Here is a 144,179-nt window from a genome sequence, read left to right on the forward strand (position 1 = left end):
AGTGCCGACTACACCGAGCATCTTCTTGTTTCCTCTGATCGTAAAAGAGAGAGAGAGAGGGGGAAGGAGAGAGGGAAGGAGAGAGCGAGGGGGAGAGCGAGGGAGAGAGAGAGAGGGAAGGAGAGAGGGGGAGAGAGAGAGGGAGAGGCGAGCTAGTACGTTACAGAATGAAGAGTGATAATTAATTTTCGCGAATTTGTTTCCATTAAGGCAGAATAAAGCATGTTTTTGCAACTCAATTACTATTAATTAAGCTACGATTTCATAATTGGGAGCGTTGTAATGTGCGTGGGGGGGAGGGGCTGCCCACCCGGCGAGAGGGTGGGGGGGGGGAGGTGGTAATTGCGAGGAGGGAGAGTGTTAATGAATGGAGAGAGAGTGTGTGCCATCACCCAGCTCGCTCTCCCCCACTCTCTCTCTCCCTTCTTCCCCCCCTCGTCCTCCTCCTCCTCCCCGCTTCCACACACGCCCTGGGGCTCATTCACACCCCTCCCCTCCCTCCCCCATCACCCCTCCCCTTCCGTTCCCCCATCACCCCTCCCCTCCGCCATCACCCCCCCCATCACCCCTCCCCTTCCGTCCCCCCATCACCCCTCCTACCCCATCACCTCACCCCTCCCGCATAAAACCCCACCCCTCCGTTCCCCCCATCACCACAATCATCCACCAACCCCATTCACCCAACCCACCACAGCGTGCACCAACGCTCATAAACACACACGCACACAAACAACCACAAACAAGCACACGCAATTATGCTTCAAAGACAACAACAAAGATACCCCGTGTAGCCCACGTAGACTGGTAGGGGCAAGTGCTGTTCGCGAGTAGCACCCCCATGAAGACCGCAACTGAAAACGAGGAGGAGGGGGGGGGGTTGGTAAGACTCCACACCCGACCGCTTTTGTCTCCCCGGTGATAAACTCGCGCACACACACACCGAGCGCCCGATGTTAGCCGTGGCCGGGAATCGAACTCGGGTCGTTGCGCAGTGCGCTAACCACTCCGCCAAGAGACAAAGATCCCCCGTGTGGCCTTAAAGATACTCTTAGGGCAAGTGCTGTTATCGAGCACCTATGAAGGCCGGCACGGCGCACGAGGTGGGTCCCGAGCACCACCCCCGGTCGCCTTTGTCTCCCGAGTGGCCCAGGACCGGTGCAGATAATCGTCACTGGTGTGAATGGGAATCGAACCAGGGGCGCCGGGTTCATAGCGCAGCGCGCCAACCGCTACACCACCGCTCCCCACATACACACAAAGATCACCCGTATAGCCTCAACAGACTGCTGGGACAAGTGCCGTTAGCGAGTAGCACCTATGAAGGCCGGCACGGCACACGAGGGGGGTGGATAGCCAGCACCACGCCTGGCCGCCTTTGTCTCCCCAGTGGCGATGTTTTTTTTTTTTTACACACCGCAACCAGGTACTCATTTGAGGCTGAGTCGACCTAGGGGAGGCCCAGGACCGGCTCAGATAATTGTCACCGGTGTTGGCCGTGAGCGGGAATCGAACCCGGGTCGCCGGGGTTCGTCTCGCCGCGTGCTAACCGCTACACCACCGCTCCCCCTTCGACACACACCGACAGAGACACGGACACACGCGCGCGCACGCCCACAGCCCGTATGGACCAGGCTAATATAAACGCGGGCGGGTGGGGTTGCGTATGGAGGGAGGGGAGGGGAGGGAGGGAGGGAGGGACGGACGCGGTGGGTGAAGGAGGATTCAGGAGGGGGAGGTACGGGGGGAGGGGTGGGGGAGTTGGGGGGGGGCGGTGGGGGAGTTGGGGGGGCAGAGTGCGGGGGATAAAAATGAAAAATTAGCCTGGGAGCTTCGCGCGGGACACGTGTGCAGGTATGGGTCCTGCCGCTATTAGCATTCTGCCGCCAATGCGCCGCCGCCTCCAACAATTTATCAAATGGGGAAATGAGTGGCTGATGATCACTTAAATTGAAAATCAGTGCCGGGATGACAGCCCGGACTGACACCTTCGTAATTAGAAAGAAAAATGATGGGACCCGCTGCATAATAGAGCAAAAAAACAATTTACACTGTCCCATAATGATCCAGGCGCTCAAATTGAAAATTTCTCTGCCTATAAATTGAATTCATAAACCGTGATTCATGAGCGAGGTGGGGAGACGGCGAGGAAATGAGAAGGAGAGGGGAGGGGGGGCTTCGTGGGGGGGGGGGGGGCTGCGAGGGGGCTGCGGGGGGGGGGGGCTAGTGGGTTAGGGGAGGGGTGCGGGATTTTATTGGGGGGGGGGGGCTCGGGGGGGCTCGGGGGGGGGGGGGGTAGTGACACTACCGGATATTACAACAAATTGCTTGATGGATCTGGGAAATGGCTTCCTTCTTGATAACATCTCTGGGATCTGCATTGAGCAGGCGAGGCCGGGACACACGCAGGGACACACAGAGAGAGAGACACACAGAGAGAGACACACAGAGAGAGACACAGAGAGAGAGAGAGAGACACACAGAGAGAGACACACAGAGAGAGAGACACAGAGAGAGAGAGAGACACACAGAGAGAGACACACACGCAGGGACACACAGAGAGAGACACACAGAGAGAGACACACAGAGAGAGACACACAGAGAGAGACACACAGAGAGAGAGACACACAGCGAGAGACACACACAGAGAGACACACAGAGAGAGACACACACACAGAGACACACACACAGAGACACACACGCAGGGACACACAGAGAGAGACACAGAGAGAGACACAGAGAGAGAGACACACGCAGGGACACAGAGAGAGACACACGCAGGGACACACGCAGGGACAAAGACAAAGATCCCCCGTGTAGCCTTTACAGACTGTTGGGGCAAGTGCTGTTAGCGAGCAACCTATAAAGGTCGGCACGGTGCACGAGGGGGTGGGTGGCCAACACCACGCCCGACCGCCTTTGTCTCCCCAGTGATGATGTTTAGACACCGCACCAGGTACTCATTTGAGGCTGAGTCGATCGAGGGGAGGCCCAGGACCAGGTTCAGATAATCGTCACCGGGGATGGCCGTGAGCGGGAATCGAACTCGGGACGCCGGGTTCGTAGCGCAGCGTAGCGCGAACCGCTACACTGCAGCTCCCCACACGCAGAGACACAGAGAGAGACACGCACACGCACGTGCAGACAAAACAAAGACAAAGACCCCCCCCCCCCGTCTCCCCGTGTAGACGACAGGAGACGCTCTATGAAGGCCAGCACGGCACACGAAGGGGTGGGTGAGTGGGTGATCAGCACCACGCCCGCCCGCCCGCCCGGCCGCCTTTGTATCTCCGTAGAAAGACAAAGACATACGTACATGCGTACACATGCACACACAGATATACATACAAACATATCGACATTTATTCATACAGACAAGAGCTACAATCACACACGAACACAAACAGCACTCGTACGATCCTAGACTATTTGGGGATAGGAGTGCTTTTAGCCAGCACCTATGAAGACCAGCATGGCACACGGCCGCCTTTGTCTTCCTCAGCGCTGATATTTTCACACCGCACCGGGCACTCAAATTAAAGCCGAGTCGATCTACGGGAGGTCCAGAACTGGTTCAGAATGTTCGTCACTAACGTCGGCCGTGAGCGGGAATCGAACTCGGGTTACCGGGTTCGTAGCGCAAACACACGTGTATGTATGTATGGTGAACTTCTTACGCACCGTACGTAGCCAACCGTGCTCATCGGAGGTGCACACAGACACGCGAACACAAGTACACCACTCTGACATGGACAACAAAAGGTCCCCCGTATAGCCTTGACAGACTGTAGGGGCAAGTGCTGTTAGCGAGCAACACCTAGAAAGGCCGGAACAGTACACGAGGGGGTGGGTTGCCAGCACCACGCCCGACCGCCTTTGTCTCCCGAGTGGCGATGTTTACACTCCGCACCAAGTACTCATTTCAGGCTGAATCGACATAGGGGAGGCCCAGGACCGGTTCAGATAATCGTCACCGGTGTTGGGCCGCGAGCGGGGAAGCGAACCCGGGTCGCCGGGTTCGTAGCGCAGCGTAGCGCTAACCGCTACACCACCGCTCCCCCACACACCACTCACCGCACCACACACTCACCCGCACTCTCTCACACACTAGCGCCCGTCTGGCATACTGCCTCCCTTGGTTGTGTTGGGGGGTAATGACCGCCCCTCCCGACCGCCACCAACTCCACGTGAGCCAGCCACTGACTTCTCAAACTCACACCTCAGGACAGAGAGGACCCAGGCCACTGACTCTAACGCAGTGGTGCTGAATAACTTTGGTTCTTATAAGTGGTGCTTATCAACTCTACTTGCAGCCTTGCACACGGTTTGGTTCTCGAGCGTTACATTTTTTTTTTTACAATGTTAATAAACGCATCGGGGTTTGATGAGTCAAGTTGTCACTGACGTGCCCTTGCTAAATTTGGTGTTTTAGATTATGTTTAACTTCTAAAACAATCTGGCCATGCCTCGCACGCCCAGAAGAAAAAAAATCACTGCGCTTCATAATAAAGCTTCTTGGGGTAGATCGCTTAAGTTGAATTGTGTCGTAACCCTCCACCACCCGACACACCCAATTAGTAATGGATTTGTCACGTAAACAAAGCGCCAGTTAGTTTACCACTTCAGCCCACCGGTGTGTTGGAGAGCAAATCCACAATGTTTACAATTTGAGTAGTACGACCTTTCGCTGGTAATTACATCATCCAGCATCATCTAACGATTTCCCATATAGTGGTGGTGATCTAGCCCAAAACCCTTTATCATGATTATAATTGGTCGCGAAAGCGAACAACCCCAGCGCATTTCTCGCAGGCTCAACCGCGACCACGCCATTCGACGAGCCCCGCCCACTTTCGCAGAGTCACGCCCACTCAAACAATAGCCCCCCCGCCCACCACTCAGATAGCCACGCCCACCGCCCAAGCAGCCCCCCCCCCCCCCCCCCCCACCGCCGGCATCGTTAGTCGATAATAAGAGGTTTTGGGGTTCGATCGTGATCTAAGCCAAAAACCTCTATTGTGGATGATATTGCTCGCGAAAGCCTACGTGTTAAATCGTTAGTCGAGCATGAGGCCAGAATATTTTTAGACCCACGGTCTCACAGAGGTAAAAGAAACCCATCGAATCACATAGAGACAAACAGACTCACATAGCGACCCATAGACTCACAAGGAAATCCATAGATTCACAAAGAGACCCATCGACTCACACAGAGACCCATAGACTCACTCACCTCACCACTCACTCAACCACCCTTTCACCCACCTAACAACTCGCTCACTCACCCACTCACTCACTCACCCACCCACTCACTCACCCAACCACTCACCCACTCACGTAACCATTCACTCAACCATTACGTTATGGAACAATTCTCAACCAAATTTAGCAGCAATTCGATATCGCGACGTTTGGCTCCAAACTGCATCAAGCATCTTCAGGATAACATCCGGGAAGAAGGGAATAGAATATCCAGGAAATCAATATTACTTTAGTGTAAATACAGCAATATGGTACACAGTGCGGCACTGCCATAGTAGTTGTTGTGATAGTTGTGAGCGTGGTAATCAAATTATTGCAGTGATTACCAAACTAGGATTACACTAAAACTATTTTAACTTTTTTTGTTCCACTAGGAAAAGCCCACTGAGCTGTGTATCTCTTTTTTTCAGAAGCGACCTGGCCCCAAATAATAGCTCGACAAAGTGGCTCGTCATCATCACGTGGAGATTTATTGAAGCCATATCCTCTGAACGCACGATGTCGATAATAAAACGTGGAGGGGGAAAAAAAACAACGGGACCCGGAGAAAAATCCACGTGACCACAGGGAGAGAGAGACACGCAAACTCCAAATATACAGCAGGCGTTAGGGTCGGAATCAAACCCACGACCTCCTGTATACCAGGCGAGGTAGTTAACATCTCCTAGCCACCGTGATGATGATGAGAGAGACACGCAAACTCCAAATATACAGCAGGCGTTAGGGTCGGGATCAAACCCACGACCTCCTGTATACCAGGCGAGGTAGTCAACATCTCCTAGCCACCGTGATGATGATGAGAGAGACACGCAAACTCCAAATATACAGCAGGCGTTAGGGTCGCGATCAAACCCACGACCTCATGTATACGAGGCGAGGTAGTTAACATCTCGCCCATTGATAAAACTTGTGGTTTATCCCCCATCACCGAGTAAACAAGCGTAGATAATACAAAGACGCATGTTTAATTGCATTATTATTCTAAATGGCAGTGTTATAATAATTATTACGGCAGTGGGCAGAGAATGTTGTAATTTCACTTTCGACCTAAACTAATTGCAACCTTACCCGCAGGAGATACTCGCTGTAGGAATGATCACTGGACGCGGTGGGAAATCGCTGTTGTAATTGCGAGTGCAGAAATTGTCATTGTACCGTAATCGTGAACTATAAGCATCCGTGAATCTACGATACACAAGTGGTGAAGTATGGTTAACCCCCCCCCCTTTCTTGCCACCCCCCTCCCTCATCCGTGTAGGTGTTAATTGCCAAAGTAATTGTGCTCGCTTTTTTAAACATCCTACCCGCCCGGCTTTGTTGTTAAACCAACAACACCACTGGCACGTTTGCCCGCTGCCACTGCCGGATGAAGCTAGTGCGGGGCCTGTAGCATTTGTTCAAAAGGGCCCTAAATAAAGTGAAATACAAATATGAAAACACACACATTTTTAACTTAGATAGTAAAATAATTGTATTTTTTTTACTTGCTATACAGCCAGATAATAACGACAAATCGCTAACCTTAAACATCCAGTCGTTAATGAAAGTTGAAGGCGGTATAGTACTATAGTAATAGAGCAAGTGCACAATCAGTGAGCCGGAATTGATAGCTTTGAAAGCATTTAGCGCGGGGCCCTTGAAAGTGCGGGGCCCGTAGAAACTTTTGCTACGAGGATAATCCGGCACTACTCGCGTCACGTGACCATGCGATTTGATTTGCTCTGTCAGGTGGTGGAGGGCAAAAAAAAGTATTATTGAATAAACGCTCACGGCCAAACGCAAAAGCAAGCGATAAACCCACCACTTCGTGCCCCGCAAGCAGAGTGGAGAAGGCTTTAATCCAGCAGTGGATTGGCACACGACGTCGTAATAAACAGGGTGGCCCACGAATCAGGACGCGTGGGGTTGTTATTAGTACACGTATTTTTTTACTTTTAAAAATAAATCGCATAGGGTTATTTAATTCGTTTGAGCAAATGTTTATACTGACATCCATTATTAACATTACTGCAGTGATGCATGAATTATCTTGTGAAATGAATGTATGGGCGTTTTTTAAAAAGATGACACGTGTGTAATCTTTAAAGCATTCATCAATTACATTTTGCGTCTCGATTCAGTAACAAAATAAAAAATATATTTTTGTAAAAGTCATCTGAAAAGGAAGATTTTTTTAAAAAAGAATAATAGATAACAAAAATATATTCACTTAAAAGAATACACCATTCATCGGAGTTAAATAAAATACAATCATCCTATGTGTCCTGACTTTTGGGTCACCCCCCTGTCTTAATTTTGTCAAATGTGTCTTTATCATTATTTATTATTAAGATGATTAATTGACTGCTGCTTGAATGAGCCTGTTTCCACTCTCTCCACGTGGCAAATTGTCTATAACACGTGACAATTATCTTCCGCCCTTTAATTAGCCGTAAATTATAGCCCCCCCCCCCCACATACACAGCAACGCCTTGTTATTCAAGAGTGAAGTGATATTTAAGTTATGCTTTGCTTCTAATTGCCATATATTCGAGTTATCAATTATACCGTCTTTTTATTTATATACATGAATGTGCGACGTGTATATAATAATGGTAATGCACCCTAATAGAGCAGTGCGCTAACCACTGCGTCACCGCCCCCCCCCCCCTCCACCGTCTTCCCCACTACAATCATCATCGAAAACCCTTTTTTATAAATCCACTGCTGGATGAAAGCCTCCTACCCACGGCGTGTGGACCGTGTGGAGTTGTTTGACCGACCATACTTCACCACGCCGGTCACCGCGGGGTTAGATTGGTGGTGGCGCACCAGGCGCTCTCCCAAGAGGTTCCTGACGTCGCTCTGCGCGTAGTGCGCTAACCACTTGCACCACCGCTCCTACCCAGGTAAGTTTTGTATTGCTTAGGACAACCCCTGTTTACCTCTCCAGCAGTGTTTCTTTGGTGTTTTTTTGCATTTTATCGACCCCTCCGCAGGGAATGATGGGCTGAGTGTATCCCCCCCATCCACCCACCCACCACCAAAACCACGTGACCGGGGGTCATGAGTAAGAGGTCACTCTGTATATTTTATCATGCTGTCTATTTATTCAAATATTAATTACATGACATGAATAATATATTAGTAATGTAATGTTATTATTTTCACGTGGTTGTGATTATGTTTGAATTATAATTATAATAATTAATTGCTCTTGAATAATTGCGTCATGGGCAACATCAATGACTCAACGCGCCATATGAAATATTATTGTTGTTAGGTTATGTGTACGAAATCACTGTAATCATGCCCACTACCAACCACCACCACCACCAACAACTATTTTATCACCACCACCAATATCACCACCATTATTATCGTTACCACCACTAATCACGACGACCTACCACCACCAGTGTAATCATCACAATGATCATCACCACCATTACCATCAATATCATCATCATCATCACTATAATCATGACCACTATCATCATCACCACGACCATAAGAATAAAAAAGGTCAATGTTTCTGCTTTAATAAATTTCTGTAAAGCTATAAATAATTTATTAATGCTGCTGCAACGCCGAACCCAGCTTACGAACGCCCTCCCCACCTCCCCCTCCCTCTCCCCCATCTGCCCCCCCCCCTCATCTCCCTCCCTCTCCCCCATTTTTCTCTCCCAATTTCCTTTCTCCCCATCTCCTCTCACTCTCTCCCCCCACACTATCTCCTTTCTCACAATCTCCCTCCCCACACCATCTCCTCTATCCCCATCTACACTCTCTCCATCTCACTCCTGGTACTCTCCCCCCCCCCCATCTCCTCTCTCCCCCAACACCCATTCTCCCTCGTTCTACATCTCACTGCTCCCCACACTCTCTCCACATCGCCTCTCTCTGGCCCCATATCCTGTCTCTCTATCCAAACGCACTCTCCCCTCATCTCTCCTCTCTCTCCCAACACACTTTATTTCTCTATCCCATCTCTCCTCTCTCTCCCCCATCTCTCTCTCCCCATCTCCCCCCCCCTCCTCTCCCATCTCCCCCCGCCCCTCTCACATCTCCCCCCTCCCTCTCCCATCTCCCCCCCTCCTGCATCTCTCCCACCTCTCCCATCTCCCCCCCCTCCCATCTCCCCCCCCCCTCCCTCTCCCATCTCTCCCACCTCTCCCATCTCCCCGCCTCCCATCTCCCCCCCCTCTCCCCCCTCCCTCCCCATCTTCCCCCCCACCTCCCTTTCCCCTCTCCCATCTCCCCCCCCTCTCCCATCTCCCCTCTCCCATCTCCCCCCCTCCCTCTCCCCCCTCCCTCTCCCATCTCCCCCCCCTCCCTCTTCCATCTCCCCCCTCCCTCTCCCATCTCCCCCCCCTCTCTCTCCCATCTCCCCCCCCTCCCTCTCCCATCTCCCCCCCTCTCTCTCCCATCTCCCCCCCCTCCCTCTCCCATCTCCCCCCCCCTCCCTCTCCCATCTCCCCCCCCCCCTTCCTCTCCCATCTCCCTCCCTCTCCCATCTCCCCCCCCCCTCCCTCTCCCATCTCCCCCCCCCTCTCCCATCTCCCCCCCCCCTCTCCCATCTCCCCCCCCTCCCTCTTCCATCTCCCCCTCCCTCTCCCATCTCCCCCCCTCCCTCTCCCACCTCCCCCCCCCCCTCCCTCTCCCATCTCCCCCTTCCCTCTCCCATCTCCCCCCCTCCCTCTCCCATCTCCCCCCCCTCCCTCTCCCATCTCCCCCCCCTCCCTCTCCCATCTCCCCCCCCCTCCCTCTCCCATCTCCCCCCCCCTCCCTCTCCCATCTCCCCCCCCCCTCCCTCTCCCATCTCCCCCCCCTCCCTCTCCCATCTCCCCCCCTCTCCATCTCCCCCCCTCCCTCTCCCATCTCCCCCCTCCCTCTCCCATCTCCCCCCCCTCCCTCTCCCATCTCCCCCCCCTCCCTCTCCCATCTCCCCCCCCTCCCTCTCCCATCTCCCCCCCCTCCCTCTCCCATCTCCCCCCCTCCCTCTCCCATCTCCCCCCCTCCCTCTCCCATCTCCCCCCCTCCCTCTCCCATCTCCCCCCCTCCCCTCTCCCATCTCCCCCCACCTCCCTCTCCCCCCTCCCTCTCCCATCTCCCCCCCCCTCCCTCTTCCATCTCCCCCCCTCCCTCTCCCATCTCCCCCCCCTCCCTCTCCCATCTCCCCCCCCCTCCCTCTGCCATCTCCCCCCCCCTCCCTCTCCCATCTCCCCCCCCCCCTCCCTCTCCCATCTCCCCCCCCCCTCCCTCTCCCATCTCCCCCCCCTCCCTCTCCCATCTCCCCCCCCTCCCTCTCCCATCTCCCCCCCCTCCCTCTCCCATCTCCCCCCCCTCTCTCTCCCATCTCCCCCCTCCCTCTCCCCCCCCCCTCCCTCCCTCTGCCCCCCCCCCCCTCCCTCTGCCATCTCCCCCCTCTCCCTCTCTCAATGCACGGGGATGGGCGAGTGCCGCCGAGCGCGCCGCTCGCCTTTAATAATCTTCTGGTCTTTAATTATTCAACAGCGCTGGGGGAGGGGAGGCGGGGTGGTGGTGGTGGTGGAGGGGCTGGGGGGGGGGGGCTGGAGGTGGATGGGGGGGCGAAGGCAATTTCCAGCAGCCGGGGGTCTGCGCGGGGCCCGCTTCTAATTTAACTTTGAGTCGGTGTCTAAATATTATCTCTGCCTTTAGAAAATTTATGTCAGCGCTATTAAGCTAATCAGCGCCTGTGAAAATTCATTTGTCTGTATCGGGAGGATAAGCCCCCTTTAATATTCCATTCAATTTATTTGCAAATGAAGGCCGCTTGACCAGGAGGTGGTAGCACGGATATTTAAACTGGGCGGCTGAGATGAGCGGGCGGCAGTGCAAGGGGCTGGTGAGAAAACTAATGGTTTTAATAATTGGGGTTTGGAAGCGGTGGATGGGTGGGTGGTTCGTTTGGTGGTTGGGTGGATGCTGACTGTGGTGGGTTGTGCGTGTGCGCGTGCCTGCGTTGCGTGAGTCTGCGTTGCGTGTGTCTGCTTTGCTTGTGTCTGCATGCGCGTGTCTGTCTGTGCGCACGTGTCTGTGTGCGTATGTCTATGCCGGCTAACAGTACCAGCCCCAACAGTCTTTGGAGGCTTTATGCGGCATCTTTGTCTATGTGCGAAGGTGCTCGCTAACATCAGTTTACCCAACAGTCTGTTGAGGCTACACAGGGGATCTTTGTGTGTCTTTGCTGGCCCTTCATAGGTGCTCACCAACAGCACTTGCCCCGAAAATATATTGAGGCTATACGGGAGGATCTTTGTATGTTTGTGATGCGGAGCGGAGGCACAGTAGTTAGCGCCCGAGGTTACGAACCCGACGACCCAATAACAGTGGCAAATATTTGAAGCGGTCCTGGGCCTCTGCTAGGTCGACTCATCCTTAAATGAGTATCTGGTGCGATGCGTAAAGATTACCACGAGGGAGATAGAGGCGTCGTGTACAGCGTCGGGCTTCATAGGTGGCCACTAACAGCACTCGCCCAAACAGTCTGTTGAGGCTATACGGGGGATCTTTGTAATTGTTCTCTGTGCCTTTTGTTTTGTCTGTACGTGCGTGTCTATTTTCGTTTATTTCCGTCCTGCCCACTATTATCATAATATTTAACACCACGACTTGTTAAAACCATATAACACCACCACAACAACAATAATAAGAATTAGCATCGCCACATCACCATCCCACCCCCGAACGCCACCACCTCCACTCCCTGCCATCAAAGACAAAGAACCCCCGTGTACCCTTAACAGACTTTTGGGGCAAGTGCTGTTAGCGACCAGCACCTATGAAGGCCGGCACGGCGCACGAGGAGATGGGTGGCCAGCACCACGCCCGACCGCCTTTGTCTCCCTCGTGGCGATCTTTGCACATCTCACCGGGAATTAATTTGAGGCCGAGTCGATCTAGGAGAGGCTCAGGACCGCTTCAAATATTCGCCACTGTTTGTTGATCGTGAGCGGGAATCAAACTCGGGTCGCCATCACCACAATAACCATCACCACCACCACCAACGCCACCACCATCAACCCCCAACTAACTTCAACATCGCTACCACCAGCACCAAAATGATCATATATTCCATCAACCACAATAACCACCACCAACTTATACTATCTCAACCATCACCCCCATCATCACCACCACGCCTGCCATACGCCTCCCGGCAGCCGCTGCTCTCCGCCAGACCCCCAGATTTGTAAAAAAAAAAACTTCTCGCGGGGGTCCCGGGGGGATGGTGGGAGGTGGAACCCGCCCCCCCCCCTCCCCCCCCCGAGTCGGAGTGATTGTTCACGCAGCAGCTGTCGAGAATCAAACAACTGCTCCCGACGGATGGTACCCCCTTCCTCACGCCTTACCCCCTCCACGCCTTACCCCCTCCACGCCTTACCCCTCGACACCCCCCCCCCACTCCCCTCTCCAAATACCTCCCACCCCCCCCCCCCCAACTCCCCCCCCCCCAAACGGCCCAGCCCACCACGGACCCCAGCATCTTCTTGCTCTATTAGCGCTGACAGCTGATCAATCGCGCGATAACTCGCGAACATCAATAATGCGCGCGGCTCAACAATGCGGCCATCATCCACCATCCGTCTTAATAACGCACGGGAGAGAGGGAGGGAGAAGGGGAGGGGGAGTAGATGGGGGAGAGGGGGAGCAGGAGGAGAAGAGGCTAATTCGCGAGTGCACGCGGGGTGGTGCCGATGGTGGTGTTTAACGCGCGCTCTCTCTCGTCACGCACGCGCGCACGTGTGTACACGTGCGCGTGTACGCGTGCGTGTGTACACGTGCGCGTGTACGCGTGTGTGTGTGTGTGTGTACACGCGCATGTACGTGTATGAGTGGACAGGAAAGTGGTGGCGTAGCCGTTAGTGCGCTACGCTGCGCAACGAACCCGGCCACCCGAGTTCGATTCCCGCTCCCGGCAAACACCGGTGACGATTATCTTACCCGGGCATGGGCCTCCCCTAGGTCGACTCGGCCTCAAATGAGTACCTGGTGCGGTGCGTAAACATCGTCACTGGGGAGACAAAGGCGGCCGGGCGTGGTGCTGGCCACCCACCACAACCCTCGTGTGCCGTGCCGGCCTTCATAAATGCTTGTTAACAGCACTTGCCCCAACAGTCTGTTACAGGCTATACGGGGGATCTTTGTCTGTGTGTGTGTACACACGCGCGCACGCACGCCCCCCGTGCACACCGCAGGCTCTCACGACAACCACCGACATCACAACAATTCGAATTACAGCCACAAATTACGATCATCGACACCACCACCATCATCATAATCTTCACCACTGTCTGTGAGCTCACGCACGCGCGCGCGCGCGCACGCACACGCAGACGCGTCGTCTATCTGCGCACACGTGTGCACAAAGACAAAGGTCCAACCCTCCCCCGTATAGCCCTCAACAGTCTGTTGGGGCAAGTGCTCTTAGCGAGCTCCCGATTAAGGTCGGAACGGAAGACGAAAGGGTGGAGCCAGCACTACGCCCGCCCGCCCGCCCGGCCGCCTTTGTCTCCCTAGTGGCGATGTTTACATGTCGCAATCATTTGAGGCCGAGTCGACCTACGTGCGCACACGCGCGGCGTGAACGACCCGGGGTTGGCTCGCGACGCGGGCAGAGGGCGGGGCTACCTGAGTCGTGGGCGGGTTTAGCAGGAAAAGGGGCGGAGCCACCTGTATAATGGGTGGAGCCACCAATTCATTGGGCGGGGCTACCCGAGGAGTGGGGGAGACGGTTTCCCGATGGCGGTGACGTCACCACAGCGCTTGTGCCAGGCCACGTGCACTCTCAGTGTAGCTCACAACAACAACAATCGCCATGCGCCACTTAAGCGGCGGTGACGTCACCACGGCGCTTGTGCCAGGCCACGTGCACTTCACGACACACTCATTGGCCCACTCACCCCACTCACTTCTCACCCACTCGCCACACTGCACTTGTGGGGCCGTCCATAAATGACGTCACTCGATTTTGGATTATTTTTGACCCCCCCCCTCCTCGTCACACGGCGTCACAAAAAGTCAGACCCCCCCTCAAATATGACGTCACAAAGCTCTGCCCCCCCCCCCCAAAAAAATATAAAACCTGCGTCAAATCGCTTTAAACTATTGTCATTGTAGTGCGTATTTAATGTGGCGCTGCACTCTGATGTTGTAGGAGAAAACATTTATTAAAAAGTCTATTTAATTAAGTAGAACGTGTTGTCTATATTTATTTAACGTTGCGCATTTTGATGTGACGTCACATTTCTCAAACTCCCCCCCCTCCCTTCGTCACACATCGTCACAAATGTCTGACCCCCCCGCCCCCTCCAGGTGCGTGACGTCATTTATGGACGGCCTCCTATCACCATCGTCTCTTGGGCCACGCCGAGCTCTCTCAAGTGACCTCGCTCAGGTGAAGAAACTCCTCCTCCGACTCTTATCTATTGGCGCCATCAAGAGTGCCGTTTGTTGCTGGCCGCTTTGCGTCTGTGCCTCGGCTCCCGCACTCCAAAACTCCACGTCGACTACAGCCGCTCACGAGTCGACTCCGCGTCGAGTACGACGTCACGCACTTAGGGGCGGGGGGGTCAGACATTTGTGACGATGTGTGACGAGGGGGAGGGGGGGGGTTTGAGAAATGTGACGTCACATCAACTTTAAATAAATATAGACAACACGTTCTACTTAATGAAATAGACTTTTTAATAAATGTTTTCTCCTACAACATCCGAGTGCAGCGCCACATTAAATACGCACTACAATGACAATAATTTTAAGCGATTTGAAGCATGTTTTATTTTCAAAATGGAAATATGGTTTTGGTGGGGGGGGGGCAGAGCTTTGTGACGTCATATTTGAGGGGGGGTCTGACTTTTTGTGACGCCGTGTGACGAGGGGGGGGGGGTCAAAAATCGTCCCAAATCACGTGACGTCATTTATGGACGGCCCCTGTCCTGTGGAGAAGTTGGAGGAGGAGGCTCGTGAAGGACGCTGCTGCTACTGGGGCAGTCGGAGGCAATCGCCCTCCCACAACAGCTGAGGGCGGAGGAGCGACGCTCACAACAACGAGCGGAGCGCCGGGCGGATTAAAGCGCTGCGATTCGGTCACAGCAGTGGGGCGTAGCGGGGAGCACAGCTGATGCATCTGCCGGTCATCTCAGTCAGTCAACCCAGTGGCACCTGGGTCTGTCCCGGTGACCTCCTTGCCAGCAGCGAGCCTTCGCTATTTCGCGTGACCTTCGGGAGTGCACCTAGCCTGGCACAAGTGGCGTGATGACGTCACCAAGTGGCGAATGGCGACTCTTGTTTGTTGTTGTTATACCTGTGCGTGCGTGCCCGCTTGCATATCTCGCTCTCTCTCTCTCTCACCTGGCGTGTCCAGGTGAGCGCACCTGCGGAAAGAGACGCAGAGCCACCGCGACCATCTCCCTCCTCTTTCTTCATCCTCCTCTCCGCGTCGCGGAGGTGGGGGAGGCTCGAAATCGCGTCACGTGACGGGCTAATTAACATAACCTATCTCATCCCCCAAGAAAACACAACCCCCACCCCCGTTCCACCCCCCCCCCCCCCCACTCATCCCACCCCGACTCATCCCACCCCCGACTCATCCCACCCCCGACTCATCCCACCTCCCAATCATCCCTACCCCCGACTCATCCCTCTTCCCACTCATTCTCTCCCCTCCACCCCTACCCATCCCTCCAACTCATCCATAGAATCGACAAAAGTTTGACGGCGGCTTGCTCAGTATCCCCGTAGCGTGGGTGGTGGTGGGATGGAGGAGGGGGGGGGGGCTTCAGATGTGCGAGGGGGAATAGAATTGGTTTGCGTATCGGGCCTCTGCGTGTAATAAAGGACTCCGGCGGAGGGTCGTTGCCCGGAACGTCGCCCACCCCGTGCATTGTTCTTCATTGAAGGCCACGGCCGCATTGGTCGTGTTTGTCCTCCTGCTCTGCGTCCACGCGGTTTGTAGAACGAAGACGACAACAGCTGAGCGGTGGGGGGCGGGATGGGTTGGTTTGGGGTGGCTGTGAGCTCTCTAACCCCCCCCATGCCCCCCCCTCCCATGCCCCCCCCCCCATTATTCCCACTGGCAGGCTGCCCCGTACCCACACAGACCCCCCCCTTCTCGCTCCCCTCCCCCACAACAACAACGAAGCCCACGATGCCTCCCGCGTCAAAAAAGGCTCAAAACAAACACGCGCCGCGGGTTTCGACGCGATTAATTAATTATTCACGCCGCCTCATTAATTATTCACGAGGCTAAATGAGCAGACGAGCGGAATTGCATTGTTATAAATTATTTATTTACAGCTATTTACTTTCGTTAAACAGGATATGATACACAACATATATTGCGGATAACATTGGACGATTACAACGACACGCGCGGCTGTGGTGTTGCGGCTCCCATCTCATCCGTGGCGTCGTCTCGGGGGAGCGGTGGCGCAGTGGTTAGCGCACTGCGCTTCGAAACCCGGGAAACCCGAAGGTGGGGGTCCCCTCCCCCGTAGCCCTCCCCCCCCCCCCCGCGTTACCTCCCCTCCCCACCACCCCCCCCCCCACGGGTCGACTCAACTTTAAATGAGTACCACCAGCGTGCGGTGTGTAAACATCAACACGTTGGGGAGACAAAGGCGGCCGAGGGTGGTGCTGGTCCCCACACCAACCGCTCCTCGTGTGCCGTGTCGGACTCCTTTATAAGTGCTCGCTAACAGCACTTGCCCCAACAGTTTGTGTAGGCTATCTGGGGGACCTTTGCCTTTTTTACCTCCCCCCCCCCCGTCTTATGAAACTCCCTTTAGCGTATTAAAGTCATATCATCATCATCATCATCGGAGACAACATCATTATTATTGTCGTTGTCATTACTGTTATTATTATTGAGCATCAATATTTAACGTAAATATATAGTTTATGTGAATGATATAGATGTGGACTCTGACGCACGCGCGACCGGTTCGGGAGTCGAACCTCTGGCCCCGTGTCTGGGTGGCCGTGAAAATCGTTGGGGCCGTGGGGTGCTGACCACACCACCCACCCCACCCACACCACCAACACCACCCACCCCACCCACGCAAACCAACACCACCCACCCCACTCACACCACCCACCCCACCCACACCACCCACCCCACCCACACCACCCACACCACCCACACCACCCACCCCACCCACACCCTCGTGCTGACGGCCCTCTGTCCCAACAGTCCGGGGAGGCTGCACGGTGGTATGTGTGTGTGTGGGGGGGGGGATCTGTGGCTGTGTCTGTTGTCGCAAACTCAACGCGGGATTTGACGGTAACTGGTAGGGCGCCCACAATGACCCCCATTCTTGGTCCAGTAACAAACAACAACGAAAAAAGAACCGCGCCCACGCGGAGTCCGAAGACTCGGTTTGAACACGAGGGCCCTGCTACTAATTGCGATGTCTCTTGGCCAATGCCACTCACATCGCGTGCTTTGTAGCCGCGGGGGAGAAGCCGGAGGAGACTCGTGCAGAAAACAGGGGGGAGAGAGACAACAAAGTCCACAGCAGGAAAAGCGACGCCCGAAGTGGGAATCGAACCTGGGAGCTCCGTGGTACCCGCCCGAGCGTTACACCCCCCCCCCCCACCCCCCACGAAGCCGCCACCCTTCGCTTCGCACGCCACGGGGTGGGGGATCTCGAAGCGGCGCTCACCACTTCACCACGTCCTCGTCTCAGGCTGCCCGTTCGCTTGCTCCGGCTGTAGTTTTTCAGCCGTGGGGACATCCACACCGCCGAATGGCGGCTGTCCCTGGCCGATGCAAGGTGGTACGTGGCGAGTGTCCATTTAGTCTGCCAGTGGCGGGGCGATGTTTTGCTATAGGTGGGTGGTTGGGTGGGCCGTTGGGTGGGTGGGTGGGCCACTGGGTGGATGGGTGGTGGAGGAAGTAGGTGGTAGGGTGGGTGGTTGAGTGGGTAGTTGGGAAGGTCGTTGGGTGGGTCGTTGGTGGTTGAGACAGGTTGGTAGGTGGCAGGGTGGGTGGTTGGTGGAGTAGGTAAGTAGGTAGGTGGTTGGGTGGGTGGGTAGTTGGGCGGGCGGTTGGTGGGTCGTGGGTTGGGCGGGTGGTTGGTGGACTAGGTGGGTAGGTGGTAGGGTGGGTGGATGGGTAGTTGGGAAGCTGGCTGGTTGGTGGGTGGAGAGAAGTGAGAGTTGATTGTGGATTCGGGAACCTGTCAAATTTATAGCCCCGAGGTCATGTGGGCGTCTTATGATCCATCATTATCATCATCGTTAACATCATAACCATCATGATCACGACCAATGGGAATTACCTCTATTACCATAATCATCACCACCCCTATCATGACCTCATCATCAGCACCAGCATCATCATCATGAAGTGTCGTGCGTGCAAGAACGCATCATTTTCACTACCACCATCATCATCATCACCGCCACCATCACCACAATCAACGTGCTCATCCCTCCACGGTCAAACCACGTGAGCGCCTCTTTGTGACGATGCACACACGGAGCGGTCGTCCAAGTGACGGACAAACAGACGGACAAGACTGGTCCCCTTCGTGGTAACGTGGAGTGTACACGGTTGTTCCCGACATCGAGAGACGCGGCGAGCAGTTAGGAGCGGCGTCGCATCTTCGGGGGGTCTTAAGAGAAAAGTTTCTAACTTTTTTTGTCGACCGCAGGAAGACAGAAGCGACGACGTCGCGATGATATCGGTTTAGTTGTTGTTACTGTTGCTGCTTATCAATGTGTGTGGTTGTTGTTGTTGTTCGTTACGATTCCGCTTGGGTGCTTTCTGGAAGGATTCGCATGTTGCCGTCTCCTGCGACGGCTGAGTCTCGTCACGGCGAACACAACGAGTGCGCAGCGAACACGGGGAGAGCGAGTGAGAGAGAGAGCGAGAGAGCGAGAGAGAGAGAACGACATGGAGTAGGAGGAGAGGGGGTAGAGAGAGGGGGGGGGCAGAGAGGGGGGTAGAGAGAGAGGGAAGGGGTAACGAGAGCAGAGCGAGAAATATTTTGTTAAATATTTCATTTAAAAAAGGGGGGGTTACATAAAGCAAAGTGTTTAAAAAAAATAGAAATTATGAACGCAGCAAAGTGCCGACTACACCGAGCATCTTGTTTCCTCTGATCGTAAATAAAAGAGAGCGAGATAGCGAGAGAGCGAGCGAGAGAGCGAGCGGGAGAGCGAGATTCCAGAACGAGTCAACAACTTGTGAAACAGTGCAGCAGTGGAGAGATAAACAGGCAAAGACACGGTTAGGGAAGAGAGGGAAGAGAGGGAAGTTAAGTATCATCAAGCGTGGGAACGTGTGAAACCTATTTTTCCCACTGCAGACCGAGCCGAAACAGAACCGTACCGAGCCAGGCCAGTGCCGCTGACGTTGCACGGAATGAACGAGTAATTAGTCGCACTCCCGGTCCTGGTTTGGCCCCGAGTCAGATATCTTCTTGCCACGGTTTGGTTCCGGCTCGGCACCAGTGGAAAAAAAAAACCCCACCCGTACTGGAAGGGTCCCGGGTTGGCTCGGTTCGGATGTGCCGGTGGGAAAAATAAAAACTACCCGTACCGTGAAGGTCCCGCGCTGGCACGGCTCGGATGTGCCAGTGGGAAAAAAAAGAATTGCTGCTGTGGCCTATGGTGAGACACAAAGTCGTCCCCTCGCTACCCCCAAGGTTCAGGAAAGAGACGTGGTAACAGAGAAGTTCAGAGAGCCGGGTTCTGACCCGAGAGCTGGATATTGTATCGTCTTTGTCCAGAACGTTTTTTTGTCACTGTTTTAATCACGATGGTGGTGGTGGTGGTAACGACGACGATGATGGTGATCTTGATCGTGATGACCATAGTGATGATGATTGTGGTGCTGGCGAAGATAATGATGATGACGGCGTTGATGTGGTGATGATGATGTGATGGTGGTGGTAGTGAAGATCAGGAAGATGTCGATGATGGTGATTTGGTCAAGGTGGTGGTCGTGATGATGATGATGGTGGCGATGATTAAAGTCGTGTGATACAGCAGGCAAGAGAGATGGCGAGTGACAGCAGATGTAGCAGAGAGGGCGGAAGATTGGGAGATGGAGTGGAGATGCAGAATAGGTAGAGCAGAGAGACCGCGTATAGAGTGGAGATAGAGGAGATATATGAGTGGAGACGTAGGCAGATCGAGACAAGAATACAGTATGTTGGAGATGTAGGTGACAGTTGAGAGGAGTGGAGTTTCGGGAGATAGGAGAAAAATCCGTAACAATGTTTTTTGTTTGGGTTAGATTGCGTGAATATCAATGTGTGTCGTTAAACCCCGCCACCACCCGACACAGCCAATTAGTAAGGTTTGTCACGTGAACAAAAACGTGCCAATGAGTTACTCGTACAGCACACACACACACACACCGGTGTGTTGGAGAGTAAAGGTTTATTCTGGCTGTGTCGGGGGGTGGGGGTTGGCGGGTGTCACGACACACGTTATATTAACGCGATCTGACCCCAAACACCTCCCTCGCTCCCCATTATTATGGCAAACATTGGTGGCGAAAGCCTCCTGCTGCTGCTGCTGCTCCTGCTGCTGATGCTGCTGCTGCTGCGTTAAACAGAGGCGAGAGATGTTGAAAGAGATTGGGGCACGTTCATATCTGAGCCCAAAACAACCCGCCGCCCCCCGCCCCCCCCCCCCAAATCGATTATGTAACCAGATTTTAATAATCGATTAATGACTCCGATTTAAATAATCCATCAATTCAAACGCGGCACCATCGCACGCACGCGCACACATCCGTCACAACTGACATCTACATAAATAATTGATCAAATAAATTATCGCAAAAAAATTTCACCCAAAATTTTTTTAACAGACACGGCGATATTTTTTTCCCCATATATACCACAACGTAACTAAATACTTAAACGATTTAAAACAAAAAGGAACGATGAATTAAAATAAATTAAGGAGCCGATCGTTAAATACGTCGTCAACACGTGGATTACTAAGATATAGGGAGGATTACCGGGGGGGGGGCGGAAGGGGGGGTTGAGGGGGGTGGTGGAGGGGGGAGGAGTTGGGAGGGGGGCACGGATTTTACCCGGAATCGAACACTGGCCGCAGAGGTGGCCATCAATCATCCCTCGGTGTTCGGAGGAGGTTGTCTAACGATCCACACCCAGACACGCGAAGAGTAGGGGAGATAGACACGCAAGGGAGCGGGGCGGGGGGGCACAGACATTCAGAGACAGACACTCACACGGCCAGGCTAGCCGGCTAGCCAGTCAAGACAATTAACGCATTCTCCGGATTATAATACGCATCCGGAAAGTAAGACGCAGTATGTGCCAGGTGTCAATAAAGTTATACAGATCTGGTGTCATACACACAGCTTTCGGATTATAAGCCAGACAGACAGATATATGCTTAGACAGCCCATCGACTAGCCAGACCAAAGACAACTCAAGGCAGAGACACTTAGGCAGACAGCCATCGTGAAAGAGAGAGACAGAGAGATACATAACACACAGGCAGACACTCGTACAGCCGACCGGTCAGCTAGCCAGATAGACACTCACACAGACAGATAGACACTCACACAGACAGATAGACACTCACATAGACAGATAGACACACACAGACAGATAGACACTCACACAGACAGCCTGACAGACACTGACAGCCAGACAGACACTCACTCTGATAGCCAAATAGGGACGTGGACAGACAGACAGACAGGCAAGTTCCAATTGTACCACGTCCTGAGTCTTCTCTCCAACCACCATCACCACCATCACCACCACCAACCACAATGTCCGCCACGAGTCTCCAAAACAAACGCGCCAGCAAAACGTCTTCCATCCCCTCCCTCCCACCGCTCCCTCCCCTCCCTCCCACGCTCGCTCGTCGCGTCTCCCGCTTCCTTCAGTCCGCTCTCGTGTCCTTACTCATCGTCATCATCATCACCTTCCTGCGCCTGCTGCTGCTGATGCTGCTGATGATGATGCTGATGAAGCTGCTGCTGCTGCTGCTGCTTGACTCCCACCTCGCTCTCCGTCACGGCGGCGGCCGCGGATTTCAAAGCGTCTCCTCCATTCATCTCCCCGGCAGCTCTCTTCTTCTCATCCTCACCGGCAGCCGCGTCTCTCCCCAACTTCACCCCTTCGACATCATCATCATCATCCACCGCTGCAGCATTCGCATCGTCAGCTGCTGGCGCCACCGCTACAGTCTTAGCCGCCGGTGATTCAACAACAGCACCGCCCTCGTGGCTTCCATCGTCGTCATCGTCATCATCGTCGTCGTCGTCGTCGTCATCGTCGTCGTCGTCATCGTCATCCCCACCATCGCATCGCTGCACGTGCCTGGCGTCGTTCCCGCGTCGCTCGCTGCCGCTGCTGCTGCTGCGGCTGCCGCACGCTCGGTGCTGAATGAGGAATCCGAGGGGCTGAGTGACCGGGAAGAAAGAGAGGCGAGGAGGGCAGCCGGCACCGCCGCCCGCCCCAATCACGGTGACCCCCCCACCGCCACCACCGCCGCCACCACCGCCGCCGATCTTGCACGGCGACTCGTAGTCGCGACGCCGGCGTTGCGGGGGGCGATCGGCCAGCAGACTCTCCACGCTGAACGGGTTCGCTCTGAGCGTCGTCTTCGTGTCGTCAGACTCCCCCTGCTGCTGATGATGATGCTGCTGCTGCTGCTGATGAGGATGTTGATGCTGCTGCTGCTGTTGTTGTTGTTGTTGCTGGTGGTGGTGGTGATGGTGGTTATGGTGGAGGAGGTGATGGTTGTGATGGTTGTGGTTGTGATGGTTGTTTAGCTGGTGTTGTTGGTGTTGTTCCTGCTGCTGCTGCTGCTGATGGTGATGTTGCTGATGGAGCTGATGATGTTGCTGCTGATGGTGATGATGATGTTGTAGATCGGACGGTTGCGTAGCGCCCACGCTTTCCCGACCTCCCCCGGTTCCTCCAACAACTCCAGACCCTAAGTCCCTGCTCCCACCCGCCGATCCACCACCACCACCACCACCACCCACCTCCTCATCCCGCGCAACCTTCAGCGAACCCTCATCATCACCATCACCACCACCACCAACCTTGACAGCGCCCTGCAGGAACGCGTGCGTGAACGACACGGGACCACCGCCACCACCGCTACTCCCACTGTCTCCACAGCCACCCTGCATGGACGAGCTGGAGTCGCTCTCGTCACCGGACACGGACAACGGCCCTTGTCTCAGTCCGCCGACTCCTCCTAAGCCGCCACCACCAACGCCGCCGCCGCCGCCTCCTCCGGCCGCCGCCGCCGCCGCTGCGGCAGCCGCCTTCAGACCCCTGCGCTCGAGCTTTCGCTTCTTCCTCTCGAGCCTTTCGCGTTCCCTGCGGGCGATGTCGGCCGGGTCCATGGGCTCGCCGCTGCACGTGAGCGGGTGCGCGTTATGCGCCGGCCTGCCGGGACCTTTCTTCGTGTTCTCCTTCTTGCGCCACTTGGCGCGGCGGTTCTGGAACCAAACCTGCCGGGGGAGGGGGTGGAGGGGGTGGAACGGGGACGGTGGAGTTCATGGGCGCGGTGGCGATTCGCGCTTGCCCCGAGGGCGCTTTCGCCCAGAAGGTCGCAACGCGCCGCACGGAGCCGGAGGCGAGCGAGCAAAAATGGCTCACGCGATTCTTTAAAAAAATAAAACCGTAACATGAGCGCGCAGGCTCGTGATTTAAGCACGGAGACAAGAATCCCTACCCCACCACCACCAGCACCACCCCACCACACTCACAAAACACAGGGGGGACATTAATGAGTAGAAAAGGCTTTGAAGAAAAAAAAGTGTTTTAAATAAACCGAGGGATCAGAGTAGGACGGTTGAGGATGGAGGAGGATGATGGGAACGATAACAACGACGGTCAGCTGCGATAACGCTCACCAGATGAACCCCATCTCTACCTTGCAGATGAACTCCATCTCTACCTTGCATATGAACTCCATCTCTACCTTGCATATGAACTCCATCTCTACCTTGCAGATTAACTCCATCTCTACCTTGCATATGAACTCCATATCTACCTTGCAGATGAACTCCATATCTACCTTGCATATGAACTCCATCTACAACTTACATATGAACTCCATCTTTACCTTGCAGATTAACTCCATCTATAACTTACATATGAACTCCATCTCTACCTTGCATATGAACTCCATCTTTACCTTGCAGAGTAACTCCATCTACAACTTACATATGAACTCCATATCTACCTTGCAGATTAACTCAATCTGCACCTTGCAGATTAACTCAATCTGCACCTTACAGATGCACTCCACCTGCACCTTACAGATGCACTCCATCTCTACCGAGCCTGTGAAGACCAGATGTAACGCAAGGACGAAACATCGAGGGTTCGTCGCTGATGGCAGTTGGACGATCTTGAGGCGTTGCGAGATGCAAACACGGACGAGCGAGGGGAGGCAACAGCAGCAGCAGCAGCAGCAAATATTTGCCCGAGATCCGCGGTGCTCTACGTATGAAGGTGTTACCGATTCATCGACGAGTTGTTTGTACGCGAATGCGGTGGTGGAGGGTAGGAAGGGTGGAGGGATGTGGCAGTCATTGGGAGAGGAACGGAGAGTGAGAGAGAGAGAGAGAGGGGAACGGAGAGCGAGAGAGAGATGGACTGAGAGAGATAAATAGGGAGAGAGCGAGAGAGGAACGGAGAGATCTAAAGAGGGAGAGCGCAATGGAATGAGAGGGGCAGGAAGGGGGAAGGAGAGTGATGGAATGAGGGATGGAGGGAGAGAGATGGGGGGTGTGGAAGTGTGCAGAGGGGGAGGTGGGGAGAGGACGGGGAGGGGGGGGATAAAGAGAGGGGCGTAATGAGAGAGGGAGTTATGAAAGGAGAGAGTAGGGAGAGAGAGAGAGAGGGGGCTGTATCTAAACGTGTGGGTGACTCACCGACACCGACTTACACTCGCATCGACTCACACTCACCTCAACTCAAACACGTGGGAGGGTGACAGTCAGGGTTAGGGATAGAGTAAATCATTAGTCTGTGGGTAAGTAAGTAAAGGTGCAATGACAATGTTTGTGTGTATCAATGTTGTCTGTGTCTTTGTATCAATGTGTGTGTGGTGTGTGTGTGGAGCGGTGGTGTAGCGGTTAGCGCGACGCTGCGCTACGAACCCGGCGACCCGAGTTCGATTCCCGCTCACGGCCACCAACAACCTAGTGACGAATAGCTTAACCGGCTTAGCCTCAAATTAGTACCTGGTGCGGTGCGTAAATATCGCCACTGGGGAGACAAAGGCGGCCGGGCGTGGTGTTGGTTACCCACCCCCTCGTGTGCTGTGGCGGCCTTCATAGGTGCTCGCTAACAGCACTTGCCCCAACAGTCTGTTAAGGCTATACGGGGGGTCTTTGTATTTGTCTTTGTAATTCATAGTGGGGAGCGGTAGTGTAGTGGTTAGCGCGCCAAACAGAGTTTGGCTCACGGCCAACATCAGTGACAATTATTTGAACCTGTCCTAGGCCTCCCCTAGGTCGACACAGCCTCAAATTAGTATCTGGTGCGGTGTGTAAACATCGACACTGGGGGAGACAAAGGCGGTCGGGCGTGGTGCTGGCCACCCACCCCCTCGTGTACCGTTCCGGCCTTCATAGGTGCTCGCTAACAGCACTTGCCCCAACAGTCTGTTACAGGCTATATGGGGGATCTTTGTATGTATGAGTGTGTGTATGTGTGTATGTATGTGTATGTGTACTGCGCGTGTGTGAGGGTGCGCGCATATTTATTTAATTTACGATCAAACATTAAAATCGTTTAAGAGTTGAAACGCGGGTTCGGTGCGAACGGGGAGAGGGGAGTTTGGATCTCTGGCGCTTTCTACTCCACACGTCCTCGCACGCGCGCGCGCGCGCACACGTGGCGCTCACGTGCACTGCAAAGACAAAGGTCCCCCGTATAGCCTCCACAGGCTGTTGGTGGGTTGGGTGGCCAGAGAGCCCGCGCCAAACAAACCACCGTTGTCTCGCCCCCTCCGCCGAGTGACTGTCGATGTTTTGGTTACACACCGCGCTAGGTAGTCGTTTCAGGCTAAGTCGACCTAGGGGAGAGAGGCTATATAATTCGTCACTGATGTTGGGTCGTGAGCCGGAATCGAGAATGCCTGGATCGCCGGGTTCGGAGCGAGAGGCACGCTCACCGATGCACTACCAAACAAAGACAAAGATCCCCCGTGTAGGCTGTATCAGACTGTCGGGGCAAGTGCTGTTAGCGAGCGCCAGATGAAGATCGATAGGGCACACCAGGGGGTGGATGGCCAGCGACACACACACACACACAAACGTGGTCGACTCGGCCTCATTTGAGTACCTGGTGCGGTGTGTAAACATCGTCACTGGGGAGACAAAGGCGGCCGGGCGCGGTGTTGGTCACCCACCGACTCGTGCACCATGTCGAGCTACAGCGGTGCTACTCGCTAACAGCACTTGCCCCTCCAAAATGTGTTAAGGCTACACGGGGAGTCGTTGTCTTTGGTGTGAATGCACGCGTACATCGACACGCGCGATGGAGGCTGAGAACACGAACCCCCGAACGCAACATCACTCGCACCGTACATCCTTAGCCGAGCGGTGGCGGTGTTGGCTACGCTGCTGCACGTGGCTAGCTGCCTGTAGTCCAGCACTGCTGTGGAGGCAACAGCAGCAGCAGCAGCAAAGGGTTGGTGGATCACCACACGGATGGAGTGAATTTCCCATCTTCCCGTGAGCGGGCGCGGGAGGAGACTAAGCCAGCCTCTCTATCCGTGCCCCATCTGGCGAATTTAACGAGGTGTCAAAGAGGGAGGGGGAGGAGACGGGGGCAGGGGGGGGGGACGAGGGAGATGGAATGAGGGAGGGAGCGAGGGAGGAATGGAGGGGGGTGGTGAGAGAGAGGAGGGAGGGGTGAGAGGGAGGAGCGAGAATCGGGGGAGGGAGGATTGGGGGAAGCGGAGGTGTCAAGGGGATGAAGAGGAGACGGAGCAATGATTGAACGGGGACGAAAGGGAGAGGAAGGGGCAGACGGGGGGGTGGGGAGGAGGCGGCGGGGCGGGGGATAGACGGGGGATGAGGGAAGAGATGCCGGGACGTGAAGAGGTGGGGGGGGGGGAGGAAAGACGAGAGTGGGACAAGCGAGAGAGACGCGTGGAGGACGGTAGAACGTGAGCGAAGGAAAGAGGCTGTGGTAGGAGTGGGGGGGGGGGCAGGGGGGGCTAGAGTGGGGGTGTGTGGGGGCTGATGGGGAGGGGCGAGAGGGGGGGGGGGGCGCGAGATGGGTGGGGGGAGCTACCCCCAGGCACGTCACCCTGTACCGCGAACACTAAACACATATTAGCCGTGCGGAACTGCGCCTGGGGCACCTGAAGCGTGCAGCGAGGAACGGAGAGCGGAGGAGTGAGGGGATGAAGGGGGGTGGGTGGGGGAGAGATGGGTGGGGGTGTGGGGGGGTTGATGGCGAGGGAGTCGAGCGTGGCTTTGTGTGCGAGTTGTTTCGGTGATTCGCTCCGCTCGCCCGCTTGTATCGACCTTAATAGGTGCTCGCTAACAGCACTTGCCCCAAAAGCCTGCGAAGGCTATACGGGGGATCCTTGCGTTCGTTGTGTGTACGGTGTAATGTGACTGGAGTGGTGACGCAATGGTTCGTGAGTAGTGCCTACTACTAACCCCTGTGATCGGAGTCCCGGCCACGGCTAACATCAGCGGCCATTGATATATACACAGTGCATGTGTGTGTGATGTAGTGGGGAGCGGTAGTGTAGCGGTTAGCGCTACGCTGCGCTATGAACCTGGCGACCCGGGGTTTGATTCCCGCTCACGGCCAACACCAGTGACGATTATTTGAACCGGTCCTGGGCCTCTCCTAGGTCGACTCAGCCTGCAATGAGTACCTGGTGCGGTGTGTAAACATCGCCACTGGGGAGACAAAGACGGTCGGGCGTGGTGCTGGCCACCCATCCCCTCGTGTACCGTCCCGGCCTTCATAGGTGCTCCTCGCTAACAGCACTTGCCTCTACAGTCTGTGAAGGCTATTTGGGGGATCTTTGTCTATGTGTATGTTGGCCACCCACCACCTCGTGGTGCCGTGCCGGCCTTCATAGGTGCTGGCTACCGGTACTTGCCCCAACAGTCTGTTAAGGCTACACAGGCCTCTCTGTCTTTGTGGGGGGATCTGTAGTGCAGCGGGGGGTAGATGGGAGGGAGATTTAATGAACGCTGTCCTCCCATGTTCCTAATGCCGCGTCGGGAGATCGAATCGAACCGGTTGCCTCTGCATCGCAAGTCCTGTGCCGCTCATGATCATTCGCTCCTGCACCTCCTCCGATTCACACGGTTGGCTACGTAGTCTCGTGCTGAACGATTTGGGGGAAAAGATCAAATCGCGACTTTTTTTCAACAGATATTGCGATTGCGATGATTTTTTTTTCAAGTCAAGCTTCAGTTCAATATTCACTGTGCGATGGATTTAAAACACGTGATGGAGCATTCGCGCGTGGTACCATCGAAATATGAACTGCTCTCTATGTATTCTAATGCAAGGATGAGAACTTAAAAGATATGAATTGCTTCCAACGTGGATTTATTTAATAAATAAAGTTATAACAATAATTAAAAAAACACTTCCAATAAGTAAAAGGACTTTGCAAATCGCAAAAAAAATCGCAGCCTTTGCGATTTGCTAATCAAATTGCGATTTCGATTTCAAATCGATTAATCGTTCAGCCCCACTACGTACGGTGCGACTGAAGTCGCAACCTTTGCTCCCACTACGAAGGAGTTTATTGTTATTATCATCATCATCATTGCGTAGATATTTATTTGAGTAAGGCTAAAAAAAAACCGGTTTTTTTTTCATCCCGCCTCCCCCGCATTCGGTTACCGGTAACGGGACGACTTTGTGTCACGGCTCGAGTAAAATCACCACGAGTTCAACTCCACCTGTGGGCACAACATTTACCGTGGCGGTGGCAGCGGTAATGGTTTCGAAGCGAAGCTGACGCTGCTGATGAGACATTGAGTGTCGACTCCCCCTCCCCGGCGAGAATTTGTTCGTCTTGGGAAAGAAAAAAAACTGCTGATGATCATCATCACATCTATAAATGACGATACAACCCCCCCCCCCCCCCCCCCCATTGTAACAGAATAATCGCGTATTGTTACGACAGATGCTGCTTCCTGTTTGCGTTTACAGTTGCGAGTGTTGTGTTGTGTTCTGTTGTGTGTGTTGTGTCGTGCGTTGTGAGTGTGCGTTGCGTGTTATGTGTGCATGTTGTGTCAGTGTTGTGTACGTGTCGTGTGAGTGTTGTGTGCGTGTGAGTGTTGTGTGCGTGTGAGTGTTGTGTGCGTGTCGTGTGTGTTGTGTAAATGGTGTGCGTGTTGTGTGAGTGTTGTGTGCATGTTGTGTCTGTTGTGTGTGTTGTGTGCGTGTCGTGTGTTGTGTAAATGATGTGCGTGTTGTGTGAGTGTTGTGTGAGTGTTGTGTGCATGGTGTGTGTGTGTGTTGTGTGCGTGTCGTGTGTGTTGTGTGAATGGTGTGTGATGTGTGCATGTTTTGTGTGTGTTTTGTGTGTATTGTGTGTCTGCGTGTGGGCGTTGCGTGTGCGTGTTTTGTGCTTGTTGTGTGTATGTTGTGTTGTCTGCTGCGTTGTGTGTTATGTGCGGTGTATGTGTTTGTGTGTTATGTATGCTGTGTTATGTATGATGTGTTATGTATGTTGTGTGCTATGTATGTTGTGTGTTATGTATGTTGTGTGTGTTATGTATGTTGTGTGTGTTATGTATGGTGTGTGTGTGTTATGTATGTTGTGTGTGTTATGCATGTTGTGTGTGTTATGTATGTTGTGTTTGTTATGTATGTTGTGTGTGTTATGCATGATGTGTTATGTATGTTGTGTGTTTTATGTATGTTGTGTGTGTTATGTATGTTGTGTGTGTTATGTATGTTGTGTGTGTTATGCATGCTGTGTTATGTATGTTGTGTGTTTTATGTATGTTGTGTGTGTTATGTATGTTGCGTGTGTTATGCATGCTGTGTTATGTATGGTGTGTGTGTTATGTATGTTGTGTGTGTTATGCATGTTGTGTGTGTTATGTATGTTGTGTGCGCGTGTTGCGCGTCGTAGCGCGAGCCGTAAAACCTCAGGAAGCGGTCTAATTCGAGGCGATTTGATAATAAAGGGGAACGCGAAATGAAATTCCGCGCACGCGAACGCCTCGGGAGGGGGGGGGGGGTCCCGCGTGTGATTGCCGATTACAAGTCGAGCCCCCCCCCCTAGCCTCCCCCTAGCCCCCCATAAACTCACTCCCTCCCCTCCCAACTCAACAACAGCAAACCGGCACCACAAACCCAGCATCGTCGTCATCGTTGCGATCGCCGAGGTCGTCGCCATCGTCATCGGGGGTGACTTAAACGGCGTGACCGAAACAGCGTCGCACGTGGAGTTGCATTGCAAACGTCGCGACGAGACGTTCGGAGGACGTTCGAGACCGGGAACAACAGATGGGAAGAGAGAGAACGGCTGACGAAAGCCCCGTGCAGTTTTACGCATCGCTCGCTCACTTTAAAATGTGCGCTTCCTGCTCGTAGACTCGCCATCGCCGGGATACTATTGAAATCCTAGATAATTTCTACATTACACACACACACACACGCATATATATAGTACGCAAAAAACAGGTAATCTCACGTCGCAAATCATCGTGGCATTTTATTATTACTACATGGAGAGAGAGAGAGAGCAAAATAAGAGAGAGCAAAATTGACTCTCAGTGCTCCAAGTAGAGGAGGATAGCGAGCAGAGCATGACAATGAGAGAGCACACGGGTGGATTTTCGACTCCTTATACTAATGACCATCTTACTACCAGCGAGATATGCGAACCACTGCGCGACTACTCCTCCTCTGCGTCCCTCTAATCTCCACCCTCACCATCTCCTCCTTCCTCGCCTCGTCATCATCGTCACCACGTTCAGCTGAAGGAAGGCCTCTCTCTCCCCCCACGCCGTGCAGGGATTATCTGACCATACTTGACCACCATGCTGGTCAGTGCGGGGGAGTTTGTGCTGTACTCCCCTCTGCCGTCCACCCATATCCAAGCGCTATCCAGACACAACCCTGCTGAGCTCGTTGTGTGCGTTGTTGAGATGGGCCACGTCGTGGCTGATTTGGTCACGCAACGGTAAAGATCCCCCGTGTAGCCTGTAACAGACTGTTGGGGCAAGTGCCGTTATCGAGCAGAACCTGTGAAGGCCGGCACGGCACACGAGGGGGTGGGTGGCCAGCACCACGCCCGACCGCCTTTGTCTCCCAGTGGCGATGTTTACACACTGAACCAGGTACTCATTTGAGGCTGAGTCGACCTAGGGGAGGCCCAGGACCGATTTAGATAATCGTCACTGGTGTTGGCCGTGAGCGGGAATCGAACCCGGGTCGCCAGGTTTGTAGTGCAATGCGCTAACCACTACACTACACACACAGGGCACACCCAGGTCACACACCCAGGTCACACATACACCTAGGTCACACACATACACTCAGGGCACACACACACCCAGAGCACACACACACCCAGAGCACACACACACACGCAAAGCACACACACCCAGGTCACACACATACACTCAGGGCACACACACACCCCCAGAGCACACACACACCCAGAGCACACACACATACAGAGCACACACACACACACACACAGAGCACACACACCCAGATCACACACACACCCAGAGCACACACACACCCAGAGCACACACACCCAGGTCACACACACACCCAGGGCAAACACACCCAGGTCACACACACACCCAGGGCAAACACACACACCCAGGTCACACACACACACCCAGAGCACACACACACCCAGAGCACACACACATACAGAGCACACACACACCCAGAGCACACACACACCCAGAGCACACACACATACAGAGCACACACACACCCAGGTCACACACACACCGAGAGCACACACACTCAGGGCACACACACACCCAGGTCACACACACACACAGGTCACACACACACACAGGTCACACACACACAGAGCACACACACACACCTAGGGCACACACACACACCCACACAGGTCACACACACACACAGGTCACACACACACCCAGGTCACACACACACCCAGGTCACACACACACCCAGGGCAAACACACACACCCAGGTCACACACACCCAGAGCACACACACACCCAGAGCACACACACATACAGAGCACACACACACACCCAGAGCACACACACACACACTCAGGGCACACACACACCCAGGGCACACACACACCCAGGGCACACACACCCAGGTCACACACACACACAGAGCACACACACAGAGCACACACACACACACCCAGGTCACACACACACCCAGGGTAAACACACACATAGGTCACACACACAGAGCACACACATACACCTAGGGCACACACACACACACACCCACACAGGTCACACACACACACAGGTCACACACACACACCCAGGTCACACACACACCCAGGTCACACACACAGGGCACACACACACACAGGGCACACACACACACAGGTCATACACACACACACAGGTCACACACCCAGGTCACACACACCCAGGTCACACACACACACACACCTCTCGACAACCCCACACGCGGATGGATGTCCACGCCGAAGGCGTCGCCTGGGCGAGATGGCGCGCGGACGCCTGGCGCCGAAGCGGAGTCCATTCGCCGTTTTCCTCCGCGCGGATTTTTAATGGAGGCATAATTAGGCGTGGAGCGGCTTAATCGGCGTTCTTAATGAAACGCCGGCGAATTGGGAGGGCCGCGTTATCGGAGCGCCCTAAAGAGCGCGCAGCGACACTTCATTTGGCGGTGAGACGGTGCGAGGGAGGAGGGAGACGACGATGATGATGTTGATGATGATGGGAGAGAGGAGCAGGAGATGGGAGAGAGGAGAAAGATGATTGATGATGGGAAAGAGGAGCGGCAGGAGAATGGAGATATTGGGAGAGGAGGAGATGAGAGAGGAGGAGGAGGAGGGATGATGGGAGAGAGAGGAGGAGATGAGAGAGGAGGAGGAGGGATGATGGGAGAGAGAGGAGGAGAGAAAGGAGGAGATGGGGAAGAGAGGGGAGGAGATGATCAGAGGATGAGATAGGAGAAAGATAAGAGGAGGCCACTCACCACGTGGGCGGGGCTAACGAGTGAGTGGGCGTGGTCTGCGGCGGGGACGTCAGTCCCGGTCCAGAGCCCGCTCCTCCCCCCTAACGAAGCCGCTCTGACCATCGTGGTGAAGTATGGTCGAACAACTCCCACACGAGGGGCTGAACATTATTATTGTTTTTGTTGTAGAGCTTCGCGGTTCGACCGCGTCGACCGCCCTGGTGAACACTGCGCGTGCACGAACGCGCGCGGCGTCGGCTTCACCGCTGACGTCAAAGGCCGCGTGACGTCACTGCACGTGCACGAAGAGCTGGCCATTGTGGTGCCCGCGTCACGGCCCAACACTGGCAACAACAAACAAGTTGTTGTTGCCCATGTAACCCTCCAATTACTCTCATCACGGAGCAACATCGCCCCACCCACCCCTACTGCTGAACTACTGCAGGCTGCTGTGTCTGTGGATGCTGTGTCTGTTGATGATGTGTCTGTAGATGTTGTGTCTCTGGATCCTGTGTCTGTGGATGCTGTGTCTGTGGATGCTGTGTCTGTGGAAACTGTGTCTGTGGAAACTGTGTCTGTGGATACTGTGGTGTCTGCTGTGTCTGTGGATGTTGTGTCTGTGGATGTTGTGTCTGTGTTTGCTCTGTCTGTGGATGCTGTGGATGCTGTGTCTGTGGATGCTGTGTCTGTGGACGCTGTGTCTATGGATGCTGTGTCTGTGGACGCTGTGTCTGTGGATGCTGTGGATGCTGTGTTAGTGGATGCTGTGTCTGTGGACGCTGTGTCTGTAGATGCTGTGGATGCTGTGTCTGTGGATGCTGTGTCTGTGGATGCTGTGTCTGTGGATACTGTGTCTGTAGATGCTGTGGATGCTGTGTCTGTGGATGCTGTGTCTGTGGATGCTGTGTCTGTAGATGCTGTGGGTGCTGTGTCTGTGGATGCTGTGTCTGTAGATGCTGTGGATGTTGTGTCTGTGGATGCTGTGGATGCTGTGGATGCTGTGTCTGTGGATGCTGTGGATACTGTGTCTGTGGATGCTGTGTCTGTGGACGCTGTGTCTGTGGACGCTGTGTCTGTAGATGCTGTGGATGCTGTGTCTGTGGACGCTGTGTCTGTGGACGCTGTGTCTGTAGATGCTGTGGATGCTGTGTCTGTGGATGCTGTGTCTGTGGATGCTGTGGATGCTGTGTCTGTGGATGCTGTGTCTGTGGCAGCAGCAGCGCCTCCCATCGTGAATCCGGCGGCGACCCGAGTTCGATTCCCGCTCACGGGAGAAAAAAAGAGTCAGCGACGAATATTTTGAACAGGTCTCCTCTAGGTCGACTCAGACGCAAATGAATAACAGTACCCGGTGTGGCGGCGTGTAAACATCAGCATGTGGGAGACAAAGGCGGCCGGGCGTGGTGGTTCTGGCCACATCGCCCCCCCCCCTCGTGTGTGGTTCCGGCCTTCATAGCTGCTGCTGCTGCTCGCTAGCAGAACTTGCCCCGACAGCCAGTTGAAGGCTATATGGGAGATCTTTGTCTGTTTTTTTGTGATATCCCTACCCTGTAAAAAAAAAACGATAGCGCAGAGACCAAATCTACTCGCGATTAGATTTGGGCACCTTCGCTCACCACGAGTTTGTAATCTCTCCGCCTGCTCTGCATGGGCTTCCTCCGAGCTCTGCCTGTTATCCCCTCTCCCATAGCTAAACCCACACCCACAGTGGAACTGGCGGTGGACAAACATCCCAAGGGAGCGGGATCCTACTGCTACGTTGGGACTCGGTGTGGCTCTCCTCGGTAAATGAGTGACGATCACCGTTCAACCTGGGGCGTTCTTGTGTGTCCCAGTTGAGCCGCCCAGAAACTCTGACGTGACGCTATCTCTTCCCCTCGCTCTCACTCTTACTCTCACTCTCTGTCCGTCTCTCTCACTCTCTCTTCCTCCCTCCCTCCCCTCTCTCGCTCTGTGCTGTTATCTCTTCCCCTCGCTCTCACTCTTACTCTCACTCTCTGTCCGTCTCTCTCACTCTCTCTTCCTCCCTCCCTCCCTCTCTCTCGCTCTGTGCTGTTATCTCTTCCCCTCGCTCTACCTCTTACTCTCACTCTCTGTCCGTCTCTCTCACTCTCTCTTCCTCCCTCTCTCTCTCGCTCTGTGCTGTTATCTCTTCCCCTCGCTCTCCCTCTTACTCTCACTCTCTGTCCGTCTCTCTCACTCTCTCTTCCTCCCTCCCTCTCTCTCTCTCGCTCTGTGCCGTTATCTCTTCCCCTCGCTCTACCTCTTACTCTCACTCTCTGTCCGTCTCTCTCACTCTCTCTTCCTCCCTCCCCTCTCTCTCTCTCTCGCTCTGTGCTGTTATCTCTTCCCCTCGCTCTCCCTCTTCCTTTCACTCTCTGTCTCTTCGCCTTTACGTCTCCATTCCTCCCTCTCTCTGGTCTCGCTCTGTGCATGGCGCGTCTAGCGCCACGTGCCACAGCGCGTGTTTTTAAAAAATATATATTGTGTTTGGTTATTTGTTGCTGGTGACTTTGTTTTGTATCGAAATCGGCTCCGGTGCTGTTGCTGCTGGCAAGCAATAAAAGTAGTTTAAAAGCTTTAAAAAAAAAAAGTCCGTCTCTCGCTCTCTTATATCTCTCTCCTCACCTGCACCCGCGACTCCACGAGGTCGAGGCGCAGGGCGAGAGCCTCGCGCATGAACACGTCCGGGTAGTGGCTCTCCGTGAACGCGCGCTCCAGCTCCTCGAGTTGCCAGCCTGAGAAGTTGGTCCGGGTTCGACGCCGCTTACAGCCCGGGTTCTCCTTCTCCAGATCGGAGGCCTCTGCGATCGAGAGAGAGTGCGAGAAAAAGAGAGTGAGAGAGAGCAAGAGACTTTTAACCAATTTAATTGCTGCCAGCAGCAACAGCTCTGGTGCCACTTTTGATACGGGGTCACCAACATCGAGTACAGCGACGTCGCCATTGCAAAACCGCGGAGAGAAAGAGAGAGCGAGAGAGAGCGAGAGCAAGAGAGAGCAAGAGAGAGCGAGAGAGCGAGAGCAAGAGAGAGCGAGAGAAAGAGAGAGAAAGAGAGAGCGAGAGAAAGAGAGAGCGAGAGAAAGAGAGAGCGAGAGAAAGAGAGAGCGAGAGAACAAGAGAGAGAGAAAGAGAGAGAACCTTCTAGAGCAGTGTTCTTCGCTAATTGTCAGAACAGGTTTGGGGGGGGGGCCTCTGTCGCCGATAAGACATCATCAGTGTGAGTGCCGCCACACCAGTTGAAACCATTGAGAGGGGGGGGGGTGGTTTGACAGCACGGCGATGATGATGGGGGGTGGAGGGGGGTGTTGTCACTCTTTGTGTCGTTGTCGGGGGGTCACACGTCAGGGGCCGCGCTAAAGGCCACCAGGGGCCTCCAGTTGCCCGTGGGCCTTGCAATGGAGAGAACACCGCCCAAGAGCAGCGCTTCTCAACCTGGTTGGTATGGTGCCCCTCCCCCCATCAAGATCACGGAAGCCCCCCCACACACACCCCCCCCCCCTCCTCCCCCCGCCCCTGGGTGAGTGGGTAGGTGAGTGAGTGGGTGAGTGAGTGGGTGAGTGAGTGCGCTGTTGTGATCTGTGTGGTCCTGGTGGTAGTGCTTTAACACAGTGTGGTGGTTGGACGCAGCGTGGTGGTGGTGATGGTGGATGAGACGACACGGTCAGTGTCTGGTGTTGACCGAGCCAGCAACACGGGTGGAGGAGGAACCAACGGGTGAAGTTCACGCCAGCCGCGGCCACGGTGGTAGTGGTGGTGACGGGTCAAGTTCACGCCAGCCGCGGCCACGGTGGTAGTGGTGGTGACGGGTCAAGTTCACGCCAGCCGCGGCCACGGTGGTAGTGGTGGCTTTAGAAGAGTGACGTGGAAGCGACTGCCTGCCGGTCAGTGAGCGAGTCACTGCAGTGAGTCGGCGAGTGCTGGGACATCCGTCACCCCGACAGCTGCTTTGACTCTGAATCAGTCGCTTCATGAGCGTGGGGGACACGCAGAGGGGGGGGGGGGGTGCCTTGCCCCCCCCCCTCAACCCCCTTGGTGGCCTAAGCTACGAGTTGTGCGGTAAAATTTTAATAATTAAAAAAAAGTATCTTCTTTGGTTCTTTCGGTAAAGTCACGTAGAATGAGAATAAAATAATGAATTGATAAAATAAAATAACACAATAATATTCTCACGACGTTTCGGCCACAACACAAGCGGCCTTCATCAGGTGTAGTAATTTAAAAAAAATGCTTTCATTTACGTTCCAAGTTTTTTTGTCCTTTAATTTTTGTATTCAAATCAAGTACTGGAGGCCCCACCTGATCGATTGCCGCACCACCCTGAGCTGATAACATAAGTACCTACGCCACTGCTCTCAATGATATCAATGGCTGTTTGCGAGCACCTATCCAGGCTTCCCGCCCTCCCACCCACAAAGATCCCCCGTGTAGCCTCAACAGACTGTTGGGGAAAGTGCTGTTAGCGAGCAGCGCCTATGAAGGCCGGCACGGCACACGAGAGGGTGAGTGGCCAGCACCACGCCCGACCGCCTTTGTCTCCCCCAGTGGCGATGTTTACTACACATCACACCAGGTACTAATTTGAGGCCGAGTCGACCTAGGGGAGGCCCAGGACCGGTTCAGATAATCGTCACCGGTGTTGGCCGTGAAGCTGGAATCGAACCCGGGTAACCAAGTTCAGTAGCGCAGCGTAGCGCTAACCGCTGCACCACCGCTTCCCGGACCACCCCGACGTGTTGCGCCTATGACCCTCACCACCGCGTAAATGCGCCGGATCTCTGTATGGCAGCTAAGTGGGGCGCTTTGGCCTGGATAGCGCCGGGATGGGCGAGCACGGTGCGCGCACGGCAGGTGCTACACGCTCCGTGGGCAGCCACAGAGGGGTGGCAGTGAAGTGTGGAGGGCAGGGGCAGCTCATCTAGCAGTGGATTTGACGGACGGTGCGCGTGAGGCGGGGTAACGGGCAGGCGCGTCCCACCGGTGTACACATCGCGGCGAGGTCGCGCGCGGTGGAGGGAGCAAGTATGGGTCACTCATAGGCCTCTCTTGGCTGAAGCGTGGAAGAGTAGGCCAAATACTATGGGGGGGGGGGGAGTCGGCGAGCTTGCAATTGCACCTCCGATTAGCACGGTTGGCTACTACGTACGGTGCGGAAGAAGTTTAATATACGTACAATTGCAGGGCTGCGGGTGGAAGGGGGCTTAATTTCCCATTTAAAACGCGATGAATCAATGAGCTAATCAAGAGATCAATGCGTTTGTTTGGAGCGAGCGCCGAGGGGGGTGGTGGTGGGTGTTGGTGAGTGTTGGTGGGTGCTGGTGGGTGGTGGGTGGATGTTGGTGGGTGGGTGGTGGGTGTTGGTGGGTGGTGGTGGGTGGGGGGGCGACAATTATCCCAGCCCCCGAGTTCTCACGCCAATTCGCCGTCAATTAAAGCCGCGGGTTCGCGAGTTAAGCACCGCGGCCCTCACTGCGCTATCGTCGCCGACGGAATCGACGCTCCATCACGAGACCGTTCTTGCCAGTATCAAAATATAACAATTGTTTTTTTTTTACCCGTTCCGGCAATATAAATCAGGAGGTGTTAAGATGTTTCCAACAGCAAACAGAAACCTTTAGCAAGGACGCGTGTCTGCTTTAAGCGCGCGTCCTTGTGGTGAACACGGTGATGGGGATGGCTGGTAGCGATGGTGATTTGTTTTTGGTGGTGATGGCGGTGGCGATGATATAGGAATTAATTTCATCCATTCCGGCAAAAAAAACAGGTGGTGTCACGATGTTCAAACACCAAACAGAAACCTTTTTCAAGAAATCATGGTCTGCATTAGCCACGCGTACTTTGTGGTGAGCACCACAATATATAATGCATCGTCTTGGAAACCGGTAGGTCCACGCCAGAGACGGCAGCCTTCTCTTTGGTAGATGCCTGCGAACCAACATTAATCGGCGCCACTGAAAAGGCCGCGGGAGAAATTGAGAAGCTGTTCAAGGTGGGAGCGGCCTGGGGTTGGGTTCGTAATTCCAAGCATTTGAAATGTCCATAATAGAACAGGGGGTGGGGGGTTGGATGATATTGGTCGCGAAAGCCTACGTGTTAAACATTAAATACATATAGGTTTCTACATGAATCATTGGAACACGGAAAACTGGGTACATTCGATGAAATATTATTTTCGAACTCGAATTGTAAATGTTGTGGCTTTACTCTCCAACACGCAACCGGCTAGTGCTGAACGAGTAGCTAGTCGGCACGTGACAGACCTTACTAATTGTCTGTGCCGGGTGGTGGCGGGTTTAAGCAACACATTTATATTTACGCGATCTAACTCCCCCACCCCCCACCCCCCGCCCCCTTTATTACGAATATTCTCTGGTGAATAGAAATAATCATGCAGGCAGCCCTCGATTTACGAGCGTACCAGGTTTTTACGAAATGTAACACATTTGACAAATCAGGGACACCTTTTGTCGATGAACCTAAAATCGAATTTACGCCGCGAACGAAATTTGACTCCGGCACGCGAGATCATCAAAAACAAGAAGCCCCCCCCCACCACCCCCCCCCCCCACCACCACCCCCCCGAGGTGGGGGGGTGGTGGATGCTGCCCCATCCCTCCGCGACAGTAGCAGCAGTAACGCCGCCTCCGCAACGTCGTCATCATCGTCATCGTCCCCCCTTGGCTCGGGTCATGCCAACATTGCAGCAGTCCTTTTCGGCAAGTTCCCTGAAAAGGTTAAATAATGGGGTTTTTTTTACACTATGACACCTCCTTTGCCAGTAGCAAGATATAGTAATAGGTTTTTTTCCCTTTTATCTGGCACCAAAACTGACACCTTTATACAAGGGATCATGTTTGCAATAACCACAACACAAGCAGTCAAAATGCAAACAAAAAGAGACAACTCTGATAATGATATGCGCATTTTGGCGTCATCTGCTCCAACACCAGTGGAGGCTAGGCTCTAAGAAAAGCCGTCTCGGGTGTGGACCAATCAATTTCAAGGGCAGTGCCAATATTATTATCAGAGTTGTCTCTTTTTGTTTGCATTTTGACTGCTTGTGTTGTGGTTATTGCAAACATGATCCCTTGTATAAAGGTGGCAGTTTTGGTGCCAGATAAAAGGGTAAAAAGCTATTACAATGTTTTTTTTGTGTGTTTCGTTTTAAATTTAACGAGCATTCAATCGTTTTAGTGATTGGTCAGTTGTTGTTGTTATTGAAAGTGATGGAGGTGCAAATGTTTGGGCTTGGAGTACAGCTGCAACGGCTGTCCGAACAGACATCTTTAAATTAATTTGAGAAGCCATTCAGATTTACGAAATTTCGTTTTTTTTAGGCCGTTTTTATTTTTAAATCTTTCAAGAACGCTTCCCTTTTCGTAACTCGTGAGATGCATCGGCATTGGGCTGTGGTCCGGTAGAGTGCCTGCACTCAATATATGGTAATCGTCAACAACTCATTCGGCGATGCTGCAGCTGCAGCTGCTGCGTTAGCAGTGATGGTGCACAAGCACAGTCAACGACAAGAGCCATTGCCCGAAACGTCGTCTATTATATATTGTCTTGCTTACAAGGCCACACACAGTGTTATTCGCTAATGTGTGGCGTTGTGTTTGCGTAGATAATATGGCCACGTCCGTCCAGCCATCAAAACGCTAATTTATTTATAATATAAGATGATTGCGCTTGCCACTGCGTACGATTCATCATCATAGCAGTCAATGTGCCGTCTCTGCTTTGGCGTACGTGCTCTATGCCACGTGGTCTTCTCTCTGTTGTCTATCAATCCAAAATAAATTATATTTGTTTTTACCAGGGAAGACCCACGGAGCTACATAGCTTTTTTCACAAGTGGCGTGGCCAAGAGGAATGGCTCAACGAAGTGGTTTATCACGTGAAAATGTATAGTCGGAGCCAAATAGCCTAAACGTGTGACGTTGATTCCACATGTGGAGGAGAAAGAACGGAGGGGACCCGGAGAAGAAATCCACGCGACCACGGGGAGAGAAAGAGAGAGACACGCAAACTCCAAATATACACGAGTCGGGGTCGGGATCGAACCTACGACATCCTGTAAATCAGGCGAGGTAGTCAACATCTCTATGAAAGAGAGAGACGCAAACTCCAAATATACAGGAGTCGGGGTCGGGATCGAACCCACGACCTCATGTAAATCAGGCGAGCTAGTCAACATCTCTATGGAAGAGAGAGACACGCAAACTCCAAATATACAGGAGTCGGGGTCGGGATCGAACCCACGACCTCCTGTAAATCAGACGAGGTAGTCAACATCTCTATGTAAGAGAGAGACACGCAAACTCCAAATATACACGAGTCGGGGTCGGGATCGAACCCACGACCTCATGTAAATCAGGCGAGGTAGTCAACATCTCTATGGAAGAGAGAGACACGCAAACTCCAAATATACAGGAGTCGGGGTCGGGATCGAACCCACGACCTCCTGTAAATCAGGCGAGGTAGTCAACATCTCTATGGCAGAGAGAGACACGCAAACTCCAAATATACAGGAGTCGGGGTCGGGATCGAACCTACGACCTCATGTAAATCAGGCGAGGTAGTCAACATCTCTATGGAAGAGAGAGACACGCAAACTCCAAATATACAGGAGTCGGGGTCGGGATCGAACCCACGACCTCCTGTAAATCAGACGAGGTAGTCAACATCTCTATGGAAGAGAGAGACACGCAAACTCCAAATATACAAGAGTCGGGGTCGGGATCGAACCCACAACATCCTGTAAATCAGGCGAGCTAGTCAACGTCTCTATGGAAGAGAGAGACACGCAAACTCCAAATATACACGAGTCGGGGTCGTGATCGAACCCACGACATCCTGTAAATCAGGCGAGCTAGTCAACATCTCTATGGAAGAGAGAGACACGCAAACTCCAAATGTACAGGAGTCGGGGTCGGGATCGAACCCACGACCTCATGTAAATCAGGCGAGGTAGTCAACATCTCTATGGAAGAGAGAGACACGCAAACTTCGAATATACACGAGTCGGGGTCGGGATCGAACCCACGACCTCATGTAAATCAGGCGAGGTAGTCAACATCTCTATGGAAGAGAGAGACACGCAAACTCCAAATATACAGGAGTCGGGGTCGGGATCGAACCCACGACCTCCTGTAAATCAGGCGAGGTAGTCAACATCTCTATGCAAGAGAGAGACACGCAAACTCCAAATATACAGGAGTCGGGGTCGGGATCGAACCCACGACCTCATGTAAATCAGGCGAGGTAGTCAACATCTCTATGGAAGAGAGAGACACGCAAACTCCAAATATACAGGAGTCAGGGTCGGGATCGAACCCACGACTTCCTGTAAATCAGGCGAGCTAGTCAACATCTCTATGGAAGAGAGAGACAAGCAAACTCCAAACATACAGTAGGGGTCGGGATCGAACCCAGAACCTACTGTCTCGTGCCGCTTCTACATTTAAATAATCATCGGCCTTGATCAATCCACTGCTCGATGAAGCCCTCCCTGACGATGGTCAGTCAGTTGGTGTGGCCAGCAACAAAGATCCCCCAAGACCCCCCCGTAGCCTTAACAGACTGTTGGGCCAAGTGCTGTCAGCGAGTAGCGTCTGTGAATGGCCGGAATTGCGTTCACACGAGTGGCAAACACCACCACCACCACCACGGTACTCTGTACTAAACATTTTTTTGTAGGCTGAGTAAACCTAGGGATGAATTCAGGAACCGGTTTAAATATTCAGAAGTCGCTCTTTGTTTACAAGGGCGACTCGGCCGACAGACAACCCATTCGCTGTGACTTGCAGCACTGTCGGACGTGAGCGGGATTCGAACTCGGGTCGCGCGCTAACCACTGCGCCACCGCTCCCCACTTTGTTTGACCCCCTCCCTCCCCCATCCCCTCCCCAACACCCCCCCCCCACGCCCCTTCCACCCACACCCCCAGCAGCAGCTGTGGGAGTCGCTCTCTGGTCGCGACATAAGGCGCGTGGCGACGCGGGTTTGCGTCGCAGGCATCGCTTTGTTCTGAGTTGTGAGTGAAATGATGGAGGGGGGCGTGGGCGCGTGGTGGTGGTGGTGGTGGGGGGGGGTCTCAATAACGGCGGATGAATGAAGTTGTGAGAAGTTAACTGACGTCAACCAAAGCCCTTTTGTGTTGAGAGCGCGCGAGAGGGAGCTGTGTGCGTGCGAGATATACAGAGGTCGCGCTTGTGTGCGTGCGGCTGCGAGTGATGAGTGCGTGTGTGACTGATTGTGTGTGCGTGTGTGACTGATTGTGTGTGCGTGTGAGTGATTGTGGGGTGCGCGCGTGGGTGTTATTGATATTGAGAGTTTGATTGTGCGCGCGCGCGTGTGTGTGTGTGTGTATTATTGAGCGTGCGATTGTGTGTTAGTGTGTGTAGTGTAGCGGTTAGCGCTACGCTGCGCTACGAACCCGGCGACACGGGTTCGATTCCTGCTCACGGCCAACACCCAGTGACGATTATCTGAACCGGTCCTGGGCCTCGCCTAGGTCGACTCAGCCTCAAATGAGTACCTGGTGCGGTGTGTAAACATCACCACTAGAGAGACAAAGGCGGTCGGGCGTGGTGTTGGCCACCCACCCACTTGTGTACCGCTTCGGCCTTCAGAGGTCCTCGCAAACAGCACTTGCCCCTACAGTCTGCTAAGGCTATATGGGGGATCTTTGTAATGAGTGCATGCTGCGGTACGTAAACATCAGCACTGGGGAGACAAAGGCGGCCGGGCCTAGTGCTGGCCCAGCAAACCCCCTTCGTGTACCGTTTCGGCTTTTAGAGGTGCTCGCTAAAAAAAAACTCTTGCCCCAATAGTCTGTTGAGTCAATATGAGGGACCTTTGTCTTTGTGTTATTGAATGTGTGTTCGTGTTAACATGTGTTGTATGATTGTGTATATGTGTGTTCCATAGTACATGTATGTGTGTCGCTGTGTGCATTACCGCATGTGTATATTATTGTGCGGGCTTGTGTATTTGTTGTGTGTGGTTGTGTTATTTTTCGCGTGCGCGTGTGTGTTATTGTGTATGATCGAGTAATTTTGTATTGTGTCTGTCATCGTGTTGCCGAGTGTATATTCGCGTGTCATTGCCTAAGTTATTACTTATACTGAATGTTTGAATGTGTGATTCTGTTATCCAGTGTGTGTTTGCATTCAATGTGTGTGTGTTATATTGCACTGGAATGGCAAGAGCTTTTATGCGAGTCTGTCCGTGTGTGCTGCAGAGATGCAGGGTTTGTGTACTTTATGACAACCGGTCCTGGGCCTCCCCCTGGGTCGACTTAAGTGAGTACCTGGCGAAGAGGAAGACAAAGGCGGCCGGGCGTGTTGTTGGCCACCCCGACCCTTCGTCGTGCCGACCCTTTATAGATGCTGCTGGCTAACAACAGCACTTGCCCCAACAGCCTCTTGAAGGCTATACTGGGCGGGGATGATGGATCTTTGTCTTTGTACACACGAGATGTTAACCACTTCGCCTGGTATACGGGAGGTCGTGGGTTCGATCCCGACCATGACGCCTGCTGCTGTATATTTCGAGTTTGCGTGTCTCTCTCATCATCATCACGGTGGCTAGGAGATGTTAACTGCCTCGCCTGGTATACGGGAGGTCGTGGGTTCGATCCCGACCATGACGCCTGCTGCTGTATATTTCGAGTTTGCGTGTCTCTCTCTCTTCATCATCACGGTGGCTAGGAGATGTTAACTGCCTCGCCTGGTATACGGGAGGTCGTGGGTTCGATCCCGACCATGACGCCTGCTGCTGTATATTTCGAGTTTGTGTGTCTCTCTCATCATCATCACGGTGGCTAGGAGATGTTAACTGCCTCGCCTGGTATACGGGAGGTCGTGGGTTCGATCCCGACCATGACGCCTGCTGCTGTGTATTTCGAGTTTGCGTGTCTCTCTTCCCGTGGTCCTCCGGTTATCCCCCCTACGCATTAAGAATGAACATCACGCGTTTTGAGTATTTGTCCGCGACTAATCTCCACGTGGATATGCCACTTCTCGTTGGGCTATCATTTGTGGCCACGTCGCTTCTGAAAAGGATATTGTTCATCATAACTACAGTATGTGTGTGACTGGAGAGACAAAGGCGGTAGGGCGTGGTCGTGCTCGCCAACAGCACTCGATCCTCCCCGAACCTCCGATTCCCGCACCTCCGATTAGCGCGGTTGGCTACGTACGGTGCGAAAGAAGTCCACCGCGCGCACGCGCACGCGCACACACACGCGCACACACACACAGACTACAGAGGGGAGCACAGCAGTCCACGTCGGAGGAGGAAGTCGGCGAGCGTGATCTTTAATGAACTTGGTGTTTAATTGATTAATTGACGAGCTTAATTGTTTGCGCGCGTGCCCTCCGCTCGCACTCGGTGAGTGACACTTCGGGTCGCGCGCGTCTTTCGTCTCCATGGTAGCCCCCCCCCCAAACCGCTCCCCCCCCCCACCATTTAACCCCCCCTCCCCTCCATCTCCCCTCCCCCCAATTACCGCATCACGCGCTCATTACGGCACGAGACGCACAGACGCGCGCTTTGTGGGGGGTGGAGGGGTGGGAGGGGGGGGGATGGGGGGGCGGGGGATATGGGGGGGGGGGGTATGATGTGGGTGCGGGTGAGGAGCGGTCGCGCAGGGGTGAGCGCACTGCCCCCATCAGATCCCGGCCACCCGAGTTCGAGTCCCGCCACATCGTTGACGCATAACTGAACCGGTCCTGGGTTATCCCCTACGTCGACTCGGACTCAAACGAGTACCGGGCGCGGTGTGTAAACATCGCCACTGGGAAGACAAAGGCGGCCGGGCGTGGTGTTGGTCACCAGCCCCCTCGTGTGCCATGCCGGCCTTCATAGATGCTGCTCGCTAACAGCACTTGCCACAACATTCTGTTGAGGCTATGTGGGTGGGTGGGTGGGGGGGTCTTTGTCTTTGTTGTCGTGTACGTGTGTGTGATTTCATGGGAACCCAGGGAATTCGTGGGGGTGAACGCTCCCTTACCTCTCCATTCTGCCCCTCTCCTCCATCTCTCTGCTCCATCTCTCCCTTCGCTCCCTCTCTCTCTCTCTCGAGGGAAGCCCGTTTTGTCATCGCAACCAGACAGTGAAAAGATTCAATACGTCACTGTGTCTCCTCATTCTGTTTTCTGTCTTTGTCTCTCCGTGTCTCTCAGAGTGTGTATCCGTGTCTCTCTAATCTCTCTCGGACTCTGCCTCTGTCTTTCTCGTGGTGTGTCGCTGTCGCTCTCTGTCTATTTCTCACTACATCTTTCTACGTCTGCGTCTTTGTCTATCTCTCTTCCAATACTCTGGACTCTTGGGCGATGTCTCTGCCTCTCTGTGTCTTCTGTTCGAGACGTGGAGACGTCTGACACGTGGGATGTCGTCTCAGACGTGGAGACGTCTCAGACGTGGAGACGTCTCACACGTGGAGACGTCTCACACGTGGAGATATCTCACACGTGTGAGACGTCTCACACGTAGAGACGTCTCACACGTGGAGACGTCTCACACGTGGAGACGTCTCACACGTGGAGATGTCTCACACGTGGAGACGTCTCACACGTAGAGATGTCGTCTCACACGTGGAGACGTCTCACACGTGGAGACGTCTTACACGTGGAGACGTCTCACACGTAGAGACGTCTCACACGTGGAGACGTCTCACACGTGGAGACGTCTCACACGTGGAGACGTCTCACACGTGGAGGTGTCTCACACGTAGAGACGCATCACACGTGGAGATGTCCCACACGTGGTGACGTCTCACACTTGGACACGGTTCACGTTGTTGTGAGCTACATCCCCGGACTGAGATGACCCACGTGGGGCTTCCCCGCGTTATATTCCAACACAATTTGTTTTGATTAAACGTAGAAAATGTCCAGCCACGATTTTTGAAAGGGCTCAACGCGCTCGGGCGTCAATCGGATTCCCAGATCCCAGAATCATCCAGCATCGGCATTGGTTAACGCTTGGACAGGTGTCCACCTTTTTGGCTGTTTAGTTTGATTTGTGTACATATATTTTCAAGTGATTTGTCTACCTTTCCTATCGTGTTTTTTTAAAAATTGTTTGTTGTAACGTTCTGACCTGCTCCTACTGGACATCTGTGAAAAAAGGGCTCTATAGCTCATCGGATTCCTCCTTCAGTACAAATAGATATCCTGACTGTGATTCTGGGTGTCGTCATTTCGAATTCAAGCACTGTCCAGGCTGGGACACCTCTGCTTGGCTTCCGAGAGCTCACGGGGCCAGATCAATGATGCGAGGATTCGTGCGTGGGTGCGATCCCAGTGACTCTGTCGACTGGTAAATATTCCACGTATTATCACCATGATTCATGAATAATTAAGCCATGGTCACTCCACTGCTGGATGAAGGCCTCTCCCCTCGATCCGCCGATCCTGTGCGATCCAACAATCCGCACAGGCGCCTGCTCTACAGCACGCACGCCGGCTGATTTTAATCATCGCTCCATCTCCTCTCGCAGGTGTGCCATCCATTTGTAACGCGTCTACTATCGAACGCTGTCTCCATCACCACGCAATTCCATTCTAGCGCCGTGGGATTCATCCTCTACCCAGGCCCAAGCTGAATATTCCTCACCGGGTACGGCCGATGTCATTAGCCTGCGTGCGTTCTCTAAGCCTCCTCCTGTTATCTGAATGTATGTACTGTACGTTGAACGTCTTTCGCACCGTACGTATCCAACAGTCCTAATCGGAGGTGCGGGGGAAGGACGACAAACTAAAAACAAAAAAAGCAGTTCTAAAGAAATGAGTTTGTCAATCGAGATGAAATCATCGAGATTGACAGCTCCACTGGTTTCCTAATTTCGGAAGGAAGAGCGTTCCAGACGGCCGCAGAAGAGCACCTGAAAGCGCGCGATGCAGTGACCGTCTATGTTCGATGGGCAGCCAGAAGCCGCTGCTGTAAGGATGATCGAAGTTCGCTCGATGATTTATGCCCCTTGACGAGATCGGCAAGGTGTTGTGGTTCATTTGTGTGAATAGCGAAAGTTCCACCTTTGTAAAGGTCTCCCCGTATAGCCTTACCAAAACTGTTAGGGCCAGTGCTGTTGGCGAGTAGCGCCTATAAAGGCCGGCACGGCACAGGAGGGTTTGGGTGGCCAGCACCGCGCCCGGCCGCATTCGTCTCCCCCAGTGGCGATGATCGCGCACTCGTTTGAGGCTGAGTCGACTTAGGAGAGGCCTCGGACCGGGTCAGATAATCGTCGTCGGTGTTGGCCGTGAGCGGGAGTCGAACTCGGGTCGCCGGGTGCGCAGCGCCGCTCACCTCTCTCTCCACCGCCCACACCCCGGCACTCTTCTCGCGAAACATTAAGTTATAATATTAAACAATTCCACGTACACGTAAATAGATTCTCCATTATTTAAACATCGCAGTGGCAGCGTTAACATAATCAGTGGTCTTTAAAGATTTATACAAATAGGCTATTGATTATTAACGCGATTCCAGGCCAAAGTTAAAGCGCTTAGAAGCTCCCCCTTCATTTCACGCCGCAGAAGCAGTTTCGGAGAGTATGTCACGTAGGCGAGTTTTTGTTGCACTGTTTGCGTGAATCGTTTACGTTTTGTAAATTACGTAGCTACATAGTTTGCTTGTGTTAATTGATGAAACGGCAGAGGGAGAGGCAGCTGGACACAACAAAGATCCCCAGCCCCCCACCCCACCCCGTATAGCCTGAACAGACTGTTGGGGGCAAGTGCCATTCAAGGTCGGCACGGCACACGAGGGGGGAGATGTGGCCAGCAGCACGCTTTTGTCTCCCCAGTGGCGATGTTTTACTACACACCGCACCAGGTGCTCATTTGAGGTTGAGCTGACCCAGGGGAGGCACAGGGCCGATTCAGATAATCGTCAGCGCTGTTTGCAGTGAGCGGGAATCGAACTTGGGTGGGCCGGGTTCGTAGCGCATTTCTGGCAAATCACCTGATGAAGCTGGTTGTAAATCACCAGCGAAACGTCGGACTCACTTTGTAAATGTTACAGGTTTACTCTCTAACGAACCGGTGTGGTGAAGTAGTAACTAATCGGCACGTTTTATTCACGTGCTAAACCTTACTAATCGGATGTCGGGTGGTGGTGGGTGGACGAGACATTTTATTATTAATAATAATATCGGTCGCGAAAGCCAACCAATGTTAAACTGAGCACAGCGCGCTAACAGCTTGACCGCCTCTCCCCACACTCCTCGTACGTACCTGGGGGGGGAGCGGTGGCGCTGCAGTTAGCGGACTGCGCTGTTGGATTCCCGATCAGGGCTAATGGCCAGTGGGCGAGCGATATCAGAACCTGTCGTCAGTCGACTTAGCCTTTAAATGGATACGTGGTGCAGAGTAAGAGAATCGTTTATAATCCCCCTCTCCCAGACAGCCAAATACACAGCCACGGAGCGATGCAAGCTCCGATTATGTTTTCGAAGGCCTAGAGAGCTGAGATCTGGCACCAACGGAGTCAGGTCTATGCCGTCAATTTTTACAATTCCTCAAAACTGAAAATTGTCGCCAAATTTGGGCCCCGAAAAATGACGACAGTCCCGGACTGGGCCTGGAAGAGTGCTGCGATGTGGAGCGAGTCTCCCACTAAGGACACTCCACTCGAGTTCCCGCGTTCATCAACCGGCGAACCGAGTAATTCGCCTGGCGTGGAGTGTGACGCTAAAGCCGACAGAGAGCACGACACTGCTTTCACGTACAGTACCGCACGAACGCACGCACGCATATAAACACCCGCAAAGGCAAATATCCCCCGTGTGGCCTCTAGGCTATTGGGACAAGTGCTCGCTAATAGCACGGCCGCACGCTGCTCCAGTTATTACATTAAGTGGTTGGTTATGTAGATGAAACGCGCCCGGGCGCCAATGTCTACCCAGCGGTGACGTTTATTGCAAACCCCATCAGGCGCTCGTTCGTTAAGCCCGAGCCGACCTAGGGGAGGTCCAAGTTGCGTTCATTTGTCCCAGCACCAGGGGCGACATTTCCCGTTAGGAGCGGCGGGGGGGGGGGGGCGGAGGGGGGGGGGGGTAGCGGGGGAGGGAGGGTGGCTGGCGGCGGGGGGGGGGGTGGCGGCGGTGGCGATGGGGGGCGTAATGGGGGGGCCGTAATGGGGGGGCGTAATAGGAGGGGGGCGTGATGGGGGGGGCGTGATGGGGGGGGGGAGTGATAGGGGGGGGCGTGATGGGGGGGAGGCGTAATGTCGGGGGGCGTGATGGGGATGGATGGGGGGGGGATTGATGGATGGGGGGGCATTGATGGGGGGGGGGATTGATGGGGGGGGGGCACCGGGATGGGCCACTGCCCCACAACACTGAGTTGTAGCGACCCCTCGACTTTTCCGCAGTCCTGCGCGACTTGACGATCGCAGACGACCTCGGCACATCACCTATTCATTTGTTTTAAGGCCACACACGAGCTGTTGTCGGCCCGAGTAAAACCTTCCCAGGCAACGTTGTGAGCCAAACGAAGGTCCAGCGAAGGAAAACATCAATGAGGCCTTCGCCTGATGATGCTGGCTCTTGTAATTACCCGCGAAACGTTACGGTACTCGAATCGTAAATGTTATGGGTTCACTCTCCCACACAGTAACGCATTTTTGTTTTACGTGACAAACCTTGCTAACAGGCTGTGTCGGGTGGCGGCGGGTTTAACGACGTGTTTATATTTACGCGATGAAACCCAAAAACCTATTTTATGGATATTGGTCCCGAAAGCCTACGCGTTAAACTAACGATGAATGTTACAACGCCGCATTAAATCTGATGTTTCACACCTACCACGCGTCTCCAGTATCCGTAGACAAACTCATTACACGTTTCCGCGGCATATATATAAACTCAGCATGCGTAAGAGAAAAAAAAGAATTCTACTCTGACGCTCTACGTTACGAATATCACTGAAATTTACTGATGTCCAGCAGATCGAGAAAATACTTAATGAGAACCTTTGATCAAATATGAAGCTTAAACAAATGTTACTTCAACAAATCAATCACGACGTTTCGACCGCAACACAAGCGATCCTCATCAGGTGTAAAAAAAACAATCACGGAGGTAAATACAACATGTGACTTCACCGAAAAAAAACAATGAGTAATTTATGCAGTCACGAAAGCTTTAATTCTTTATTAAATGTTATTTCAATTGTTCTTCTCAATTACACGGTTGTCATGTATTTGTTTTTAATTAGTGCGCGCTTGAATATATGTCCTGCAATTGTGTGTCGCTGTTGTTGTTGGAGGTGACACGTTAAGAAATATCTAAGACAGTGTCTCTCCGGTAGCCCTTGTCCACTCCTTTCGCCAGCACGGCACAAATAAAAAAAATATATATATAAAAAATATATACGTACAAAAAAAGATACTACAAAATACAGACGTCCCTCGCTCCATGCGTATCTATATGTGCGTTGAACCTCTTTCGCACCGTATGTAGCCAACCGTTGCTAATCGGAGGTGCGGGATTGGAGAAACACGCGCAGGTGAGCGGACGAGACGCAATCTGTCGAGTAAGGGAAGTTGTTGGGCTTGGGAAGGACGCGTGGCTCGAAGGGAGGAGGATGATGATGATTTTGGTGGTGGTACGGTGGTCGAGAATAATAACGGAGTGGCAGCCAAGGGATGGAACGTGTTTTTTTTAATCCATCTTCCACTCCGACTCCCCGAGAGGAGATGGAACGGTGAAATCGCTCCGTGCCCGTGTGATTGCTGGGTGGATCGCGAGAGGTGGTGGCGGTGGGATTCGTCCAGCAGTGGATTGGGCATGGCTAGCTACCGGTGATTATGGGTGTGTGGATAATAGCACCTCCGATTAGCAACGGTTGGCTACGTACGGTGCGAAGGAAGTTCAACGTACATACACATACGTAGGATTCCATCTGTAAATATATTTACTATCGTCGGAATGTACCTTGAGGTTGGCCAGTCCCAGCCCCGCGTAACCCGTCCGTACAGTGCAAAGGAGCGCAAACAGTGCACAGCGCGTGTGTGTCGGGTGATCAAATAAATAAATAACCTCTAATTGCTTGATTAATTAAGCAGGGCCCTTAATTGGGACGGCGTGATGAGATTATGAATGCAATGACAAAGACCGCCCTCCCGATGAGTGTAGCCTCCACGGGCTGTTGGGGCAAGTGCTGTGAGCGAACAGCTGAGGTCTATGGAGAGAGCACGAGGGGGTGATGTAGCCAGAACCACGCCCGACCGCCTTTGTCTCCCCAGTGCTGATGTTTATACACCGCAGCAGATGCCCGGTTTTTTTCTTTACGCAAAGTTGGCCGCGGTCGGAAGATTGAACTCAGGTCACCAGGTTCGTAGGGTCAATGCGCTAAGCACTGCGGCACTTATCTCGATATACATACACAGACAAAGGTCCCCCATGTAGCCCACATGCGCGTGCGCGCTGGTGTGTATGTACAGGCACAGTACATGCGCATTTGTGTATTTATGTTTGCATGTATGTGTGTACGCATCCTACTGTGTGTCTGTACACGAATTTGAGTGGGGTGTGTATATATGTGGTAGTGTTTATGTGGGGAGCGGTGGCGCAGTGGTTAACGCGCTGCGCTATAAACCCGGTGATCCGAGTTCGATTCCCAACACACCGACATCAGCGACGAATATCTGAGCTTCAGAGGTGCTCGCTAACAGCACTTGCCCCAACAATCTATAAAAAATATATATATATTCTTTGGGTCTTTCTTTACCGAAAGACCCAAAGAATATGGATTCCTGCAGTCACGAAAGCTTTAAAAAGTCTATAAAATAATGTACAGTCATACCTCGGTATACGACCGCTTTGGAATACGTCGAATTTGGTACACGTCGTGTTTTGACGAGAAGAAAAAATGCCTTGGGGTACGACGTCTTGCTTGGGATACGCCGCGCTCGCTAGAACTTGTGTGGGTCGGGATGAGTCACCGCGTACCCGCGTAGACCCCGTTCACGACTGAAACAAAGCGCCGCTCCTCAGTCTGCCTGTAGATCTCGTTCAGTGCCCAACACTTGCTGTAACTCTCTGTAAATTTTGACGTGTTTTTTTTTGGTCATTTTAACATTAATTTTTCGCGAATTCATTCAAGATGGGTCCTAAGAAGTTAGTGAGAAAAGCCAAGCTACAAAGAAAATGCTTAGGATCACTATTTATTTCAATTTATTTTAATTGATTTATGCATTTTAGTGATAAGTAGTGTCTACATTATGTTATACAACCCCATTAATTGTTTTATTTAAAGCTTTCGTGACTGCAGGGATTCATATTCTTGGTTCTTTCGGTAAAGTCACGTAGAAGGGAAACAATAAAATAATAAAAATCTAAAACAAAATTCTCACGACGTTTCGACTGCAACACAACCAATCATATAGTACTGGAGTACTGACAGTACACTTGATGATGATTACTTGTGTTGCAGTTGAAACGTCGTGAGAATTGTATTGTTTTATATTTTTATTATTTTATTATTTCCCTTCAACGTGACTTTACCGAAAGAACCAAGAATATGAACCCCATTAATGTTTACTATGCCATATAAAATATAATTTCTTATACTCTGGAACGGATTAATTCTTTCCCTTTATTTCTTATGAGAAAAATTCGTTTGGTATTCGTCATTTTCGGTACAAGTCCTCCTACCTTCTGGAAGGAATTAACAACGTATACCGAGGTACCACTGTACTGAGAAATCTGTCTTTGAGTGTATGTACTGTGCTGTTTAAGTGTGAGTGTGTATGTAGACTCGTACCAGGGTGATTAAACCGGTAACCGTTAATGCACCATCGATTAGCGGGTTCGGATAGTTAGAAACCAGGAATCTACGGTAATCGTTTCCAGTTAAAATCTGCACGCTAGACTTTTCTATATGTACGGGAAACCGTAACCGTTTTTTCTCTCAATGCGGTTACCGGTATATATGGGTTTATATAGTACTGGAGGACTGACAGTACAGGCAAGCACATTATACAACACACGTGTACATCCACCCATGTACATACAAGTACAGAGATCCCCCGTGTAGCCTTAACAGACTGTTGGGGCAAATGCTGTTAGCGAGCAACACCTATGAAGGCCGGCACGGCACACGAGGGGGTGGGTGGCCAGCACCACGCCCGACCGCCTTTGTCTCCCCAGTGGCGATGTTTACACACCGGACTCATTTGAGGCTGAGTCGACCTAAGGGAGGTCCAGGGCCGGTTAAGATAATCGTCACCGATAATCGTCACCGGCTCGCTAACCACTACACTACCGCTCCCCACAAGCATATCCACACACACACAATCTACAACAATGCAACACACACATTATACACAATGCTACTCACATATACTCAATTACTACACACCACACCTTAACACCGAATGAAACGTACATTTTTGAGAATATAATTTATAATATTTTTTTTTAAATATATACAGTATATACCAAATTAGTCAGATATCCTTGTCGCGAATAAAATAATATACTTGTATATCACGTCAACGTTTCGGACAATCGACCTCATTCAGATACGGGTCAATGATACTGATCACGTGTGGAGAGCGGCAGCGGAGCGGTGAGCGCGCTACGGACCCAGCCACCCGAGTTCGATTCCCGCTCACGACCACCAACAACACCCGTGACGATTATCTGCGCCGGTCGTGGGCCTCCCCTAGGTCGACTCGGCCTCAAATTAGTTCACGGTTGCGGTGCGCAAGGCATCGCCACTGGGGAGACAGGGGCGTCCGGGCGTGGTGCCGGCCATCCACCGCCTACGTGTGATGTGCCGGCCCTTCATTGTGCGCTACTCTCTAACAGCAACTTGCCCCAACAGTCTGTTGAGGCTGCACGGGGGAGCTTTGTCTTGCTGTCGTTACCTCCTCTGTGTGCCCCACCCCCCCTCCCAATGCCCCACCCCCCCTCCCAATGCCCCACCCCCCCTCCCAATGCCCCACCCCCCCTCCCAATGCCCCACCCCCCCTCCCAATGCCCCCCCAAGCCCCACCCCCCTCCCAATGCCCCCCCAAGCCCCACCCCCACCCAAGCCCCACCCCCCCTCCCAAGCCCCACCCCCCCTCAATAACCTTCAACCCCCCCCCTTTCCCCCGCCCCTCCAGCACCTCGTCGTCCCCACCAATCAGCTTTACCGAATCCCCGTGCCGCGTGCGGGTGGTTAAAATGTCGCGCCGTCGTCACTCCGTTAAGTTAACGTTGTACACAAGAGCGCGTTTTAAAAAATCGTGCATGCGCGATTTACAGGCGCGAAGTTCACACGTAAGACCTCCCCCCCCCTCCCCTTACATAGAATGTTGGGGCAGGTGCTGTAAGCCAGGCAAGCCTGCTCCCAGCTGGTACGGCCATACCCACGCCCGGCCGCCTTTGTCTCCCCCGTACTGATTGTTTGCACGGCGCCCAAGGGAACTCGGTTAAGGCTGAGTCGGCCCAGAACGAGGAGGTGGGGAGGCCCAGGGGACTTGGATCAGAAATCAACTGAACACATTCGCCGATAACGCTGCCTCAATAGATATATGTGCGACGTTTCGCGCAATGCCCCTTCATTAAAAGCACAACTAATGAGTTTATCGCGCAGTGTGTGTGTGTGAGAGAGAGAGAAAGCACTGCACTTGCCCCGGCGGGTCTCTGTAGGCTACACGGGTGATCTTTGTATAGACACGCACGTGACTCGGCTTAGTTTTGGCGGGAAAGGAGCGGGCGGGGTCGGGCGAGACGGCGTGAGGGGTGGAATTAGAACTGACGGTGCCGGGACACAGGCGGAAAGGTTGACGGGGGGTGAGGGGAAATACTTCTATAACGAAATAGAAGTAACGTCTAACGGGATGGGGCGACAACCGAATGGTGGAGGAAGTAATAAAATGTAGCAGGAAAAGAAAATCTTACAAGGAACGGGTTTGACACGGCAGGAGAAATACTAACACAAAATTGGCGGGAAAAATAATTGGCGGGTAATAAAAAAAAATCTGGCGGAGCAACGACCGGGCGCGCTGATTGGCGGAGAGACCGGCGGGGGGCGGGACATTGGCGGGCGGGAATTTTTTTTTTTAAACTGGCGGGAATTTTTTTTTAACTTGGCGGGAAAATCTTACGACAGTGCTCGCCCTGTACAAATCGTCTCGTTTCGAATTAACACTCAAATGTCGGATGTGTTATAGCGTGACGTGTTTGAGATATTAAATCGCTCTGTATTAACATTTGCCTCGTGTGCAATCATTTATATGATCCGTAACGCGTTCTGAGGGGGGGTGGAGCACGATTTGCAAGCATTAGAGATCGGAAGCCTTGTACAGTATCGATAATCATGATTGTTATCACAACTCGCGTTGCTGTTGCGGTGATTACATCGAAATAAAAAAAACGAATCGTAAACGCGGTAGCATTGCACGTGCGACGCAACGCGTCCGAGAGAGGACGACTACAGCGGGAGACGGAGCGTTGTGGGTGGATTGTCGCATCGCAGGTATAGTAAAGAGATAACGGCAGCTCGGGCAAGCCTTCATCCAGCAGTGGATTGATCGTGGCTGACGATACACATACAGCTAATGACAAATAACCTATAGCCTTTAACACACCGTTGGGGGCTGTTAGGGAGCGCCAATGAAGGCCGACGAGTCGCATTGAGGTGGCGACGCGCCCGGCCGGCTTTGTCTCACTACACCTGCATAAATGGTAACATCGTGAACGTGTAAACACTTAGGGGCCTCGGTTATTTGGATCATTTGATCAGATGTCACTCGGCACTGACGTTAGCCGTGGCCGGGAATCGAACTCTTGACGGATTTCGCGGCGCGGTGCGCTAACCACCGCGCCCACCGCTCCCCACTAAAAATATATACACTCGCTTAAACATACAAGCGCATATAATACATACGTACATACGTATCCATTATAGATTATGTGTTTTGGGTTTAGATCGCGTAAAAATCTAAATGTGTCGTTAAACCCGCCACCACCCGACACGGCCAATTAGTGAGGTCTGGTCACGTAAACAGAACGTGACAATCCGTTGCTATAGTTAAACAACACCGGCGTGTTGCAGAGTAAATCCACAACAATTACAATTCGAGCACCGTGACATTTCGTTGGCAATTACAACAATCAGCATGATCAGGCGACACATACGAAATACGGAGATTTCCCGTTTCGCAGGGCTTCCCCCGTGTTTCACGCTGCACGCGTCCGATGATTGTTAAACACGTGGCACCGCAGCCCTATAGCACCTGGAGATGTCCCATACAAGCCAACGCTGCTTAGCTTGCGAGATCAGATGAGTTGGGAGATTTAGATGAGTTGCGAGGATCAGATGAGTTGCAAGATTTAGATGAGTTGCGAGGATCAGATGAGTTGCGAGGATCAGATGAGTTGCAAGGATGAGATGAGTTGCGAGGATCAGATGAGTTGCGAGGATCAGATGAGTTGCGAGGATCAGATGAGTTGCGAGGATCAGATGAGTTGCAAGATTTAGACGAGTTGCGAGGATCAGATGAGTTGCGAGGATCAGATGAGTTGCGAGGATCAGACGAGTTGCAAGATTTAGATGAGTTGCGAGCATCAGATGAGTTGCGAGGATCAGATGAGTTGCGAGGATCAGATGAGTTGCGAGGATCAGATGAGTTGCGAGTTCAGATGTGTTGCGAGGATCAGACGAGTTGCAAGATTTAGATGAGTTGCGAGGATCAGATGAGTTGCGAGGATCAGATGAGTTGCGAGGATCAGATGAGTTGCGAGGATCAGATGAGTTGCGAGGATCAGATTAGTTGCGAGGATCAGATGAGTTGCGAGGATCAGACGAGTTGTGAGATCAGATGAGTTGCGAGGATCAGATGAGTTGCGAGGATCAGATGAGTTGTGAGATCAGATGAGTTGCGAGGATCAGATGAGTTGCGAGGATCAGATGAGTTGCGAGGATCAGATGAGTTGCGAGATCAGATGAGTTGCGAGGATCAGACGAGTTGCAAGATTTAGATGAGTTGCGAGGATCAGATGAGTTGCGAGGATCAGATGAGTTGCGAGGATCAGACGAGTTGTGAGGATCAGATGAGTTGCGAGATCAGATGAGTTGCGAGGGTCAGATGAGTTGCAAGATTTAGATGAGTTGCGAGGATCAGATGAGTTGCGAGGATCAGATGAGTTGCGAGGATCAGATGAGTTGCGAGGATCAGATGAGTTGCGAGGATCAGATGAGTTGCGAGATTCAGATGAGTTGCGAGGATCAGACGAGTTGCGAGGATCAGATGAGTTGCGAGGATCAGATGAGTTGCGAGGATCAGATGAGTTGCGAGGATCAGATGAGTTGCGAGGATCGGATGAGACTGGAGATCTGATCACAAGATGAAATGCGCTTAATCGAGGTACGTAATTTATAATAATAATGATGGTCTGTGTCTTACTCAACACAGCATTGATGACATCGTTTTAGGGATCTGTCTTTTGTTTTTGTATCGAGTTAAATTGTCGTGGTTATATAGGTGCAGAGTTGAAACATTCCCAAGAGGTTTCGATTAGCACGGTTGGCTGCGTCGCGTTGCGAAATAAGTCATATTTACCCGATACATGTCAACGAGCACACTTTGAAGGGATGGAACGCGTGTGTCTGAGAGGACCTTCCAACATGGAGATGGAGCGATGGAATAACTTCGTGTGCAGGTGGATGGTGAGGGAGGCCTTCGTCCAGCAGTGGATTGGCCATGGCTGATAATGATGATACGTACGGAAGGCCGATAGGTCCACAGACTAATATTAATTTAATTGTGATGTAATAAACTCGCTAATAATGATACACACGCCCACGCTCCGCACAGATAGATTCAACAATCCATTGCTCTACTGCCATCTATCTCCCTCTCTACCTCGCATCTCAAACGTACAGCACTTTCCATTACCGACCAATCTCCCATCCAGCAGGGGATTAACCACGGACCGTTTTAATTTAATTGTGCGCGTGTGTTGTGTTTCGTGATGTGTACGTGCGCCGGTATGTGTCACAACAGCACTTGTCTCAACAGCCCGTGAAGACTTTACGGGGGATCTTTGGTGTGTCTGGAGAGTGGTGGCGCAGCGGTTAGCGCGCTGCGCTACCAACATCAACTGCCCAATCGATACGTGAAGCCGCTCTGGCCCTCCCCTTGGTCGACTCAGCCTCAAATGAGTAAATTGACTGGCGCGGTGTGCTGTGTCGGCCTTCATAGGTGCTGCTCGCTAACAGCCTTGGCTCCAACATTCTGTTAAGGCTATACGGGGTATCTTTGTATATGTCTCTTGTGTATCTGTGTGTGTGTATGCTTTATTGTAAATGTGTTGTTTGTGGCACAGCGGGGAGCACAGGTGATGCACCTGCTATCTCAGTTAACCCATGGCACCTGCTGGGTCTGTGCCCTGACCTCCTCCTGCACCTAGCCTGGCACAGCAGTCAACCCATGGCACCTGGGTCTGTGCCCTGACCTCCTCCTGCACCTAGCCTGGCACAGCAGTCAACCCATGGCACCTGCTGGGTCTGTGGCCTGACCTCCTCCTGCACATAGCCTGGCACAGCAGCCAACCCATGGCACCTGGGTCTGTGCCCTGACCTCCTCCTGCACCTAGCCTGGCACAGCAGCCAACCCATGGCACCTGCTGGGTCTGTCCGGTGATCTCCTCCTGCACCTAGCCTGGCATAGAAGTCAACCCATGGCACCTGCTGGGTCTGTGCCCTTACCTCCTCCTGCACCTAGCCTGGCATAGAAGTCAACCCATGGCACCTGCAGAGTCTGTGCCCTGACCTCCTCCTGTACCTAGCCTGGCACAGCAGCCAACCCATGGCACCTGCTGGGTCTGTCCCGCGAGCTCCGAAGAAGCGAAGGAACGAGCCTTGCACACTGCACGTGTGCACCTGGCTTGGCACAAGCGCCGTGGTGACGTCATCGCTAATTAGTGCACAATGAAAGCTGTCGTCATAGGCGAGTGTGAATGTGCGCGTCTGTGTGGTGGAGCGGTAGCGTAGCGGTTAGCGCTAAACTGTGCTACTACGAACCCGGCGAGTTCGATTCCCGCTCACGACCAACACCGGTGACGATTATCTGTACCGGTCTTCGGCCTCCTCTAGGTCGACTCAGCCTCAAATGAGTACCTAACAGCACTTGCCCTAAAAGTCTGTTAAGGCTATACGGGGGATCTTTGTCTTCGTACACGTGTGTGTGTGTACACGTGTGTGTGTACACGTGTGTCTGAGTTCGATTCCCGCTCACGGCCAACACCAGTGGTGGACCTTCCCCAAGGTCGATTCAGCTTCAAATGAGTCACTGGTGCGGTGTGTAAACATCGCCACTGGTGCTGCCCACTGTGTACACATCATCAATGGAGAGGCAAATGTGGCCCGGTGTGGCGCTTGGCTCCCAATTCCCTGGTGTGCTGTGCCGGCCTTAATAGGTACTCGCGAACAGTATTTGTATGTCAAAGGCTATATAGGGGAATTTTGTGCGTGTGTGAGCCATCGATGCTTGTGGGGAGCGGTGGGTGTAGTGGTTAGCGCGCCACGCTACGAACCCCGGCGAACCGAGTTCGAATCTCGCCCTGGGATAAGGTACACAGTCTACTCTATTGATGTTCTCGACGGAATCGAAGACTGACATTTGGTACACATTCATCCGAATCTGTGCAAATGCACTAGAATTATTCCAAAATCACACTTTTAAAAAAGAATATAATTTAGGTACCAAAATCAGGGTACGCTTCGGAGTATGGATTGGATTGCCTGGTCCCAGGGCAGGACTCGGCCTAGAATTCCATCGCTGCTGCTGCTGCTGCGGCGATTAAACACTCACACACAACCCTGCCATATCACCCATTAGTGGACCGAGTAATTCGCCCACCTTGGAGTGTGACGCCGAAGTCGGCGTGGCCCGTGAGCCGTGTTCCGAGGTGTCGCAGTGTAATAATTAAATGATGTTAGGATTAGCGTGTTTTTAAAAAAAATATATATTACGAGTTTTAGTGGACAAAAAAACACGAACATTTAACCAAAAAAAATCGTGGTTCTGATGCGTATTTAGTTTAAATGAAAATTGTAATACCGTATTGTTGTGAGGCCTTCATCCAGCAGTAGATAGATAATGGCTGATGGTGATGATTGGTGTTTGGCGACACTGAGGGATGTAACACAGACATTCCCTCAACACGATTATCAGCCGACTCAGACACTAGTAACTAGTGACTCATCAAAACTCATCAACCATTTACCAATGCTAATGCTAACCAGAAGTTGGCAATAACACTAACCATAACTAATTGACCTAACCCCCGATATTAACCCAAACTCACCAACCAGATACTAAAACTAGCGCCATCACTAACCGTAGCACTTACCATATTTTAAACCCCTTACCCATAACACTAACCCTTCTAACGTTAACGCTCACTAGATACTAACTCTAACGTCTAACCCGAACTTGCAGATACAAAAAAAACGTATTACCCCAACACAACCACGAACTATCATTATCAACAATGTAATCGTAATCACACCAAACCAGATACTAACCCTAACCGTTAACCATAATCCGCTAACCCGAGACCCAGGACACGGATCTTAGCCATTGTATTCATGGTCGGGTCGCTCTGTCCGTGTATCACATTAAATGCACAATTTACACGCAAACACATAACACCGTCAAATGCAAAAGGTCACCCTAATAGCTCAAAGACATTGTGGCGAGTGCTTTTAGCGAGCACCTATTAAGGCCTATTTGGCGCACGAGTGCGTGGCGTGGCCAGAACCACGCCCCGGCCGCCTTTGTCTTCCCAGTGCTGACGCTTTAAACGCCTTACCAGGTACTCGCCTGAGGCGACCTGGGGGAAGCCCCGGACCGGTTCAATCGTGGCTCAAAGTCGAACACAGTTCGACGGGTTAGGAGTTCAGCGCACTAACCACTACGCCACCGCTCCACGCGTGCATGCACACACACAGATACGCACATGTACACACACATACACGCACGTGTATACTTGCGTACACATAGTTAGTGTCAATTCGCTGGTTCAGGTTAATTACCAATAATAAATGTGCTTTGCTATCACCATGCGAGTCTTTTGCTGTATAATATGGGTCTCTATAAGAGTCTATGGCTGTGTGATTCTATGGGTCATGAGGTTTATGGGTCTCTAAGTGAGTATATGGTTCTGTGAATCTATGGGTTTCTGTGTGAATCTATGGCTCGATGAGTCTATGGGTCTCTAAGTCTATGGGTCTCTATGTGAGTCTATGGCTCTGTGAGTCTATGGGTCTCTATGTGAGTCTATGGGTCTCTATGTGAGTCTATGGGTCTCTATGTGAGTCTATGGCTCTGTGAGTCTATGGGTATCTAAGTCTATGGGTCTCTATGTGAGTCTATGGCTCTGAGTCTATGGGTCTCTAAATCTATGGGTCTCTATGTGAGTCTATGGGACTCTATGTGAGTCTATGGGTCTCTATGTGAGTCTATGGCTCTGTGAGTCTATGGCTCTGTGAGTCTATGGGTCTCTATGTGAGTCTATGGCTCTGAGTCTATGGGTCTCTGAATCTATGGGTCTCTGTGAGTCTGTCTCTGTGAGTCTATGGATCTCTAAGTCTATGGGTCTCTATTTGAGTCTATGGCTCTGTGAGTCTATGGGTTTCTAAGTCTATGGGTCTCTATGTGAGTCTATGGCTCTGTGAGTCTATGGGTTTCTAAGTCTATGGGACTCTATGTGAGTCTATGGGTTTATATGTGAGTCTATGGGTCTCTATGTGAGTCTATAGCTCCGTGAGTCTATGGGTCTCTATGTGAGTCTATGGCTATGTGAGTCTATGGGTTTCTAAGTCTATGGGTCTCTATGTGAGTCTATGGCTCTGTGAGTCTATGGGTTTCTAAGTCTATGGGTCTCTATGTGAGTCTATGGCTCTGTAAGTCTATGGGTTTCTAAGTCTATGGGTCTGTGAGTCTATGGGTTTCTAAGTCTATGGGTCTGTACGTGAGTCTATGGCTCTGTGAGTCTATGGGTTTCTAAGTCTATGGGTCTCTATGTGAGTCTATGGCTCTGTGAGTCTATGGGTTTCTAAGTCTATGGGTCTCTATGTGAGTCTATGGCTCTGTGAGTCTATGGGTTTCTAAGTCTATGGGTCTCTATGTGAGTCTATGGCTCTGTGAGTCTATGGATTTCTAAGTCTATGGGTCTCTATGTGAGTCTATGGCTCTGTGAGTCTATGGGTTTCTAAGTCTATGGGTCTCTATGTGAGTCTATGGCTCTGTGAGTCTATGGGTTTCTAAGTCTATGGGTCTCTATGTGAGTCTTTGGGTCTCTATGTGAGTCTATGGCTCCCACCCCCCCTCCGGTTCCCCCCACCGGGACCCGGCGCAGTTCCACCGCCTGCAGACTCCTCGATAGCTACGCTACCGGGATTAGAGCAAAAAACAACAACTACAAAACCCACTAACATCTCGACGTTTTGGCCTCTTGGCCTTCTTCAGGAATCATTGAGCTTTAGAGGGGGAAAGCGAACGAGAGTCTGAGGGTGGCATCGCAGTGGTTAACAGCCGCGCCTCGCAGCAAGAAGCACCTGGGTTCGATTCCCGACTCGTGGCGTCTTTCCGAGTGAATGTTTTCTACGTTCTCCCCCTCTGTCTTGCATGGGGCTTCCTCGGAGTTCTCCGCTTTCCGTCGCGTAGCTACAAATGAAGAAAGCAACCCCATCCAATGTAACGCGTGGTGGTCAAAACCACAACCCAATTGCTGCAAGAATCACCCAAAACATAAAAAAATACTCATTTGGGATGTAGCACTGCAGCTACAGAGGTGTGGGGAGACCTTCATCCAGCAGTTGATTGGCACACACGGCTGAAAATTGTTGTTGTTGTTGTAGAGGTTAGCGGTTCGGAGGCGTCGGCCGCCCTGGTGAACACTACGCGTGCATGAACGGGGTCTTTAACGTCGGCTTCACGGCTGACGTTAAAGACCCCGTGACGTCAGTGCACGTGCACGAAGAGCTGGCCATTGTGGTGCCCGCGTCACGGCCCAACACTGGCAACAACAAACAAGTTGTTGTTGCCAGTGTAACCCTCCAATTACTCTCATCACGGAGCAACATCGCCCCCCCCACCCCTACTGCTGAACTACTGCAGGCTGCTGTGTCTGTGGATGCTGTGTCTGTTGATGATGTGTCTGTGGAAACTGTCTGTGGATACTGTGGTGTCTGCTGTGTCTGTGGATGCTGTGTCTGGATGCTGTCTGTGGATGCTGTGTCTGTGTATGCTGTGGTGTCTGTGGATGCTGTGTCTGTGGATGCTGTGTCTGTGGATGCTGTGTCTGTTGATGATGTGTCTGTGGAAACTGTCTGTGGATACTGTGGTGTCTGCTGTGTCTGTGGATACTGTGTCTGGATACTGTGTCTGTGGATGCTGTCTGTGGATGCTGTCTGTGGATGCTGTGTCTGTGTATGTTGTGTCTGTGGATGCTGTGTCTGTAGATGCTGTGGATGCTGTGGATACTGTGTCTGGATGCTGTGTCTGTGGATACTGTGTCTGTGGATGCTGTCTGTGGATGCTGTGGTGTCTGTGTATGCTGTGTCTGTGGATGCTGTGGATGCTGTGGTGTCTGTGAATGCTGTGTCTGTGGATGCTGTAGTGTCTGTGTATGATGTGGATGTTGTGTCTGGACGCTGTGTCTGCTGTGGGTACTGTGTCTGTGGATGCTGTGTCCGTGTCTGCTGTGTCTGTGGATGCTGTTTCTGTGGAACAGCAGCAGCAGCAGCGCCTCCGTTTGTAATCTATATAGCCTTGCCCCTGTAACACACAGCGCGAATATCAAATGTACTAACTCATTCGCTAATGTATTCGTAATAACGTTGCATTATTCATGCAATAATGTCGCGGTGTAGGGAGTCGCTGGCGACTGAGGGACGGGCGGATATCTGAACAGTGGCAGAACAATGGCACCACCACGCGCACAAATAATAATTGTGTTTAAAACTCAAACACGTTCCGTGTCAATAACAACAACAACGACACTCCGTGTGTGTGTGCGTGCGTGTGTGTACGTGCGTGTGTGTGCGTGCGTGTGTTTGTGTGCGTGTGTGTGCGCGCATGTGTGTGTGCGAGTGTGTGTGTGTGCGAGTGTGTGCGTGTGTGTGTTTGGTGGTAGCCTTGCGAGGAGCGGTGGTGACGCGGTTAGCGCTCCGCTGCGCTTCGAACCCGGTAACCCGGGTTAGATTCTCGCTCACGGCCAACGCCAGTGGCGATTATCTGAACCGGTCCTGGACCTCCTTCTCTAGGTCGACTCGGCCTCAAATGAGTATCCTGGGTGCGGTGTGCGCAAACGTCGTCACTAGGGAGACAAAGGCGGTCGGGCGTGGTGCTGGCCACCCACCCGCTCTTGTAGCGTTCCGGCCTTCATAGGCGCTCGCTAACAGCACTTGCCCCTACATTCTGTTAAGGCTATACGGGGGATCTTTGTCTTTGGTGGTAGCCTTCAAATGAGAGGTGTATAAGAGGCGACGTTTAGAGCGACGACCCTTCTTCGTAGCACGTAAGGACTGCGGAGCGGACAGCAGTTGTAAAACCGCACTGTGGTTCACACCACGTTTAACTTCTTTCGTGCCGTACGTAGCCCACCGTGCTAATGGGAGGCGCGCGCGCGCGCGGTCTTATCCCGACACAATTACGAACACCGTCTTTCCCGCATTATAAGACGCACCAATTTCCCTTGTACGGTAGAGTATTTTAAAACGACGTGGGTGCGTCTTATACTGCGATATCTGCGTGCGTGCGTGCGCGCGTGATCAAAATTCCGTACAACTTATATACTCATTGGTTCGTTCGGTAAAGTCACGTATGTAGAAATAAAATACAATTTTAATAAATCTACAAATACAATTTTTTTGCAAATTTATTTAAATTTTATTTCAAAATTTAAATTGTATTTCATTCATGATTCGTTTTAATTTCATTTCATTTCTACATACGTGGCTTTACCGACAGAACCAATGAGTATAGTAGTAATTCCTGCAAGTCACGAAAGCTTTAATTCTAGATTCTGTACAACTTCATTGACACCCGGGGGGGGGGTGGGGGTGGTGGGGGGCCACACGGTTGTTGGTGGAGGAGGTAGCAGGGGGGCGCGTGTCTTTACTTTCGTGCACATCGCCGTCGCGTGCGGTGAAGGGAGCGTCGGATTCTCGTGACAAACACTCCGTGATTGGAGATTTGAGAGTTTTTGTTGTTGTCGTTTGAAACCACGCACGCGACACGTGGACGGTCGGATATGGCGTTCTTATGTTGGTAGCGGGGTTTGTCGGGGTGACGGTGCCAGGCGAATGGACTTTCCCGACTTTCCCCGAGCGATGTTGTTGAAAGTGGCAAAAAAATCTCGATCGGCGAAACGAACCGATGCTTGCACTCGAAACGCGTTATCTGGTACGAAATGAACAGCGCTGTTTGTTGCTGACCGCTTGGCGTTTTTTAAAGGTTTTTTTCGCTTGTTATGGGGTTTCTGGGCATCGCAACTCAGCGACCTGTGATTTGAAGAGACGAATATGGTCCGCCATCATCGCCCTCCTGATGTTTGATCCACTGTTGTTGGATGGCAATATCGCGTGAAATCGATTCAAGCTGCATCAGTGTCAATTGTTATTTTTTTGTTTGTATCCGCTGCTGGATGAAGTTGAGGGGTTACAGGCGTGGAGGGGAAGAGGGGTGGATTTTAGCCGAAGCCGGGAATCGAACTCTGGTTGCCAGGTTCGGAGCGCAATGTGCTAACCACTGCGCCACCGTTCCCACTCATGTACGTACACCACGCCGAACACGCACACACACACAACTACACGCATATATATTTTACACATATACGTGCATACACACGTTCATACATGCACCACATACATACACCACGCATACATAAATACGTACGTGCATATACATAAAGACACACACAAAGATCTTACGTATAGCCTGCAACAGACTGTTGGGGCAAGTGCTGTTAGCGAGCACCTATGAAGGCCGGCACGGCACACGAGGGCATGGGTGGCCATACCCCAGTACACACACATATTGCGACATACTGTACACATACAAAGATCCCCCGTGAAACCTTGAATAGACTGTTGGGGAAAGTGCTGTTTGCGATCACCAATGAAGGCCAGAACGGCACACGAGGGGGTGGGTGGCCAGCACCACGCCCGATCGCCTTTGTCTCCCTAGTAGCATTTTTTTACGCACCGAACCAGGTACTCATTTGAGGCTGAGTCGACCTAGGCGAGGCCCAGGACCGCTTCAGATAATCGTCACCGGTGTTGGCCGGCAGCGGAAATCGAACTCGGGTCGCCAGGTTCGTGGCGCAGCGCGCTAACCGCTACACTGCCGCTCTTACAATGTACACAACACACACCCGCAAAATGTACACACACCACACATACCCGCCCAATACACACACCACACATACCCGCCCAATACACACACCCGCACAATGCACACACCCGCACAATATACACACCACACACACCCGCACAATGCACACACACCACACACACTCGCACAATGTACACAACACACACACCCGCACAATGCACACACACCACACATACCCGCCCAATACACACACCACACACACCCGCACAATGCACACACCCGCACAATATACACACCACACACACCCGCACAATGCACACACACCACACACACTCGCACAATGTACACACCACACACCCGCACAATGTACACAACACACCCGCACAATGTACATACCACACACACCCGCACAATGCACACACCACACACACCCGCACAATTTACACACCACACACACAGTCGCACATATACACCACACACACCCGCACGCACAATGGACACAAAACACACGTGCATGCAGAAAACCAGAAACCATTTAATACAAATTCACAGGCCCGTTCGTCAACCCACTGCTGGATGAAGGCTTCCTCGGCAAGCCATTACCATCTGCGATGTTCAATCATATAAATATACAGCAAGGAAATATATTTCCTAGTGAGCTGATTTAATGCCCATACATCTATATATATCTACGGCGTAGTACCGGGCAGAACTACAAGTGTATAATTTAACTCGCAAGAGGTTCACACCACACGTATGCGTAACCTTGCGTGGTCTATATATATCTCTGCGCGAGTCGTACTGTTATTGATAAATTCTCATAACATTGACGCAGGAGGGATGTTCGCCGCCGACTCACAACACTCATTATTTTGTTCAATCAAGAGGCTCTTGGCCCAGGCTGGCAGTCGGGACCCGGTGGTCGCACCGCGCTGTCCGTGGCTCGTTGCACCACGTGCGCGGTTACAAGCCAAGAGGCCGCCCTGGTAAATCTTGCTTTGCGTGCTTACCACCCATCCTTCCATCAGCCCGATCCTAAAATAAATATATATACTGAACTTCACTGTGGAAGTTAAAGATCCGACTGACCTCTTTCGGGCAAGAGCAGAGCTGGCCCGAGTGTACGCTGCTGGCGTCACGGTCACAATGTACGCGCACGATTGGGAATCAAGCACAAAGACAAAGATCCCCCGTATAGCCCTAACAGCATGTTGGGGGCAAGTGCTGTTCGCGAGCAGCACTGGTGAATAAAAGACAAAGATCCCCCGTATAGCCTTAACAGCCTGTTGGGGGCAAGTGCTGTTCGCGAGCCGCACCTGTGAATCAAAGACAAAGATCCCCCGTATAGCCTTAACAGCCTGTTGGGGGCAAGTGCTGTTCGCGAGCCGCACCTGTGAATCAAAGACAAAGATCCCCCGTATAGCCCTAACAGATTGTTGGGGGCAAGTGCTGTTCGCGAGCAGCACCTGTGAATCAAAGACAAAGATCCCCCGTATAGCCCTAACAGCCTGTTGGGGGCAAGTGCTGTTCGCGAGCAGCACCTGTGAATCAAAGACAAAGATCCCCCGTATAGCCTTAACAGCCTGTTGGGGGCAAGTGCTGTTCGCGAGCAGCACCTGTGAATCAAAGACAAAGATCCCCCGTATAGCCTTAACAGCATGTTGGGGGCAAGTGCTGTTCGCGAGCAGCACCTGTGAATCAAAGACAAAGATCCCCCGTATAGCCTTAACAGATTGTTGGGGTCAAGTGCTGTTAGCGAGCAGCGCCTGTGAAGGCCGGCACGGCACACGAGGCGGTGAGTGGCCAGCGCCATGCCCGGCCGCCTTTGTCTCCCCAGTGGCGATATTTACGCATCGCAACTCATTTGAGGCCGAGTCGTCCTCATGAATCACACACACACAATATCATCGCCGCCTGCTTGCAGCAGACTATTTACCTATTTTAAAAGCACCGGGGTGCCGCGCACAGACAGCTGCCACTGGGGGTGCTGCCACTGGGGGTGCTGTCAGTGGAGGTGCTGCCCCCTCTTTGGAACACGTGATTGATGTAAGTCTCGTAGAGGGTGGAACGCGCGCTGGGACGCCACCGGCGAAATAGCTCGGGCGATTGACTTTGCTACGTGCTCGCAAATAACTGAGTCGGGTTACCGCAACACAGCGGCAACAGCAGCGGCAAGGCCTCCACCACCACCACCCACCACCACCCACAACCCGTGAGACTGCCGGCGTACTCGGCAGCTGTCTGTGGAACACAGCCAGCGCCCTTCCTCCTCCTCCGATAGCCTTTACGCTCCGAGAACGATTAGCGTACGGATGCCAAGTGTCGATCCACGTCGTTGCAGTTCGCCGTCGTTGCTACACTTGCGACTCGCGAAGCGTTATTGGTAAGACTACCTTCGACGACTACAACCCGAAATCAACACCACCACCACCACAATAGTATAGCACACATAGCCGTCTTGCGGCGTGCGCTGATGGTAACGTGGAGTGCGTTCGATCTGCGGGCACCCCTCGGCAAGAGGGGACGCGTTGTTGGAGAGCGAATCCCCTCCGAGCAGAACCTCACGGAGCTCTGCATTCACAGCGCAACAAATCGCGCTGTTGGTCGTGATGCTGTTGGTGATGATGCTGTTGGTGGTGATGCTGTTGGTGGTGATGCTGTTGGTGGTGATGCTGTTGGTCATGATGCTGTTGGTGGTGATGCTCTTGGTGATGGTGCTGTTGGTGGTGATGCTGTTGGTCGTGATGCTGTTGGTGGTGATGCTCTTGGTGATGATGCTGTTGGTGGTGATGCTGTTGGTCGTGATGCTGTTGGTGATGATGCTGTTGGTGGTGATGCTGTTGGTCATGATGCTGTTGGTTGTGATTCTATTGGTCATGATGCTGTTGGTGGTGATGCTGTTGGTGGTGGTGCTGTTGGTGATGATGCTGTTGGTCGTGATGCTGTTGGTGATGATGCTGTTGGTGGTGATGCTGTTGGTGGTGATGCTGTTGGTCATGATGCTGTTGGTGGTGATGCTGTTGGTCATGATGCTCTTGGTGGTGGTGCTGTTGGTGATGATGCTGTTGGTGATGATGCTGTTGGCGATGATGCTGTTGGCGGTAATGCTGTTGGCGATGATGCTGTTGGCGGTGTTGGCGATGCTGTTGGTGCTCCTGTTGGTGCTGCTATTGGTGTTGATGCTGTCGGTGCTGTTGCCGCTGTTGGCGATGCTGTTGGTGCTGCTGATACAGCAGCAGCTGCGTTAGCAGGGGAGGTGCACAATCGTCAACTCAATTCGTTTCGTGTAAAAAACAACACGTTGTGTGGTCTTAAAATGAAACATATAATAGACGACGTTTCGGGCAGTAGGCCTTTATATTTATATGCTATGCATAAAGGGCCTATTGTCCGAAACGTCCCCTATTATATATTCATCTCATTCAGGTCACGCTGTTATAGAAGAATCAGTCGTTCACATTTCTAGTGAATATTAAGCATGACTAATTACGCAGGTAATTAACCTAAGTAGTATTCATTGTAATGAATTGTAAGTATAAATCAATTATGCAAAGCATGAATTACAATGATGATGATGACTATAATGATGATGATGGTTGATCAAATCGGCTTCCGTTACGTATTTCGACGTAAATAATCATATACATGTCAAATATAAATACTGTGTATATATACACACACGGTTTTTCCCCATTTAATGAAGAGTTCACATTGTGGTGACTGCCATCAGCTGGGGCAGCATCGGCAGTCCACGCGCGCGCGTAGATATATATTAAATAATCGGATCCGATTCGCCCTTCTTAGGTCTCATCGGCGGACCCTGCCTGCTCACGAGTTACGCTGCACGCTACTAAAACCAACCCACAACTTGTAAAGGCCGCGTATCTGACCACGACTGCATATCTACCCCGGCCAAATCGACCATCGGGCTATTTGCTTCACGGGTGTAACTGCAACGCAAGGGCACTGGTTGTCTATAGATAGTCACATATCCGACCGTGTCACGTAAACAATAAAAAAAAACTATCTAAATTTTTTTTTTATTCTACCAGCTAAGAAAGATCCACAGAGCTACACATCATATCTATCTTTCAGAAGCAACCTGGCTATCACGAATGATAGCTAGACATTTAAAGCAGCCAAACGCTCTAAAAACGCGTGATGTTGATTCGAAATGTGGAGGCGAAAACGCGGAGGACCCTGGAGAAAAATACACTCCACCACGGAGAGAGAGACATGCAAACTCCAAATATACAGCAGGCGTCAGGGTCGCGATCCAACCCACGACCTCCTGTATACCAGGCGAGGTAGTCAACCTCGCCTGGTATACGCGCCCCATCATATCCGCCTGTACCAAATTATCATTTGTCTACAAGAGTAATTCGCCCGGTGTAAGTTTTCTAGCGTGAGAGTGCGTCACACACACACGCGCCCGTGTGTGTGTGTGTGTAAGAGACATGTCTTACACGCGTTGGCTAACGTACGGTTGGCTACGTACGGTGCGAAAGAAGTTCAACATACATGCGCGCATGCATGTGTTGTGTTCGTAAGCGTGTACAACATTTCCCGGCTATTAAGCCGAGCACATATACAATATAATGTGTGTATATATATAATTGTCAATTGAAAATAATGCACGGCTAACCACTGCACGTGCAGATAGTGTAGTGGTTAGCCTATACACACACATATAATATATACTTACAAATATAAAGATCTCCCCGTATATTCTTAACAGACGCGACACACGAGGGGGTGGATGGCCAGCACCACGCCCGGCCGCCTTTGTCTCTCGAGTGGCGATGTTTACACAAATGAGTAGCAGGTGCTCATTTGAGGCTGATTCGACCTAGGGGAGGCCCAGGACCGGTGTTGGCCGTGAGCGGGAATCGAACTCGGGGCGCCGGGTTGTTAGCGCAGCGCGTAAACCGCTACACCACCGCTCCCCACACACACAAAGATCCCCCGTGTAGCCTCAACAGATTGTTGGGGCAAGTGCTGTTAGCGAGTAGCACCACCTATGAACGTCAGAACGGCACACGAGGGGGTGGGTGGCCAGCACCACGTCCAGCCGCCTTTGTCTCCCCAGTGGCGATGTTTACACACCGCACCAGATACTCATTTGAGGCCGAGTCGACCTAAGCGAGGCCCAGAACCGGTTCAGATAATCGTCACCGGTGTTGGGCGTGAGCGGGAATCGAACCCGGGTCGCCTGGTTCTAAGCGCAGCGCGCTAACCGCTGCACCACCGCTCTCCACATATACACACATACACACATTTGTACATACATACACGCACGGACCTGCACAACCCCAACCATAGAGCAGTAAACAGTTTACGTGTCGCCGCATGCACCTCCAATAAATACAAAGACAAAGGTCACCCGCGTAGTTATGAACAGTCTGTTTCGGGCAAGTGCTCTTAGCGAGCGCCTATTGATGCTTGAATAACAAGACAACTCAGCGCGTTCGTCAATAATATACAGTGCGTGGGCTTGAAAGTAAAATATATTTGCGATAGACGACGTTTCGGACAACGGCCCTGCTTCGGAGCACGTTCGTCAATTCACTGCTCGGATTCGATGAAGGGAAATTGTCTCGAAAAATCACCTCGTTATTATTATAATATAATTTTCTTTTTAAGGCCACAGAGGCTCGAGTTGTGTTTTGTTGTTGTTGTTAAATGTGCTTTTGCACCACAACCACCGTCGCAGATGACTGGGGTTGGGGTTGGGGTGTCCGTGTGGTTTACGCACCGAAACTCTGAACTCAAAAGCGCCTGGGTTCAATTCCCCGGTCACGGACAACAGACGCACGCGTGACAGACGCACAGACAAAGGCCTTCTGGGCCCATGCACAAATACAAAAGTGCCCCAGGTAGACAATTAGGCTGTTCGGCTGTTCGGGGGGCAAGTGCTGTCACCGATCAACTATGAAGGCGGGAACGGTAGACGAAGGGGTGGGGGTGGCTAGCACCACGCCCGACCACCTTTGTCTCCCCAGTGGTGATATATACACACACACCGTACCAGTTACTCATTTGAGGCTGAGACGACCTAGGGGAGGCCCAGAACCGGTTCAGACAATCATCACTGGGGTGTTGGCCGTGAGTGGGAATCGAACTCGGGTCACCGGATTCGCAGCGCGCTAACTGCTACACTACCGCTCCCCTCCACACCTACAACATACAACACTCATACACACGGCACATACACACACGCTTATACAACACATCCACACACTTTCACATGCAATACATACAACACACAGACTGTACACCATGCACACAACACACACACACAAAGCATGCACACAGCACACCCACAAAGTATGCACACAGCACACAGACACACAAAGTATGCACACAGCACACACACACATAAAGCATGCACACAGCACACACACACAAAGCATGCACACAGCACACACACACACAAAGCATGCGCACAGCACACACACACAAAGCATGCGCACAGCACACACACACAAAGTATGCACACAGACAAAAAGCATGCACACAGCACACAGACACAAAGCATGCACACAGCACACACACACAAAGCATGCACACAGCACACAGACACAAAGCATGCACACAGCACACACACACAAAGCATGCACACACACAAAGCATGCACACAGCACACAGACACAAAGCATGCACACAGCACACACACAAAGCATGCACACAGCACACAGACACAAAGCATGCACACAGCACACACACACAAAGCATGCGCGCACACACACAAAGCATGCACACAGCACACATACACAAACCGTGCACCGCACCTCTGACTAGCACGGCTGGCTACGTACAGCGCCAAAAGACTTCAACATATACACTGTTAACAACATAAACACACATTAACATTTACTAAATGTCGGGGAGAATTCGTAATAAACAATATTGCATTCGCAATATTTTTTTTACCAATATACGGAAATACACATAATATTAAGCGAGTACACAACACACAACAGCACACACACACAAGTATAACACAACACAGTTATAGTGTACCATATACATACATGTATACGAGTGCATAGACACATCATGCATGTACACACATTAAACAGTCTACACATATACTGCATACTTACACAAAACACACACACATTGCACACATGTATCAGATTTAAACACACCGCAATATATAAACACACATATATACAAACATCACTCACATATATAGACACAGGCAAATATATAGAAAGATCCCCCGTGTAGCCTGTAGCAGACTTTAGGGCCAAGCGCTGTCAGCAAGCAGCACCTATGAAGGCCGGCACGGCACACGAGGAGGTGGGTGGCCAGCACCACGCCCGGCCGCCTTTGTCTCCCCAGTGGCGATGTTTTACGCACCAGGGACTCATTTGAGGCTGAGGAGGCCCGATAATCGTCACTGGGTTGTGGCGATCGTGAGCGGGATTCGAACTCGGTTCGCTGGGTTCGTAGCGCAGCGCGCTAACCGCTGTCCCACCGCTCCCCACACGTGTACACACACACACAACACGTATACACACTTTCCAATGGCACACACGCATCAGACGCATGCCACACATATATACACTGCAGATTACACACACCGGACGCATACAGATAAAAACACATGTCGCAGATATATACACACACCTTACACACACAATACAATCACACACATCACACAATACTATCACACACACCTTACACAATACTATCACACACATCACACACATCACACAATACTATCACACACACATCACACAATACTATCACACATCACACAATTCTATCACACACCACACACAATATAATCACACAATACAATCACATACCACACACAATACAATCACACAACACACAATACAATCACACACACATCACACACAATAGTATCACACACACACAATACAATCACACAATACAATCACATACCACACACAATACAATCACACACATCACACAATACTATCACACAATACAATCACACACACACATCACACACAATACTATCACACACACACATAACACACAATACAATCACACACACAGATCACACAATACTATCACACATCACACAATACAATCACACACACATCACACACAATACTATCACACACAACACAACACACAATACAATCACACACACATCACACACAATACTATCACACACACATAACACACAATATAATCATACACACATCACACACAATACTATCTCACACACAATACAATCACACACACATCACACACAATACTATTACACAATACAATCACAGATTCGTATCACCACACACACAACTGCATCACACGCAGCACACCACACACTTCACACCATACGCAACCAATCGCGCACACAGACGAGCACACACGAACACCCCGCTCACGATACAATCGCACACATGACAGACACGAATAGCACACAACATACAACAAAAGGCACAGATCCCCCGTATAGCCTACATTATGCTGTTGGGGCAAGTGCTGTTAGCGAGTAGCGCCTACGAAGGCCGGCACGGCATACGAGGCGGGTGGGTGGCCAGCACCACGCCCGGCCGCCTTTGTTTCCCCAGTGGCGATGTTTTTACGCACCGCACCAGGTACTCGTTTGAGGCTTAGTCGACCTAGGCGAGGCCCACGACCGGTGCAGATAATCGTCATCGGTGTCCGTGAGCGGGAATCGAACTCGGGTCGCCGGGTTCGTTAGCGCAGCGTAGCGCGCTAACCGCTACACACGTAGACACAGCGCGCACACACAGCACACACACACAGCACAATCTACACACGTACAGCACACACACAGCACAATCTACACACGTACAGTGTACAAGCATCATACACACATACGTCACACGTACAACACAACCGGCACGCATAAATGCAAAGACAAAGGTGCCCCATGTGCCATTTACGCACAGGGCTGCGGGGGCAAGTGCAGTTCGCAAGCGGCAATGAATGAGTCCGGGAATCTGCGCACGAGGGGATGGTGTGGTGTGAATCCACGCCCGAGCGCCTTTGTACCCCCCCCCCATTGTCGATGTTTACACACCGCACCAGGTACTACTCATGTAAGGCTGTCACGCACAATTTCACACAGATGCACATAACGCACACAACAATAACCGTTGCACGCAATGACAGGTACACAGGCACATGGACACAACACACACTAAATATACACAACACACACACACACCACATACACAACCACGTATACCACATACCCCACGTATACACAACCACGCACGCACAAAACAACCACACACACACCACGTATACACAACCACGCACACACAAAACAACCGCACAAACACCACCGCATATGCATAACGAAGCTGCAGACCACAATCATCGCACACTCATTGTCGACGGGTTCGTAGCGCAGTGCGCTAACCGCTGCGCCACCGCTCCCCATACCCACACACAATACTGTACTGTGATGACAGTGTACGTAACATTCTGCATACATACCTATGAGCGCATGTATTTACACACACACACCACACCACCGAAATCAACACAACCACAATCACACAGCTACACACCACATACACACAATTACATTAGCACAAGCACACACCTATCACACAACCGCACATACACAACAACCACACCACACAACGATCCCACCACACACCACACACGACATCAGCACAACCACACGTGCACGACAACAACAACAGCACGTGCACAACAACACGTACACAACAACAACACGTGCACAACAACAGCAGCGGCTGGCGTTCACAACTCAGCGGGGCTGTGCCGTTGCAACTAAGTGGCATTGACGCCACCGCAGTAGCGGTGGTGCCAGGCTAGGTGCACACCAGCACCGTTATAACAAACGACAACAAACCATCGCACACCGCGACAGCAGGCCTCGCTCGCGTCTCGTGCAGCGCAATCACTCCCCCCACCATCCTCATCCCACCATCACCAACCACCCGCTCTTGCCCCGGTACGCGTCCCCGCCATCTCACCGGCGAGTGGCAGCGAGCTGTCTCCGGCCAGGTAGGCTGCCGCGCCGGGGGTGAGCGGCTCCGGACACCCCCCGCTGAGCAGGCCCTCGATGGTGAAGGGTGCCGGGCCGGGTCTCGGCGTGGTGTCGAGCTGGTGGGGTGCCACGTCGAAGACCGGGTGAGGGGTGAGCGGGTAGCGGAACCCGGGCAGCGCTGCCAATCCCAGGCCGAACTGAGCCTGGTGGAACTCGAGAATTCTTCTCTCCATAATGATGATGAGGAGGAGGAGGGATGGGGAGGAAAGTCGCCGTTCACAGCGCCACGGTGCCGGGGTGGAGAGGTTTTGGTGACGGGTGGTGGTGAAAGGTTGAATTTGATGGTGGTGAGGATTATGCCGTGGTGAAGGTGTTGGTTAGAGAGGGTGAGGATGATGATGATGATGATCGTGGTTGATGTAGCCCGTGGTGGCGAGGGTGATGATTGATGCTGATGTAGCTGGTGGTGGTTTGGTGGTAGCTGTGGTCGTGTAAGCGGTGATGGTATCACAGTTGAACGCTACTGCTTGTGCATCTGATCCCGCTGCTGATGATACAGCTCTTCCTGCTGCTGCTGCTGCCTGTGATTGGGATGATGATGATGGTGCTGTAGATATGGTTACTGCTGCTGCAGCTGCTGCAGCTGATGGTGATAATAATAACAAAGCTGGCGTTTCTGCTGCCGATACCGCTGATGATTATAGCACAGCTGCAGATGCTACTGATACTCCCTGCTACTACTGCTGCTGCTGATTATAAGGCAGCGGATTTGCTGACTCGGCAGTTAACGCGGCACTAAGCCTCGACATTAATACTACACATAGAGACGCGTGTGCACACACACACACATATATATGTATGTGTTCCGTCTGGATTATAGCCCGGCCGTGAAATTATATACACATACGCGTGCCCATTGAACATCAACGCACGTGTGGTGTGGTGTGCGTTATACGCGCGTTCAATTGCAACGATTCGAAATAATGTCTATATCATTTTTTTAAAAAATATTCAATATTTAATTGCATTAACGATGCACACACGCGCGCGGTCTCTCTACGCTGTCTGTATTTCTATTCAATGTTCGCATTCGCGCGCGATTTCCACCAATTCACGGATGGGCTCGCGGGCGCTTAAATGACGGAGCGACGTTAGCGCGCCGCCGCCGCCGCCGGACGGGAGCGCGCGAATGAAATCAATGGGAACGAATGAAACGGAGGAGGACTCGGGGAACCATCGAAGGAAGAATGAGCGCTGAGTCGTGGAGAAGGGAGCTGGAGGAGAGGGGGGGGGGGAAGGGGAGGGGGGGGAAGAGAAGAGAAGGCGAAGACGGAAAAGAGAACTTTGGTGCGAGTGACGGAGCCGCCGTCAAATCTCCCTCTGACGCTGCTGCGCCTCGTTCATCCCGCGCGCTTTTGGGATGCGGCGGGGAGGTCTTGGGGAGGAGGGGGGGGCAGGGGCGGGGGGAGGAGGAAATTTGGGGGGAGGGGGTGCCCTAATGGTGCTAGGAAGGGGGAGGGCTCGGCGTTGATGTGGCCAATGGGAGATGGTGAATGTGCGTGACGTCTCACGCCTACGGGGATGGGTTCTCCACACTGCGCGTGTGTCTGTGTGTGTGTGGGTGCTGGCCTCCCCCCTAGGTCGACTCGGCCTCAATTGAGCACCGGGTGCGGTGCGTTAAACAAAAAAAAACATCGCCACTAGGGAGACAAAGGCGGCTGGTCACCCATCCCGTTGTGTGCCGGCCTTCATAGGTTGCTCGCGAACGGCACTTGCCCCAACAGTCTGTGAAGGCTACACGCGGGATCTTTGTTAGTGTAGATGTGTGTGGCTGTGGGGAGCGAATAGCGCGCTGCGCTACGAACCCGGCGACCCGGGTTCATTCCCGCTCACGATCAACACCGGTGACGATAATCTGAACCGGTCCTGGGCCTCCCCTAGGTCGACTCAGCCTCAAATGAGTACCTGGTGCGGTGTGTAAACATCGCCACTGGAGAGACAAAGGCGGTCGGGCGTGGTGCTATCCACCCACCCCCTCTTGTACCGTTCCGGCCTTCATAGGTGCTCGCTAGCAGCACTTGCCCCTACAGTCGGTTAAGGCTACACGGGGGATCTTCGTCTGTTTTTTTTGTGTGTTAAAGGATAGTGGCCTGCGCTGTGAACTCGGCCACCCGGGTTCGATTCCCGTTCACGACCAACGCCAGTTGGCGAATATTTGAACCGGCCTCAGGCACCCCCTCGGGTCGACTCAGCCTTAAATTCCTAGCCGTGTAAACGTAAACAATGGGGAGACAAAGGCGGCCGGGCGTGGTACCGGTCACCGACCCCCCCGGTGTCGGCCTTCATAGGTTCCTCCTCGCTAACAGCACTTGTTAAAGGCTACACGGGGTGTCTTTGTTTTTGTGTCGGCATGTGCGTGCGTTTGTGTCCGTGTGTGTCTGCGTCCGTGTGCTTGTCCGGTTGTATCCTAGCAGGGTAAAGGGCACGCTGAGCTATCGTCGTTATTTCTTTTATCAGAAGCGACATGGCCGCAAAATGATAGCTCAACGAAGTGAGTTATCGCGTGGAAATGTATCGCAGACAAATCACCGCGTGTTTGTTTGACCACGTCTGTTGTTTGGTGCTCATTCGACCTATGGGAAGGGGGGGGGTCCAGCCACGGTTTAGATGAACGCCACTGATGTTAGCCGTCGCCGGAAATCCAACACGTGCTTTAATTGCGTGACCGAACACACGTACATGTACACATATACAGCAAATGCAAAGATCCCCCGTTATAGCCTGTAACAAACTGTGTTGGGGCAAGCGCTGTTAGCGAGCACATATGAAGGACGGCACGGCACACGAGGGGGTGATCGGCCAACACCACGCCCGGCCGCCTTTGTCTCCCTAGTAGCGATGTTTACACACCGCAGCGGGTACTTATTTGAGGCTGAGTTGACCTAGGGGAAGCCCAAACCTGGTTCAGATTAATCGACACCGGTGTTGGCCGTGAGCGGGAATTGAACTCGGGTCGCCGGATTAGTAGCGCAGCGCAGCGCGCTAACCGCTACACTACCGCTCCCCATATACACATGTAGAGACACACGCACATACAAATATAGACATTCAAACAAATCAAATACACACAAATACATGAAGACCCACCGACACGCACATTCATGAAAACGAACACACGCACACACACACATATCAACAAATACCAAAAGAGACAAACGCCTGCACACATACACAATGACCGACAAACACACACACGCGCACTAATTCACAGGAACACACATATCCACACAGACAAAGATCTCCCGTATAGCCTCGAACAGACTGTTGCGGGCAAGGGCTGCGAGCGAGCACACGCACAAAAACACGGACTAAGACACACACACACACACACCTCCCCATTTCATTCCACGCTCCCCCAACGACCTCTACACCCGCTCACCTCGTGTCCCGTTAACCCTAGCACCTCCATCCGTCTGCCCCCTCCTCCCTCCCTCCCTCTCTCCCCTTTCATCCTCAACAGCTGGGGCGGTCCCATTGCCCCACCCGTTCCACCTCCTCCTTCTCCCCCCCTCCTCCTCCTCTCTCCCCGACTCCTCCACCCCCACCACCTCCTCCTCCTCTCGCCCCCCGTCCCTGCTCCCCCGCGCCCCCACCACCACACCCCCCCCCCCCCCTTTTCCGTATCGATTGCTAATTACACGAGACATCCCCAGCCGAAGCACAATATCCGAACTGTCAAAACAATGCACAGAGATGGTGATGGGGCAAGAGCGCGGGTGGACGTAGTGGATAATTAACCAGCTAAGGCCCCCCACCCACCCCACCCACCACCCCTTCACTCCCCTCTCTCACGTCTCTACATCGGCCCCCTCAATACCCCCCCACCCCCACCCACCCACCCAGCCCGCACCCTCCCCTCCCCCCCAGCCAACCAGCCAGTCACTTAATAAGCAAATTTATTTGGTGGCGATGCTGCTACAGCTGGGGTAAGCAGTGGTGCACAAGCGCAGTCAATAATAACAACACCGCCACCACCAACACCACCAACACCACCACCACCAAGAACACCACCACCAACACCACCACCAACAACAGTACCAACACCACTAACAACACCACCAACAACACCAAGAACACCAACAGCAACACCACCACCAATAACACCACCACCACCAACAACACCAACAACAACACCAACAACACGGACAGCACCAACAATGACAACACCAAAGACAAATATTCCCCTATAACCTAAACAGACTGTTGGGGCAAGTGCTGTTTGTGAGCACCTATGAAGGCCGGAACGGCACTCGACGGGGGGGGGGGGGGGGTTGGCCAGCACCACGCCCGGCCGCCTTTGTCTCCCTCTTGGCGATATTCACACATTGCACCAGGTACTCATTTGAGGCTGAATCGACCTCGGGGAGGCCCAGGACCGCTTCAGATAATCGTCACTTGGTGTTGGCTGTGAGCAGGGACTCGAACTCGGGCCGCCGGGTTCGTAGCGCAGCGTAGGGCTAACCGCTACACTACGACCGCTCTCCCACACACCACTCACCCCGCTCAACTCGCCACACGTACTCGCAATTCTTCTCACTGACTGATATGCATTGTAACGATGTTCTAGAAGGGCCAGAGTGATGCAGAGTCTCACATTCTCGTAGGCCGACAGGGGTGAGAGACTGGTTCAGTCTAAAGATATTCTATTGAGGGCCTAGATGGATGAGTGAGTGACTGATGCCAATGGTGGTGATGTTCTAGAAGGGCCAGAGTGATGCAGAGTCTCACATTCTCGTAGGCCGACAGGGGTGAGAGACTGGTTCAGTCTAAAGATATTCTATTGAGGGCCTAGATGGATGAGTGAGTGACTGATGCCAATGGTGGTGATGTTCTAGAAGGGCCAGAGTGATGCAGAGTCTCACTATCGAAGGCCGACAGGGGTGAGAGACTGGTTCAGTCTAAAGATATTCTATTGAGGGCCTAGATGGATGAGTGAGTGACTGATGCCAATGGTGGTGATGTTCTCTAGAAGGGCGCGAACAGGGCTGTCTGCAATCGCGTGCGGCTCTTTAAGGAACTGCTTCGTGACGCGCCATTCACACGCATTTCGGCTCTTGGCATATCGAATTCTTCTTCTTATTATTATTATTGTTGTGGGTTGCCAACCCCCTCGGATCGAGGGATCCGTGAGTGACAGTAAGTCGAGTGATTGTTGTCTAGAATGATTAGGGTGTTGAATGTGCACGAATGTATGTTTACAGTACCGTACGTTGAACTTCTTTCGCACCGTACGTAGCCAGCCGTGCTAATGGTTGTGTGCGATGTGTGTTGCACGTATACGTGTACTGTATATGCCCGTGAGTGTGTGTAGTGTGTGGGGGGAGCGTTAGCGCGCCGCGCTACGAACCCGGTGACCCAAGTTCGATTCCCGCTTAACGACCAACACCGGTGACGATCGCCTTGAAGCGGTCGTGGGTCTCCCCCCTAAGTCGAATGAGTACCTGGTGCGGTGTGTATACGTCACCGCCAGGGAGACAAATGCGGCCGGGCGTGACCCTGGCCACCTACCCCCCGTACCGTACGTAGCCAACCGTGCTCATCCGAGGAACGGGTGTAAGGGCAAGAGCACACATACATGTAGAATGTAGGCCACACGTAAAGCCGGTGGATTTTTTTGGTTTGTTGCTGCGTATGCAGTGACTATAAACGTCCGACAACGGAAAATTGCCCTCTTTAATTGGGGCACACACAAAGGGATATTGGAGTCCCGCCGCCGCTACTACAGATGCCGCTCTGAGTCTCTCTCGCACGCGCACACATACACACAGACACACACAGACACACACAGACACACACACAGACACACACAGACACACACAGAGTACCGGCGTCATCCATCAGCGAACCGAGTAATTCGCCTGCCGTGGGGATCGGCAGCGAGGGGGATGCCCATTGCGGTCTCACGGATGTGGTCGTTGTGCGGGGAGCGGTGGCGCAGTGGTTAGCGCACTGCGAAACAAACCACGCCCGCCCCCGCCCCCTGCGACCGGAGTTCGATCAGAATCAGCATGTTTATTTTGTACTGCAGGAGGAATCCGATGAGCTGTAAAGCTCTTTTTTCCCACAGATGTGCAGTAGGGTGCGGGTCAGAATGTTACAACAACGAACAATGGAAAACAAACACAATAGCAGTTCAAAGCATAGGGAAGCTAAACAAATAACTTAAACATTATACAAATAAAACGAAACTATTTTTTTTGGTAATTTGACCAGGTAAAGCCCACTGAGCTGTTCGCTTATTTTTCAAAAGCGACCTGGCCATCCGCAAATGATAGTTCAGCAAAGTGGCTTATCACGTGGCCATTTAGAGCAGCCATCCGCAAATGATAGCTCAGCAAAGTGGCTTATCACGTGGACATTTAGAGCAGCCATCCGTAAATGATAGTTCAGCAAAGTGGCTTATCACGTGGACATTTAGAGCAGCCATCCGCAAAATGATAGCTCAGCAAAGTGGCTTATCACGTGGACATTTACAGCAGCCATCCGCAAATGATAGCTCGGCAAAGTGGCTTATCACGTGGACATTTAGAGCAGCCATCCGCAAATGATAGCTCAGCAAAGTGGCTTATCACGTGGACATTTACAGCAGCCATCCGCAAATGATAGCTCAGCAAAGTGGCTTATCACGTGGACATTTAGAGCAGCAAAATAACAAAAAACGCTGCCATCTAATACGCATGTTGACAATTTGCCACGGGCCAACATCGGTGGCGAATATCGAAATATCGGGGCCACCTCCTAGGTCGACTCAGCCTTAAACGAGCCCCTCGTGCGGTGGGTAAAGCATCAGCACTGGGAGAAGTGGGGTGGAGAGGGGGGGGGAGGAGAAAGACAAAGGCGGCCGCAGGTGGTGTTGACCCCCCCCCCCCACTCACACGAGTCTCCACGTAATCCATCAGTGAATCGAGTGTGACGCTAAAGCCGATAGACAGCGAGAGGTTAACAAACAAACAACAACCAAAGACCCCCCCCCCCCCCACCGCATAGTCCACACTATGTTGTTGGGGCAAGTGCTGTTAGCGAGCACCTATTATTTACTCGTGTTGCCGGCAAGGCACACGACGGGGTTGGCTGCGGCCCGGGAACCACGCTCGGGCTCGCCTTTGTCTCTCCCCCCCCCCCCCCAGCTCCGATGTTTCAACGCGCCGCACCTGATGACTTAAGGCCGAGCGGACCTGTGCGTGAAGTTTCCGGAACAGTTTTCGGGCGTCAGCTCCTCACCGCTGTGACCCGGCGCCTCGATGGGCGCCTCACGCGTGTGGCGGTGTTTGGGTGGGAAGGAGAGGAGGGCCTTCATCCAGCGGTGGATTGGAGCATGGCTGCATGGCTTATGACAAACAACACTGCAGGCTTCTTCTTTCGTAGCACCACCCCCCTCCTCCCCCACCACTGCCCCCCCCCCCATTGCCCCCCCCCCATTGCCCCCCCCACACGATCCCCCCACCCCGGAGCTGATGCGTCCGTTTAAGCCCTGATGAAGGTTTGGCATCACAGACAGTGACGTTAAACACCCAGGGCCATGGTCAGATTGATGCGCGCGTGCGTGTGCGTGTTTGTCTGTGGATGTGTGTGGATGTTTATGTGTGTGTGTGTCTGTGGATGTGAGTGTGTGGATGTTTATGTGTGTGTGTGTCTGTGGATGTGTGTGTGGATGTTCATGTGTGTGTGTGTCTGTGGATGTGAGTGTGTGTGGATGTGTGTGTGTCTGTAGATGTGTGTGTGTGGATGTTTATGTGTGTGTGTGGATGTTTATGTTTATGTGTGTGTGTCTGTGGATATGCGTGTGTGGATGTTTATGTGTGTATGTGGATGTGCGTGTGTGGATGTTTATGTGTGTGTGTCTGTGGATGTGTGTGTGGATGTTTATGTATGTGTGTGTCTGTGGATGTTTATGTGTGTGTGTCTGTGGATATGCGTGTGTGGATGTTTATGTGTGTATGTGGATGTTTATGTGTGTGTGTCTGTGGATGTGTGTGGATGTTTATGGGTTTGTGTGTCTGTGGATGTGTGTGTGGATGTTTATGTGTGTGTGTGTGGATGTGTGTGTGTGTCTGTAGATGTGTGTGTGTGTGGATGTTTATGTGTGTGTGTGTCTGTGGATGTGTGTGTGGATGTTTATGTGTGTGTGTGTCTGTGGATGTGTGTGTGTGGATGTTTATGTGTGTGTCTGTGGATGTGTGGATGTTTATGTGTGTGTCTGTGGATATGTGTGTGTGTGGATGTTTATGTGTGTGTGTCTGTGGATGTGTGTGGATGTTTATGGGTTTGTGTGTCTGTGGATGTGTGTGTGGATGTTTATGTGTGTGTGTCTGTGGATATGCGTGTGTGGATGTTTATGTGTGTATGTGGATGTGCGTGTGTGGATGTTTATGTGTGTGTGTGTCTGTGTGTGTGGATGTTTGTGTGTATCTGTGGATGTGTGTGTGTGGATGTTTATGTGTGTGTGTGTCTGTGGATGTGTGTGTCTGTGGATGTTTATGTGTGTGTGTCTGTGGATGTGTGTGTGTGGATGTTTATGTGTGTGTGTGTCTGTGGATGTGCGTGTGTGGATGTTTATGTGTGTGTGTCTGTGGATGTGTGTGTGTGTGGATGTTTATGTATGTGTGTGTCTGTGGATGTGCGTGTGTGTGGGGAGTGGTGGTGTAGCGGCGAGCGCCCTGCGCTACGAACTCGGCCACCCGAGTTCGATTCCCGCTCATGTCCACCAGCACCGGTAAAGATGATCTAAAACGGTTTTGGGCCTCTCCTAGGTCGGCTCAGCCTCGATTGAATACGTGGTGCGATGTGTAAACATCACTACTAGGGAGACAAAGGCGGCCGAGGGTGGTGCTGGCTACCCACCTCCTCGTGTGCCGTTCCAGCCTTCATAGGTGCTCGCTAACAGCACTTGCCCCAACAGTCTGTTGAGGTTATACGGGGGATCTTTGTCTTTATGAACTCACACTCTCTTTCACTATCCCTCTCTTTCACTCACTCTCACCCACGACACCTCATTCAGACTCTCACACTTCCTTTTACTCACTCTCATCTCACACCATCTCTCTCACTCTCTCCCACTCACTCTCATCTCACACCATTTCTCACTCTCTCTCGCTCTCCCCTTTCACTCACTCTCGCCCCACGACAGCTCACTCACTCTCACACTCACTCTCCCTTTCATTCACTCACTCTCACGCTCGCTCTCCCTATCATTCACTATCACTCACTCTCACTCGCTCTCTCTCACTTACTCTCTCCCACTCACTATCTCCCACTCACTCTCACTCACTCTCTCCCATTCACTCTCCCAGTCACTCTCACTCACTCTCTCACTCACTCTCACTCACTCTCTCCCACTCTCTCTCTCACTCACTCTCTCACTCTCACTCACTGTCTCCCACTCACTCTCACTCTCTCCCTCTCACTCACTCTCTTCCTCTCACTATCTCCCACTCACTCATTCTCTCCCACTCTCTCCCACTCACTCTCACTCACTCTCTCCCTCTCTCTCTCACTGACTCTCATCTCACTCACACTCACTCACTCCCACTCACTCACTCACTCTCTCACTCACGCTCACTCACTCACTCTCACTCTCTTCCACTCTCTCACTTTCACTCACTCACTCTCTCTCACTCACTCTCACTCACTCACTCTCTCCCACTCTCTCACTCACGCTCTCACTCACTCTCTCCCACTCACTCTCACTCTCTCCCTCTCACTCACTCTCTTCCTCTCACTCTCTCCCTCTCACTCTCTCCCACTCTCTCTCACTCACTCTCTCCAACTATCATCCCACTCACTCTCCCACTCACTCACACTCACTCTCTCCCACTCTCTCACTCTCACTCACTCTCTCTCACTGACGCTCCTCTCACTCACTCTCTCCCACTCACTCACTCACTCTCACTCAATCTCTCCCACTCACTCACTCTCATCTCACTCTCCCTCTCACTCACTCTCCCTCCCTCCCACTCACTCTCCCTCCCACTCACTCACTCTCACTCACTCAATCTCTCCCACTCACTCACTCTCATCTCACTCTCCCTCTCACTAACTCTCCCTCCCTCCCACTCACTCTCCCTCCCACTCACTATCACTCTCACTCACTCACTCTCTCCCACACTCTCACTCACTCTCTCTCACTCTCTCCCACTCACTCTCTCACTCACTCTCCCACTCACTTTCATCCCTCTCACTCTCTCACTCACTCACTCTCAATCTCTCACTCACTCTCTCTCTCACTCACTCTCACTCACTCTCTCTCACTGACTCTCACTCACTCACTCACTCTCTCTCACTCTCATCCCACTCACTCACTCTCACTGACTCTCACACTCTCTCACTCACTCTCACTCACTCTCTCCAACTCTCATCCCACTCTCACTCACTCTCTCTCACTCTCACTCACTCTCTCTCACTGACTCTCACTCACTCTCACTGACTCTCACTCACTCTCACTCACTCACTCTCACTGACTCTCACTGACTCACTCTCACTGACTCACTCTCACTCACTGACTCACTCTCACTCACTCTCTCCTGCTCACTCTCTCCCACTCACTCTCATCCCACGCCATGTCTCTCTCTCTACCCCCCCCCCCTCTCCCGCTCTCCTCCCGTTCCGCACTCGCGTCGCGCGTTAAAACAAAGACATCATTATATCAGAGACAATGAGCGGTAATTAACAACGCAAACTAATTGGGAGGCTCCGCTCCGCAGTCGCCCCATATGGACTCGGCCGCACTAAGATGAGATTCTTCACGCAAGAAAGCGGCTCAGACTTAATGAGCAGGGATAATGAAGCAATAACCGAGCTTGTTTTAATTAAATTATCTCCATCGCGAGAAAGCTGCGCGCGCGCGGGGGGGGGGGGGGGGGGGGGGGGGATTGAGGGGAGGGGTGGAAGGGGCTGCGTGTGTCCGTGCGTGTGTGTGGAGTGGGGGGGGATTGAAGGGAGGGATTGGGGGGCTGTGTGTGTGTGTAGTGGGGGGATTGAGGGGAGGGGTGGGGGGCTGTGTGTGTCCGTGTGTGTGTGTAGTGGGGGGATTGAGGGGAGGGGTGGAAGGGGCTGCGTGTGTCCGTGCGTGTGTGTGGAGTGGGGGGGATTGAGGGGAGGGATTGGGGGGCTGTGTGTGTCCGTGCGTGTGTGTGGAGTGGGGGGGGGATTGAGGGGAGGGGTGGGGGGCTGCGTGTGTCCGTGTGTGTGTGTAGTGGGGGGATTGAGGGGAGGGGTGGGGGGCTGTGTGTGTGTAGTGGGGGGATTGAGGGGAGGGGTGGGGGGCTGTGTGTGTCCGTGCGTGTGTGGAGTGGGGGGGATTCAGGGGAGGGATTGGGGGGCTGTGTGTGTGGAGTGGAGGGGGGGGGATTGAGGGGAGGGATTGGGGGGCTGTGTGTGTCCGTGTGTGTGTGGAGTGGGGGGGGGGATTGAGGGGAGGGATTGGGGAGCTGTGTGTGTCCGTGTGTGTGTGGGGGGGGGGGGGTTGAGGGGAGGGGTGGGGGGGTTGTGTGTGTGGGGGGAGGGATTGAGGGGAGGGGTGGGATGCTGTGTGTGTCCGTGTGTGAGTGTTGTCCGGCAAAACAACCCCCTACCTCCTCGTGGTGCCGGATGGGCAGCGCTGTTGTGGACAGTGCTGTGGGGGGAGGGCCAATTCCGATTGGCCTTTCCCCTAATGGCGTCTGTGATCACGACAGCGGCCAAATGGGGGCTCTGGATGGGTGCGAGCGGCTGGTAACCCCTCCACCTTCAATTAATTTCCACTAAACCACGACGACAATATTTAATAAATAAGCTTGTGCCGGAGGCCCCGGGGGGACAGGCGTATATGACGTCTCCTGGCCAAAACCCATTTGGCGGAGCCAGGAGACTGAATCCTTACCCTCGGGGCTACCTCCAGAAACAATAAAAAAACACTTTGTGTGGCCACGTGGAATGTTCGAACGCTCACTGCGGAGGAGAGGCTGCCACTCCTCTGTCGGGAGCTGGACCGGTACCGCCTGGATCTCTGTGGCATTCAGGAGGTCCGGTGGACAGGCTCTGGCTCCTGCCACCATGAGGTGTGGACAGTCCTCTACTCGCGGCAGGAGACTACCAAACAACAGGGTGTGGCTCTTCTGAATAATTTAATGAAGGGGGTGTGGGAGCGTGGCGGTGAGGTGTGGGAAGCTGTAAGCCCCAGGCTACTTTGGGCTCACCTTCCCATCAACCAGAGGCGAGGAGTGGTGGTCGTGGTTACTTATGCCGCCACTGAAGATGAACATCCGTGGAGGGATGCATGCAAGGCCGATGAGTCAGATGCCTTCTATGACCTCCTGTCACAGGTGCTTGCAAAGTGGCCCCTCGGGATAGAGTCATCTTGTTGGGTGACTTCAATGCCCGAGTTGGTCATGATGCTGCATCTGGTCTGGAGTAATTGGAAGGCATGGGCTAGATTTTTGTGCAGACCATGGGCTTGTAAGTACCAACACGCTGTTCCAGCATCGGGGCATCCACACCACATCATGGATGCATGCCTGGTCCAAGCAAGAACATCTGCTGGACTACATAGTGACGGAACAGCAGATGCGGGCCCATGTCCTTGACACCAGGACCTACCGTGGAGCTGATCTGCCCACTGACCATCGACTTGTCATCTGTAAGATGCGCCTGCCATTCTTCCACTCCGGTGGTGGGTGTACAACCAGGACCCCATTCAAACCCTTAGTGGCATGGTCTCAGCTAGCTGATACAAGTTGCAAGCGATAATTTCATCATCGCTGGCTGCTGGGGTTGGCATCGTCCCCACTTCTCCTGATGTCGAGGGGAAATGGGCGAGGTTTAGGACTGTGGCTCATGCAGCTACAATGGCTGCTTTGGGTACATGGTCCAGACCTCCCCAGAGACCCTGGCTGACAGAGGAGGTGTTCAAGCTGGCCGAGAAAAAGCGACAGGCCCACTCTCATAGGCTACAAGCATCCCACGTCAGAGAATGAGGAGGCTTACCGCAGCCTTCACTCGGAGGTTCGGAGAGCCGTGAGGCGCTGCAAGGATGGGTGGTGGTCGCGGGTTTGCTGAGGAGATGGAGTCTGCCTAAATGGCCCATGATCACAAATCGCTCTTTAATTCCATCAGAAAAGTAACCTGCAGTGCCACATCTATTACCATCATTAGGGGAAAGAACGGTGATCCAATCTCCGACCGCCAGGAACAGGTTTGCAGATTTGCTGAGCATTTTTGTGAGGTCCTGGGGGAGGAGATGTCCCTCAGCCAGGAAAACAACGTGGGACAAAGTGGGGATGAAGAAATCACCCCCTGTGAGTGGCTGGCTGAGGTGCCATCTGTTGAGTAAGTACTGAAGGCGAGCCAGAGTCTGAGACCAGGAGAGGCATCAGGCAGAGATGATCTCCCAAACGAAATGCTGAGCGAGGGTGGCATTTGTGCACAGACTGCCCTACATGACATCATAACAACAGTCTGGACCACTGGACGGGTTCCACAGGATTGGAAGGATGCCCTCGTGGCCCCCCTCTTTAAGAAGGAAAGGTTCTGGCAAGGATTATTCAACATCGCCTTAACAGGCACGCTGAGGAGAGGCTTGCAGAGCCCCAATGCGGTTTCTACAGCAGAGGTGTAGGAAATTCCAACACGACCTACATCTCTGCTTTATTGACCGGGTCAAGGCATATAATACCATCAGTAGGCCTGGACTCTGGGTTGTTCTTTGTGTTTTCGGAGTCCATGACCCTCTGCTCATGATCATTAAGGACCTTCATGATGGTGAGCGGGCCCGGGTAAAACTACATGGCCGGGAGTCAGAGCCATTCCTTGTACACCTTGGGGTGTGACAAAAATGTCCTCTTGCTCCCACATTATTTAACATTTATTTTGACCATGTAGTTCGTGAAGCCTTCAATAGCTGTACCGGAGGAATTTCCATCTGGTACAGATACAATGGGAGGCTGTTGCCCGGATACGGTCAAGGGATGGCTCCCGATTACTCAACCATGTTATGTATGCCGATGACCTGGTTATTGCTGCTCACTCAGAGGAGGAGTTGGAGGCGCTGCTGCTGAATCTGGAGCTTGCCACTAAGAGGTGGGGCCTTACCATCAACCCCACCAAAACTAAGCACCTGCCTGGGTATTTTGTACCACCGGACACTCCACCCCCACAACTCTCAATCTGTGATGGGGCAGTTGTGGATAGAGTGGAGAGTTTCCCATACCTGGGCAGTGTGCTCATGACCGGCTCCGGTTTAACAGCAGAGGTCTCACTCCGAATCAGTCGAGCGGCAATATCTTTTCATCGGTTGCGTAACGCTGTGTGGAAGCTACCTGGTCTCTCGCTCCGCACGAAGCTTCAGGTCTTCTCGGCCACAGTCATTCCCTCCCTTCTCTACGCTTGCCAAACGTGGACCCCCCGAATGAAACATCTTCGTCGGTTAGAAACATTTAGGTTGGCCTGCCTACGATCCATCCTGGGTTTAACCAGGCTGGATTGCGTGAGGAGCTTACAAATCCTTGAAAGGTCTGGACAAAGTCCCATCGATGAGCTCCTAAGGCAGGCAAGGCAGTGTTGGCTGGGCTATGTACCCCGCATGCCCAGCCACCGTATGCCTAAACAGCTTTTGTTCAAGACTTGGTTCGAAGCTTTCGTGACTGCAGGAATTACTCTTTGTTTTTTTCGGTAAAGTCACGTATAAATAAGAAATAATAAAATAGCATAATAGAGTACGACGTTTCGGTTGCAACACAAGCAGCCATCATCAGGTACAGAAGAGCTAAATTTACGAGAAAGGGGAAACACATAACCCCAGATGTATATACAGACACCCAAGTAGGGGGAACTAACACAGACACAACAGGGGACACAGAGAGACAAGTATACCCAACAGACAGGGTTTAGCAAAATTTGGAAACCATATAAAGCAACACAGACTGTCGGTCAAAAGACAATTAACGAATAGTCCGGTTGATTAAGCTTTTTCAAAGATTGCTAAATTGCAAGTTACGTATGAAATTTAAAACACAGACCGCATACACACACATACACACACATGTCTATGTGTGTGTATGCGGTCTGTGTTTTAAATTTCATACTTAACTTGCAATTTAGCAATCTTTGAAATAGCTTAATCAACCGGACTATTCGTTAATTGTGTTTTGACCGACAGTCTGTGTTGCTTTATATGGTTTCCAAATGTTGCTAAACCCTGTCTGTTGGGTATACTTGTCTCTCTGTGTCCCCTGTTGTGTCTGTGTTAGTTCCCCCTACTTGGGTGTCTGTATATACATCTGAGGTTATGTGTTTCCTCTCTCTCGTAAATTTAGCTCTTCTGTACCTGATGATGGCTGCTTGTGTTGCAACCGAAACGTCGTACGCTATAATGTTATTTTATTATTTATTATTAATACGTGACTTTACCGAAAAAAACAAAGAGCTTTTGTTCAGCCGGATCGAGGGGGCTAAACGGGCGCGGCACGGGCTAGAGGAGAGATGGAGTGATGTGGTTCAGGAGGACGTGGAACTGAGTGGACTTGCCGATGACTAGTACCAGCGGTGTCAAGATCGGCCTCTGTGGAGGAGTCTCGTGAAAGACGCTACTGGGCAGTTGGAGGCAGTCGCCCTTCAACAACAACGGAGGGCGGAGGAGCGACGCTCACAACAACGAGCGGAGCGCCGGGTAGCTAAAGCACAGCAAGTTGGCACAGTAGGGGGCACAGGTGGTGCATCAGCTAATCGTCTCAGTCAGTCGAGCTGTGGCATCTGGATCTGCCCCGTGACCTCCTGCCAGCGGGCGTTCGACACTTCACGTGGCCTCAAGGTGCACATAGCCTGGCACAAGCGTCGTGGTGACGTGACCGCTACTTAGTGGTGAATGGCGGTTGTTGTTTGTAATGTTGTTTGTGTAGTTGTGGTAGTGGTGTGTGTAGTTGTGGTAGTGGTGGTGTGTGTAGTTGTTGTGGTGGTGGTGTTTGTGAGTTTGATTCCGGCTCACGGCCAACACCAGTGACGATTATTTGAACCGTCCCTGGGCCTCCCCTAGGTCGACTCAGCCTCAAAATAGTACCTGATGCAGTGTGCAAATATCGCCACTGGGGAGACAAAGGCGGTCGGGCGTGGTGCTGACCACCCATCCCTCGTGTGCATCGTGTCGTTCTTAATAGGTGCCACTCGAAATCAGCACTTGCCCCTAACAGTCGGTTCAAGGCTATACGGGGGATCTTTCTCTTTGGAATCGGGAGGGAGGGGGGGGGTGTGAGGATTGGGGGGAGGGGCTGTGGGGGTGGGGGGCTGCCGGTCGTTATCGTCGTCATCGTCAGACGGGCGACGTCTCTGCTCCGGACGTGACGCGTGCTGCTCCATACATTGAGCGCGACACCGCGCACGCGGACACGGTGATGGCTTGTGTGTGTGTGTGTGGGGGGCTTAGTGAGGGGAGGGAGGGTGGGGGCGGGGAGGGCTTTGATTCGACACGACCATTATGTGTAGGTGATGTTTAAAACATCAGAATGACAGGGGGGGGGAGGGACTGATCCGTGATGGAGATGGAGCGATGGATTGGAACGCGTCCTGAGTTGCCCGTCCAGTCGGGGAGATGGAGCGAGATGAAATCAGTCGGTGTGCGGGTGCTGGGTGCGTTGTCGCATCGCCGGATAGTGTGGCTGGGGGGAGGCCTTTAGCCAGCAGTGGATAGATCATGGCTGCTGCTGCGGCTGCCGATGATGATGATGATGCTTCTGCTGATTGTGCATGCCAATCACCAACAGCGGACGCATCATGCACGCGTGCTCCTTTGTAAACGCATCGCTTATACAATGACGCAAATTAAACAGACCATTCGCCTCACTCCCAATTCTTTTTTTTAAACTTTCTCCACTTACAAAGGCAAACGTTCAGCGAATTTGTTTGTACACGTCCCATCAGCCACACGGCCTCCTTCCAGGAGCGCGTCGTTTCATCGTCGTCTTTAACGCCGCACGTAGCAGAGCAAAACATTCAGCGACTCATCGGCAGCGGGGCCACGCTTGCTTGGCACAATGCCGGCGAGCTGCCCGATCCAGGGGTCCGGTGCTTGGGACGGTGGTGGTGGTGTGGCAGGGCGAGAGGCGCCCTCCTCTGCTGGATGTGGTCACTCATTGGCGCGTGCATCTGTTCCTCCTCCTCTTCCTGCTGCTGATGCTGCTCCTTCTCCTCCGGATTTTATGATGAACGCAATCGACAAATGCCAGGGTACTTAACTAGGAACACACAAAAACAAATAAGATGTTCACACTTCCGCTGAGAATATGTTCAATGGGAGCACGAGAAACGTTTGCCCTCTAGGCTCTGGAGATCAACCTGGAGAAGATTCCGGGCACGCGTTGTGGACAACCGTGGCGAACAAGTGGGCGACTCTGACTTTGGTTCTTTCGGTAAAGTCACGTAGAATGAGAATAAAGTAATAAATTGATAAAATAAAATAACACAATAATATTCTCACGACGTTTCGGCCACAACACAAGCGGCCTCCATCAGGTGAAGGGACGAGACTGTCTCGAAAGAACCAAAGAAGATGAATCCTTGCAGTCACGAAAGCTTTAAATCGAAATTTTAAGTGGGAGACTCTTTGACTTTGTGAAGCTATTAACATTACATTTGTTCTCACGTTACAGTGTCGTATTATCCGTTGTTTTTTTTTGCTGTCCTTTCATTTAAAACGATAGTCCCATGTTTGTGTTAACATTTTTTGAAGCACTCTGTATTATCCATGGATAATGGAGGTTTTTTTTGTTTGTTTATTAGATCGCGTATATTTTCACGATATAGATTAATTTTGTTTTATTTCATACCTACGTGGCTTTACCGAAAGAATCAAAGAGTATGGATTCCTGCAGTCACGAAAACTTCAAATCAAGATTACGCGATAATACCCAAAATTTACGCGATACAACCCAAAAATACCTCCGCTATGGAAAGCAAATCAAGTGGACAAATTCGATGTGATTGGCTCTGTCGGGCAGCGCATTACCGCTCCCCACACCACAGACACACACACAGAGACAAAGACAAAGATCCCCCATATAGCCTTAACAGACTGTAGGGGCAAGTGCTGTTAGCGAGCACCTATGAAGGCCGGAACAGTACACGAGGGGGTGGGTGGCCAGCACCACGCCCGACCGCCTTTGTCTCCCCAGTGGCGATGTTTACACACCGCTACACCAGGTACTCATTTGAGGCTGAGTCGACCTAGGGGACGCCCAGGACCGGTTCAGATAATCGTCACTGGTGTTGGCCGTGAGCGGGAATCGAACCCGGGTCGCCAGGTTCATAGCGCAGCGCGCTAACCGCGACACTATCGCTCCCCACACCACAGACACACTCACAGAGACACACACACAGACACACACAGAGACACACTAAGACACACACACAGACACAACAACAACAACCGCCATTCGCCACTAAGTGGCGGTGACGTCACCACGACGCTTGTGCCAGGCTATGTGCACCTTGAGGCCACGTGAAGTGTCGAACGCCCTGCGGGCAGGAGGTCACGGGGCAGACCCAGGTGCCACGGGTCGACTGACTGAGATGACTGGCTGGTGCACCACCTGTGCCCCCTACTGTGCCAACCTGCTGTGCTTTAGCCACCCGGCGCTTCGTTCGTTGTTGTGAGCGTCGCTCCTCCGCCCTCCGTTGTTGTTGGAGGGCGACTGCCTCCAACTGCCCAGTAGCGTCCTTCACGAGCCTCCTCCACAGAGGCCGATCTTGACACCGCTGGCACCAGTCATCGGCAAGTCCACTCAGCTCCACGTCCTCCTGTACCACATCGCTCCATATCTTCTCTAGCCCGTGCCGCGCCCGCTTAGCCCCCTCGATCCGGCCGAACAAAAGCTGTTTCGACATGCGGTGGCTGGGCATGCGGGCTACATGACCCAGCCAACGCAGCCTTGCCTGCCGGAGGAGCTCACCGATGGGACCTTGTCCAGATCTTTCAAAGAAACACAAACACAGACACACACACAGACAGAGACACACACAGACAGAGACACACACAGAGACACACACAGAGACACACATACACACAGAGAGACACACAGACACACACACAGAGACACACAGACACACACAGAGACACACAGACACAGAGACACACACACAGTGACACAACAACAACCGCCATTCGCCACTAAGTGGCGGTGACGTCACCACGACGCTTGTGCCAGGCCATGTGCACCTTGAGGCCACGTGAAGTGTCGAACGCCCGCTGGCAGGAGACACACACACAGAGACACAAACAGAGACACTCACACAGACACACACACACAGAGACATACACAGACACAGACACACACACACACAGACACACACACACAGAGACACACAGATACAGAGACACACAGACACACACACAGAGACACACACACACAGACACACACACAGAGACACACAGACAGCCACTCTCCCACACCATCACCACTCTCCCTCTCTCTCGCCCTCTCGTAGTTGTGAGTGTTTAGTTCTTTCCTCGGCGTCTGTAATTATTTGGGAACAAGCTGCGAACACGTCGAGTAATTAAATAAATGACGCAGACAGATGAGCGCCGCACGTGTCGCGTGGGTAGCTGAGTGGATCGTGGAGCTGAGCGGGGGGGGGGGGCGCTGAGGGAGGGGTGGGGGCTAGGGGGGGGGCTGTGAGCATCCATTCATTAGCGGCTCGCTCACTCGCACCCCCCATGACGACTCGCCCGGGACATCTGTGCGGCGTCAAACTTCTTTGTGCGTGGTGGAGAGAGAGAGAGAAAGAGAGATAGAGGTCGAAGGAGAGAGACAGAGATGGAGAGAGACAAAGAGAGATCAAGAGAGACAGAGAGATCGTGAGACAGACAGAGAGACAGAGAGAGACAGAGAGAGATGGGTAGAGACAGAGATCGAGAGAGAGACAGAGAGCCAGAGAGAGACAGGGATGGGGAGAGACAGAGAGAGACAGGGATGGGGAGAGACAGAGAGACAGAGATCGAGAGAGAGACAGAGAGAGACAGGGATGGGGAGAGACAGAGAGAGACAGGTAGTGATTCAGACAGAGAGATTGAGAGAGAGAGACAGAGGGAGAGAGACAGAGAGAGATAGAGAGACATATGTAGTGAGACAGAGAGATCGAGAGAGAGAGAGAGAGAGACAGGGATGGGGAGAGACAGAGAGACAGAGAGAGACAGGGATGGGGAGAGACAGAGAGAGACAGAGATCGAGAGAGAGACAGAGAGAGACAGGGATGGGGAGAGACAGAGAGAGAGAGAGACAGATGTAGTTATTCAGACAGAGAGAGAGACAGAGAGACAGAGGGAGAGAGACAGAGAGAGACAGATGTAGTGAGACAGACAGAGAGATCGAGAAAGAGACACAGAGACAGAGAGAGAGATGTAGTGAGATAGACAGACAGATTGAGAGAGAGAGAGACAGAGGGAGAGAGACAGAGAGAGACAGATGTAGTGAGACAGACAGAGAGATCGAGAAAGAGACACAGAGACAGAGAGACAGAGATACAGACAGATGTAGTGAGACAGACAGAGAGATCGAGAGAGAGAGACAGACAGATGTAGTGAGACAGACAGAGAGATCGAGAGAGAGAGACAGAGAGACAGAGACTTTTAACTTTTAAACCAATTTAATTGCTGCCAGCAGCAATACCTCTGGAGCCACTTTCGATGCGGGGTCACCAACATCGAGTACAGCGACGTCGCCATCGCACAACCGCGGCACGTGCACCACACCGCCACGTGCACCACACGGCCACGTGCGCCACGCGCGCCACGCCGCCACGTGCACCACACCGCCACGTGCGCCACTGCGCCACGCGCCACGCCGCCACGTGCGCCACTGCGCCACACCGCCACGTGCGCTACACCACCACGTGCGCCACACCACCACGAGCACCACGTGCGCAACACCACCACGTGCGCCACTGCGCCACGCGCCACACCGCCACGTGCGCTACACCACCACGTGCGCCACACCACCACGAGCACCACGTGCACCACACCGCCACGTGCGCCACGTGCGCCACGCGCCACGCCGCCACGTGCGCCACACCGCCACGAGCACCACGTGCGCAACACCACCACGTGCGCAACACCACCACGTGCGTCACACCGCCAAGAGCACCGCGAGCACCGCGTCGTCACGCACATCGCAAACCTACAGTCGACCGGCCAAAACGTGAACGCCGGTGCACCGTTTTGTTTCGGTGCAGAGGGCCTGACCGCCCCCCCACCCCCCACCGTTTAAGGAACGCGGCGTGCGCGTCCCCGGTATAGGAGCGGGTACGAGACGTGCTCCAGACGGAGCCGCGCCTTGAGCAGGCCACTCAACATCGCCACCGCTGAGCAGCCACCGTCCGTGTCGCCTTGCGGCTTCAGCTTCTTCTTTTTCCGGGTTTTGTAGACTGCCATCTTTGCTTGGGCGCAGACAAAGTTCACAAGATCGTGGCGCTTGCTTGCCAGGTAAGGCACCCTCCGTAGATGAACCAGCTCTTGTGAAAGGGCACCCCCAGTTTACTGAGAATGGATCCCAAGAGCCGGAACACTGAGTTCAGCCGTGGACACCCCAAGTACTGGTGGGCCAGATCCTCCTTCGCACCGCAAGAACGCAACACAGATCTGATGACCCTGGGGTGATCTTGCTGAGCCACACGGCCGAGAGGAGCGTCCAGTGCGCCAACCTCTACTGAGAGACAGAGAGACAGATGTAGTGAGACAGACAGAGAGATCGAGAGAGAGACAGATGTAGTGAGACAGAGAGATCGAGAGTGAGACAGAGAGACATAGAGAGAGACAGATGTAGTGAGACAGAGAGAGATCGAGAGAGAGACAGAGAGACATAGAGAGAGACAGAGAGACAGATGTAGTGAGACAGAGAGACACGTAGTGAGACAGAGAGAGAGAGAGATCGAGAGAGAAACAGAGAGAGAGACAGATGTAGTGAGACAGAGAGAGATCGAGAGAGAGATAGAGAGAGACAGAGATACAGATGTAGTGAGACAGAGAGACATAGAGAGAGAGACAGAGAGACACGTAGTGAGACAGAGAGAGATCGAGAGAGAAACAGAGAGAGACAGAGAGACAGATGTAGTGAGACAGACAGAGAGATCGACAGAGAGACAGAGAGAGACAGAGAGACACGTAGTGAGACAGAGAGAGAGATCGAGAGAGAAACAGAGAGAGACAGAGAGAGAGACAGAGAGACAGATGTAGTGAGACAGCGAGAGACCGAGAGAGACAGAGCCTTGGATATGAAGAGCGAGTGGTGACTACTGTGTGAGTGAGTCTGCCCAAATGAACACAGACACGCACAGACACGCGTAGCGGACACGGAGAGGGACACAGCATCATGAGCAGCAGTCCCCAGCTGTGCGTGACACCACCAACAACAGCAATAATATTAGCAGCACGTTATCAGGAACAGCAGCAAAAGCTAGATAAGCAACAGTAGTTGCCGCAACCCTATTTATAGGCAGCGCAATACCATCAGTAGCAGCAACAGCAGCAATGACAACAACATTGTTAAAAGAAACAGCAGAACCAACAACTGCAACACCAACAACAGCAGCAACAACCGCAATAATAGCAGCAACAGCAACAACAAGTGCTGCAACAATAACAACAACAGCAACAACAGCAGCAACAACAACAGCAGCAACAACAGCTGCAACAATAACAACAGCAACGACAACAACAGCAATAACAACAGAAGCAAAAATAACAGCAACAACAGCAGGAACAACAGCTGCAACACCAACAACAGCAGCAACAACAATAGCAGCAGTAACAACAACAGCAAAAGCAGCAACAGCTGCAACACCAACAGCAGCATCAACAACAGCAGCAACAGTAACAGCAACAACGACAACAGCAACAACAGCAACAACAACACCAGCAACAACAACACCAGCAACAACAGCTACAACAATAACACCAGCAACAACAGCTGCAACAATAACAACAACAGCAGCAACACCAACAACAGCAGCAACAACAACACGAGCAACAACAGCTGCAACAATAACAACAGCAGCAACAACAACAGCTGTAACAACAACACCAGCAACAACAGCTGCAACAATAACAACAGCAGCAACAACAGCAACAGTAACAACAGCAGCAACAACAACAGCTGTAACAACAACACCAGCAACAACAGCTGCAACAATATCAACAGCAGCAACAACAGCAACAATAACAACAGCAGCAACAACAGCAGCAACAACAACAGCTGCAACAATAACAACAGCAACGACAACAGCAGCAACAGCAACACCAACAACAGCAGCAACAACAACACGAGCAACACCAGCTGCAACAATAACAACAACAGCAGCAATAACAACAACAGCAACAATAACAACAACAGCAGCAACAACAGCAACAACAACACCAGCAACAACAGCTGCAACAATAACAACAGCAACACCAACAACCGCAGCAACAACAACAGCTGCAACAATAACAACAGCAGCAACAACAACACCAGCAACAACAACACGAACAATAACAACAACAGCAACAACAGCTGCAACAATAACAACAACAGCAGCAACAACAACAGCAGCAACAACAACAGCTGCAACAATAACAACAGCAACAACAACAACAGCAACACCAACAACAGCAGCAACAACAACACGAGCAACAACAGCTACAACAATAACAACAGCAGCAACAACAGCAACAATAACAACAACAGCAGCAACAACATCAGCAACAACAACACCAGCAACAACAGCTGCAACAATAACAACAGCTGTAACAACAACAGCAACAACAACAACGGCGGAGCGCCCGGCTCACTGAGTCGCGTGCCGTACAAGCACAGACAAAGGTCCCCCGTATAGCCCTTCAACAACAGACTGCTGGGGCAAGTGCTGTGAGCGAACACCCCCGAATGTCGGCACGCTACACGAGGGGGTGGATGGCCAGCCCCACTCCCGGCCGCCTTTGTCTCCCCCCCCCCACAATCCACGTCCAGCGCTGTAGGATGGGAGGGGTGGGGGTTGCCAGCCTTCAGACGGCCGTCGTGTTTTAAAGAGGGGGGGGGGCTTATCGAGTCATTGGCCACTGAATTAGCCATCCATTATCGCCGAATAATTAGCTTAATTAAGCTGTTCAGCCCATCAATGGGCCGTGAAGGTGGCGAGATGTGTGCTTCACTTATTTTGTAAACAACACAATGATGATGATCATGATGGTGTGGCGTTTTCCACTGAATGTTCCCACTCGGTTGAGTCGCCTCACGAGTCCAAGTTTTCCTTGCTGCTTCTGGCCGTTGCTGCTGCTGCTGTTGTTGTTGAAGTTGTTGTTGTTGTTGTTTACACATCCCGTCAGTCGCGCGGCCTTCCCTGGCGTCTGCGAATGCCGTAATTCGAGCAGCATTTTGGTCTCAACGACACAACAACAACAACAAACATCTGCACTGGTTTCGACATTCAGTGCCTGATCAGCAACAGCAGCAACAGCAGTCGTGCTTGCTCGAGATCATCATCATCATCACGGTGGCTAGGAGATGTTGACTACCTCGCCTGGTACACAGGAGGTCGTGGGTTCCATCTCTGATCATCACGGTGGCTAGGAGATGTTGACTACCTCGCTTGGTATACAGGAAGTCGTGGGTTCGATCCCAACTCTTGACGCCTGCTGTATATTTGGAGTTTGCGTGTCTCTCTCCCCGTGTGTGTGTGTGTGTTCTACGTGCGTGTGTGGGGAGCGGTGGTGCAGCGGTTAGCGCACTGCGCTATGAACCCGGCAACCCGCTCGCGGTCAACACCGGTGACGATCATCTTGAGTACCTGGTGTAGTGTGGAGAACATCGCCACTAGGGAGACAAAGGCGGTCGGGCGTGGTGCTGCTGACCACCCACACCCTCGTGTACCGTTCCGGCCTTCATAGGGGGCAACTCGCTAACAGCACTTGCCCCAACAATATGTTAAGGCTACACGGGGGATCTTTGTCTTTGTTGTAATAAAGGACCGCGATGTTTCCCACCCCCGCTGGTTACCTGCGGATTTGCTGGGAAGAATTTGGCCACTCACACAGAGAGCAAAGACCAAGATCCCCCTCGTAGCCTCGAACGAGCGTCGGGGAAAGAGCTGTTTTGTTGTTGTTGTTGTTGCGAGAAATCGATTTGCGACGGGCAAACACGGAGCACGGATGGGTGGGTTGGTGTGGTTAGCACCAACCACGCCCGGTCGGTCGCCTTTGCCTCCACTACTGATGGTGTTTACAAAGAAAAACGATCCCCCGTGTAGCCTTAACAGACTGCTGGCCCAAGTGCTGTTAGCGAGCAACCGATACGAAGGCTAGCACCGCAAAACGAGGGGTCGGGTGGCCAGCAACCACGCCCGGCCGCCTTTGTCTCCCCTGCGGTGATGTTAACACATATACGCACACAGGCGAGTAGGTGCTACTCGTTTAAGTCCGAGATGCGCTTACGCGAGGAGGAGGCGCAGGACCTGGTTCAGGTCAATTCGTCACCGACGAGTTGACCGTGAGCTCGAGTCGAACTTGGGAACCGCCGGGTTCGAGGCCGTAGGGCAACGCCCCACTCGCCACTGCTCTGCCGCTCCCCACAAACACAGGCGAGACATATATCCCCCTTCGTAGCCTCAAGTGCTGTTAGCGAGTAGCAACACACGAGGCAGTGGGTGGCCAGAACCACGCCCGGCCGCCTTTGTCTCATCTCGTGGTGGCGATGTCTACACATCACCACCAGGTACTCATTTTAGACTGAGTCCACCTAGGGGAGGCCCAGGATCGGTTCAGATAATCGTCACCGGTGTTGGCCGTGAGCGGGAATCGAACTCGGGTGGCCAGGTTCATAGCGCAGCGCGCTAACCGCTACACTACCGCTCCCCACAGTTTGGCACACACACAGTCTGACACACACACAGTTTGACACACACACTCTCACACCCTTTCACACTCTCGCAGTCACACAACAACAACAACCGCCATTCGCCACTAAGTGGCGGTGACGTCACCACGACGCTTGTGCCAGGCCATGTGCACCTTGAGGCCACGTGAAGTGTCGAACGCCCGCGGGCAGGAGGTCACGGGGCAGACCCAGGTGCCACGGGTCGACTGACTGAGATGACTGAGATGACTGGCTGATGCACCACCTGTGCCTCCTACTGTGCCAACCTGCTGTGCGTTAGCTACCTGGCGCTCCGCTCGTTGTTGTGAGCGTCGCTCCTCCGCCCTCCGTTGTTGTTGGAGGGCGACTGCCTCCAACTGCCCAGTAGCGTCTTTCACGAGCCTCCTCCACAGAGGCCGATCTTGACACCGCTGGTACTAGTCATCGGCAAGTCCACTCAGCTCCACGTCCTCCTGCACCACATCACTCCATCTCTTCTCTAGCCCGTGCCGCGCCCGTTTAGCCCCCTTGATCCGGCCGAACAAAAGCTGTTTCAGCATGTGGTGGCTGGGCATGCGGGCTACATGACCCAGCCATCGCAGCCTTGCCCGCCGGAGGAGCTCACCGATGGGACCTTGCCCAGATCTTTCAAGGATTTGTGAGCTCCTCACACAATCCTGTCTGGTTAAACCCAGGATGGATCGTAGGCAGGCCAGCCTAAATGTTTCTAACCGGCGAAGATGTTCCATTAGGGGGGTCCACGTTTCGCAATCGTAGAGAAGGAAGGGAATGACCGTGGCCGAGAAGACCTGAAGCTTAGTGCGGAGCGACAGACCAGGTAGCTTCCACACAGCGTTACGCAACCGATGAAAAGATAATACCGCTCGACTGATTCGGAGTGAGACCTTTGCTGTTAAACTGGAGCCGGTCATAAGCACACTGCCCAGGTATGGGAAACTCTCCACTCTCTCCACAACTGCCCCATCACCGATTGGGAGTTGTGGGGGTGGAGTGTCCGATGGTACAAAATACCCAGGCAGGTGCTTAGTTTTGGTGGGGCTGATGGTAAGGCCCCATCTCTTAGTGGCACGCTCCAGTCTCAGCAGCAGCGTCTCCAATTCCTCCTCTGAATGAGCAGCTATTACCAAATCATCGGCATACATAACGTGGTTGAGCAATAGGGAGCCATCCCTTAACCGCACCTGGGCATCGATCAGCCTCCCATTATATCTGTACCAAATGGAGATTCCCCAGTAACAGCTATTGAAGGATTCACGAACTACGTGGTCAAAATAGATGTTAAATAATGTGGGAGCCAGAGGACATTCCTGTCGCACCCCCAAGGGGTACAGGGAATGGCTCTGACTCCCGGCCACGTAGCTTTACCCGGGCCTGCACACCATCATGAAGGTCCTTAATGATCGTGAGCAGAGGGTCAGGGACTCCAAAAGCACGAAGAACGACCCAGAGCCCAGGCCTACTGATGGTATCATAGGCCTTGACCAGGACAGAAAATATGGCATCTGTGCAGGACCACCCTTTCCTGAAACCGCATTGGGGCTCCGCAAGCCTCTCCTCAGCGTGCCTGGCAAGGCAGAACCTTTCCCGGCACACTGAGGAGTGAGATGCCCCTGTAGTTGTTACAGTATGTGTGATCCCCCTTCTTAAAGAGGGGGACCACCAGGGCATCCTTCCAATCCTGCGGAACCCGTCCAGTGGTCCAGACTGTTGTTATGATGTCATATAGGGCAGTCTGTGCACAAACGCCACCCTCACTCAGCAAGCGAAATCACAGTGACACACACACACACACTCTCACTCCCTTTCACACTCTCGCTGTCACAAAGATCCCCCATATAGCCTGTAACAGACTGTAGGGGCAAGTGCTGTTAGCGAGCACCTATGAAGGCCAGAACGGTACACGAGGGGGTGGGTGGGTGGCCAGCACCACGCCCGACCGCCTTTGTCTCCCTAGTGGCGATGTTTACACACCGCACCAGGTACTCATTTGAGGCTGAGTCGACCTAGGGGAGGCCCGGGACCGGTTCAGATAATCGTCACTGGTGTTGGCAGTGAGCGGGAATCGAACCCGCGTCGCCAGGTTCATAGCGCAGCACGCTAACCACTACACTACCGCTCCCCAGTCACACACACTCTCACACACACACTCTCACACACACACACTCTCACACACACACTCTCACACCCTTTTACACCCTCACAGTGACACACACACACACTCTCACACACACACTCTCACACCCTTTTACACTCTCACAGTGACACACACACACTCACACACACACTCTCACACCCTTTTACACTCTCACAGTGGCACACACACACACACACTCTCACACACACACACACTCTCACACCCTTTCACACCCTCGCAGTCACACACACTCTCACACACACACTCTCACACACACACTCTCACACACACACACTCTCACACACACACACTCTCACACACACACACTCTCACACCCTTTTACACTCTCACAGTGACACACACTCTCACACACACACACACACTCTCACACACACACACTCACACACACACACTCTCACACCCTTTCACACTCTCACACACACACACACTCTCACACACACACTCTCACACCCTTTCACACTCTCACACACACACACACTCTCACACACCCACTCTCACACACACACTCTCACACACACACTCTCACACACACACTCTCACACCCTTTCACACTCTCACACACACACACACTCTCTCACACGCACACTCTCACTCCCTTTCACACTCTCACAGTGACACACACTCTCACACCCTTTTACACTCTTACAGTAACACACACACACTCTCACACCCTTTTACACTCTTACAGTAACACACACACACACACTCTCACACACACACACACTCTCACTCCCTTTCACACTCTCACAGTGACACGTGATCACATTCTCAGTATTGATTTCTTACTTCACACGTAGGAAATCGCTCATAAGTTCGGGGGAGAGCGGAGCAGTGGGAGGGGGGGGGGCTTGGGGAGGGAGGGGGGCTTGGGGGATGGAGGAGGTAGAGGGGGGGGGGTCAAGAGAGGAGTCGTGAAGATGACGGATCCGGTAGTGGGGATGACGACGTGGCAGGGTCGAGGAAGATTGGTTCAAGACGTCGTCGGCTTTCGCGACCGTAATAAAAGCGTGGTTTTTGTTTGTTTGTTAAATCGCGTGAGTATAAATGTGTCGCTAAACCCGCCACCACCCGACACAGCCAAATCAAGTGGCTGTGTCGGGTGGTGGCCACAATGAGTTCAGCACACCGCTGCGTGTTGGGGAGTTTAACCCGCAGCGTCTACAGTTCGAGTCCGACGTTTCGCCGGCAATTTACAACAACCGGTATCATCATTCGACAGCCAGAGCAGAGTGGGCCGCATGGGAGCGCTACCGCCAACACCAGCGGGAGCGGAGCCGTTGCAGGGCTGCGCCTTTGACACGCGGCTTCAATGGACGGCGCCCATTGTACAAATACAACGACCCCCCCCTCCCCCCCCCCCCCCGAAGTTCTGTTAGCGAGCTGCAGCACCGATTGAAGGCAGGCACCACGCCCGACCGCCTTTGTCTCCCCAGTGGCGATGTTGTTTACACATCGCACCAGGTACTCATTTGCGTCGGAGTCGACCTAGGGGAGGCTCCGGTACAGGTTCAGATAATCGCCACTTGGTGTTGATGGCCGTGAGCGGGAATTGAACTCTGGTAGTAGGCGGATAGGCGAGTTGGTTACCGCTACACATGCACAGGAACGCCATGCCCGCGTATACACAAACACCCGTATACACAGTGTGCACACACTGCACACATACATACACGTGTTCACACAGTACACACAAGACAAAGATCCCCCGTGTAGCCTTAACAGACTGTTGTGGCAAGTGCTGATAGCGAGAAACCTATGCAGGCCGGCACGGCACACGAGGGTGTGGGTGGCCAGCACCACCCCCGACCGCCTTTGTCTCCCCAGTGGCGATGTTTACACACCGCACCAAGTACTCTTTTGAGGCTGAGTCGAACTAGGGGAGGGCCAGGAGCAGCTCAGATAATCGTCACCGGTGTTGGCCGTGAGAGGGAATCGAACTCGGGTCGTCAGGTTCGTAGCGCAGCGCGCTAACCGCTACACCATCGCTCCCCACGTGTACACACACACACACACGCACGTGTTCGCACAGCGCGCACGCGCGTGTTCACACAGCATGCACGCACGTGTACACGCGCACACTTCCTCCACCCCGCTCCTTCACCCCCTCCCTCCTCCGCACTAATTTCTCTCTAATTAAGCGATTAATAAGCGGCAGGCCCTGTGTTTTAATTATGCAATTAATGCGTTGTCACGGCTTAATTCGCCGCGATTGTGAATGAGTCGGAGGAGTCTCTCATTTGAATGTCGGGCGCGGCGAGGATTCCATTGGCGTCAAAATCACGTTAATAAGGATGCCACGCGGGCGAGTGGGGGGTGTGTGGGGGGTGTGGGGGGGGGGAGCGGTGGCGCAGCGGTTAGCGCACCGCGCTGCAAAACCGGGCGTCGAACCCGGCGTTCGATGCCAGGCTCACGAACAATATTAAGCCTGTTACGTTGAACTTCTTTCGCACCGCACGTAGCCAACCGTGCTAATCGGAGGTGCGGCGGCTGGGGAGGGGGGATGACAACAACCTCCACACACGCACGCACACACACGTACGCACACACGCATGCACACACGCATACACACACACACACACACGCACGCACGCGCACACGCACACACGCACGCACACGCGCACACACGCACACACACACACGCGCACGCACACGCACGCGCAAAAGGCAGTTCTGGGGAAATGAGTTTGCAATGTCGTAGGTTGTTTAAAGTGCCTTAGCTCCTAGTGGCTTCCTAATATCTAAAGCGCTGCTGGGCCTAGGTCTATCTGAGAGGGACTGGGCCTCAGATTGAGACCTATACCTGCTGCTGTGGCGGTAGTAAGTAAAACAAAACAAAATCTGTGTTGGGGAGACAAAGGCGGCCGGGCGTAGATCTCGTCACGCCAGCTTCGCTCGTGCGAAGCTAGCTAGCACCTATGAAGGCCGGCGTGCCGTGCCGGCCTTCATAGGTGCTATCTAACAGCACTTGCCCCAAAAGTCTGTTAAGCCTATACGGGGAATCTTTGTCTTGTGTGTGTGTACACGTGTGGTGTGTGTGGGGAGCGGTATTGTAGCGGTTAGCGCTACGAACCCCGACGGACCCGAGTTCGATTCCCGCTGTCGACCACCAACGCCACCCAGTGACGATTATCTGAACCGGACCTCGGTCTCAGACGAGTAGTCAACATCGCCGCTCGGTGGAGACAAAGGCGGCCGGGCGTGGGTTGCTGGCCACCTACCAAACCTCGTGCGCCACGCTCGCAGTCTGTTGGGACGGCTACACGGTGGTGGTGGTGGTGGTGCTGGTAGTTGGTGGTGCTATTGGTGGTAGTGTTGGTGGTGGAGGGGGATCTCGTTTGTCTTTGTAAACGGACGTACTGTAATTGCCCACGGGTGCAAGCGGCGTTTGGACGAGGAGAGAGAAAAATTTAATCGACTCCGCGCCTGCTCCCGAGCTCCCGAGCTACGCACACGGCTGACAAGTTCGACTCCATATGCCGGTCCCACGCCGCCCTGTAACGTCCGTGCGTGGTGTAAGAATCATCATCATAGAGTGTCAACGATCACAATTGGCACTGCGTTCATTCCAATATTTCGGTGTGACATCGACAGCGAGTTTGTGCGGTAGTCGGAGTAGTGACCGCTACTACCACCACCACCACCACCACCGCCACCCCGAACACTTTCACCGCCATCTCAGATTATCACGGTTTCACTCATCATCAGCATCATCATCATCACCGACCCACCACTCCGTACTCCGAATAGGCCCACAATCACAACCACCACCAAAACTTAAACACCACTAAAACCACCATCACTATGACACACGCGCGCCAATTACAGCCCCGCATCATCTCCTACCAAAGACAAAAGACCCCCCCCCCCCCCCGTCTAGCCTGAATAGACTGCTGGGGCAAGTGCTTCTAACAGCACCTCCTTCCACCACCACCACCTCCATCCTATCAACCCCTGCTCCTCCTCCTCCTCTCTGCCCCTCCCCTGCATCCCACCACCTCCCCCTCGCCCAACTTCACCTCCCCCCCAGCCCCCCCCCCAGCCCCCCCCCAGCCCCCCCCTCGCCCCCCCCTTCGGCACCCGCAGTCTTCAAGCATGTCATAATCTTAAATTGCTTTCCCGACCGGTAATGAAAGCTGTCAGAATTACTTTTAATATCTGGGAGAAGTGATGACTCAAAGAAAAAGAATTTAATCCTTTATATAAATTATATAAATTAATCTGACAATTGGCGAATAATATTACTTCTATAACTACCTGACGCCGTAGCCCCGGGCCGTAGATTGTAATTAGCCGTCGGATAAATGCAGAGGAGCCGTTCCCGCTACAGCAAATTTTATGAAGTGATTCCCGCCGCAATTAACTCTGACTTATCACCTCATAGCGCCGATCGCTCGATTCGCCGGGAAAGCAGGAATGCATGATTAGCCCCGAATCAAGGCGCTAATTGCTATGCACATAATCACGTCCGCCGCTTCGACTGCCGCCGCTAAGGCTGTGAGAGACTCGTGGTGGTTGGTTTAGTGGTGCTGTGTGTATGGTAGTTGTGGTGATGGGAATGGTGGTTGGTATTGTGGTGCTGTGTGTATGGTAGTTGTGGTGATGGGAATGGTGGTTGGTTTAGTGGTGATGTGTGTAGGGTAGTTGTGGTGATGGGAATGGTGGTTGGTATCGTGGTGATGTGTGTAGGGTAGTTGTGGTGATGTGAATGGTGGTTGGAACGTGGTTGGTTTAGTGGTGAGATGTGTATGGTAGTTGTGGTGATGGGAATGGTGGTTGGATAGTGGTTGGTTAGTGGTGCTGTGTATATGGTAGTTGTGGTGATGGGAATGGTGGTTGGATAGTGGTTGGTTAGTGGTGCTGTGTGTATGGTAGTTGTGGTGATGGGAATGGTGGTTGGATAGTGGTTGGTTAGTGGTGCTGTGTGTATGGTAGTTGTGGTGATGGGAATGGTGGTCGGATAGTGGTTGGTTAGTGGTGCTGTGTGTATGGTAGTTGCATGATGTGAATGGTGGTTGGATAGTGGTTGGTTAGTGCTGAGATGTGTAGGGTAGTTGTGGTGATGGGAATGGTGGTTGGTTTAGTGGTGATGTGTGTATGGTAGTTCTGTGATGTGAATGGTGGTTGGATGGTGGTTGGTTAGTGGTGCTGTGTGTATGGTAGTTGCATGATGTGAATGGTGGTTGGATAGTGGTTGGTTAGTGGTGAGATGTGTAGGGTAGTTGTGGTGATGGGAATGGTGGTTGGTTTAGTGGTGATGTGTGTATGGTAGTTGTGTGATGTGAATGGTGGTTGGATGGTGGTTGGTTAGTGGTGCTGTGTGTATGGTAGTTGTGTGATGTGAATGGTGGTTGGATAGTGGTTAGTTAGTGGTGCTGTGTTTATGGTAGTTGTGTGATGTGAATGGTGGTTGGATGGTGGTTGGTTAGAGATGCTAACTTTATGGTGGTTGTGATGTGACGAGTGGTGGTTGGTGATTGTTTGGTGGTGGTGAAATGTTCGTTGTGGTGGTGGTAGTGGTGATGATGAGAAGAAGCTTTTTGTGGTGCCAGTATTTATCGTGGTGATGACCACGTGGTTTGTCGTGCCGGTGGTGATGGTGGTGGTGCTGGTGGAACTGCAATAAATTCTGTGGTTGCTGATTATGGGTGGTGGTGGTGATCGTGATGATGATGATGATAATGGTCGTGGTGAAAGTGCTGTTGGTGGCGTTGATGATGGCGCTGTTGGTAGTGACGGCCGTTCCTTAATTATGCATTTGTTGCGAGGATGCGCCCAGCGAGGGAACGTCGTGTCGGTGATTCCGAGCCCATGGGGGTTTGTGCGCAGCAAAGTCTCGCGCGGCCTTCTGCCGTTGTCCAGTGGCTGGCACACGGAAGCACGGGAGGGCGATGCTCCCGTTGATGTCGCTGCGAGGTTTCCGTGCAGGCTGCAAACCTCGGCATTTGGCGTCGTCTCAACTGCCAGCGACGGTCTTTTGCGGCAAGATCGAAAGGTCGTCCACGTTTATAATCACCGCGGGGACCGTGCCGGCTAACCGGGGAGGGAATTCTCTCTCTACTCGCTCGCTCGCTGCGGCGGCGGCGGCGGCGGCGCTGTGGCCCGGGATTGAGGTTTCCCGGTAGGGACTTCTCGACCATCGGGCCCCCTTGCCATGCAGCGCGCCGAGGAGGAGAGGCCATGCGGGAGACTCAAATCTCAGGCCGGGGCCGTCCTGCACGCTCGCCATACCCCACGCACCCCTCCACCCACCCCGTCTGTCGCGTCGGATGCGGCAGAGGCAGTGAGAATTTCAACAGGACCTCCAATCTCTGCTTTATTGATCTCGTCAAGGCCTGCGCTATCACCGAGAGGCCAGGGCTCTCTGGGTTATTTGTCGTGATTTCGGGGGTCCCTGACCCCATATTCACAGTAATTAAACACCTTCGGCATGGCAGGCCCGTCCCGGTAAAGCTAAAGGAGCCTCAGTTCAGAGAGCCGTTCCCTGGCCACCTTGAGGTGCGACTCGGATGTCCTCTGCCCACTGCCCCAATGTTCTTCAATACATTTTTTTGGGGGGGGCGGGGCCGGGGCGGCCACTTTCGCCGATAAGACATCACCAGTGTGTGTATGTGTGTGTATGTGTGTATGTGTGTGTATGTGTGTATGTGTGTTTATGTGTGTGTGTGTATGTGTGTATGTGTGGAGGCCGCCAGCCACACCATTTTAAAGCATTGGGGGAGGGTTTGACAGCAGCACGATGGGGCGTTTTCTCTCTTTGTGGATTTTTGGGGGGCCGCGAATTGGGGGGCCGCGAATCGGGGGGCCGCGCGCCTTGCAATGAAGACCGCCGCCCTAGATCCTTGCATCCATTGTGGGTTTTTTTGCGATCACATAATTCCGAGAAGCTTGCCATGACTGAAACCAGTGGAATGTCCATGTCGTTGCCCACCAAGTGTGCGGTGATCCACCAACCCCTCGCTGCTGCTCCTGCTGCTGCCCCCTCCACAGCACTGCTGGATTACAGGCAGCAGTCGCAGGCAGCAGTCGCATGCAGCGGCAGCAGCAGCGCCACCATCGCCATGTCAACTGCTGCGGAACCTTGCACGTCGCGTGATCGATCAACCCGCCACCTCAACTGTCCATGAGCACCGGAGCACATGTGGAGCGGAGTGAAGGAGGGTGGAGGAGGTGAACGAGGAGGTGAAGGAGGAGAAGGGTGGAGGAGGAGCAGGTGAATGAGGAGGTGAAGGAGGAGGTGAATGAGGAGGTGAAGGAGGAGGTGAACGAGGAGGTGAAGGAGGAGGAGGTGAATGAGGAGGTGAAGGAGGAGAAGGTGGAGGAGGAGGGGGTGAATGAGGAGGTGAAGGAGAAGGGTGAAGGTGGAGGAGGAGGAGGAGGGTGGCGTTGAGCCCTTGGCCAGCTGTTGTTTCGGCGGCGAGGTCCTCACTCCGAGTCGGGTTGAGCGGCGCTGCCGCCTTCACGAGTTGGGTTGAGCGGCTGCGGTGTGGAAGCTGCCAGGGCGAAGCCGCAACGCTTTGAGCTCCTGGCCTGGCACAATCGCGCGCGGTCATTTTAGCCGCCGTTAAATTATTGTTGTTGTTGTTGGTGGTGATGGTGGCGGCGGTGGTGGCTTTGGTGTTGCTGCTGCTGGTGTTGATGATGATGGTGGTATTGGCCGTGCCGATCGTGGTACCGGAGCCTGTGGTGATGGAAGTGCTGCTGCTGCTGATGATGCTGGTGATGTTACTGCTGATGTTGCTCTTGGTAAAACTGCTGATTCTGATGCTCGTGGCGCGATGCGTGAGTTCAATGTGGGACCACAACTCGAGGGGAGGGGTGCCGGGGGGTGGGGTGGGGGGTGTCAGTGGTTGGACCGAATAGGGGGGCAGGGAGGAGAAGTAGGGGAGGGAGGGGGGTCAGGGGTGGGAGGGAGTTTGAGTTGAAGGGAGCCGGGGTAGCGGGGTGGGAGAGATGGATTTGGGGTTGGAGGGTGCAGGGCTTGGGTTGGCAGTGATAGGGGGTGGAAGCGGAGGTGGGAGGGGTTAGGAACCGGAGGGATCAGACGTAGTGGTGGGGAAGGATCAGGGATCAGGACGTGGGAGGAAGGCGGGATCGGTGTCGGATGAAGGACGGGTGGCGGTGGGAGTCGTGGTGGATACGAGTGGGGAGGGATCATGGGTGGGGGAGGGGGGAGATGCTCGTTACCACCACATCGTCCGATCACCAATGGAGATCATCGTTCCCGAGGGGAAGGACGATGGGAATTTGCAATACTAACAACTATTGGTTTAACGCGTAGGCAACAACAACTATTAGAAGTCACGACGACTACGACTACTACTACTAATCATCATCATCAATAATGTACCAATATTGCCATTGAAGGAGAGCCACACTTCAGCCGTACGGCTCTCTTTCAGGAGGGCCCTGCCGCTGCGGCCGCCGCTGCTGCTGCTACATCGGGTTCGCGTGTCGAGGCGTTGTCATCCGATTCGCGATGAGCGGTGGGTTGCCGTTTGTGGGCCTCCCCTAGGTCAACTCAGCCTCAAATGAGCGCGCAAAACATCGCCACTGGGGAGGCGAAGGCGAGTCGAGCGTGGCGCTGTTTGTGTCTGCCCGTCCGTCCGTCTGTGGGGAGCGGTTAGCTACACCTCCCCTAGGTCGACTCAGCCTCAAATAAGTACCTGGTGCGGTGTGTAGTAAACATCGCCACGAGGGAGACAAAGGCGGACGGGCGTGGCCCTGGCCACCAGCCACCTCGTGTGCCGTGCCGGCCTTCATAGGTGCCGCTCGTTAACAGCACTTGCCCCGACAGTTTGTTCAAGGCTGTGCGGAGGACGAGGAGGACGTGGAACAGCATGCATGTACTTCTTTCGCACCGTACGTGAAAGAAGTTCAGCAGCACCACAGGAACTCTCTCTGCCGAAAGTCCCCTTCGTCGTGGCGAGCAGTAGTAGTAGAACCTCTCCACTTCGGCATCGGGATCCTGGACCATCATCCTGCTGGTGCTACTGCTGCTGCTGGTGCTGCTGTTGCTGCTGGTGCTGCTGTTGCTGCTACTGCTGCTGGTGGTGCTGCTGCTGCTGCTGCTGGTGCTGCTGTTGCTGCTACTGCTGCTGCTGCTACTGCTGCTGGTGGTGCTGCTGCTGGTGTTGCTGGTGCTGCTGTAGCTACTGCTGCTGGTGCTGCTGCTGTTGCTGCTACTATTGCTGCTGGTGCTGCTGCTGCTACTGCTGGTGCTACTGCTGCTGGTGCTACTGCTGCTGTTGCTGCTGTTGCTGCTACTGCTGCTGCTACTGCTGCTGCTACTGCTGCTGGTGCTACTGCTGCTGGTGCTGCTGTTGCTGCTACTGCTGCTGTTGCTGCTACTGCTGCTGGTGGTGCTGCTGGTGGTGCTGCTGCTGCTACTGCTGTTGCTGCTACTGCTGCTACTACTGCTGCTACTGCTGTTGCTGTTACTGCTGCTGCTGGTGGTGTTGCTTCTACTGCTGCTGCTACTACTGCTGGTGCTGGTGCTGCTGCTGCTGGTGGTGCTGTTGCTACTGCTGCTACTGCTGCTGTTGCTGCTACTGCTGGTGCTGCTGTTGCTACTGGTACTGCTGGTGCTGCTGCTGGTGCTGCTGTTGCTACTGGTACTGCTGCTGCTGTTGCTACTGGTACTGCTGGTGCTGCTGCTGCTGGTGCTGCTGTTGCTACTGGTACTGCTGGTGCTGTTGCTGCTACTGCTGCTGTTGCTACTGCTGCTACTGGTACTGCTGGTGCTGCCGTCGTGGGCAAGAAAGAAAAAAACACATTTTGAGGACGTTTTTTTTCTTCTGTTTTAATTCGAGAGAGCGAGCGAGCGAGCGAGAGAGTCGTTCTGGATGAGAACACGAGACTTCATAACGAATGGGTATGCAATGCGGCAATAACGCACGAGACGCGCCGACGATGACACCGCTATAATTGCGGAAAGTGAGAGAGATTTACAAATTACGATGACATCATACGACGGAAATTGTAAAAATTAGAGAAGGCGAGTGCGCGCGTATGTTGTTTGACTGTTAGTGGGGGGCGGTCGTGTGTGGGTTAGCGCGCTGCACCTCGCTACGAACCCGGCACACCCGAGTTCGGTTCCCGCTCACGGCCACCAACAACCCAGAGACGATTATCTGAACTGGTACTGGGCCTCCCCTAGGTCGACTCGGCCTCAAATGAGTACCCGGTGCGATGTGTAGTAAACATCGCCACTGGGGAGACAAAGGCGGCCGGGCGTGGTGGTGGCCACCCACCCCCCTCGTGTGCCGTGCCGGCCTTCGTAGGCGCTGCTCGCTAACAGCACTTGCCCCAGCAGTCTGTTGAGGCTATGCGGGGGATCTGTGCCTTTTGTTGTATGTTGTGTGCTATTCGTGTCTGTGTTTGGAGTTCGCGTGTTCTCTCCGTGGTCAACACCACGCGTTTAGAGTAATTGGCTGCTGCTATAAATTTGCACGTGATAAGCCCACTTCGTTGAGCGATCATTTGTGGGCAGGTCCGCTTCTGAAAAATAACTATGTAGCTCCGTAGGCCTCACATGGTAAAATAACAAAGAAAATAGTTTAGTTTTTAACGTATTGCAGCCGTGGGCCGGAATCGAACTCAGGATAACCGCCGCTAACCACTGGGCCACCCACTCCATCGCAAAATTAAAATACAAATATATATATAAAATTCTCAATGTTTCATGGTATTTAAATGTCAAAGTTATTCTTGCTAATTAAATGAGCATTGAGGCATTGGTGCTCATAAGCTCGTGTATAGGCTTGCAGAGCCAGTTGGTGGGAAATTCCACATTCCGACGGCGAGAGCGAGTCTATCCGAAGGACAAATGATTTGGTGAAGCTGTCACTGCTGCATTGGCAGCAGTGGTCAATCAACAACAGTAACAACAAACGCAACACATTCGTCAACACAACAACAACAAGATTACGTGGCCTTAAAATAAAACGATAAATATATGATCGGCGACGTTTCGGGCAATGACCCATCTTCACGACACATACAACCTGATTTACCGTGGCACTTTTGTTGACAAGTGTGTTGATTTTCTCTCTCCCCCCCCCCCCCCACACACACATACACACAACATGGTACCTATTTTATCGACCGCCGGAGCACCGAGGGATGATGGGCCGAGTCAACAAGGGCACGGTGTCAATGGGTAACCGCGTGTGCTCGTTGACGGAGGCTCGGTACCGTGGCGCTCTTTAGCCAAAACTAAAAAAAACCCCTCAAGTGTTTAGCTTCGCCTTTGATTAAATTAAAGCAATTAAATTAAACATAAATTAATTCACGTGGAAATTCTCCCCTCCTCCCCCACACCCTCCCCCCTCCTGGAATCTTAGGCAACATAATTCATTAGGGAGCTATAAAAATGCAGATTTTGTTCATTTTTATATATTTCAAAAAAATGTATGTATGTACAGCGCGACCTTCCACTATATTCCACAGCATGACATTATTTAGCAATTAGATATTACACTCGTAAATTACAATTGTGGTCCGGTATTGTGGTGGTGGTGGTTGTGGTGGTGGTTGTGGTGATTGTTGTTGTGTTGCGGGGTTGGTTGGCGGAGTGTGGGGAGGTGCTGGCGCGTTCCCCTCTTTTGTTGCTCGCAAGATATTTCGCGGTTCGATTCCAGCGGCCCGCCCTGGTTAATCACTGCGGCGTGTTATTAATCAACCATCCCCCGCCTCCTCCTCCTCTACAAAAAATATTACTCCGCGTGGACGCCTGCTTTCACATTTGACGTTAAAGATCCCGTGACGGACCAGACAGGGAACCCCTTCATTATCTCTCCTCCAGTAGGCATTGATTCTTAAGAGAAGTCACGAGGGCATTTAGGCACCCCCCCACCATCGCCTAGTGTGTCCATCTGTACGGGGGATAGAGCGTTGCCCCCTCGCGCAAGCCCTGAATATTTAAAGGATCGCAAAGCTTCGGGGAGGCCCAGGAGCCGTTGAAGATAATCGCCACTGGCGTTGGTTTGCCGTGAGCTGGAATTGGAAACTCAGGTCCGACGGGGGTGGGGGGGGGGGTGGTCATAGCGCAGCGCGCTAACCGCTGCACCACCGCTCTCCACACGGTCTAAGAACACACGCATTCATCCGAACGTGTGCACAGGGCACGTGTTTATAATATACTGCAAATTGCTGTGCGTTGTGCATACAGGCCCGCGTGCTGTGTGTGTGTATTTATGTGTGGGAGAATATCATTCCAGATGAAAATGTACTTCGCGCTCTATAACATACTGGCAGTGTGTGCGATGTCGCGTGTCTGTGTGTGTGTGTCTGTGTGTGTCTGTGTGTGAATGGGGAGCGGTGGTGTAGCGGTTAGCGCTACGCTGCGCTACGAACCCGAGTTCGATTCCTGCTCACGGCCAACACCGGTGACGATTATTCGAACTGGTCCTGGGCCACCCCTAGGTCGACTTAGCGGTGTGTAAACATCGTCACTGGGGAGACAAAGGCGGCCGGGCGTGGTGTTAGCCACCTACCCCCTCGTGTGCCGTGCCGGCCTTCATAGGTAGCAAATCGCTGACAGCACTTGCCCCAACAGTCTGTTAAGGCTACACGGGGGGATCTATTCGTGTTGGGAGCGGCGGTGTAGTGGTTGGGAACCCGGCGACCCGAGTTCAATTCCGGCTAATTTGTCGCTCGCCGATTTACATCTGAGTCGACTCAGCCTCAAATGAGTGGCTCGTGCGATGTGTTCGCAAACAGCGCTTGCCCCAACATCATTTGAAGGCTTTAACGGGGCATCTTTGTGTTTGTCCGAGTTTGTACGAGCGTGCCACCGTGTGTATGTCGGTGTACCGAGAATCTGCTGCGGTGCGTAAGCATTCTAAATTAAGGAAGACAAAGGCGGTCCGGCGTGGCACTTGCCCGCAGTACCACCACGTGTTGGATGCACGTTCATGAGCACTTGCCAGCAACAGCCTGCGCAGGCTATCGGGGGGGGGGGGGGGTGGGTGGGGAAGCTTTGTCTTTGTGTGTGTGTCTATATATACGGCGTGTGTGTGTATGTATTAACTCATAGAATCCCATTAAACCTGGCCTTTCATTTGCACTGACGTAATGATCTGTCGGCAGATGCACGCGGAAACAAACAGAATAAAAAGATAGTAAATTTGAAAATAAATAAACAATTAGCGGCTCGCTTCTCGCACGAACCCACACCCTCCCTCCCCCCCCCCGTGCTCCCCCACTCCCTCCCTTTCGCCCCCACCACTGTTACCGTATTGTCCCGATTATAAGACGCACTGCACCCTCCCAACCCAACATTTTCAAGGCGGGGTGCGTCTTATAATCCGGTAACTGTGTACGTGTGTGTGGGACCGGAAAGTGTTGTTGTGTAACCTCGCCGACGCACGATCGCGGTGCGTCTTACTTTCCGGTGCGTCTTACTTTCCGGTGCGTCTTATAATCCGGTAGCTGTGTGCGCGGTGACCAGGTAACTTTGTTGTGTGTACTTCGCTTACACGCCGGGGGTGGCGCGATCGCGGTGCGTCTTACTTTCCGGTGCGTCTTATAATCCGGTCGCGGTGTGTGGTGTGATGACGAGGTAACTTTGTTGTGTGTAACCTCACTGACGCCCGGTCGCACGGTCGCGGTGCGTCTTACTTTCCGGTGCGACTTACTTTCCGGAAGATTGCGGCCGATCCCTTCCGCGCGTGTACACGAACCGCCCGCTCCCTCCCGCTATCATCATCATCGTCGTCATCGTCCAGAGTCATGTTCAATCCACTGCTGGATTAAATCCCCTCCACCCCCCTCCCCATGCCGCTGCACAGCCAAGAGCTGAGTTCGTCGCTTAATGAGGACGAGAAATAATTGTCCGGAGCGCAGCCCGCGGACATCTCCGGCTGACGTTAATCCATTTCATAGACGCGGATTCCGCACAGCGCCGTCTCTCGTGCCCCCCCCACCCGATTTTCCAGTGCTCCCCCCTCCCTGCTAAACCCCCCCCCCCCCCCGATTTTCATTGCCCCCCTCCCACCTTAATTGTGTTGTCAACCCAAGCACAGGGAGAGAACCCCAGAAGAGGTCGCGTTAATCACGGACGGTCTCGGGGAGTGTGGTGGAGTGTGGTGGAGTGTGGTAGAGTGTGTGGTGGAGTGTGGTAGAGTGTGTGGTGGAGTGTGGTAGACTGTGTGGTGGAGTGTGGTGGAGTGTGTGGTGGAGTTTGGTAGAGTGTGTGGTGGAGTGTGGTGGAGTGTGTGGTGGAGTGTGGTAGAGTGTGTGGTGGAGTGTGGTAGACTGTGTGGTGGAGTGTGTGGTAGAGTGTGTGGTGGAGTGTGTGGTGGAGTGTGGTGGAGTGTGTGGTGGAGTGTGTGGTGGAGTGTGGTAGACTGTGTGGTGGAGTGTGTGGTAGAGTGTGTGGTGGAGTGTGTGGTGGAGTGTGTGGTGGAGTGTGGTAGACTGTGTGGTGGAGTGTGTGGTAGACTGTGTGGTGGAGTGTGGTAGAGTGTGGTGGAGTGTGTGGTGGAGTGTGGTAGAGTGTGTGGTGGAGTGTGGTAGAGTGTGTGGTGGAGTGTGGTAGAGTGTGTGGTGGAGTGTGGTAGAGTGTGTGGTGGAGTGTGGTAGAGTGTGTGGTGGAGTGTGGTAGAGTGTGTGGTGGAGTGTGGTGGAGTGTGTGGTGGAGTGTGGTGGAGTGTGTGGTGGGAGTGTGGTAGAGTGTGTGGTGGAGTGTGGTAGAGTGTGTGGTGGAGTGTGGTGGGAGTGTGTGGTGGAGTGTGGTGGAGTGTGTGGTGGAGTGTGATAGAGTGTGTGGTGGAGTGTGGTAGACTGTGTGGTGGAGTGTGGTAGAGTGTGTGGTGGAGTGTGGTGGAGTGTGTGGTGGAGTGTGGTAGACTGTGTGGTGGAGTGTGGTGGAGTGTGTGGTGGAGTGTGGTGGAGTGGTGTGGTGGAGTGTGGTGGAGTGTGGTAGAGTGTGTGGTAGACTGTGTGGTAGAGTGTGTGTGGAGTGTGGTAGACTGTGGTGGAGTGTGGTGGACTGTGTGGTGGAGTGTGGTAGACTGTGTGGTGGAGTGTGGTAGAGTGTGTGGTGGAGTGTGTGGTGGAGTGTGGTAGAGTGTGGTGGAGTGTGGTGGAGTGTGTGGTGGAGTGTGGTAGACTGTGGTGGAGTGTGGTAGAGTGTGTGGTAGACTGTGTGGAGGAGTGTGGTGGAGTGTGTGGTGGAGTGTGGTAGAGTGTGTGGTGGAGTGTGGTAGAGTGTGTGGTGGAGTGTGTGGTAGAAGTGTGGTGGAGTGTGGTGGAGTGTGTGGTGGAGTGTGGTAGACTGTGGTGGAGTGTGGTAGAGTGTGTGGTGGTGTGTGGTAGAGTGTGTGGTGGAGAGTGGTAGAGTGTGGTAGAGTGTGGTGGAGTGTGTGGTGGAGTGTGGTAGACTGTGGTGGAGTGTGGTAGAGTGTGTGGTGGAGTGTGGTAGAGTGTGTGGTGGAGTGTGGCTAGACTGTGTGGTGGGGTGTGGTGGTGGAGTGTGTGGTGGAGTGTGTGGTGGAGTGTGGTAGAGTGTGTGGTGGAGTGTGGTAGAGTGTGGTAGAGTGTGTGGTGGAGTGTGGGTGGAGTGTGTGGTGGAGTGTGGTAGAGTGTGTGGTGGAGTGTGGTTGGAGTGTGTGGTGGAGTGTGGTAGAGTGTGTGGTGGAGTGTGGTAGAGTGTGTGGTGGAGGTGTGGTAGAGTGTGTGGTGGAGTGTGGTAGAGTGTGTGGTGGAGTGTGTAGACTGTGTGGTGGAGTGTGTGGTGGAGTGTGTGGTGGAGTGTGTGGTGGAGTGTGGCTGGAGTGTGTGGTGGAGTGTGTGGTGGAGTGTGGTAGAGTGTGTGGTGGAGTGTGTGGTAGACTGTGTGGTGGAGTGTGGTAGAGTGTGGTGGAGTGTGTGGTGGAGTGTGGTAGAGTGTGTGGTGGAGTGTGCTAGAGTGTGTGGTGGAGTGTGGTAGAGTGTGTGGTGGAGTGTGGTAGAGTGTGTGGTGGAGTGTGGTAGAGTGTGTGGTGGAGTGTGGTGGAGTGTGTGGTGGAGTGTGGTGGAGTGTTGTGGTGGAGATGTGATAGAGTGTGTGTGGAGTGTGATAGAGTGTGTGGTGGTGTGTGGTAGACTGTGTGGTGGAGTGTGGTAGAGTGTGTGGTGGAGTGTGGTGGAGTGTGTGGTGGAGTGTGGTAGCATGTGTGTGGGTGTGGTGGAGTGGAGTGTGTAGTAGAGTGTGGCGGAGTGTGGTAGAGTGTGTGGTGGAGTGTGCTAAACTGTGTGGTGGAGTGTGGTAGAGTGTGGTGGAGTGTGTAGAGTGTGTGGTGGAGTGTGGTAAACTGTGTGGTGGAGTGTGGTAGAGTGTGTGGTGGGAGTGTGGTGGAGTGTGTAGTAGAGTGTGGCGGAGTGTGGTAGAGTGTGTGGTGGAGTGTGCTAAACTGTGTGGTGGAGTGTGGTAGAGTGTGGTGGAGTGTGGTAGAGTGTGTGGTGGAGTGTGGTAAACTGTGTGGTGGAGTGTGGTAGAGTGTGTGGTGGAGTGTGGTAGATGTGTGGTGGAGTGTGGTGGAGTGTGGGGGAGTGTGTGGTGGAGTGTGGTGGAGTGTGGTAGACTGTGTGGTGGAGTGTGGTGGAGTGTGGTGGAGTGTGGTGGAGTGTGTGGTGGAGTGTGGTAGACTGTGTGGTGGAGTGTGGTAGAGTGTGTGGTGGAGTGTGTGGTGGAGTGTGGTAGAGTGTGGTGGAGTGTGGTGGAGTGTGTGGTGGTAGACTGTGTGGTGGAGTGTGGTGGAGTGTGTGGTGGAGTGTGGTAGAGTGTGTGGTGGAGTGTGGTAGACTGTGGTGGAGTGTGGTAGAGTGTGTGGTGGAGTGTGGTAGAGTGTGTGGTGGAGTGTGTAGAGTGTGGTAGAGTGTGGTGGAGTGTGTGGTGGAGTGTGGTAGACTGTGGTGGAGTGTGGTAGAGTGTGTGGTGGAGTGTGGTAGAGTGTGTGGTGGAGTGTGGTAGACTGTTGTGGTGGAGTGTGGTGGAGTGTGTGGTGGAGTGTGTGGTGGAGTGTGGTAGAGTGTGTGGTGGGAGTGTGGTAGAGTGTGGTAGAGTGTGTGGTGGAGTGTGGTAGAGTGTGTGGTGGAGTGTGGTAGAGTGTGTAGAGTGTGTGGTAGAGTGTGGTGGAGTGTGGTAGACTGTGTGGTGGAGTGTGTGGTGGAGATGTGTGGTGGAGTGTGGTAGACTGTGCGGCTGAGAGCGATGGCGCAGCAGTTATCGCACCGCGTCCGCTATGAACCCCGGCAACCCGAGTTCGATTCCCGCTCACGGCCAAGACCAGAGACGATTATCTGAACCGGTCCTGGGCCTCCTCCCCAGGTCGACTCGGCCTCAAACGAGTACCTGGTGCGGTGTGTAAACATCGCCACTCGGGAGACAAAGGCGGCCGGGGGTGGTGTTGGCCACCCACCCACCCCCTCGTGTGCCGTGCCGGCCTTCATAGGTTGCTCGCTAACAGCACTTGCCCCAACAGTCTTTTAAGGCTACACGGGGGATCTTTGCCCACGTGGTGGCACAGTGGACAATGCACCGCGTAGCCATGAACCCGGCGACCTGGGTTCGAATTCCCCGTGGTGGCTCGCACCAGTGGCGAGTCGGTTATCTGACCACCGGTCGTGGGCATCTCCTAGGTGGATTGAACCATGAAGAAACACAAGTAACCCCGGTTGATTCGAAGCTTTCGTGACTGCTGTCTCTGCCTGTGTGTGGGCCTTGTTGCTTCCGAGTGTGTGCTACTGCGCCCACTTTGCTCCATGCATACCTCATGCTAATTTTGTCCCATTGTCTCTCAGCCTCACCTTCTCTGCCTATTTAAGGCGACTTCACTGTGTGCGCGCCTCTGTGCTGGTTCGCTCTATTTGGATGTCTATGTGTGTGTGTGTGCCGTCTATATTTTAAATTTCATACTTAACTTGCAATTTAGCAATCTTTGAAATAGCGTAATCAACCAGACTATGCGTTAATTGTGTTTTGACCGACCGGCTGTGTTGCTTTATATGGTTTCCAAATTTTGCTAAACCTGTTTGTCTGGTATGCTTCTCTCTCTGTTGTACCCTGTTGTATCTGTGTTAGTTCCCCCTACTTGGGTGTCTGTATATACATCTGGGGTTATGTGTTTCCTCTCTCTCGTAAATTTAGCTCTTCTGTACCTGATGATGGCTGCTTGTGTTGCAACCGAAACGTCGTACGCTATAATGTTATTTAATTATTTCTTATTTATACGTGACTTTACCGAAAAATCAAGGAGGAAGTAACCCCGGTACCAACGTGCATGCAACACATTGCCGCTGGGGATACAAAGAGGGTGGCCAGGCGTGGTGCAGCCGCGGGCGTTATGAGAGGCTTCTCTATAAGTTATTAAACTCAACTTACTTTGTTCAGTTTCACTAGGTAAGGCCCACTGAGCTTCATTGCTCTCGTTCAGAATCGACCTGGCCCCAAAATGATAGCTCAACGAAGTGGCTCCTCACCATCGTCGTTGAATTTTTCGTCGCAGGCAAATGCTCTAAACGCGTGACGTCGATTCTCAATGTGGTTGGAAGAAACCCGAGGACTCAAGGAAAATCCACGCGACCACGGGGAGAGGAAAAGAGAGACACCGCAAACTCAAAATATACAGCAGCAGCAGCGTCAGGGTCGGGATCGAACCCACGACCTCCTGGACACCGGCCAATTCCTCCTGCACCGTGTCCGTGCCGCAGCCTCCTGCGCCCACAGGGTCACTGTGGATTTTTGTGAGTCTGCGGGTTTCTATGAAGTCTATGAGTCTCTGTGTGAGTCTGCGGGTGTCTATGAAGTCTATGGGTCTCTGTATGAGTCTGCGGGTTTCTATGGAGTCTATGGGTCTCTGTGCGAGGTCTGCGGGTTTCTATGTGAGTCTATGGGTCTCTGTGTGAGTCTATGGGTCTTTGTGTGAGTCTATGGGTCTCTATGTGAGTCTATGGGTTTCTATGTGAGTCTATGGGTCTCTGTGTGTGTCTGTGAGTCTCTATGTGAGTCTGTGGGTCTCTATGTAAGTCTGCGGGTCTCTGTGTGAGTCTGCGGGTCTCTATGTGAGTCTATTGGTCTCTATGTGAGTCTGTGGGTCTCTATGTGAGTATATGGGTCTCTGTGTGAGTCTGCGGGTTTCTATGTGAGTCTATGGGTCTCTGTGTGAGTCCTATGGGTCTCTGTGTGAGTCTATGGGTCTCTATGTGAGTCTATGGGTCTCTTTGTGAGTCTATGAGTCTCTAGGTGAGTCTATGGGTCTCTATGTGAGTCTGTGGTCTCTATGTGAGTCTATGGGTCTCTGTGTGAGTCTGCGGGTTTTTATGTGAGTCTGTAGGTCTCTATGTGAGTCTGCGGATCTCTGTGTGAGTCTGCGGGTCTCTATGTGAGTCTGCAGGTCTCTATGTGAGTCTATGGGTCTCTATGTGAGTCTATGGGTCTCTGTGTGAGTCTGCGGGTTTCTATGTGAGTCTGCGGGTGTCTATGTGAGTCTATCGGTCTCTGTGTGAGTCTATGGGTCTCTGTGTGAGTCTATGGGTCTCTGTGTGAGTCTATGAGTCTCTGTGTGAGTCTATGGGTCTCTGTGTGAGTCTATGGGTCTCGATGTGAGTCTATGGGTCTCTGTGTGAGTCTATGGGTCTCTATGTGAGTCTATGGGTCTCTGTGTGAGTCTATGCGTCTCTATGTAAGTCTATGGGTCTCTAAGTGAGTCTGTGGGTCTCTGTGTGAATCTGCGAGTCTCTATGTGAGTTTGTGAGTCTCTATATGAGTCTATGGGTCTCTGTGTGAGTCTATGGGTCTCTATGTGAGTCTGTGGGTGTCTATGTGAGTCTATAGGTCTCTGTGTGAGTCTATGCGTCTCTATGTGAGTCTATGGGTCTCTGTGTGAGTCTATGGGTCTCTGTGTGAGTCTATGGGTCTCTGTGTGAGTCTGCGGGTTTCTATGTGAGTCTATGGGTCTCTGTGTGAGTCTATGGGTCTCGGTGTGAGTCTATGGGGTCTCGTGAGTCTATGGGTCTCTGTGTGAGTCTATGGGTCTCTATGTGAGTCTATGGGTCTCTGTGTGAGTCTATGGGTCTCTATGTGAGTCTATGGGTCTCTATGTGAGTATGTGGGTCTCTATGTGAGTTTGCCGGTCTCTATGTGAGTTTATGGGTCTCTGTGTGAGTCTGCGGGTCTCTGTGTGAGTCTGCGCGTCTCTATGTGAGTCTATTGGTCTCTATGTGAGAATAAGGATCTCTATGTGAGTCTGTGGGTCTCTATGTGAGTTTGCCGGTCCCTGTGTGAGTCTGCGGGTCTCTATGTGAGAATAAGTGTCTCTATGTGAGTCTGCGGGTCTCTATGTGAGTCTATGGGTCTCTATGTGAGTCTGTGGGTCTCTATGTGTGTCTATTGGTCTCTATGTGAGTCTGTGGGTCTCTATGTGAGTCTGCGGGTCTCTGTGTGAGTCTGCGGGTCTCTGTGTGAGTCTGCGAGTCTCTATGTGAGATTAAGGGTCTCTATGTGAGTCTGTGGGTCTCTATGTGAGTCTGCGGGTCTCTATGTGAGAATAAGGGCCTCTATGTGAGTCTGTGGGTCTCTGTATGATGTAGGCATGCACCATTAGCCCAAAGGAGGCGATATTGAACACTTCACTCAGCAAAATTTTTCCTGCACGGTATCCGTGCCGCCAGCTCTCTGCATTGATATTATTTCGATGATTTTGCCGCTATAAACGTCCACACGATGAGCCGTTTTTTTGAGCTATCATCTGTGGCCAGGTCACTTCTGACAAATGAGTGAATACTTAATACCTCGCTTGGCTTCTCTTGCTGTGATGGGAATGGGTTTTGTTTTATTTGTGTGTTTGGGTCATTTGTTTACTTTTTGTGTGCACCTTGCACTACCGTCGTGTTTTGTTGTTGTACTGTTTGTTGTTGTAACGTTCTGCTGGGGCATCCGCGCGCGCAAAAAGAAAATAGCTTCATAGCTCATCGGATTCTGATCAATCGGCGCTCGCGGACAGAGACGGAGAAGGCGACTCACACGGCGCGTGCCAGTCGCCTTGCTGCTCATCGCGGGGTCGTGGGCACGCGGGGTGGTGGTGGTGGTGGTGGTGGTGGTGGGTGGTGGGTGGTGGTGGTGGGTGTTGGTGGGTGGTGGTGGGTGGTGGTGGTGGGTGGTGGGTGGTGGTGGGTGTTGGTGGGTGGTGGTGGGTGGTGGGTGGTGGTGGGTGGTGGTGGGTGGTGGTGGTGGTGGGGGTGGTGGTGGGTGTGTGGTGGTGGTGGTGGTTGGTGGTGGTGGTGGTGGGTGGTGGTGGTGGTGGTGGTGGTGGTGGTGGGTGGTTTTGGTGGTGGTGGTGGTGGTGGTGGTGATGGTGGTGGTGGTGGTGGGTGGTCTTGGTGGTGGGTGGTGGTGGTGGGTGGTGGTGGTGGGTGGTGGGTGGTGGTGGGTGTTGGTGGGTGGTGGTGGGTGGTGGGTGGTGGTGGGTGGTGGTGGGTGGTGGTGGTGGGTGTTGGTGGGTGGTGGTGGGTGTTGGTGGGTGGTGAGTGGTGGTGGGTGGTGGTGGGTGGTTTTGGTGGTGGGTGGTGGTGGTGGGTGATGGTGGGTGGTGGTGGTGGGTGGTCTTGGTGGTGGGTGGTGGTGGGTGGTGGTGGGTGGTGGTGGTGGGTGGTCTTGGTGGTGGGTGGTGGGTGGTGGTGGTGGGTGTGGTGGGTGGTGAGTGGTGGGTGGTGGGTGGTGGTGGTGGGTGGTGTTGGTGGTGGTGGGCGGCTGGGGGAGGATTAGAGCGTTGGCGGTCCCCGGCTCGCGTTTAGAATGCGCACGCACGCAGCGAGTCGCACTAATTAACTTGCACATGCTCACGCACGCGCACAAAGACAAAGATCCTCCCGCTACCCCTGCCCCCCCCCGCTACCCCTGCCCCCCCCCGCTCCCCTGCCCCCCCCGCTCCCCCTGCCCCCCCCACGCCCGCGTCGTACGGCCTTCAGCAGACTGTTAGGGGGGGGGGGCACGTTGCTGAACGCGAGCAGAAGCGCTTGCGAAGGCGGCCGCACGCCGTCACGCACGAGGGCGTGGGGTGAACAGCGTCACGCGCGCTCCGGTCCGCCTTTGTATTCCCAGCGCCAGGTAACTCTCGGTTTGAGGCTGAGTCGACTCAGAGAGTGAGCGAGGAGAGGGGGGGGTGCCCAGGAGCTGTTCAGATACTCGTCACCGATGTTGTTCAGTGAGCATGGCAATCGAACCTCGGGGACCTCTGGGCGGACTTCGAAGCGCAGTGGGCTAACCACTCCGCCACCGCTCCCCCATATATACAGCTACACACACACGCGCGCGCGCAATCACCGCCGATGTTGGGCATCCTGCTGTCTCGTCTGGGGTGGAGCATCCCGTGATTAGCTCGCTGCTGCGCTGAACGTAATTCAACGTGAAGCGGCGTCGCCTCCATCTCTACTCTTGTATCGCTGCTAGCTTCGTTACAGTTCCCCGTGGACGTTCCGACTCCTCTGCCAATGGTTGACGGCTCAGTCTGCCGTACGCCATGTGTCGGCTGATCTACCACCAACTGTGATCTACAACCACCTCGAACACTGCAGGCCACAAGAACTCGCTCACTCGCACACCCACCCACCCACTCACGCGCTTACTCAGCCACTCAACCACCGACTCACAACACCCACTCACTCACTCACCCATCCACTTTACCACCCATCCATGCACTCACTCACACACCGACTTACTCATCCACCCACTCACCATTCACCCACCCACTCACCCGCTCATCCACCCACTCACGCACTTACTTACCTACCGACTCACAACACCCACTCACTCACCCATCCACTTTATCACCCATACATGCACTCACTCACACACTGACTTACTCATCCACCCACTCACCCATTCACCCACCCACTCACCCGCTCATCCACCCACTCACGCACTTACTCACACACCGACTCACAACACCCACTCACTCACCCATCCACTTTACCACCCATACATGCACTCACTCACACACTGACTTACTCATCCACCCACTCACCCATTCACCCATTTACCCACCCACTCACCCGCTCATCCACCCACTCACGCACTTACTCACACACCGACTCACAACACCCACTCACTCACCCATCCACTTTACCACCCATCCAGGCACTCACTCACACACCGACTTACTCATCCACCCACTCACCCACTCACCCATTCACCCACCCACTCACCCGCTCATCCACCCACTCACGCACTTACTCACCCACCGACTCACAACACCCACTCACTCACCCATCCACGTATCCACCCATCCATGCACTCACTCACACACTGACTTACTCATCCACCCACTCACCCATTCACCCACCCACTCACCGGCTCATCCACCCACCCACTCACGCACTTACTCACCCACCGACTCACAACACCCACTCACTCCCCCATCCACTTTACCACCCATCCATGCACTCACACACCGACTTACTCATCCACTCACCAACCCACTCACTCACTCACCGACCCACCCACTTACCCACCCACTCAGCACACTGCAGGTCACACCACTTATCTCTCTGCTTATCCCCTCCTCCCGCCATCATCACCACCACCATCGTCATCGTCTATTTTCAGTCCCCCAAACTCTCGCAACAACAACAATTGCAACAACATCTTCGTTCAAGTCAAGAAACTCTTTCCAAACGCACAACTTTGACATGGTGCTGTCTGCTGCTGACCGCTTCGGGTCTTTGGGCCTTTGGGCCGCCCTGTGTCGGCGAAAGTGGCCAGGGAAGAAGACAACAACAACAACGACCCCTCAAATTTCTGGTCGGGCACTCGCTCTTCTGAGCCCCCCATGAGGATGGCGGGGGGGGTGGGCGGAGGGTGATGAGAGGGGTGGGGGTGAGGGTGGAGACAAGGTGGTGGTGGTGGGGGGGGGCGCACCTGGGTCCTATATGTAAATGACACGAGATTATGTTCGTGACATTCGTGAATTCAAAATAGAACGTTGTTCTTCTTGAAGCAAAGCACGGCTCGTGGTGCGGGTTTGATAACGCCACGTTCTGCGAACACACACCCTGTCCCGTGAACTTTCCTGCCAGCCAGGCGTCGACAAGTGCACCTAGCCTGGCACAAAGTGGCGAATGTGCGCCCGCTTTATTTGTGTGGTGTGTGTGGGGGGAGCGGTGGCGCAGTGGTTAGCGCACTGCGCTATGAACCCGGCGACCTAGAAGCGAACATCTGTGGGCCTCCCTCCCCTAGGTCGACTCAGCCTCAAATGAGTACCCGGTGCGGTGCGTAAACATCGCCACTGGGGAGACAAAGGCGGCCCGGCGTGGTGCTGGTCACCCACTCCCTCGTGTGCCGTGCCGGCCTTCATAGGTGCTCGCTAACAGCACTTGCCCCAACAGTCTGTTAAGGCTACACGGGGGATCTTTGTGTGTGTGTGTGTGTTTTTTACGTGCGTATGTTATTGTGTGTATGTGAGTGTGTGTGTGCCGCCTCTGTATACACAATAGATTTTTTATACGATAATTATGTTTTTAATTTAATCTGGGAGCAATTGCTTATCTAAAAATAATCGCGCATAACCAATTTGCATGGCTAATTGAGTTGTAATGACGCCACTGATGCTTAAAAGTGTTGACAATTACAGTGCACGCCTATATATACACACAAACAAAGACAAAGATGCCCCATATAGCCTTAACAGACTGTAGGGGCAAGTGCTGTTAGCAAGCACCTATGAAGGCCAGAACGGTACACGAGGGGGTGGGTGGCCAGCACCACACCCGACCGCCTTTGTCTCCCCAGTGCCGATGTTTACACACCGCACGGCACCAGGTGCTCATTTGAGGCTGAGTCGACCTAGGAGAGGCCCAGGACCAGTTTGGATAATCGTCACCGGTGTTGGCCGTCTGCGGGAGTCGAACCCAGGCGGCCGGGGTGCGGAGCGCAGTCCTCTCAGAAATCTGAATCTTTATTTATCCTGAATAAATCAGATGAGCAATGAAGCTCTTTCTCCCCCACTCCCCTCCCACAGATGTCCACTGAGCCACCGCCCCCCCCCCCTTTCCCGTGCTGTGGTTCGCGCACTGCGCTCCGAACCCTGCCCACCACCTGGGTTCGATTCCCGACCACAGATAACGATCCCCTCCGATGTTGACTCAGCTTTGCCACGAGTGCCCGGTTGCGATGGACAAAACCGTCAGTTGTTGTTGTTGGGGAATACAAAGGCGGCCGGGCGTGGCCTCTGGCTATGACGCTGCTAAACCCCCCCACCCACACCTCTCCCCCCATCGTGCGCCGTGTCCAGATTTTAATAGGTGGGCGCTAACAAAAGCACTTAACCCCCCCCCATACCACCAGTCTGTTAAGGCAATATGGGAGGTGCGGAATCTTTGTCTTTGTGGGCGTTCGCATTGCTTCTGCATAGACTCACAACTCCCCCTCCTACCCTCCCCCCTCTCCTCCCCCCTCTCCTCCCCTCCCCTCCCCTCCCTCCCCCTCCCTCCCTCCCCTCCCCCCCTCCCCTCCCTCCCCCTCCCCTCCCTCCCTCCCCCCTCCCCTCCCTCCCTCCCTCCCCTCCCCTCCCTCTCTCCCCCTCCCTCTCTCCTCCCTCCCTCCCCTCCCTCCCTCCCTCCCCTCTCTCCCCTCCCTCCCTCTCTCCTCCCCTCCCTCTCTCCCCTCCCGTATCCCACTCCGCCGCGCCATCTGGAAGAAAATTCTGCTCTGCCCTCTCTCTACCCCCACCATCACCACCACTCACCAACCCCCCCACTCCCCCCAGGGGATGTTCTTATATCCACATCGTAAACGAGAGAAGATGTTTTAATTAAGGGATCGGGTGAACTTAACTGGAAATTACAAGCGGTCTGCTTAATAAATTGCATGTACCACCCCATCTGCAATTAGCTCGCGAATGCTTTCTCTGCTGGCATTGTACGGAGTGGGGTGGGGGGCGATGCTTAGCATGAGAAAGGATTGGCTGGGCTGGGACTGGGGGGGGGTGTAGTGGGGGAGGGGGCAGTGGTGGAGGGGTGGGGGTCAAATGGGGGGCCCGGTTAGGATCGGGGAGGGATGGGGGGCTGCGGAAGGATATTGTGTGGGTGGGGGGGGGGGAGGTTTTGGTTACGATAGAAGGAGGAGGATATTGGGGGGCCGATTGGGATAGGGCAAATGGGAAAGGATATTGGGGGGGGGGTTGTGGGTTATGACAGCGGAAAAAGATGGCAAGGATCTCGGGGGGGCTGGTTAGGGGAGGGGGGGAAGGATCTTGGGGGGGGGGCGGTTAGGGGGGGGGAAGGATCTGGGGGGGGCCGGTTAAGGGAGGGGGGAAGGATCTTGGGGGGCCGCTTAGGAGGGGGAAGGATCTTGGGGGGCCGCTTAGGAGGGGGGAAGGATCTTGGAGGGCCGGTTAGGGGGGGGAAGGATCTTGGGGGGGCCGGTTAGGATTGGAAAGTCTGGGAGAGGGGTGGGAGAAGGGGGGCGAGATCGGGGGTGGTGGGGGAGGGGGGCTTGCTGCTTGGCATAGGGGATGGAGAGAGGGGTGGCTGGGGGGGGGGGTATTTGGGGGGTACGGCTGATAGAGGGGCCGGGTAGGATAGGATAGGCAGACTCCAAGTCTGGGAGTGCCGGAGTTGGGGGGGGGTGGTAAGTGGGGGGGTGGAAGTGGGGGATGAATTGAGTAGGGCGAGGTGGGGGGGGGTGTGAGGGTAGCTAAGTCTATGGGGGGGTGGAGTTGGAGTGGGGGTGGGGATGAGTTCCCCGTTAAACACTCTTCCTTTGTGCTGTTTAATCGCGAAGGGAATCACTCTCCATCCCGCACCCCCCATCCACCCACCCACCCACCAACCCCAAACGCGTTTTAATTTCCCGACGAGGGATGCAAGATCACGCGTGCGGGGCGGGCAGGGGGACGGAGGGAGGGGGGGGGGGCGCGCCCCCACCCATCGGCCCTCCCCCCCACATCCGCCCCACCCACCCCCTCGTTTGTCTTGGCACGGGCCGAGGAGTGCTGTGCGATCTCCCGTAGCGGCGCCTTTGTTTTCCCGCGCGCGGAGTCGCGCGCCACGCACGCACACAGATGGCTCATGGGGAATTGATGGCCGAGGAGATTCTGGGGGGGGGGGGGGGGGTGGGGGGGGTGGAGGGTGTCACGAGCCCCGGGCTGCGTTGGGAACAGCGCGTGATGAGGTCCTGATGAGGGTGGAGTGAGGGTGAGTGAGGGTGGAGTGAGTGAGAGTGGAGTGAGGGTGGAGTGAGGGTGGAGTGGAGTGAGAGTGGAGTGAGTGAGGGTGGAGTGAGGGTGGAGTGAGGGTGGAGTGAGTGAGAGTGGAGTGAGTGAGGATGAAGTGAGGGTGGAGTGAGTGAGGGTGGAGTGAGGGTGGAGTGAGTGAGAGTGGAGTGAGGGTAGAGTGAGGGTAGAGTGGGGGTGGAGTGAGGGTAGAGTGAGGGTGGAGTGAGGGTGGAGTGAGGGTGGAGTGAGTGAGAGTGGAGTGAGGGTGGAGTGAGGGTGGAGTGAGGGTGGAGTGGAGTGAGGGTGGAGCGAAGGTGGAGTGAGAGTGGAGTGAGGGTGGAGTCTGGGTGGAGTGAGTGAGGGTGGAGTGGGGGTAGAGTGAGGGTGGAGTGGAGTGAGGGTGGAGTGAGTGAGGGTGGAGTGAGGGTGGAGTAAGGGTGGAGTGAGTGAGGGTGAGTGAGTGAGTGACGGTGGAGTGAGTTAGGGTGGAGTGAGTGAGGGTGGAGTGAGGGTGGAGTGAGAGTGGAGTGAGTGAGGGTGGAGTGAGTGAGGGTGGAGTGAGGGTGGAGTGAGGGTGGAGTGAGGGTGGAGTAAGGGTGGAGTGAGTGAGTGAGGGTGAGTGAGTGAGTGAGTGACGGTGGAGTGAGTTAGGGTGGAGTGAGTGAGGGTGGAGTGAGGGTGGAGTGAGAGTGGAGTGAGTGAGTGAGGGTGGAGTGAGGGTGGAGTGAGGGTGGAGTGAGGGTAGAGTGAGTGATGGTGGAATGAGTGAGGGTGGAGTGAGAGTGGAGTGAGTGAGTGAGGGTGGAGTGAGGGTGGAGTGAGGGTGGAGTGAGAGTAGAGTGAGAGTGGAGTGAGGGTGGAGTGAGTGAGGGTGGAGTGAGTGAGGGTGGAATGAGTGAGGGTGGAGTGAGGGTGGGAGTGATATTGGAGTGAGGGTGAGTGAGGGTGGAGCGAGTGAGAGTGGAGTGAGGGTGGAGTGATGGTGGAGTGAGTGAATGAGGGTGAGTGAGTGAGTGAGGGTGGAGTGAGTGAGTGAGTGAGGGTGAGAGAGTGAGTGAGGGTGGGAGTGAGGGTGGAGTAAGGGTGGAGTGAGTGAGGGTGGCGTGAGTGAGTGAGGGTGAGTGAGTGAGGGTGGAGTGAGTGAGGGTGAGTGAGGGTGGAGTGAGGGTGAGTGAGTGAGTGAGGGTGGAGTGAGTGAGGGTGAGTGAGTGAGTGAGGGTGAGTGAGTGAGTGAGGGTGGAGTGAGGGTGGAGTGAGTGAGGGTGAGTGAGTGAGGGTGGAGTGAGTGAGTGAGTGAGGGTGATTGAGAGAGGGTGAGTGAGTGAGGGTGAGTGAGTGAGTGAAGGTGGGTGAGTGAGTGAGGGTGGAGTGAGGGTGCAGTGAGGGTGGAGTGAGTGAGTGAGCGAGTGAGTGAAGGTGGGTGAGTGAGGGTGGAGTGAGTGAGTGAGAGTGAGTGAGTGAGGGTGAGGTGTACACCCAGGACCCCATTCCAACCTAAGCTGGCTGTCTCAGCTAGCTGATGGAAGTTGCAAGCGAGAATACCATCATGGCTTGCGGCTGGGGTTGGCATCGTCCCCCACTCCTCCTGATGTCGAGGGGAAATGGGCGAGGTTTAGGACTGTGACTTATGCAGCTGCAATGGCTGCTTTGGGTACGCGGTCCAGACCTCCCCAGAGACCTTGACTGACAGAGGAGGTGTTCAGGATGGTTGAGAAAAGCGACAGGCCCACTCTCATCGGCTACAGCATCCCACGTCAGAGAATGAGGAGGTTTACCGCAGCCTTCGCTCGGAGGTTCGGAGAGCCGTGAGGCGCTGCAAGGATGGGTGGTGGTCGCGGGTTGCTGAGGAGATGGAGTCTGCCTCAATGGCCCGCGATCACAAATCCTATTTAACTCCATCAAAAAGTTACCTGCAGCGCCACACCTATTACCATCATTGTGGGGAAAGAACGGTGATCCAATCTCCGACCCCCAGGAACAGGTTTGCAGATTTGCTGAGCATTTCTGTGAGGTCCTGGGGGAGGGAGAATCCCTCAGCCTGGAAAACATCATGGGACAAAGTGGGGATTACCCTACTGAGGCTGCGGTGCCTCAAATATTGGAGGAGGAAGTCACCCCTTGTGAGTGGCTGGCTGAGGTGCCATCCGTTGAGGAAGTACTGAAGGCAATCCAGAGTCTGAGACTAGGAAATAACTACAGGGGCATCTCACTCCTCAGTGGCCGGGAAAGGTCCTGGCAAGGATTATTCAACATCGCCTTGCTAGGCACGCTGGGGAGAGGCTTTCGGAGCCCCAATGCAGTTTCAGGAAAGGGCGGTCCTGCACAGATGCCATATTTTATGTCCGTCTGCTACAGCAGAGGTGTACGGAATTCCAACAAGACCTACATCTCTGCTTCATTGACCTGGTCAAGGCCTATGATACCATCAGTAGGCCTGGGCTCTGGGTTGTTCTTCGTGCTTTCGGAGTCCCTGACCCTCTGCTCACGATCATTAAGGACCTTTCATGGTGGTGAGCAGGCCCAGGTAAAACTACGTGGCCGGGAGTCAGAGCCTTCCCTGCACACTTTGGGTGCGACAGGGATGTTCTCTGGCTCCAACATTATTTAACATCTATTTCGACCACGTAGATCGTTCCTATTGCTCAACCATGTTATGTATGCCGACGACCTGGTGATTGCAGCTCACTCAGTGGAGGAGTTGGAGGCGCTGCTGCTGAAACTGGAGTGTGCCACTAAGAGGTGGGCCTTACCATCAGCCCCACCAAAAGTAAGCACCTGCCTGGGTATTTTGTACCATCGGGCACTTCACCCCCACAACTCCCAATCGGTGATGGGGCAGTTGTGGAGAGAGTGGAGAGTTTCCCATACCTGGGCAGTGTGATCATGACCGGCTCCGGTTTAACAGCAGAGGTCTCACTACGAATCAGTCGAGCGGCATTATCTTTTCATCGGTTGCGTAACGCTGTGTGGAAGTTACCTGGTCTGTCGCTCCGCACGAAGCTTCAGGTTTTCTCGGCCACGGTCATTCCCTCCCTTCTCTACACTTGCGAAAGGTGGACCCCTTAAATGGAGCATCTTCGCCGGTTGGAAGCATTTAGGCTAGCCTGCCTACTATCCATCCTGGGTTTAACCAGGCTGGATTGTGTGAGGAGCTCACAAATCTTTCAAAGATCTGGGCAAAGTCCCATCGGTGAGCTCCTCCGGCAGTCAAGGCTGCGTTGGCTGGGCCATGTAGCCCGCATGCCCAGCCACCGCATGCCTAAACAGCTTTTGTTCGGCCGGATCGAGGGGGCTAAACGGGCGCGACACGGGCTAGAGAAGAGATGGAGTGATGTGGTACAGGAGGACGTGGAGCTGAGTGGACTTGCCGATGACTGGTACCAGCGGTGTCAAGATCGGCCTCTGTGGATGAGGCTCGTGAAGACGCTACTGGGCAGTTGGAGGTAGCCGTCCTCCAACAACAACGGAGGGCGGAGGAGCGACGCTCACAACAACGAGCGGAGCGCCGGGTGGCTAAAGCACAGCAGATTGGCACAGTAGGGAGCACAGGTGGTGCATCAGTCAGTCATCTCAGTCGTCTCAGTCAGTCGACCCGTGGCACCTGGGTCTGCCCCGTGACCTCCTGCCAGCAGGCGTTCGACACTTCACGTGGCCTCAAGGTGCACATAGCCTGGCACAAGCGTCGTGGTGACGTCACCGCCACTTAGTGGCGAATGGTGGTTGTTGTTGTCTGTGTGTGTTTGTGTGTCTGTGTGTGTGTCTGTGTGTGTGTCTGTCTGTGTGTGTTTGTGTCTGTCTGTGTGTGTGTCTGTCTGTGTGTGTTTGTGTGTCTGTCTGTGTGTCTGTCTGTGTGTGTCTGTCTGTGTGTCTGTGTGTGTGTCTGTCTGCGTGACAGTCGACCCATCAGCCTCAAATGAGTACCTGGTGCAGTGTGTAAACATTGCCACTAAGGAGACAAAGGCGGTCGGGCGTGGTGCTGGCCACCCACCCCCTCGTGTGCCGTTACCGACCTTCATAGGTGCTCGCTAACAGCACTTGCCCCTACAGTTTGTTAAGGCTATATGGGGGGTCTTTGTCTTTGAACGTGTGTCTGTTTTTGTGGGGGGCGGTCGTGTACAGGTTCGCGCGCCGTGCAACGAACTCGACCGCTCGAGTTCGATACCCGCTCTCCATCTGTGTGTCCGCCTGTCTCTCTGTCAGTCTCTCCACTTGTCGATCTGTCTGCCTGCCCTCTGTCCGCCTGTCCCACTGTCCGCCTGTCTCTCTGTCCGCCTGTCCCACTGTCCGCCTGTCGTTTCTCTGTCAGCCTGTCCCTCTGTCCGCCTGTCCCACTCTGTCCGCCTGTCCCACTCTGTCCGCCTGTCGCACTCTGTCCGCCTGTCCCACTGTCCGCCTGTCGTTTCTCTGTCCGCCTGTCCCTCTGTCCGCCTGTCCCACTGTCCGTCTGTCCTCGTGTCCGCCTGTCCCTCTGTCCGCCTCCCCCCTCCGCGCTCACAGCCAGCCTCACCCACTCGCTTAATTCCTCGCCGCCTGTGATCTCACCAATAGGGGGGCAGGGTAAGGGGGGGGGGGCTATCAAAGGCGAGAGACGCTCCCCCACCCACCCGCCCATCCCCCTCCACTTACCCCCCGCCCCTCCAGCCCAATCCACAATGGCCAACTTTCACACCTCCCCGACCCCGTAACATCACGCACGGACCCAAATCTCACACCCCCAATTGTTACAGCCCCCACCCACTTCTCCCTACAGCCCCCACCCATCACCACCCCCACCACCCCTCCCTGACACTCCCCCCCCCGCCCCGCCCCCCACCGCCTCCTCTACCCCCTCGCTCATCTCCCATACGGCGCGCGCGCGGAGATGGACGTGGAATCTCGCAACTCGGCAGGGCCCTTAGCACATGCTATAAAAGGGGCCCTAAATATAAAAAAACACGTAAATATTAAAACACAAATTTTTTACTTGCATAGTAAAGTAATCGTATTTTTGTATTTGCTATACAGCCAGATAATACGACGGATCGCTAACCGTGTTGGTGTTTTTTGTTATTTTCTTTGAACCGATCCACGTGACTTTACCGAAAGACCCAAAGAATACTTAAACACCCAGTCGTTCATAACTGTTTGAAGGCGGTGCAGTACTAAAGTAATAGAGCAAGGGCAGAATCACTGAACCGTCATTGATAGCTTGAAAGCATTTAGCGCGGGGCTCTTGAAAGTTCGGGGCCCGTAGCTACTACTACACATGTAGTAGCTACTGCATATGTAGTAGCTACTGCATATGTAGCAGCTACATTTGTAGCTACTTGTGCTACGAGGATCATCCGGCACTGTGTTCGGCAGTGAAGTGGTGAGCGCGCTGCGCTATGGACCTGGCGACCGGGGTTCGATTCCCGCTCACGGCCACCAACGCCGCTGGCGATCGTCTGAAAACTCCCCTAAGTCGACTCAGCCTCAAACGAGTACCCGGTGCCGTGTGTACGGGACACCTTTGTCTTTAATTTTGTCTTGGTAGGCATGGGTATGCGTGTGTGTGTATCACACTAGCTCTCCATACACAATCTTATCCAGTAGCATTGTTCAAGTGAGGGCTTTACCATTCTGGCGAATTGCCCGACGATGCTGGATATAATTACCAGCGAAACGTCGTACTCAAACTGTAAATGATGTGTATTCACTCTTCAACACACCCGTGGGCTAAAGTAGTGAACTATTTGTCTTTTGTCAACGTGACACTTTTTTTCTGATTGGCCGTGTCGGGTGGTGGAGGGCTACGACACATTTATAAATAATGCGATCGAACCCAAAAACGTGTATTCTGAATAATATTGGTCGCGAAGGCCTACGTGTTAAACAGTAGCATTGCGCTTAAACAATTAAGGAAGCCAACCTCTGTACTGGTTTCGGCATTTCTGGGTCTCATCAGCATGCTGCTGGGTTTCATTCATTGGCAAGCGCACCCCGTCTAAACATCGCCTCTAACAGACTAAACTAAACTCTTTTTGTTATACCACGTAAGGCCCACCAATCTTTTTCAGAAGCGACCTGGCCACAAATGAGAGCGCACCAAAGTGGCTCATCACCATCACGTGGATATTTATAGCAGCCGAAACACCCTAAACGCGTGATGTTCATTCTGAATGTGGAGGGAGGGGGGGGAGGGAACCGGAGGACCCGGAGAAAAATCCACGCGACCACGAGGAGAGAGAGAGACACACACATGCAAACTCGAAATATACAGCAGCAGGCGTCTGGATCGAACCCCATGAGCCTCCTGTATACCAGGCGATGGAGTTGACATCTCCTAGCCACCGCGTAGACTGTTGGGGGCAGCGTGCTGTTAGCGAGCACCTGTGAAGGCCGAAACGGCGCACGCGATAAGGGCGCTGTGTGGCCAGATCCATTACCGCCACCAAGGCCCGTGATCGATGTCCGATAACGGTTACCGGTTTGTTCTTGTTCTGCAGTCGTCGTTCAAACAACGCTCATGGCAAGTGTAGAGTTCGAACCGACGCTGTGTCACACCGCGGTAGCGTTACATTTGCTCTTGTTTTAAAATGTGCCGTGAAGAAGAGGTTATTGTCCGAAACGTCGCCTGTTATTTATTCATATATACTTGTATCATTTTCAAAGCCACGTGGTATTGTGAGCCCGCGTGTTGAAGTCTTGTTTCGCTGCAGTCCCCGTCAAGAATCGACCGTTGAAGCCGGCGAAGGCCCCGAGTGCGAAACGTTGGCGCCACCTAGCGGATCGAGTTTGCCGATCTCGGCCTGGCAAGGCGCTCTTCTTGCTGTGCCTCTCAGGGGCAGCTGCGTTTCAACGGTAACCGTCAAAACCGGTAACCGTAAACGGGCAAACGGGTAGCCGTAAACCGTGAACCTCTGGTGCCGTTTTCACAATCGATCACGGGTAAAGGCGCAGCCCCTGCAAGCATTTGCTCGCTCTCGAGCCGAACTCGAGAGTGGGTTTTTGGTCTACTCTTCCCACGTTGACGGGACGAGTCGGGAGTAGTGGACGCACCCGCATTTTACCCTTCCTCACGTCATTTTGTCAAATATATAATGTCCAGCAAATCGGTAACCGACTTTATTTTATTTGACTGGTGGTTTAAACCCACGGCCCAATTCGTTTTCGGGAGGGTCCTGCCGATGTCTCTGCTGCTGCTGCTGCTTTAATGTCAATTGAGTAATTTGCAGGTATTCTTTACAGCATTGCGATGTTTGTGTATCTGTGCTAAGGCTAGACGGGGGGAATCTTTGTCGTTGTGTTCTCTGCGCGTTGTGTTTAACCGTGAGGGCTCGTGGCGCGTGGTCAGCGCTACGCTGCGCTCCGAACCCGGCAGAGACCCTGGAGGTGACCCACACTTTACCCCGCCACCACACGCGGCCTGTCCCACCGTGAGACCGCCCTTCTTGCAAACCTCCCGGATTTCAAGTCGAATCATGCCCTCACCGTCATACCGCGGCCGCATGACATTTTGCACGCAATTTTTAAACGTCTGTACGGCATACTGCATCGTAAATAATAAATACGGGGACTCCACTACTTACGAACGAGTTCGGTTCCAGAGGTGGCTCTGTTCGTAAGTCGATTTGTTCGTAAGTCCAACTTGACTCCCGTCGATTCCAAACATGCTGTACTGCGTGTACACAAAAAATGGGGAATGGCTTTAGAAGCTGTATAATCTCCTGTAGATGTAGATGCCATAGGTTCTTCATGTTCTGCAGATGTAGATACCACTGGTTCTTCATGTTCTGTAGATGCAGGTGCCACTACCTTTTGAACTTACGACTCGGTCACGGACCGCTGCAACTGGACACACGGACCAGGTTTGTTCGTATCTCTGAAAGTTCGTAAGTCGAGTGTTCCTAAGTAGAGGAGTCCATGTAATCAATATTTACGCACACATTTCACAAAAGTAATCGATTGTCGGCTCAGTTCGAGTTGTTGATGAGCGTGGAGTCGACACCCAACAGAGAACAGACAGTTTTGTGAATTGGCCGCCAGACGGCGCTGCGGTTCCTTCTGTACCGTATCAGCCTCATCTCGAGCCTGTGTGACTCACCCACACTCACTCACTCACACAAAGACAAAGATGCCCCGTATAGCCCTACACAGACTGTTGGGCAAGTGCTGGTAGTGAGTAGCAATCTATGAAGGCCGGAACGGCACACGAGGGAGGGAGGAAGGTGGGTGGCCAGCACCACGCCCGCCTGCCTTTGTCTCCCCAGTGGCGATGTTTACACAACGCACCAGGTACTCACTTGAGGCTGAGTAGACCTAGGGGAGGTCCAAGACCGATTCAGATAATCGTCACTGATGTTAGCCGTGAGTGGTAATCGAACTCGGGTCGCCGGGTTCCTCGCGCAGCACGCTAGTCACTGCACCACCACTCACCACACTCACTCACGCACCCACTCACCCACCCACTTACCATCAGTCCATCTCTTCTCCAACCCATGCAGCGTCTGAATAAGCCCCCCGGCCCCTTTCTCTTCGACAGAACAGACGCTGGTTGTGCACGCGGTGGCTGGCCATGCGGGCCACGTGACCCAGCCGACGCAGATTTTTTTTTCTCGCCGGGCCGGAGGAGCTCACTCACGAGACGGTGCCCGAGATCTGTCGAGGATCTGTGAGCTCCTTGCGCTGGAAACCCAGCCTGGGTTAAACCCAGGACGGATCGTAGGCCAGGCCAGCCCTGAATGTCTCAAACTGATGAAAGGATTCGACGTTTCGCGTGCAACGAGAATTGGACGTTACGACCGTGGAAGAGCCATCGCGTGCGTCGAAAGGCCGGGCATCTTCCACAGAGGGTTACGCAGCCGCTGTTCGGGGGGGGGGGGCAGTGCAGTCCGACACATTTTTCAAACTAAAAACTTCTGTTGCCAAACCGGAACTGTCATGAGCACACTGCACAGGTATGGGATCTCATCCACACTCTCTCTCTCTCTCAACGGCCGTTCCATTACTCACGGGAAGTTTGAGAGAGGGCGGAGTGTTTGATGACTAAAAACTTCAGCCATGTGCTTTGTTTTGATGGGGCCTGATGGTAAGGCCCCCCCCCCCAGCTCACACCCCTCCCCGCCACTTACGTGGCACGCGCCAGGTCTATAAAACTCCTTCTCAGAGCGAGCAACAATTACCAGCTCATCGGCGTATACGTAGCAGCATGGTTTAATGAGTTTTTGTAAACATCCCTCGATCGCACGTGGGCATCGATCAGCCTCCCCTTTGAATCTGTCGTCATCATCATCATCACCATCTACACGATCCATGGGAAGAGAGTCCATAGGCGGTGTCCACTGCACATCGCTTCAGTTATTTCCACTTCCCCCTCTCTCTGTACCATGGCAACTTTTTTGCCAGTATCAGGGTACAGAAAATAAGGAGGACGTTTTACCTTGATGCGAAGCTTTCGGGACTGCCGGACTCCACACACGCTTTGGTTATCTCGGTGAAGTCACGCAGGTAGGAAAATAAAACAAAATAAATCACGACGTTTCGGGGCGCAACACAAGCGTCCGTCATCAGGTGACCCGAAACGTCGTGATTTATTTCGTTTTTATTTCATGCCTACGTGACCTCACCGAGAGAACCAAAGAGTATGGAGTGTTTAACCCTTGCGGGCAATATAAACGGAAGTGTTCACATTTTCAAACGCCAAATAGATACATTTTTTTGCGATCAATAAAGTCTGCATTGAGCACACGTTCCAGGAAGGGTTAAAGTCTCTTCTTATTAGTCATACTTTGACACTTGCAAAAACGGTCCCGTGATGTAGCTGCTCCACCCCCGAGGCTTATGAATGCTGTCGCACGCTCGTTGTGTTCGTGACGCTCGGCCTTTGGGCGTTCTCTGGCCTGACATATGGTGAGACGAAAGAAGGCGATCTCTGGTGGAGGCCAAGCAGCGTCAAAGACAATTCACGCGTTATCAGAGCTTGTTGGTTTTGCATGTTCACCACGAGCACGCGTGGTAATGGGGCCCTCCATAAATGACGGTACGCGATTTTGGACGATTTTTGACCCCCCACCCACCACCATCCCACCTTCGTCACACGGCGTCACAAAAAGTCAGCCCCCCCCTTCCCTCAAATATGACGTCACAAAGCTCCGCCCCCCCCCCCAAAAAATATATAAAACATGCTTCAAATCGCTTTAAACTATTGTCATTGTAGTGCGTATTTAATGTGGCGCCACACTCTGATGTTGTAGGAGAAAACATTTATGAAAAAAATATATTTAATTAAGTAGAACGTGTTGTCTATATTTATTTAAAGTTGCGCATTTTGATGTGACGTCACATTTCTCAACCCCCCCCCCCGTCACAAATGTCTGACCCCCCCCCCCAGGTGCGTGACGTCATTTATGGACGGCCCTTAAAACGCATTTATTAATTCCTTGCAAAAGGTTTATATTTGGTGTTTTGAACATCTTAACACCTAATAAAGAATTAAAGCTTTCGTGACTGCATAAATTACTCATTGGTTTTTCCAGTAAAGTCACGTATGTAGAAATACAATAAAATTATATTAAAATAAAATAAATCACGACGTTTCGAGCGCAACACAAGCGACCTTCATCAGGTGTAAAAAACAAATAGCGAGGGAGCATACAGGGCGACATCAACGCAACACTTAGGTTTGTTGAATTCTCGTCTCTCATCTTCTTGTTGTATTTACCTCCGTGATTTGTTTTTTACACCTGATGAAGATCGCTTGTGTTGCGGTCGAAACGTCATGATTGATTTGTTTTAACATTATTTTATGGTATTTCTACATACGTGACTTTACCGGAAAAACCAATGAGTATCTTAACACCGGTTGTGTTACCAGTTCTTATTTTTCATACTTTCCTCTCTGTCTTGTGCCAAGATGCTCCGAGTAATACCACATCTTTCTGGCACCGATCTCTCATGCCGTGGGGGCAAGCCATTCCGCTGTGAGGTTCTTCCTCTGCATCCGTACCAGATGGAAATTCCTCCGGTAAAGCCATGGAAAGGGGACCCTTGAATTGCGTGGTCGAAGGCTACTTGAAATCAGTGTAGGAGTCAGAGGACATCTCAGTCGCACCCCAAATGTGAGCAGGGAATGGCTCCGACCCTGAGCCTGCACGCAGCTCTCGATCCCCCGGGGGCCTCCCCCGCCAACGTGAAGGGCCTCACTGAGCCTAAGCACTGCACCA

General features: G+C 53.2%; 1 protein-coding gene and 2 long non-coding RNA genes across 4 annotated transcripts; 1 reads left to right on the forward strand and 2 right to left on the reverse strand.

Annotated features, from left to right (window-relative positions):
* Positions 1-7,744: 7,744 nt before the first annotated feature.
* On the forward strand, positions 7,745-16,129 carry LOC116949563 (uncharacterized). 2 transcript variants are annotated; one of them, XR_012946104.1, is made up of 3 exons: positions 7,745-8,147; positions 14,578-14,803; positions 15,629-16,129. It is a non-coding gene; the product is annotated as an uncharacterized LOC116949563 (long non-coding RNA). The 2 variants fall into 2 exon arrangements; XR_004403918.2 differs by having other exon boundaries at positions 14,578-14,659.
* Positions 16,130-22,424: 6,295 nt separating this feature from the next.
* On the reverse strand, positions 22,425-79,132 carry LOC116949527 (uncharacterized). Its single transcript, XM_076072180.1, has 6 exons — positions 77,715-79,132; positions 61,471-61,542; positions 36,033-36,208; positions 23,202-23,731; positions 22,584-22,841; positions 22,425-22,428 (listed from the first exon to the last, which is right to left on the reverse strand). The coding sequence occupies exons 1-6, from the start codon at positions 77,959-77,961 to the stop codon at positions 22,425-22,427; spliced, it is 1,287 nt and encodes a 428-aa protein (XP_075928295.1). The 5' UTR covers positions 77,962-79,132.
* Positions 79,133-94,595: 15,463 nt separating this feature from the next.
* Positions 94,596-97,350, reverse strand: LOC142930185 (uncharacterized). The gene is made up of 2 exons (XR_012946246.1): positions 96,238-97,350; positions 94,596-94,986 (listed from the first exon to the last, which is right to left on the reverse strand). It is a non-coding gene; the product is annotated as an uncharacterized LOC142930185 (long non-coding RNA).
* Positions 97,351-144,179: the final 46,829 nt, after the last annotated feature.

Source organism: Petromyzon marinus, chromosome 37 (assembly GCF_048934315.1).
Source record: "Petromyzon marinus isolate PM22_M1 ecotype Great Lakes invasive population chromosome 37, UKy_Petmar_22M1.pri1.0, whole genome shotgun sequence".
NCBI classification, from domain to species: domain Eukaryota; kingdom Metazoa; phylum Chordata; class Hyperoartia; order Petromyzontiformes; family Petromyzontidae; genus Petromyzon; species Petromyzon marinus.

Coding starts and splice junctions, on each gene's coding strand:
- LOC116949527 (XM_076072180.1), bottom strand. CDS start 77,961: ATGGAGAGAAGAATTCTCGAGTTCCACCAGGCTCAGTTCGGCCTGGGA. Junction 61,543..77,714: donor CAGCTCGCTGCCACTCGCCG/GTGAGATGGCGG, acceptor TACATCCCTCAG/TGTCGCCAAACACCAATCAT. Junction 23,732..36,032: donor TCGTGGAGTCGCGGGTGCAG/GTGAGGAGAGAG, acceptor CTCCCCCGGCAG/GTTTGGTTCCAGAACCGCCG.